Below are 144,179 nucleotides of genomic sequence, written 5' to 3' on the forward strand. Positions count from 1 at the left end.
TAATGTGCAATACATAATTAACACAGTCTCGGGGATACTGTAACAATATGACTAGCATCGCTGTGTGTGCGTGCAGGTGCAATGGCCTGAGGCTGTGTGAGGCAGGGCAGGGGGCACACGCCTAACATGCCAGACCTCCGGAGACCAGTTTGTTTAGCAGACATTGTTTATTAAAGGATTCCCCTGTGCCAGGTCTAAGGCTGAAAATGAGGAAGACACCTGCATACCCTCCAGTGGTTGGGGATGGCTCACAAAGCGTGGTGGAGACAAATAGGCTTTCACATCATCCTTTCAGGTATTTATACAATATTTATGTTATACATACTGTGTGCAGAATATTGGGAAAGGCCTTGGAGACACAGAATAATGAAGCAAAGATCCTAAGGGCCCTTTTCCACCCACTGCTCTTGTCTCCAATACAACAGCGATGGTCTAAAGGAGTGTTCCTGAAACATGGGTGGGGGTAGGGAGAGGGACAAGTGTTGTTTTGATCAGTTATATACTATTAGTAATGATATCAAATTCCAGGAAAACAGTAACACTTAGAGCCTATAGGGAATAAGAAAAATATTAAGTATAAACCATGTTTCCCTGAAAATAACACCGGGTCTTATATTAATTTTTGCTCCAAAAGACTCATTAGGGCTTCTGTTCAGGGGATGTCATCCTGAAAAATGTGAGGGCCTATTTTCTCGGTAGGTCTTATTTTTGAGGAAACACAGAATTTACAAAAACTCTTAGTAGAAAAGCTAAAATGAAAGTCTGACAAGATCAAATGTGGACAAAAATACAGAACTGAAACTCTCATGAACTTTTGGGGGAATGTAAGTAGGTATATAATAACTTTTTGGAAAACTGGCAGTACCTACTAAAGCTGAACACATGCATAACCTGTGACCTAGCAGTTCCACTCCGGGGTATGTACAAAACAGACAAGAGCTTCTATCTACCAAGATATGTGCCAGAATGTTTCTAACTGCACTGTTCCTGATGGCCTCAAGCTGGAATCAACTCAAATATCTATCCACAGTAGAATGCATTCTGTAAATTGTGGTAAAGTCACAGTAGAACACTAGTACACAGCCATGAGTACGAATGAACATATTGCTACACAAAACCACAGTGGACACATCTCACAGATATAACATTGAGCAAAAGAAGTCAGTATACACAAAAAAAGTCCCCATTGTGCGATTCCACTCATATAAAAAGTACGGAAACAAGCAAAACGTATCCATGGCGTTGAAAGTCAAGATGGTTACCTTTAGAAGGGATAGAACCTGAAAGAGCATTCTGGGGAGTGACTCTATCTCCTGATTTGGGTGTTGGTTTCATGCGTATGTTCAGTTTGGGTCCATATTCCCTGTTTGAGATATAAACTGAGATGACCCAAATGAGCACAAACGAGGCTATTTATTCGGAGCTTGCAAGAGAGTCAGCCACTATCATGTACATTTGCGGGGTTGGGGGCTCAAAGGCAGGCAGGGAGTGGGGAAAACTTTGTGGTGAAGAAAGAGAGGAACACTGGAGCGGGGCCGGACTAGAATAGGGGCATCTCTGTGATTGGTTGGGGAGCATATTTGGCTTTTTCTGGTTGGTCCTGAGTTGGAAGAGAGGGAGGAGTGGTTGGGGATTTGGAAGAAGCTGGCAGACATTGATCGTTCTTGTCCCATGACTGCAGGGGTTGTGGTTTGGCTTTCCAGGCTGGTTACTGCTGAGGTTTCGGTCAGGGTTCTTCGCTTATATGGTCTGAACATTGCCCATTTGGGTATTCAGTGTCTCAGAGGGAAGAGTATGGGCTCTGAGAGGGGCCGCCACTGCTGAAATAGGAGGCAGGTAAGCACCTACGCACTTCCTCCAGCGCTGTGTCCCTCCCTGGGGTCTGTGGTGCCACCGTGAGGGTGAGGCCAGTGGCTAGAGCCCTCTGCTCCAAGTCAGCTCCAGGTCATTGCTTAGCGACCGCACCCACCAAGGTTCTTTTTTGCTTTAAGATCAGGCTGAAAGCCCAGCTCCTCTTGGAAGCCTTCTTTGGTTAGACTTCATTTATTAGCCTTCCTAAATTCCCATGGCTTACCTCACACCCTGCAGTGTAAATTCTCATCTCCTTGCCTGCATTTAAAAAACCTACACTGAATATATTCCTTCTACTTACTCAATGCTTTTTCTAAAAAAAAAACCGAAAAACGAACAAAACCAAAACCAAACCCCCTCCTCAAACCCACAACTTTTTATTGAAAAAGGTACTCAGACAGAAGGAATGGGGTGGGTGGGGGATGGCAAGAAGGGTGGAAGTGGGGAGAGGAAAATGGGTGGAGGTGGGAAGGGTGAAGGAGGGGAGGAACCTCTGGGTTCTACTTCCACAGCCAACGGGGTCCGCAGCCAGCTTCTGGCATCCCTTACCCTCCTGGACCCACAAACCATGAGGCTGGACCAGGCTGTGTCAAATCCTTCCTCCTCCAGACCTCAGTTCCATTGGCCCGTGAATGTCCTTGGCTCAGACTGACACTGCACAGGCTTCTTCCCCCTCCAGCCCCCTCCTCCACCATCCACACGTGTCACTGCCTTACTATTTGAATCACTGATTTCCTAGCAATCAGCTGCTGTACACATTTAATCAGTTCACTTGTATTTATTGTAAGAAGAAAGAAAACTCCTTTCATTATCGCATGCAGCTGGGAACCGGCTTCTTGCAGGAGGCTAATCCAAAGGAATTGGGAAAGAGAGAAACTGGTAACTGATGAAAGAATTGCTTTTTTCCCCACTTGCTGTCACGATGGCCTTAGAATTGTGAGTCCAGTGACACTCTTTTGCAGTAATTCTGCTATTATTACTTCTAGAATCAAGATCTTTTAACATTTCCTTTATTCAATTTGCAGTTATGAGGATCTATTTGTCTGCTCATGAATATAAACAGAACTTTCAGTCTGGAGGGCTTGTTCTGGACCTCTCCCCCGTCCCCTGCTGCCTTCACTCTCAGGACCTTCCATGCAGAGACACGCTCTTCTGCTCTCAGGGCTGAGCAGGCTGTCACCTTCCGGGCTGGCTCAGTGCACTTATTCCTTCCCACCCAGTCCAGGGGGATCAATCTCCCCTCTGAATTTTCACCTTCCTTATAATGTAGTCTCTAAAACAGCTTTTACTTATGCAGGTAGTACGTGAACATGTGCTCGCCGTAAAAAATGAAAATCCCAAAATTCAGTTGTATAGGCCAGAGTTTCTCAAACTTCAGTATAGACACAAATCCTCTGGGGATCTTGCTAAAGGCAGGTGCTGACTCATTGAGTTACTGCATTTCTAAGGAGACTTTTTTGAGGAAAGACAAAGGACAGTAATTGAAAATTCCCTTCATCCCCCTGCAACCCTGTTCTCTTTTCAGGGCCGTCATTCCTTGCCTTTCTCTGTGTGCTTCTGTGCCATTTGATAGCCCTGACTTAATCCCATCCTTGGCTTGGGTCCAGGGACACTCTCTGAGGTCCTGTTTATAGGAGTGGGGTGCAGGGCCTTTTGGCCCCCAGCCTCCTCTATAGCTCCCTGTGGTGTTCCACAAAGAATTGTTGTCAAGCTTATAGGTCTTTGTTGAGTTTATACAACTATCCAAACAATTTGGTCATTGTTTGTTGCAGTTGGTTGAGGGCCCTCTGGTTCTGAATATTTTCTCACCGTGTGTGTGATGCAATACCTAAACCACTGATGAAATGAAGAACGGTACAGCCAGAGCGAGAGCCAGAGCCCCACACAATGCTATTCAAGACCACTGATCAACTGACCTCATTCAATTAATCAGCACTCTACTCTCCCTATATTCATCTAATGGTTAAAAGTATACATAACACAGCCCCTATGGAGGTGTCTCTGTTAATTAATGCTGTGTGAAAAATTATGCCAAAACTTAATCGCTTAAGACAACACACTTAATATCTCAGTTTCTGTGGGTTATCAGGTGCAGATTCACTGGGTCCTCTGGCTCAGGGTCTCTCACAAGGACACAATCAAGGTGTCAGTCAGGGCTGCAGCCATCTCAAGGCTCAATGTGGGGAGGGATTCACTTCCAAGCTCGCTCATGTGGTTGCTGCAGGATTTAGTACCTTACTGAAGTGTTGCTCTGTGGGCCTCACTTCCCTGTTGGCTGTTGGCCAGAGGCTGCCCTCAGTTCCTTGCCACAGGGGCCTCTCCATAGAGGAGCATACCACGTGGCAGCTTGCTTCATTAGAGCAAGTAAGAGAAAAGACCTAGAGAGAGTGACAGCAAAACAGAAGTCAGTCTTTTGTAATTTAATCTTGGAAGTGACATCCCATTTTTTTTTTTTTTTTTTTTTTTGGTAAGATTTTATTGGGGAAGGGGAACAGGACTTTATTGGGGCACTGTTTATTTCCAGGACTTTTTATTGGGGAACAGTAGCGTGTTTTTCCCAGGACTTATCAGCTCCATCCGAGTCAAGTTGTTGTCCTTTCAGTCTTAGTTGTGGAGGGCACAGCTCAGCTCCAGGTCCAATTGCCATTGCTAGTTGCTGGGGGCGCAGCCCACCGTCCCTTGTGGGAGTGGAACCGGCAACCTTGTGGTTGAGAGGACGCGCTCCAACCAATGGAGCCATCCTGGAGGCAGCTGAGCTCAAGGAGCCGTGTTCAATCTTAGTTGCAGGGGGCAGAGCCCACCATCCCTTGTGGGATTCAAGGATCGAACCAGCAACCTTGTGGTTGAGAGCCCACTGGCCCATGTGGGAATCAAACCGGCAGAGTTCGGAGTTAGGAGCACAGAGCCACAGGGCCAGCCCACATCCCATATTTTTTGTAACGAGCACTCAAAGGGCAATTTACCAGGAAGTAGGGTTCATTGGGAGCATTTTAGAAGTTTTTCTATCTTACGGGGGAATTTGGTCCTGTCCTGCAAAACAACATATGTATTTATTCTTTGACCCAGCAATCCCATTTCTAAAAATGTAAACCAAAGATACATTGGCAAAAATAAACAAAGATGTACGTGCAAGACTTATCATTATGGCACACTTTGTAAATAGCCAAAGACTGGAAGCCAGGTTTCCATCAACAGGACACTATCTGAATAACCCATGGTATCGCTACACTGGAGTGCTATGCAGTTCTAAATAGGAATGCGGACTAGCCATATACTGCTATGGAGTGAATTTTGTGATGTCTGCTAAATGAAAAGTGGAAAAATGTTTTTAGTATACAGTAATCTTTATTTAAGAAAGAAAGAAATTTTATTTAAGAGTTGAGCTTGGCATCCTGTGTGACTCTACAGGGAGATGACTCTTGGAAATTTGGGTCTGGTTTCCTCTGGACTTCACCCCATGCAGCTTTTACCTTTGCTGATTTTGTCTCCCATCCAAGTACTAACCAGGACCGATCCTTTGCTGATTTTGTTTTGTATCGTTTCCCTGCAATAAATCTCAGCCATGAGTACTACTAAAACCAAAAATATAAGAGTTGAGACTGGATTCCCTTGTCTATTTTTAAGGAAGGGTAGACCAAAAACTAATTAAAAACATGGTTACCATAGAGAGAGGGAGGGAGGAAACAGGGTGGAAGGTTCAAGGATAGAAGCTAGACTTCTCTGGATATACCTTACCTTGCTTTATTGACTTTGGAACCATGTTAGTACTTTAATAATTATATAGCAAAATTAAATAAAAATATTTAAAATCCTTAAAAATTGAATCAAAATGGGACAAACGGGCCTCAATTGTGTGTTGAGTCGATGACTGAACTACACTGAGGGGAATTATTTCAAATGACTTTACAGCACAACAATTTGATTTTTCATCGCTGGTGCAATGCATTCTAAGGACAAAAAGAACTGCAAAGAAATCTTAAACGGTATTTAATAATCACATTGTTGGTAATATCGGTATTTTTATATTACCATATATTTATTTTTATATGAAAATATTATCTATATATTTAGTGATAAAGCAAAAAAAAAAGTGAATGTTAAGAATAGATTTTCAGGTAAGATACAAGAGAAATATAACACCAAAAAAATTAAGTGAAAAACTCTGTAACCTTAAAAATGAATGGAAAATATTAGTATAAATTTATGATATAGTTTTCTCTTTAAAAATGTGTTTTCTAGAGCCGACCCAGTGGCTCAGGCGGTTAGAGCCTCGTGTTCCTAACGTGGAAGGCTGCCAGTTTGATTCCCACATAGGCCAGTGCCAGATGGCTCAGTTGGTTGGAATGCAGGCTCTCAACCACAAGGTTGCCGGTTTGACTACCACAAGGGTTGGTGGGCTGTGCCCCCTGCAGCTAACAACGGCAAGTGGACCTGGAGCTGAGCTGCGCCCTCCACAACTAAGATTGAAAGGACAAAAACTTAACTTGGAAAAAGTCCTGGAAGTACACACTGTTCCCCAATGAAGTCCTATTCCCCTTCCCCAAATTAAAAAAAAAATATATATATTTTCTAGTTCTATCTACCACCAGAACCTGGAAACAATGAACAACCCAGTAGCAATGAGCTCTCCTAGTGTGCAAATTGTGGCCTTTAAATATCATTTCCCATTGAAAGGGATAATTACTCTTTGGAGAAATAGCTCATTCAAGATCTGGGCAGGATTTTTACAGAGTTGAGGCTGGAAACTCTGTCATATCAGAAAAAAAGGAAGCTATCTGAGGCTACAAGAATTATGCTTAAATGACTAAGGAGTCAATCCTGAGGGCTTCCATTGGCTAAAGGTGGGACAATTTGAACAGCCAAAAGAAGACTGACTCCAGTAGATTGAAATTCATCAATAGGTTTATACAATGTATGAATTCATAATAATACTAAAAAGAAAATAATTCATTAATTACTTCTAGAGGATGCAAATAAACCAGTTCATTCTGAGAACTGGTCAATAAAGAGAAAGAATCAATCTTGCTTTTTCTATACAAGTTGTACTTCAGGATACCAAAGAGTTGATGAGAGAAGGTTCTTCTTTATAAGAGAATTCCAGTTATTAATTGCAGAAGAGACAATAGAATTAGAATATCACAATTCAGCAGCCCCTAAGGAAACAATGGCTATATCATCATTAGGCAATATCCCTCAATAGCTGCTAAAACAAGTGGTGGAAAGCTGATGGAAAGCTTTCTAATGGATGGACCAGTCTGATGGTCCCTGAACTGACTGACCAATCTTAACATCTCAAAAAGAGGTAATAATGCAAATAAGTAGTTAATGTTATGAAGGAGAAGCTTTCTCTTCTCCTGATGAGATAAATAGGAACATATAGCATCACCTATGAAGAATTCTTTTAAAGAAAGCAAATCTGAATCTAATCAAGCCTCTACTTCTATCAGATTACAAGAAATATAGGGGACAGAAGAACAGGTTAACCTTCAAGGATGCAGTCGTCAAAATCCTGAATGCAGGAAATTCTTCAGGACAAATAACCTGGTTTCTCCAATAAATATATTGCAAGGGAAAATAAACGGAGGAGGGGCCGGCCTGGTGGCTCAGGCAGTTGGAGCTCTGTGTTCCTAATGCCGAAGGCTGCCAGTTCGATTCCCACATGGGCGAGTGGGCTTTCAATACAAGGTTGCGGTTCAACTCCTGCAAGGGATGGTGGGCTGCGTCCCCTGCAGCTAACAACGGTAACTAGACCTGGAGCTGAGCTGCTACCTCTACAACTAAGATTGAAAGGATGATAACTTGACCTGGAAAAAGCCCTGGAAGTACACACTGTTCCCCAAAAAAGTCCTGTTCCCCTTCCCCAATAAAATCTTTAATAAATAAATAAATAAACGGAGGGGTAACCTATAGGTCAACAAAGATTTAAGAGACAAAGCAATCAAATATAATATGTTGACCTTGTTTGGAAACTAATTTGAACAGAACTAGTGTAAAAAAAGATGGTCAATCAAGGAAATTTAAACACTGACTAGTATTTAATGATATTAAGACTATTATTTTTATTATTATTATTAATTTTTAGGTGTTATAATGGAAATTATTATGAATTTTTTAGGTAATAATTAGGTAATAATAACTGTTCTAATGGTTCTGTGGGAGTATTAAAAAAGAGTCCTCATCTTTTATAGTTACATACTAAAATATATATGATGAAGTGATATTTCTGGGATTTACTTCAAAATAAAGTAATGGAAGAGGTGAGAGTAAAGATGAAATAAAAAAGACTATGAATTGAATGTTGTTGAAGTTGGGTGATCAGAAAATGGGGGTTCATGATACCTGACTTTTGTACATTTTTGAAGTTTTCCATAGTAAAAGGTTAAGAAACCCATTTTTTTTCCTTTTGTGTCCTGATAGCGAGAGACTTCCCTCGGTGCTTTGCTGAAACCACAGAGTCATAGCACGTACACCATTTCTCTGAGCTATCAGCTAGTAACTGCACCAACAAAGGAATAAGAATAGCTGATATTTGTTAAGCACTTACTACGTGCCAGAAACAATCTATTAATAACTGCTCTACATATATTATCTTATTTAATTTTCCCCCAAAGCCCATTTAAAAATTTATCTTTCTGTTAAAACAGATGATAGATATGTCTATATTTTTGCTTTTTTTTCAGTTAAAATACTGTAGGAATCACTCCGTAGTATCTAACGATATTACAAATTCCTTTTGATGGCTGCATAGTGTTCCACTGCACGGACCTGTCACAGTTTTTTTAAATGAGGTTTAGCTAGGTTAAGCAGCTTGTCCCAAATCACTTGTCTGGTGCAGCCAGGATTAGAACTAAGGTTTGGCTGGCTCCAAAGCCTGTATTCTACAGTAGTGCTTCCCAAACTTTAACACATATGAGTCAATCTAGGGCTGTTGCTAAAAACGCAGATAAGGTGGGTCTGGGGTGGGGCCTGAGATTCTGAATTTCTTACAAAGTACTAATTATGTCAAAGCAAGGCCAGCCTGGAACACTGGATCTCAACCTTAACTGCACATTGGAATCACCTGAGGAGTATTAAACACGACTGATACCTGGGTCCCATCCCCAGAGATGCCAACTTTATTTATCTGAGATGCATGCATCCTGGCTATCTTTTTCCCCCCCAAAGCTCCCCAGGTGATTTCCAGGTGCAGCCTGGGATGAGAACTACTGTCCCAGAAGCTTGCTTGCTCTGAAGAATTCTTCTACCATCACTAACCTACTCCTTATCCAGCTGGCTCCTGGGCAGGAGTTGATTGGCATCAGATGACTTCTAATTTAGAGCAGCTCGGTGCCATATTACAGCCTGCTTCAATGACCTTATCTGCAGTTCTACCTCTACATCTGATAGACCACTGTGTACCAGCCACATATCTATTGGGCTGGGGGAGAGTACACAAAAATGATAAAGTCACCGCTCCTTCTCTTAAGGTATTTACAACCCAGATGTTTTCTCCTTGAGGTAAGTGTTGGGGTTTATGGGCCTAAAGCACCACATCCCTTTCTATTTTTCTGAGAGACAGAGACAGTAGTCAGATAGTAAGCAAAATACTGTTTTTTTAAACTGCTGAAGCTGGTTGGAGAATGTGGTTTTAGGTCTGTGGCTGAGTGCTCAAGCCTTGAATTTGACAGTCTTGTTTATCTGTTGTTCACAGTGGGTCTGGATACTTCAGGCCTCTCTCTGATCCCCACAAGAGTGGGCCTCTTACCAGGTGGCTAGTAGACTGGAAAACACACAAGCTACAAGCCCCTGACAACCGCAGGGGAGGGAGTTAGGGTCAGCCAAACATGCTCACTTCCTTCTTTAGATTTGCCAATAAGATAATACATTCTCCTCCTATAGGAAGGGAAGTTTCCTTAATTTGTACCAAATAGGTAGCTGCCTTCTCTGGACACACTTAGGGCCAGTCCCACTGCCATGTGATAGCTGTGCACATGACAGAAACTCAATGGCTCTTTGGGTCTGTCATGTTGAATCATTAGCTTTCCAGAACCCCAGCTCTTCCGACTTTTGCAGTCTCCAGGGGAGTTAGATCACTATGCATACCTCATCTTTCAGTACTGATAAGTATTTTGGAGAGATATTTTTTTCTATTTACAAATTATTAAATTCCTTTGGGCTTTATAGTTAAAGCCTCATTTATTTGAGCCCTTTGATTTCAAATTCAAGATATTTCAGGCTGTCACGCGGGGTGGCATGTGTGGTCTCAGCTCCCGCTCCCCACATAAGAACGCAGGACATGGTGAGGCCAAACAGGAACACCCATGGAGCCATAAATAGGGAAGTCATACTACTATATTCTCGCTGGTGGCTGGGTTGGAGACACAGGAAGCAGGAGCCACACGATCTGCAACCTGCCATCCACTTCTCTCTGCCAACCCACCCCACTTGCTAGCTGTAATCCGCCACTCTGCAATGTGCTCTTGCTAGCTCAGCCACCATCTTCTTGCTAGCCCCCATTTTTCGGCTAGCATAGCCACGGCAGTTATCTTAGTGGCCAATGGCTCACTGGTTACAGCTGACGCCAAGTAGCCACAGCTGATGGCCATTTACTACCCGAGCCAGTAACTTTCCACGTGAGGCCGAGAGCCTGGAAACTGCACTCCTGGCTCTGTCCCCACACAGGCTAAGGTCAATTTGATTTTTCTTTTAATCAAAAATATTCATTAAAAACATTGTGCTAGGCCTTCTGGGCACAGTGACAAACCAGTGTTACAGGATCCCTGCCTCATGGAATTGTGGTCTAATGGAGAGATGGGTGTGAAATGAGAAAATAAACATGTATACAATGGAAAAGGGTTTTAAGAAGGGAATCTTAATGATGGAGAACAAATGAGGGTAAGTTTCTTATAAAGTTAAACAAACACCATTTGACCCATTTCTAGGGATGAAATCATATGTTCACAGAAGGACTTGTCCACAAATTTCATAGCAGTTTTACTCACAACAGCCAACAACTGGAAACAACATAAATGTCTACTAATGGGTGAATTGATAAACAAAGTTAAGGTATTTCTATATAATAGAGTACTACTCAGCAATAAAAAGGAACAAACTACTGACATACCAACAACATGGATGAGTTTCAAAAGCATTATGCTGAGGGAAAGAAGCCAGACTCAAAAAGGATATTATGAATGATTCCACTTATGTGAAACCCTGGGAAAGGCAAATATAACCTATAGAGATAGAAATCAGATCGGTGGTTGCCTGGGATTAGGGATGGGGAACGCTTGGGAAGGAGCACAAAGGAACCTTTGGGGTGCTGACAAAGTTTTTATTTTTTATTATTTTTTTTATTAGGGAAGGGGAACAGGACTTTTATTGGGGGAACAGTGTGTACTTCCAGGACATTTTTCCAAGTCAAGTTGTTGTCCTTTCAGTCTTAGTTGTGGAGGGCGCAGCTCAGCTCCAGGTCCAGCGGCCATTTCTAGTTGCAGTGGGCGCTGCCCACCATCCCCTGTGGGAGTCGAGCTGGCAACCTTGTGGTTGACAGCCTGCACTCCAACCAACTGAGCCATACGGGAGGCAGCTCAGCTCAAGGTGCCGTGTTCAATCTTAGTTGCAGGGGGCGGAGCCCACCATCCCTTGCGGGACTCCAGGAATTGAACCGGCAACCTTTGTGGTTGAGAGCCTCCTGGCCCATTTGGGACTCGAACCGGCAGCCTTTAGAGTCAGGAGCATGGAGCTCTAACCTCCTGAGCCACCGGGCTGGCCCTGATGACAAAGTTTTTGATTGTGGTGATGGGGGTTACATTGATCAAAACTCACCCAACTGTGCACTTAAAGTGGATGCATTTTATTATACATAGTAAATTATACCTCAAAAAAGTTGATTAAAATGCAATTAGAATAGAGAGGAAGGAAATTATAAAAATGAAACGGGGAATGGGTGGGGAAGTGATACCTACTTAGAGTGATGGTGAAGGGATTCTCAGAGGGAGAGAACATTGAAACTGAGACCTGTGCAGGAAAAGGGCCAAAAGAGTGAAAGGTGAAGATGGGTTCCTAGGGCTGGGGTGGGGGAAGGAGTTCTCTAGGCAGAAATAGCATCAACACAGGCTTTGAGGTAGGGAAGAGTCAAGGAAAACTGTTTTTGCTGTGATAATTAATTGGGTGAAGAAGGTATTTGGCCTGCTTAAAGTATCTTTGAAGAATTTGAGTAGCACCCCACTAACCTGCCAAAATAATGACTAATAACTAAGCATCCTCATCTATTCACCAGTACAGGTCCGATAATGACCTCTTGATAACACTTTATAAGACACTCACTTAAGTCAACGTCTGAGGGTACATGAGAGTAATACAAACAGTACTTCATTAAAATGATAACTTTCACACTTTCGTGAATGTAGATTGGTGTTCTTTCAGTGAATATGACCATTGATAGGGATTCTGAGGGGAGCATAATAAAGTTCTGCAGAAGTCTGCATCTGCCAAAATAGGAAGCTATTTCTCCTTTGCACATTTTAGCCTCTTTGTGCATTTCTGCCTGAAATTTGAGGACCCTTAAGAAATGGACTCTGAGCCCTTATAAGAGTGAAGTTATAATTCAGGATATTGGATAATGGGACAGGGCAGAATAAATGGCCTTGATAATGGGGGCTTGGTCTCCATCATTATTGCTTTAAGAATCTAGTTCCAAGTAACAGAAGACAATGTAAGCTAGATTGAGAAAAAAAGAAGGGGGTTGGGAAACTTATGAAATGTCTTTTAATGTTACAGGAAGGAGCCCAAAGACAGGAATGCATTTAGCCCAGGAAAGGATGGAAAACAGGCAGCACTGGGTAAGCTGAAAAGTACTGTTTTGCTGTGTGCATCTGTTCATTCTTGGGTCTCTCTGCTGACCAGCTTCCTCTGCTCCTTTGCCTGTGTGGGGGACGTGGCATCCACATTGAGAAGTGAGTCCCTATTCCAAGGTGGTGAAGTTATTAAGTACAAACATGGCTGTTGGGGCCTAATCTACAGATGGGTAGGGGGATTTCCTGGAGAAGAGGGAATGGTTGTGAGCTGGGCAGATACCAAACATTGTCTATGACAAAGATGCTAGTATTTTAAAGGATCCCAAAGTTGCTATTGCCACTGTAATCATTTATTTATTAACACATTTTGTGTGCATGTGTTACTCTGTGAGATGCACTGTGGGGGATATGAAGATGCAAACGCTTATTCTAATAGCTCTCCCGATCTAGGTGAGCTTATAAAACATGTACACCAAGAATTTTAAGACAAGGACGTATGTGATAAATATCATTGACATATTATAAAAGACATATTATAAAAGATCAGCAGGGTCATCACTGTTGTAATCAATGAGACTTTAAGGAGGAGACATCATTTAGGCTAAGCCATGAAAGTTGGGTTGGATTTTGATAAGCAGACACGTGGTGGGAAGGAATGTCATGTAGAGACAAAGGATGAGCCAACGCTTAGAGTTGGGTAAAAGCAAAGTCTATCTGGAGAACTGTGAGATTTTATTTTGCTAGAACATATTGTGTAAGCATATGGGAGGTAATGAGGAAAAGTGAAAAGATGCCAAATGGTGGGGCTCTTTGGATGTTGTTATTCTGTGGCAAAGAAGCCACCAAAAGCTTTTAAACAGAGGAGAGTATGAACAGAACAATGGTTTAGTAAGATTAACCTGGGAGCAGTGGGCCTGGAGAGTAGAGAAACTAGAAGCAGAACAAACATTTAGGAGGTGATTGAAATAAATTACTGATTATAGCTGCTTTGTCTAATATGATAACTTGTGACTATTTACCACTTTTAATGTGACTAGTGCCACATGTTGAAATGATGTGTAGGATGTAAATAAAATATATTAAAATTAATTTAACCGTTTTCTTTTTAAAAAAACTTTTATTTAGTTTAAGTGTGTTTTTCCAGGATCCATCAGCTCCCAGTCAAGTAGCTGTTTCAATCTAGTTGTGGAGGGCGCAGCTCGCAGTGGCCCATGCGGGGATCTAACAGGCAAACTTGGTGCTATGAGCTCTGCGCTCTAACTCACTGAACTAACCGGCAGTCCCGTTTCTTTTCACTTTTTAAAATTTAAATTACACATGAGGTTTGCATTATATTTCTGTTGAACAGTGCTGGATTCAAGGAGAGGGGCAAATGAGAGGGAAGAATCAAGTTACTCAGGGCAACAGAAATGGCAGTACCATTAAGAGAACTATGGGAAATAAAACTGTTTACGAGAAAAGAGGAGGGTGGCCCGTTAGCTCAGTTCTTTAGAGCATGGTGCTAAAAACAACAAGTGTTGCCGGTTCGAGCCCTGCATGGGCCACTGTGAGCTGTGCTCTCCTTAAAAAAGAAAAAAAGAAAAGAGGACACACTTGTTTTCAGAAAACAGACACTTTTACAAATAGATTTATTTGGGAATGGAAATAATACTAGCTATCATCAAACTTTCAAAGTGGAAAGAATTAGATCTTCATTGACTTTAACAGAGATGCAAATGATTTTTATTAATATAACCAGAGATACATTTTTGTCTGAGGAACAAATTCTGTGAAAAAAGGGTTCCATAGTCAATTACATTTGGAAGATAGCTATATATTCCAGCCTCCTCTTGGAGATTCATCGTGCTCTTCAGCATATGAAAAGCTTTAAGAAGTTGCACTAAACTTTACTTTTTGTTTTCCAAACTTATTTGAGCACAGCATGCTTTTTCTAAACAACTATTAAAGTGCTAAACGATTAGTGGTTATCTAGTAATGGCATCCAAATTGGGGATATTTAGCTAAAGATAGGTCTTGAGTTGGAAAACTAAGAGAAATTTTCAATCCTTTCAGTACTTGAGAAGGGATAGAATTTTCCATACCTAGGAAACTCTGGAGTTGTTCTAAACTCATTATTTCATCTTGAATTTTCTTTATTATTATAAGAAAAGTTGAGCCTTATCTGTGAAAGTAGGCAATAGTACTTTCCTATTGCCTATGAGCTCTGATGAGGACACCAGAACGCCACATGCTAGCTATACTGTGTGTGTGTGTTGCACACACATGAAACACATCTCTTCAGTAGTGGTCTCTGGGCCAGGGGCCAGGTATTGGAACATGTCTAGGGGCGTGAGAACTTCATGCTCTTTATATCTTTGTCCTTTGGAAGAGACAGTAGGCAAGGTTTCCCCAAATTCTCCACACCATTATACTGGAAAAAAGGTCTTGTGCTTGAAAGGGGCCTGATCGAAACCCTTCATTTTCCTGGCACCAGTGGAACCCAATGAAAGGAGAAAGTACTTGGTCTACAAACCTTTGTGGCCTGGCACTCTTGTAGTCATGAGTACATTAATTTTTACTTCTCAGCTCTGGGAGAAGCTAGCTCCCATGCTGTGAGGACGTGCAAGCAACCCTTTGGAGAGGCCCATGTTGCGGGACCTGAGGCCTCCTGCCAACAGCCAGTACCAATGTGCCAGCCACGAGAATAAGCCATCTTGGGAGTGGATCCTCCAGCTCATTATACTTTCAAATGATTGCAATTCATGAAAGACCTTGAACCAGAACCACCCAGTTGTCACTCCCAATTTCTTGACCCATAGAAACTGAGATAACACAAAATATTTATTACTATTTTAAGTCACTAAGTTTTGGGGTTTTTTCTTTACCTAGCAAAAGACAACTAATATGGTAGATGTGCATTTTGTATGGTGTTTTGTTACTGAAATGACTCTAGATTTGCAAGTCATTAATTTGGTTAGCTCCTTTAAAGCACAATGCTTACCACGACCCCTGTGCCTCTTATTCTGGTGTGTACACCAGAAAACTGACTTCTCTCCAAGGGTAAATAACTGAGAGAAGTGATAGAAAACTTAACAATGCTCTCCTTATAAAATAAACTACTATAATAACCACAGAGAAAGGAAGACTTTTAATTGCTACTTTCATTTCACTTTTTGAAAAAAAAAAAAATCTAAGCTTAATCATGGGTTTACTTTAGTCCAAGGCAAATCTTCCAAGTTCTTTAAAAAAAATTGTTACTTAAGTATAATACACATACATAAAAGTGCACAAATCAAGTGAACATCTTGATGCAATATTACAAAGTGAACACATCATGTAACCACTACCTAGACCAAAGAAACCAAACATCACCAGCTTTCCACAAGCCTACTTGGTACTCTTTCATTACTGCTAGTCTCCCTGTTCCCCAAGAGTAACCACGATCCTGACTTCTAACATCATTCATTAATGTTGAACTTCATGTAAATGGAGTCACATAGTATATATTCTTTTGTTCAATTAATTTGCATTTTTGATTTAGGATTATAAACATCTTCCCTGCCAGTAGAATGTGCTTCGCTTGTTATTTTGGATAAACGTTGATAGCCACAGATTGTCAGCAAGTTCACCAATACACTAGTGAGAGTGACGATACACATATGTCTTTAAGAGGAGAAAAAGCCTTCCAGTTATGTGTTGGAATTTCACTGAATCCATGCTGTCTTTTGATTAACATCAGGCAGAGTAGGTAAATTCTCAGAAGTCCAAGGGCTGCCATTTTTTAAGCTGTGTGCCTCTGGGTAAGTTGCCTTATCATCCAAACGTTGCTGGGAGGATTAAGTGAGATGTAAAGGCACTCTGTAAACTGTAAATATGCTACACATATTTCAGGTGTTGTTTTGATGCTGAGGTTGGTCTTGGCAGCCTCAGACGATGATTCTTTGATTCTTCAGGATGATCCCTGGGAGCTCACAGACTTGGATAGAAGCTTCCTCAGGTCAAGGACAACATGCACATGTATTTTTTGGTGGTGGTGGGTGGGAGGGAGGAGGCAGAAAGGTAAGCCATGCTGGGGACCGAGATTTAGAAGACTAGTTATAGCTGTTCTTTGTTGTAGGACCCACTGAGGTAGCTTCCTGCAAGAGCTGGGATTTCCAGGGTTAGGAAATAGGGTTTCCAGAGTTATACCTAGAGTGAGGGGAGCTAGTTTGGAGTGAGCATGGAACTTCTATTCAACAAGCAAGAAAGCAGTTCATCTTTCCTGTTCACACTGCCAATAGTAGTCATTACAGGAAAGGTGAAGAAAATAAGGGCTATCACCCAAGAGGCATTCCAATCTCCCAGGTACTTACGAAAAAATTAGTGAGCAAAATAAACCCACATCCCTGTTAAACTTGACGGAGTGCCCTGAAGGTACAGCAGGACGGGATCATTCTAGGATAACCTCTGGGAGAAGGGGTGTTTGGAAGGGCCTTTGGTAAGTGTGTGAGGTCAGGATGTCAGGGCTAGATATGACCCTGTTCTCGCCTCAAAAGAGATGGGAATAAGACGATTTGGAAAAAAACAACTAACCCCATCCACCTCCCGGCTCCAAGGTGGGCACCAAATCCTTCATGTCCTCCAGTGCACCACACAGAAAGGGGGGCCAGACTCTCCTTCAAAAAGCCAACCTTACTTTCCGGCTCACACCCCCTCCTTAATCACAGGAGGGTGGCGATGGATTTATAACCCACCTCTTTCTTCCAGTTGCCATGGAGACCAACCCCAGTCCTTTCATTCCTTCTGGTACCGGGAACATTTCTCCAACGCAGGCGGAATGGAGGGGGCTTAGCCCAAACACGCCAGTGGCAGTGTTGGGGGAGGGGGTGGTAGTAAAAAAAAGAGCGCGGGGCGGTGGGGGGCTTGGCGGCCTCGACCGCAGCAGCAGAACCAGGCCGAAGGACAAAGACTAAGGTCGGCCGCAGATCCAGCCCTTCCGTCCGCCAAAGACTGGCGGCCAGATGCTGCGCGGGCACCGCTGGGCTGGAGGAGAGCGCGAACCCAGAGAGGAAGGGACTGAGCAGTGGGGCGGGACCCGGGGGCGCGCGGCGGCGTCCCGGGAGAGCTCTGGGGACCTGGGGCGCCGACCTGTCCACCCGTGCGGGCGGGCGCGCAGGGGAGGAGGAGGCGCGGGTCCCTCCACCCACGCGTCCATTGGGCAGCGCCGCCATCACTCGCCCCTCAGCCACACCGCCTTCTCCTCCTCAGCCGACCTCGGATCCCTTCCCCCGCCACCCTCCACCCCACTCTGTCCTGTAACGTCTCATTGGACGGAGGCGCGGTCAGTCTGCCTCGAGTCAGGGAGCCGATTGGACACAAGGATTTCAGGCCGCCCCCAGCCTGTTGGGATTGGTTTGCTGCGCGTTGGCGCAACGGAAGAGACGGCTGGCCGAGGGTGCGCCTCTGCTCCGGCTGGACTGCCGCGGAGGAGGCAAGGAGGGGGTCCTGCGCTGGGGGCCTGGCTCGGGCGGCAGCGGTGGCTGCAGCGGATGGGAGCAGGCCGGTTCGGCGCACCTATGGAGCGCCACGGCAGCGCCGCCGCTACTTCCCCCTCGTCGACCCGTGAGTCGACGCCCGGAGGGCTCGATGGGCGGCGGCAGGAGCCGCTGCGGCGCCGGGCGAACAGCGCGTCGGCACCCGCGGTCGGGGCCTCAGCCTCGGCCTCGGCCTCGGCGGAGGGCGTAAGGCGGGACCGACCCGGCTCCTACAGCGGCCCTACCTCGGTCTCCCGCCAACGCGTGGAAAGCCTTAGGAAGAAGCGGCCGCGTAAGTGCCGGGCGGGGCGCCCTCGCGGTTAGCTCTGCCCTCTTCCGGTCCGGCCGCCGTTTTTCCCGCTCGCGGGCGCGGAGACAGTGCCCCCTCATGGTGGTCCCAGATTGGTGCGTGGGCAGGAACCCGGCTGGAGGCCTGGGGTCCTCAAACGCGGGGGCTTCGGGGTTCGATCTCCTCCCGGCCTTCGAGTGCATTGTCCGCGCTCGCTGGTTGTCGGAGTGGAGGGCCCTCTTCCAGACCCCAACTCCCTCTTAGCTCCTTGGGAGTTCTTTGCCAGAAAGTCACATGATTTTTATCTTGGAGAAGGCTTTTTTTGACTTATTTCCACCGCTTCCCTTCCCCCCAAATCCTTTGAATCCCCAGTGTCTGTCTTCCGTGGGTTTTCAAGAGCCGCTCTCTGAGATGTTAAATCCTGTTTATCTGGAGATTTCGAGCTTACTGGAAAATGGTGAACTGCCCCCTGAGTTGCTGCAGGCCTAAAACTGGATTCCGTGTTCTGTGCACTAAGCTTTGGCTGCTTTTCTTCCCGTGAGAATTCGGGTCATTTCTCACCCAGACACCTCCTTTATTTTCTTTACATCTATTTGCCTGATACTCACGATTCTGGGTTGTAGCATTCTGGGCATTAAGGCTTTTTTTCTTTTTTGAGGGAAAACGATATTTTTTCTGAATCTCGCCTTGGGAGTTGCACACGCTCTTCCTAGAGAATCGATTTCTCCGTTTTATTATTAGGATTTTTTTTCTGTCTTCAAATTTAGTCCAAATATTTTCTCCCCAGTATAGGTCTTCATTTCAGGTCGTCTGTTTAGTAGGCATTACTATTGTTGGAAGTATCCATTGTCCTAATACTTTTATGAGCCCTACAATATAGTGACATTTTACATACGGTTAGATTTTTTTTCCTAGCTGTTGTACCAAGATTCCTGTTTCAGGAAATAAACTTGTTTTAAATGCAGATCATGAGAGTGAGAGGACGTGGCAAGATGAGTGTCTTTATTGGATGGTCTTGTACCTTAGTCCAACCACCCAGTTGCTTTGCTTTTGACTTACAGGATTTGGATGATTAAATGCAGTATCCCTATTTTGCTATGAAAAGTTTGGGAGTTTTCAATTCTGTTGTCTTTTCCTATCCTCTTGAAAGAAATTTGGAAACTAGATTATCCACTTTCGACCTATACCATTTTTAGAGCCAATTATCTGGTTTGTATTTTATTTGAGAAACACCTGATTTTTCAGCAATACAAAACATTAGTTCCTAAATCGTTTTCTACTATATCTTTGGATATGGATGCACATGCCAGAGATTCATTCAGCAAATGAGAATCTAGCCAGCCACATAGCCAGCTGTTTGTGGCCATTAGCCACAGGATTCTAAATAAGTATTGTATTTTGGGTGTTTGCACGGGTCAGGCACTCTAAAATTTTTTTTTTAATTAAAAATTTTTTTTCAGGCACTATTCTGAGAGCTTTAGTAACTCATTAGCCTTCACAACTCTGAGGTAGGTGGTAGTATTTCATTTTACAGATGAGAAAACGGGCACATTTGCCCAGTGTTAAATAGCTAGTGAGTGGTGGAATAGAACTGTAAACTCAGGAATTTTAGCTTCATAGCATCTGCTCTTAACCACTGTGCTTTATATTTATAAATGGTTATGTTCCAGTAGCTATTTCTTCATTGTTATATGATCAAGCATAATCATTATCTTTTGTGTTCAAGGTTCTCTTATTTGAGGTGAACATTTCTAGCTACTTCCAAATTTTGAGCATAAAAATGACCTGGGGAGTTAAAAATGCGGATTCCCTGCCTGGGTCCAGTTCTCTCTTTTGAATCAGGATCTGGAGAGGGTTAAGAAGCTCATCATATCACTTAGATACAGGTACTCAAAGACCACTCTGAAACACACTGGTTTAGACTGTATCGGGGGGAGTACTTAAGGTGGTTTTGAAACTTCTTTTATATAAGATGAATATTCATGTATGATTTTTTTTGTTGTCTGCTGTTTGGTGTCTCAGATAATGAGACCCGCTAAAAAAATTAAACAAGGTCTTGTTCTTCCTCCCATTTGCTCTTTCTGTACTGTGCCAAGGTGCACCTGCTAGATGGAGAGGCAGCGTGTTGGCTGCTGAACTCTTCAAGAATATACAGTTGACCCTGGAACGACATGGGTTTGATCTGCACGGGTCCATTTACACAAGGAATTTTTCAATAAGTACCCACAGAATTTTTCACCCACAGATGGGGAGGGCTGACTGCATTAGTTTGTGCCATTTTATATAGGGGACTTGAGCATCCTCTTATTTTGGTATCTATAGGGAGTCCTGGAACAAATCCCCCTTAAATAATGAGGGACAACTAAGTTTTTGGGCAGTCAGAAGTTATACAGATTTTTGATTTTGTGGTTGTCATTGCCTCTACCCCTCTCTTGTTTAAGGGACAATTCTTCTTTAGTCTTAACTGAGAAAATTCAACAAAGACTAAATATTTCTGTATTTCTTGTTGGGAGATTTGGTATGGGGTGGAGTCACCTTTTGAGGTTAGAAAACGTTGTTCCAGTGTCATTACACTACTTATCTAAAGGTAGGAAACTAGTTGTCATTTGAAACTAGAAGGAGCTATATATTCAGTTTATCATAGGAATTCTTGTGGGCTCTGGTTATAGTCATGTTTTGCCTAGAGCAGTGTGATTCCCAAATCTGTCCCTATCCCAGACTTAATGCATCACTGTCATTAGGGATGAGACTAGCTAGGCATGTGTGTGACTGAGAAGTTCTTTAAAAGTTTAGATTAGGTGGAGTATGTCTCATAGGATTAAGAGAAATACCAAATAAAGATTGATTTAAAATAATGGAAACAAATATGCTAAAGATGGTAATAGAGTGCTTACTTGTTTGTGTTTAGACACTATGCCAAATATTTTATAAAAGTCTCATTTAAAAGTCTCACAATTACTTTGTGAGGTAGGTGTGTTTTATTCCCAGTTTCCAGATAAGGAAACGGACTCAGTAAAATTGTCCCTTTGTCCAAGCACATATAGTGAGTTAGTACTGGAGCTGTTTTGATTCTGGGTGTCTGAGTTCAGACCCAGTGTTCTTGACTTTCTCCATCTTGGAATAGGTGAAGGTACACATAATGTAATCCAGAGCAGTGGTCTCACGTGGAATCACTCAGAAACTTAAAAAAACTCTTCACATCTACAAGAGGGTCTAAGAACATGCATCTTATAATTTAAAAAATTGTAATGAGGCATAATTACATCCAGTAAAATGTACAATTTTGACAAATGTATACACTCATGTAACAAGAGAACATGCATTTTGATCAAGGGCGCCAGATGTGTAGCAGATGTGCAGGAGGTGTGGAAACTGGGATCAGAGTGCTCCATGGCAGTGTGGCGATGAGCTGGATCTTGCAAGGTGACTCCCAAACATGCTGTAGCTGCCTGGAACGTCTTTGGGACTTACTGATTTGGGGCTCATCCCAATCATGGACTATCCTTAATCGCCATTAGTTTAGAAAATAAAGCTTTTGTTTGTAGCTTGAAAAATACTAAACTAGAAAATGGATTGTTTTTCCTTGGCTTTTGGAAGGGTATCAGTGTTGGCAGAATGGAACTGGTGCGGGAGCCCCAGAAGACTGCCCTTTATCAGATACAGTGTTACATCTTCAGTTAGGGAATTAGGAAGGGCTGCCCACTGGGGAGCTTGGGGGGCGGGGGAGTTAGATTTCTATTGCTGTGTAACTCATTTTTGAGAGACAAAATGGAAAAAGATACTTTTTGACCTATTGTTTTACCAACTTTAGATGCAATCAAAGTAAACATGGCCCCTCTTGGATGTATAACAAATACAAAACATTAATAAGCAGGGTCTAAAAATAGTCCAATTATGTAGCTGTATAAAATGGTACGGTATGTTATTTTAGGGACCTAACGTATGAATCATGCATTTAGATAATATGATTGTTCAGGGTTGGCATCCCTGCCGTCTTTATCTAGAGGGACTGTAAGCAAGAAGAGATGTGTGCTGTTAAAAATATTTGCTTAAACTTATGTTAAAAGGAGAGGGAAGGAACAAGATAATAGACTATAGGCTGTTGGAAAGGACTTTTTCAGGCAATGGAAAGAATGGCTATTTTAACACGTCATTTAAAAGATCAGTGATATTCCTTGGGCTTAAGTTTATAACTTAGTGAGCATTTTTTAGGTTCATAACTTGGTATCTTTTTCTTCAGGCACTTTCCTTTGTCAATTTATGACCGTGAGAATGACTAGGATGTGAAAATCCCTTTTTAAAATAATGGCTTAAATTTTGCTGTCTAAAAGTGAAAGCCATCTTGCGTTTTTTTAGTAGTCTATTAGGTTTGGTGTGCTTATATTTCCCGAATGTAAAGTTTATTATTTAGCCGACTGATTTTATAACATAGTATTTTATAAGTATCTAGTCCCGGAGTTAAAACCCTTGTTACTAAGAATAATTGTTGTTGAGGTTTATCTTTTTAATGTGAGGACAAGGATTGCTGCCTCCAGCATAGGGTTTGGGTTTGCAATGTTCTAACCACGTGTGGTCTGGTAAAGATACGCTTCATAATGTTAGAAAATTGAGCACATTTTTATGAACCATGTATTTCCCATTGGAAAGCATTTCAGTTGGGACCTGTTATGAGACATTGTGCTATAGATGGTTTTATAGAAATAATCTGAGGGAGAGTTTAAATTCTTTCTAGAAATGTGTCTGAAGTCAAGTATAGATTGTCTAGACAGTACTTTGGAGGTCTTAATATCAGGAAATATGCTAAGGGCTGCAAAACAGACTAAAATGTTTATGAAAGTTAATGGAAGAACTCACTCATACTGTTGGTGAGATATGAGGAATGTGATGGTATAGCAAGAATTCCTTTTTCTTTTACTTCTCCATTCAGAAACACATAGTGTTTTGAATAGGTATTCTTTTATATAGTATATCGGTAGTCTCACAGTCAGTGATTGGAATCTAAGCCCCTTTGGACAGGGTGAATGTTTATAAATAACAGACTTGCATGGCCTGAGATGATTCCCTCAGCCATTTATCACAGAGCATGTGTCTAATGGACCCCCCCACCCCCAGGCCTATTAGTTCTTGGATATGTAAACAGTCTGATCAGTAGTGCAGAGAAGAAACCAGAAACCATTAAATGTGTAACAAGGATATGAACTGAATTACTTTTCCTTACATGTTCTTAATCTATTTATCTAAAGTATGTGAATTTTATTAAACTGCTTTTTAATTTTGTTTTCTTACTAAAGAATATGTATTCTGTGCTTTTAGGTTTGTGTGTGTAGTCACTTGTGAAAAGATACTTGTGAAAGGACTTAGGAAATCTTGGTTTTGAGTCCCACCTCTACCTTTCCTTTACTGTGACCTTGGGCTCTTTTGTACTTATTTCTTAATCTGTAAAGTAGGGTGATTATAGTACCCATTGTAAACATTTTGGCCATTGTAAACATTTAAATAAGTAAGTTATACAGTAAAATTCTCTTATAGTGTTTGGCTCTTAATAGATGATCGTTTAAAACAATTGCCATATATTACTAATTTTTCAGTTTTTTATTCGAAGGAAACAGGATTAAGGCTAAATTTGCTTTAAGCATTACAAAATCTTCCATTGGTTTTAGGTATGTCCATAACTAAAGATTCCAATCCTGTTGATGTGATGTGTTTGTTGGGGGAGTGGTATGTCGATTCTTTGCTATCCACTAGGGTGGCATCATCCTAAAGTTGACAGTCAAAGAATGGGACTGCTAGTAGGAAAATAGGAGTTGAATCTCCTTGCTTCAATTATATCCAGCACTGTTGCTTTTTTAAGAGTGAAGAAACTTTTTTTTCTTCTTGTAGGTGCATGAGTCATGCCAGGTTGGTTAGGCCTGTCATAGAATGGAATTTCTATTGGTGTAAAAAAATCAGTACTTCCTTGGGACTGAGGTGGAATGGCTGCTGGGGAGTCAAACACAGTGTTCTCTTTAGAATTGTATTGACATTGTTAGGTTAATTTGGGGAGAATTGACATTTTAATAAATAATTTTCCTTCTTGGAACAGGGTGTATCTTCCTATTGCTGTCTTTCAACATGCCATTTTAATAGCTATCATACATAGTTAGTATTAAGTTTATTTCTAAATATTTTATGGCTTTTGTTATGCATGACTTTTTTTTTGTCATTTTCTTGTGGTTTTGCTTATTATAGGGAAAAAGCTATTGGTATTTGTATTTTTTTGTACCCAAATACTTAAAAAATTTTTTTATTCTGTTGGTTTAATTGATTTTTCTTAATTTTTAGGAAGCTTGAGATAATCACGGTTTTTCTCCAATTTACTAATGTAAGCAAGCCTCATTAATTGGAACTTCTAATGTGAAAACCATCCTTGCATTCCTGAGAAGTATCCGTGTTGGCCACGGTTATTACTCCTGCTGCAGAGCTCTATTCTATTGTTTAATAATTTCATGTTTTTGCATTTGTGTTGTGGGATTCTTTTCTAATTTGATATGAGGTTAGAATGACTTGAGACTCATTCTAGATTTTTCTGTGCCCTAGAAGCTTTTATAGGTTTGCCTGGAAACCATTGGGGACCTGGTGCTTTTTTGTTGTTGTTCGGGTGGTAGATGTTTGACTACTTTTTCAAAATGTTCAGTACTTCTGATTTATGTGTTTTCTACCCCATCTTGGGCCACATTTTGTACACTAGTTTTTCTAGCTAATCCTCTGTTTAGTTTCCATTTTAAACTTATTGTTTTAAAGTTGTATATTGGTTTATTTGTATAATCTCTGTTACGTACTCTTTCATCTTCTTTGATCTTTTTTTAAATAAAGAAAAGCTATATCCTTTTTTTCTTGGATATGCTAACCAGAAATTTATCTGTTTTGATAGCTTTTTCAAAGCTTGATTTTATTGATCAGCTTTACTGTGGCTTTGTTCACAACAGTGATGTTTTTCTAATTTCATTTACACCTTGCTTTTATCTTTAATGACTTCCTGCTGCTTGTTTTGGGTCTATTTGGTCTGTTTTATTTTTCTAGCATTTAAAATTGTATGTGACATTCCCTTTTGTTCAGGCTTTCTTCTTTTTGAATACATCTGATAAACATTTAAGGCTAGAAGTTTCTCTTTGCGTGTCACCTTGGGTGTATCATACTGTTTTTGATATATAGTGTTCTCATTGTCATCCATTTTAAAATAAATTATGTTTTGATTTCTCTTTAATCTCAGAGTTAATAATAGTGGGTTTAAAATTTTCCAGGTGGATAGATTTATTTCTTTGTGTCTGTTGGATTAATTTCTCATTTTAAGGTATTGTGGAAAGTGAATGTGGTTTGTTTTTGTACTTTGGAATTTGAGGTTTTTATAAAGCTAGTGCACTTAATTTTTGTGAATGGTTTATGGATATTTGAAAGGAAAGTATATTTGGTTTTTTGATAGTTACATTTGTGTTTAATAGATCACCTTGTTAGCTGATAGTCAAATCCTCTGTATACCTTTATTTTGTGTGTGTGTGCAAATTTGAGGCCTATGTCATTCTTACACTGATTTGTTAACTTCTTATTTTTAATATTTTTTGAAGCATGTGTTAGGATCATATCAGTTACACTTTTTTATGCATGTGACATAATTCTTTTTTGTCCACTTTTCATGCTTTTTGTTTGCTTGAATTCTGTTTAGTCTCTTAGTATTGTATTTGCTTTCTGTTAATATTTGCTTGATAACAGTGAAGTAGCATTGTCCAGGCATTTATTTTGCTTACCCAAATTCAACTATATAAATGTGGCATATCTGTTTAAGTAAATGGTGCCAGTGATTTCTACCCACTGATTCAGTGAATACGTATATAATTGGGAATAAGTGTAGGGATGAAAGTTGTGTATCTCACTTCCTTGGTAGATCACTCTTTGGAGGGGCATCTCATTTTGTGAGCATAATCCCTGTTAAGTGCAGTGCTGGTCTTGAAACATGAGTTTGCCTTTTATAATACCATGGTTCCTAAATGTAAGTCAGCTGCTCTGTCAGTCTCCAGTGAAGTGCTGTAGATTTTGATGTGAAAGTAGTACTTTTGACTGAAAGCTGTTTTTATCTTAAAGCATCCAACTCATACGATGGGACTCTGTTGTGGTATTTTACCATTTATTTACCTTTAATCTACTCGAATAATCTTGTTTTAGATGTACTTTTTAATGTAAGCATATAGTTGAATTTCCTCTTCAATCTGGAACGAAATTTGACCTATTTGTGATTACTGATATGTTTGCGTTCATTCTTGTCACTTTTAATTTTGTATTTACCATACCATGCTTTTTTCTTCATTTTTGAACTGATTTTTTTTTCCCTACTTGTTTGAGGGTCATATGTTCATTCTCTTCTTCTGGAGTTTACCTATGTATTTTTAATGCCTCTATTGTCACGTCTGTAGTCTTGTTTAGAATTAATGAGGATCTGTATCTTTTCTCCAACAGAGACAGACCTGTTGCTTGCTTTCACTTCCCTCTCCTTTCTCTTCCCTCTTCTACTTCCTGTGTTGAAATCATGTAAGTATTTTAGTTGCAGATTACTTATTTTTCTAAAAGTCAGCATCTATGGCTTCTTTTGCTTGTTATTGTTTCTTATAGCTCGTATCTTGTATGCTTTTTAAATTGGTATTGGAGTGTATCTACTAATTCTATCAGAAGGTTTTTGCGTAGTAAATGTTGAGCCTCTTTCATGTGTGAAAATTTCTTTTGCATTGCCTCTTGAAACCTGATTTGTCTGGAGATGAGTTTCAAAATCTTTTTCCTTATAACTTCGAAGTTATTGCCCCTTCATTGTCTTCTAGCCCCTGTGTCCCTGATGAAGTCTAATGTTACCTGTATGTGATTTATTTATCCTTATAGGAATTCATTTTTTCCTTTGGAAATTTTCAGGATTTACTGAAATTGCAATACCATGTGTCCACGTCTCCCCTTTCTCCGCTAATTGATTCTGTTTAACACTTAACAGTGGATCTTTCAACTGATGATGAATGTCCTCCCTCCCCTATCTGCCCCAGAAAATTCCTAGGACTCATAAGATAGATATTAGACTCTCTGGTTCTGTGTGCTTTCTATATAGCTACCTTTCCTTCATACTCAAGAGGCATTATTTTGGGAGAATTTCTTAGTTTTCTGTTTTTTTTGTGTGTGTGACTATTTTGTTGTTAAATGTATTTTTGCTAAGCTTTATTTTGGAAATTTTTCTTATTTTTTTTTCTTTTGTACAAGTATCTTTATTGAGGTATAATTTTCATACAGTAAACTACATCCATTTAAAATACACAATTCCATGCATTTTGACAGATATGTGCTCGTATACCCATGAAGCTCCCCCCTCACCCCAACCATCAAGGTTTGTGTTACCACGGGAAGTTTTCTCCTGCCGGTGCAGTCCTTCCTCCCTCTCTTCCCCAGCCTGTGGTCTGCAGGTGCAGAAATGATTAGCTTGCATTTTCTAGAGTTTCATATAAAATGGATTCCCCTATGGAGATTCATCTATAGTAGTATGTCCCTTTTTCTTTTGGTTTTGAAATTAGCACTGATATAGTTCACAGATCTTCTTTATATCTTAACCTGTTTTACATAAACTCTTTTGTGTATGTGATTTACTTCTATATAATTTTATCATATGTGTAGATTCTTGCAGCCACAACCACAGCTGGTAATCATTTCTTAATTTCTCATTTTTTTAAATAATAGCTTACTCATTTTTCGTGGATGAGATCTCATTTTACCTCTGAGGATATTTATGATTATTAAGTCTCCTGTTTGTTCCTGTCTTTCTTCAGATGTTTAGCTTCTTGTTTTTGTGGTGTTGATTTCCCTTTTGGTGATTCTAGTTTGTAAAGTGATCATCTCTGGTTTGAGGATTGCTGTTTTCCTGTCAGTGGAGGCAGTGTCTGTTTACCAGTCTGTAAGATGCATTGTAGAGAAGAGATGCGATATATGGCCAGAAGTGGACACTCATTTCTTCTGGGTAATAGTAGCTACCAGGGCGCAAGTGCCTGTGCTCAGTGAAGACTGCCTCTGTCGGGCCGGAGGGGAGTTGGGGAGGGGAGTTGGGGAGGGGAGTTGGGGAGGGGAGTTGGGGAGGGGAGTTGGGGAGGGGAGTTGGGGAGGGGAGTTGGGGAGGGGAGTTGGGGAGTGGTTCTCAGTAGAGGGAAGTGGCTGGTCTGTCCAGTTGCAACAAATGCATTGCCACAGCAGCTCACCCATGACTGCACCCCAGCTCCTGTTTCCCCGTTGCTGCTACCCCATCTATAGCCTGGGTAGAACACCCCTATGCTCCCCTCACTTTCTAAGCTGCTGTCAGTTTTTATAGCATTCCTCTTTCTGTACAGTTACTGCCTTTATCAACCTAGTTCTGCTGGTAATATCACTGTTTTCCCAGAAACATTTTAGAAAATAATATATCAATAAATCTGTATCTTTAGTCATTTCTAGGATTTAAGGTGGGAGGGGAAGTCATGTATAATCTATTCAGTTATCTTGATCCCAATCTCCTGAAGCCATTTTTTGGGAAGGGTTTTTCGGTAACATACTAACTTTGAAACATCTGTTCCAATGAAGTCCATTGAAACCTTTCTTTTTTAGGAAATCAGGTTTTGAGAGAAATTGAACACTGAAGCTTATGTTGCTTAGGGTTGGGAATTTCCTTTACTCCTAGTTTGAGTGCTAAACCAGAGCTCTGAAAAGTCTCAACATTTTTCTGTGAGCCAAAGGGAAGGATGAAAGTTTTCACTCTCATTCTTTTTTTTTTCCCCCAGAGTTGAGGTTCCTGGTTAGTCATTTTGTTGTTTTTCAGTGTTTCATAGTGTACTTTGGGTTGTGTGTAGAAGAGGGTTGGATTGGCTCAGTATTCTGATATTTTTCTTACTGATCTTTGTAATGTTTTTTAGGTGTGCTTCCAAATCAGACAGAATCATATTTCTTCTCTCCAAAACCTTTTTGTTTATATTAGTCTTTGGAAACCTCAGGGTATGAAATACATTGCTAATCTAGTAAGTGTAAATTTAGTTTTCATGAAAAAGGTGTTCTGACTTTTTTTTCTTTCCCATTTAGTTTTTCCATGGTTTGGCTTGGATATTGGAGGAACCCTGGTCAAGCTGGTTTATTTTGAACCCAAAGATATCACTGCTGAAGAAGAGGAGGAAGAAGTGGAAAGTCTTAAAAGCATTCGGAAGTACCTGACCTCCAATGTGGCTTATGGGTCCACGGGTATTCGGGACGTGCACCTGGAGCTGAAGGACCTGACTCTGTGTGGACGTAAAGGCAATCTGCACTTTATACGCTTTCCCACTCATGACATGCCTGCTTTTATTCAAATGGGCAGAGATAAAAACTTCTCGAGTCTCCACACTGTCTTTTGTGCCACTGGAGGTGGAGCGTACAAATTTGAGCAGGATTTTCTCACAGTATGCATTTTTTTAGCTTATATACAATTTATGGTAATCTGATTGTTAAAAATAATACCAGTAACAAGAGGTGGACTTATTTCCATCTCTAATGGAACTTGAATTTTCTTGAGTGGAAATAAGGTTAAATGTAAATTAGTGATAGTCAGAAGTTAGCCATCTAAAGATTGTTGTATAGTTTACTTTTTGCCCCGTTCAGATGAGTCGATGAGAATCAGAACCACTAAAGGCATAGTATTTTGTGTTCTTCAGCATGGAAAATAGTGAAGCTGTGATACGTAGAGCAAGGACTTACCTATAAGTAACAACATCATTAAATCTTTAACAATGAGATTGAAAAATAATTTTAAAAAATGTCATTTTATGTCATAAAATTGTTTCCAGTCTCCTCTGCTGTATAGTTTCTCTTATCTCCTTCAGTTGCTTCTTGGCAGGCTTACTGTTTAAAAATCAAGGAACTCTGGTCAGCAGCAGTGGTTCTCAGGCCTCAGGACTAGTGGGAGATGGTTGACCGCAGGTTCCTCTCCCCAAATGCCTCCTGATGTGTTGTGTGCTGCACACTTGTTAACAGGCATCTCTGGGTCATGTCTGGACACTAAGGGGAGTGCCAGTGGACACTGGCTTTTGTTTCATTCGGTGAACGCTGTGTGCAAGACCTTGAGGTTAGGTCCTTTGAAGGTGGATAGTGGGGTAGGTGGGAGAATTGACAAGTGAATTGGACAAGACTCTGGCATTCAGGGTGATAATAGATTTAAAATATCTTGACCGTGTTTTTAATGCCACCAGTGAAAATATTATTCCAGAGATTCTGCCTTTGCCTATGTTGTTCTAAATTTCTTACCCCCATGTGTCACTGTATGATTTGTGACCGTGTCCTTTCGTTGTCCTGTATCTCCTGACTTTCTCTCAAAACTGACCATAATCATAATACAGAATTGAATTTTAAAAATGAATTAAAAAAAATTTTATTGGGGAATATTAGGGAACAGTGTGTTTCTCCGGGGCCCATCAGCTCCAAGTCAGACTGTCCTTCAATCTAGTGGAGGGCGCAGCTCAGCTCCAAGTCCAGGCGTGGGTTTCAATCTTTAGCTGCAGGGGGCGCAGCCCACCATCCCATGCAGGAGTTGAACCTGCAACCTTGTTTTGAGAGCTCGTGCTCTAACCCAACTGAGCTATCTGGCCACCCCTAAAAATGAATTTTTAAACAAGGTTTTATATTCTTTGCTTGAATTTCTCTTGATTGTTGGTTTTCAGTGTTTTCTTTTCCACCTGTGAGTAAATGGGAAGGAGCAGGAGGAAAGAACTTTCCCTTTCTTTGTGGAAGCCTCATATAGATGCTGGACTGCAACTGATAAAGGAGAAAACCTCTCCACATCCAGCACCCTGCCGAGATACCCTATGGAACATACTTGAAAACCATTCAGTCTGTTACCAGAGGTTCAGCGTTGTGTGGCAAATCCTAAGGAAAGAATGAATGCAAAGTGGATGTTAGACCTTGGGAATTGCTGTTGGGGTTTCTCATTTGTATGCAGCAGCTCTATCTTTGAAAACTATGAAAATGAAATGCCTATCAAATCCTGTTTGTTTATTAGGAGTGACTAATATTTAATAAGCCACAGTGAAATAGTTTTAAAAATATTGAATTTACTGTTTCTTTTTCAATGTGAATCAGATTTCCTCACATGTTGAGGTTGCATGTTGGTGTAACACCTATGTTGCATAAGTTGTGTTAGTGAAGTGACCTACGTATGCATTCAGTTATCTAACTATTGTCAATTCTAGGATTCATTAGGAATAATAGCACAGCAGGGCACTTCAGGATAACATGAATTATGGGAAGGACAAAAGGAGATACTGATTTGGCATGCAATGGCAGAAAACTACTTGGATTCCAATAGGCCACCAGTATAAAATGATTTGGCTTAGAAATGAAAATGCTGGCACTTAAGATTCGAGTGTCAGGAAGTTGGTATTTAAATTGGTCTTGGCATGGAGGTCTCAAGGAGAGGAGATAAGGACAGTGATGAACAATTCAAGGCTTGCGTTTGGTCAGAGGAATAACTTCATATTCTTAACTAGGTATGAATTAAAGGTTAAGATGAAGTTACCTATTAACTTCCATCTCCATTGTGGATCAGAATAAAGTGCATGTAAATGTAATCAAATGGGAGTTGACTTAAATGGGAGAACGCACAGGGCTGATGTTGGTTGTAAACAGAAATAGGTGCTTTAGGGGGTTGAGGCATCTTTACATTTGTCACAGATGTTGAGTATATATGCTTGTAAACATTCAAATGGGTTAGAAGTTCATAGAGTAAAATGGGGGAAGTTTTTTTTATACCATCTTTCCAGTGTCACCACTGTTAAAAAGTTTACATATCTAGTTTTTTATGCATGACTGTATGACATGTACATGTGCATATTAAACATGGTTTTGAAAATAGGCAATTTAGATTGTATTTTATAAAATGTTTCTCAGCTTGCTTTTTTGACTAACAAGATGTGGAGTTCTGCCCATTTTAATTCTTAATTGAATGAAGATGCTCTTCATTAATTTCTGTACAGTACTCCGTAGGTGAATAATAATTTAATCATTCCTTTATCAATTATTTACATGGAATTAAGCTGAAAAACAGTGTTCTAAATTCTGATTCTGCTAAAAGTCCCGTCTTCCAGAGGTTGTAACTTGTTTAGGTAGTGGAAAACCTCACCTTCTGATTGGCCACTTGCAGCCTTTTGGCTTCAGGTTATTAATAATAAAGTGTGGCTTACCTTGGTACTGCTCCGTAGCTTGGAAGACAGAGGTCAGTATTTGTGGCTCCTGCCTTGTGTTGCCAGGTGCTTGCATCACTTGGATTTCTTGGAGCCTGCTTTCTGATAGGGCTGTCACCTGGGCTGCGCTCCTGCGTCATGCCTGCCAGCAGACGTCTGTTTTTCTGCTTGGGTTTTTGGCACATTTCTGCAGCTGCTGCACGGTTTGTAGGTAAAGTGTATTTGGGTCTGTGGGAGAGGGAGTCTGTCTTGTCAGGCCATCCCTGTATGTGTGGTCTCCAGATCGGTTCTGTAAAGCATGCACTAATAATACCCACCCGTGAGCACTTTTATGGTTTGTTTAATGTAGATGGATGCCTTATTAAGTGAAGTTTTTATTTCTGCTTAGCATGTTAAAAAGTCTGAAAACATTTTTATTTCATTACAGATAGGTGATCTTCAGCTTTGCAAACTTGATGAACTAGATTGCTTAGTAAAAGGAATTTTATACATTGACTCAGTTGGATTCAATGGACGGTCACAGTGCTATTACTTTGAAAACCCTGCTGATTCTGAAAAATGTCAGAAGTTACCGTTTGATTTGAAAAATCCATACCCTCTGCTTCTGGTGAACATTGGCTCTGGGGTTAGCATCTTAGCAGTATATTCCAAAGATAATTACAAACGGGTCACTGGTACCAGGTAGGTCTTTTATATAAAGGTGTCTACCTACCTATCTACCTACCTACCTACCTACCTACCTTCTCATCTACCTATCACCTACCTACCTAGTTTTGTCAAAAAAGACTATTGGGACATCGGGGCTGCCTTGCAGCGCGCCACTCCCTCCAGCTGACCCTCGGCCGTACCCCACGCTCACGCCCAGTGGGCCTGCCTTCCCCCGCTGCTCCTGGGGCCGTGCCATACGCACTGCTTACTGCTCACCTGCTTCCCAGGCAGCGGCTGCAGCAATGATGCCCGCTCCCAAGTTTGGCCCGGCCCAGGGTGTCGGGTTTTACTGGTTGCACCGCAGAGGGTGGGAGCTGCACCGGTCATTATTTATTCTTGATATATAATGGATTAATACTGAGTTTTCAAATATTGTATATAAGTATACCTACAAGAATCTGTTAAAATTATATGAAAGTACACATTTTTCTGGACTTATTCAAACAATTGTTTTCTCTTTGAAAGTTATGATTTCATGACTTACTCTTTCATCTTTGCTCAAGGTTTCATTACCATAGTTTCATAAAGCTCATTAGACTCATAGAATCCATAGTCTCTACCCTCAGATAGTGTGTGGTGTGCATATACCGTGTTTCCCCGAAAATAAGACCTAGCTGGACCATCTGCTCTAATGCGTCTTTTGGAGCAAAAATTAATATGAGACCCGGTATTACATTATGTTATATTATTATTATATTATAGACCCAGTCTTATGTAAGACCCAGTCTTATATTAAAAGAAGACCGGATCTTAATTTTTGCTCTAAAAGACGCATTAAAGCTGATGGTCCGGCTAGGTTGTATTTTCGGGGTTACTACAAAGTAATCAAAGTCAGGTAGCATCTAGAACAAGAAGGCAAAATCTTTGGTTTGATGAAACCGGCCTAGATTTTATGCGTGTGTACACACACACACTACTCCCTGGGATGATGGGAAATCCAGATGTTAAGGTACCTACTGAGCAGTAGTAGGGGGGCTGGGGGAGGGTAGTCTGAAAAGGGAGGATTAGGTGACAGGTGAGAATGGAATGTTTTTGGAAGAAGAGCTGGGGGTTGGGGTAAACAAATTTAACAGATGTGAGTTAAAAGAATTAGAGGAGTAAATTTTTAGGGGAGCAACACATTTATGGAAGAGTTCTGGTGGCCTGATGAGCCAGGGTGACAAGGTGCTTGGATGGGGATGACTCGGGTCATGCACTTGGAGAGAAAGGGAGGAGATGCCCGTGGGTCATAGGTGTGGGCTGACCTGCACCTCAGGTCCTGGTACTCAGCAGATGTCCAGATTGAACTGGGGTCATGCGTGGGGAGGTGGGTCCTGAGTTTTGCCACTTTGCTTGTTGGTGTACATGAGTGTGTATCTTCAAGGTTTCTATTAGGCACCTGTTTTTATCTTTTCACAGACTTGTTTCTTGCTCGTGGCATCTGCATGATTGGGTTGGGGCAAGAGTGGATTGATACATGAATATTGTTTTGGCTTCATAAATATTACCTTCCTATTATTTTCAAAACATTGTAATATTATTTTGTTTTTAATTACAGTCTTGGAGGAGGAACTTTTTTTGGTCTCTGCTGTCTGCTTACTGGCTGTACCACTTTTGAAGAAGCTCTTGACATGGCATCTCGTGGAGATAGCACCAAAGTAGATAAATTAGTGCGAGACATTTATGGAGGGGACTATGAGCGGTTTGGACTGCCAGGCTGGGCTGTGGCTTCAAGGTAAGGGGGCGTGTGTTCTAAGAAATACAGGAATAAAATGTTAAATATTGGGTATATCTTTTCCCTTTTAAACAGGTTTACATACTATAAAATCACCTGTTTAAGGTGTTCAATGTAGTGGTTTCTAGTGTATTTATAGAATTGTGCAGCCATCACCATAATCCAATTTCAGAATATTCTCACCATCTCAGAAAGAAACCTGGTATCCATTAGCTGTCACCCCCCCATTCCTCCACACCCAGTCCTCGGTAACAGCTATCTATTTTCTGTTTCTATAGATTTGCCTATTCTGGACACTTCATATAAATGGTGTCATACATATAATAATGTGGTTTTTGTGACTGGCTTATTTAGCATAATGTTTTCAAGGTTCATGTAGCATGAATCAGTACTTTGTTTCTTTTTATTGCTGAATAATATTCTCTTATACACGTATGGATATGTAACATCCATTTCTCAGTTGATAAACATTTGGGTTTCAGCTTTTTGGTGATTGTGAATAAAACTGCTATGAACATTAGTGTACAAGGCTTTGTATGGACATCCTGTTTTGTAGTTCTCTTGGATATATTCATATACCTAGGACTAGAATTGCTGGGTCATGTGGTACTGGTAACTGTTTAATCTTTTGAGGAACTGCCAGACGTTTTTCTAAAGTGGCTGCACTATTTTACCATCCCACCTGCAGTATATAAGGGTTTAAATTTCTTCATATCCTTACGAACACTTGTTATTGTCTGTCTTTTTGGTTTTAACTGCCTTAATCGGTGATCTCTCATTGTAGTTTTGATTTGCATTTCCCTGATGACTACGAATGTTGAACATCTTTTCATGTTCAACTTGAAGCTTCTTGACTATTTGTCTGTCATCTTTGGAGAAATGTCTGTTCAAGTCTTTTGCTCAGTTTTTAGTTGGATTATTTGTCTTACTGAGTTGTAAGAATTTTTACGTGTTTTCAAGACAAGTCCCTTATCAGATATATAATTTGCAAATACTTTCTCCCATTCTATTGGTTGTCTTTTCACTCCCTTGATGGTATCCTTTGCAACATAGAAGTTTTAAATTTCAATAGATAAGATGAAGTTCATCTATCTTCGCTTTCATCGCTTGTGCTTTTTGGTGTCACTTATAAGAAGTCATTGCCTAACTTAAGATCACGAAGATTTACTTCTGTATTTTCTTTCAAGAGTTAGTTTTATAGTTTTAGCTCTTACATTTCGATCTATGATCCATTTTGAGTTAAATTTTTGTGTGTGGCCCAAATTCATTCTTTTGCTTATGAATACAGTTTTCCCAGCACCATTTGTTGAATAGACTATTCTTTCCGCATTGAATTCTCTTGGCCCCTTTGTTGGAAATCAGTTGACCATAAATGTATGGTTTATTTCTGACTCTTAATTCTGTTCCATTGATGTCTGTCCTTATGCCAGTACCACACTGCCTTGCTTACTGCAGCTCTGCACTAAGGTTTAAAATGAGGAAGTGTGAGTCCTCCAACTTGTTCTTTTTCAAGATTGTTTGGCTAGTCTGGGTCCCTTGACTTTCTATATGAATTTTAGGATCAACTTGTCAATATCTGCAAAAAATGGCAACTGAGCTTTTGATAGGGGTTGTGTTGAATCTGTAGATCATTATGGAGAATATTGCCATCTTTCTTTTTTTTCAATTTTTATCTTTTTAGAATATTGCCATGCTAACACTATCTAGTCTTCTGATCCAAGATGGAGTGTCTTTTCATTTATTTATACCTTTGCTTTCTTTCACCAGTGTTTTGTAGTTTTCAGTGTAAGTGTGTTATACTTTTGTTAAATATATTACTAAGCATTTTAGTCTCTTTGATACTTTTGTAAATGGAATTGTTTTCTTAAATTCATTTTTGGATTGTTTGGAAATACAATTTTTGTGTGTGTATTGGAGACATGGTTTTTAATAATAGAAAAGGCAATCATATACATGCTTGTTTACTAATTTTAGGTACTTTGTCAGTGCTGTAGATTTAATTTTCTGTGTTTGCAGCATTTGCTTATTGGTAATCACTTTTTCTGATTGGGTTTGTTTTCTGGTCACAGTTACTAATGTAGCAATTCTGTAGGTCAGGTACTTTGAAGTATAGTACTTGATCTTACAGGAAAATCTGAAGCTCTTAAGTAGTTTACTCTGGGACCCGGCTGTCTGCATTCTTGCTTTGCTAGGACAATAAAGCAGTTTACCACATGTGAATGTGACCCTTCAGCTGAGTGGAGCAGCTGGGCAGCTGGGGGGAGTTTCTTCTAGAGATGTCTTCCTGGAACTTTCCCTGGTTGCAGAAGGAGCCAGTGGTGCCTTATAGTGGAGAAATGCCCATTTGCTCATTCAGGGTTCTCTTTGAAGCTGCATTTCTCTTTGAGCAGATGCTTCTTTATAATGAAAAGTTTGAAGATTTGAACAACGTTGCTCTAAAAGTCACTTTTATCTTAGTAAAGTAACAGTCAAGTTCTGTTGGGCTGTGTTGCCTTTGGTTTATTAAAGGGATATTTTTTTTTCCATCACAGCTTTGGAAACATGATGAGCAAGGAGAAGCGAGAGGCTGTCAGTAAAGAGGACCTCGCCAGAGCGACTTTGATCACCATCACCAACAACATTGGCTCCATAGCAAGAATGTGTGCCCTTAATGAAGTAAGGGGACATGGGTTTCTTTAGTCGCTCTGAGGAAAATACAGAACTTCCTGAGTGGGCCCCACCTGTGTACAACATCTGTCTTCTCTGAACAGGGCCCACATGTAGTCATATGTGGTGGAGTTGGTTTCACTGGCAAAGTTAAAACTCTTCACATGTAGATTAACCTTACTATTTTTTTCTTACGGAAAATAAACACTGCTATTATGTAGAGGTAGAGGAGGAAGTAGGGTAAGGTAGGAAAGTGGGCATTGTTCCAGATGATGGGGGCTGTTGGGTGGTGTGAGGGATAATGATGCTGAATCTGGAGTCCATGCTCATTGTGGAGCTCTGGAATCCCTGGGAAGGAGTGACTCCAGAGGAAGTCGTTGAAGCTGGGAGAAGACTGAGGAGGCTGAAGAAAGAGCACCCCGCCGCCCCTCACCGCAGCAGAGCTGTCTTTGTGCTTTCAGCTTCTTTACAGTGCTGCCTTGTAGCATTCAGGTCAAGCAGCATTGTACAGGGCTATGAAAGAACCAAGAATGGCCTTCCTTTGGGGATCCACTTGCTGCAGCTTTAATAGCTTGTCCCTATTTATTCATTTTTGTTTAAAATTATTTTTTAAACATAAAATAGGCATGTGGCTTATGAAGGAAACCATAAAAGGTATAAAAGTATTGTTTCATTTTTAATTAAAAAGATACTGTATCAGATCAGCATCAAGTAATTTAAAAAATTCATTTGAGTATGTTAACACTTTTCTTTATTGCATGTTCCCTTTACTGTGCTTATGTATTTAAGATTTTAGTTTGGTATATATACCATTATATATGTATTTTTTCATAAATATATTTTGTATATTTTTTCATAATTTCAATATATATTTTCCATAAATATTATAAATTTCTTGGCTGTATATATGATTTCTTTCATAAGTCATTCACATAGAGCTGGGCATATGGTTACTTGCCATTGATAGCTTTGCAGTAAAGCATTTTTAAGCATGAGGCTATTCCTTGGTTGATAATGGACTTATTCTTGATAAGGGACTTAACTCAGGACTGAGTTTTCTCATCTAAAGAATGTGACCATGCTCATGACTTGATATGGTTTTGCCAAGACGCTGTCTTTGTGGAAGGGCTGCCCCTGTGTAGGTCATCTTTAGTAATATATGAGTGGATCAGTTTTACCACTTGACTAACACGGGGTGGAATTTCAGTTAGCTGTTTTGGTAACACTTAATAGGTCTGCATTTTTACTTTTTTTGATTACTAGTGAGGTTGAATTTTTTTCTGTGATATTTCTTGTATAATTTGCCTATTTGTCCCTTTCCTTCTTTGAATGGGTTCTTAGTATTTTTTTTTTTTACTTATCTGTATAAAACTTTTAATTTAATAGTAGTTATTGTTTGTCATTGAATACATAATGTTTTACCTAATCTGTTTTCTCCTGTGACATTTTCTGATATGCTTTGAAGTGGGTCCAGCGTTGTCTGGGGATCAAATTTAAGTAGCCCTGGATCAATTAGATTAAATGTAAATACTTTTTCTTGATCAGATGCCAACTTGCTGCTAAAAGCCATGCACATGGTCTCTGTTTGGGGTAGCTTTTATGTGAAAACAGAAATTAAAGATTAAAATTAATTGCCTTTGTTTTTGATGTGCTTAGAACATTAACCAGGTGGTGTTTGTTGGAAATTTCTTGAGAATTAATACGATCGCCATGCGGCTTTTGGCATATGCTTTGGATTATTGGTCCAAGGGACAGTTGAAAGCACTGTTTTCGGAACATGAGGTAAGCAGACTTATTTCCTGCGATAACGTTACCTATAAAGGTCATATGGCTCACACTGCATTGCAGTTTGAAGTAGAGGTGAAATGGGCAGCAGTACTTCTTAATATTTTTGTGATTGTATGATATGAGGTTTAACTTTGATTGTAATTTTCGAAAGCTGTTTCTTACACGATTTAATGCAAGGAAGATTTTTGGTTAATTGTGAGCTTCAGCAATTAAAAAAAAAGCCTCAGTGACCATTCAGCTATATTTCTGATGCCTTAATTTCTAAACTATCCATTATATTTTTCCCATTGCACTTACTTTATAAATGCACTTACTCTGGGTTCTCCTTTTTTCATTTTTTTGATGTCAGTTTTTATGTATTTGATATAGTTCATATGACATTTAAGATGTGTGTTCTAAAAACAAATAAATAGATCAGTGAAAAACATTACAGGACCAGAACCACAATATCATAAAAACTTAATATGTAGATAGGCTAGAAATGACAAAATGGAAAAGAATTACTGAATTGCTCAACCTGATATCCTATTTTGGAAAGTGCCTTTCTGTTTTTCCAGTTTGGGGAAAAAATAGAACCTGAGCTATAGAAGGGACTCTCTCCCCGTTGAATGTGGGGCGATTGAACTATTTCAAGTGTTGTTGTGATTTTTAGATACTGTTGTCATGAACATTTTTCAGAATTATATGTACATATTTACTTTTTAACTGTTTATATGAATTGACAGAAATCAAAGTAGAGATTGCTTTTTTCTTTTAAGTAGCTTTAAGTTTTTCCTTTTAAGTTGCTTAAGTTCATAGCTAAAATGCAAAGCACACAAATTCCCTGTATCAAAAAGCTAGTTTGTCATCTTTTTTTAACTTCTAACGTTATTATATTAGTAAATCAGTACTGAGTTTTCATTTCTTATACCTTTTATATGTATCTTTTTATAATCTTTTACCTGTTTTATTTTGCTTTCTATTAGAATAAAAAGAAATCCTGCTTAATGTTATATTTAGTATGACTTCCTGCTGAATTTCTACCTCTCTCTGAACGTTTTTTCTTAGGTAGAACATGGAGATTAATTTCTTAGGTTAACTATTTTTTTTTTTTTTTTTACTTCATATCAGTTATATGAACTCTTTATGAAACTATGTTTTTATATTTTTTTGTCATTTCTCTTGCCTGCTGACTTAATTTTCCTCTCTGGTTATCATTTCTGATCCGTTTGTCTCTGTTTTCCATTTTCATTCAGGCCTCTGACTCTAGTGTTGATTTCTGAACAATTGGAACTTTGATTATTTTAGGCTCTCTGAGGCTTGAAATATAGTTGACTCTTGAACAACATGGTTTGCTGATCCAAGTGTATGTGTTTTTTTTTAGTAAATGCAGTTGGCCCTTTGTATTGTGGGTTTCACATCCATGGATTCAACCAACTGCTGATCAGAAATAGTATTTGAGTTCCCAGCAGTGGACTCAAAAACATGAATTGAAAATACTGTGCTCAGCAAAATGGTTGCACAGGAAATGGGTGTCAGGAATTAAGGACAGTGTTGGCTATAACACAAGTAATCGTATTTATGGTAATTTGAATAATTCTAAGGAAAATTGCTCTTATTTTTCGTGTACTTTTTTCCCCAGGGTTATTTTGGAGCCGTTGGAGCACTCCTTGAGCTGTTGAAGATCCCCTGATTGTTACGTGGGGAGGGGCCTCCTGGAAACTTCCACAATGGGATCTGTGAACTTTTGTATTTAAGAGACTCACTTAATTTTATGATTGTGTGCTATCCGAATCAAAGCAAGAAAGGACAAGTGTATTTTTCTAAGTCATCAAGATAAATCCTTAAAAATTCAGTTTAAACTAGTAACCGGTAAGGAAAGATATATATAGATATATCAAAAGTGGACCATGTCCATGGCAGGAGGATTTATTATGTTTAAGTTGCTCTTCAGTTTAGCTTTGTTAAACCTGCCATGTATTTTTGAAATTCAGCATCACTCACTGGACCCACATCAGGGGAGAGCTGTTTGGTGTTCACCTGGCTGGTTTTGTGTCTTGTTGAACTTGCTAAGGGTGTTGTAATCTAATCACAATTTTGTCAACCTGGCCTTGGCTATCATCTGTGCGTTAACTCTGGTATGCATTTAGCCTTTGTGTGAATGTATTGAAAAACGTGTTTTATTTCAAAGTTCTGCAGACTTAGTTGGGCAGATTAATTCTGTTAATTCAGGTTAATTCTCTTAATTCTGATGGAAGTAAGCTAGTACAAAAAGCATAATCTGGAAGACTAAAACCAGACAAAAAGGACTGTTAGAATTGACATGTTTTTAGAGAACTGTGGAGAATCTGGTTATACTTTCAGGTTAGTAGAAAGCGAGGAATTGAGATGTCCATTGATTAACTCATGGGAACAGGGAGGGGTTTGCCCTGCCTTTCTTTCCCTTTCCTGGTCTGGGTCCTTGCCAGCCCCCACGTGGCAGCTGGCTCTCAAGGCTGCGTGAGGAGAGACAGGTTTCCAGATGTTGAGATTGACTCGGTAGAGATTGACTTTGGACCTTTTCTTTCTGCTGTGCAGAGTAATTTTAAAAACATTCCCCTTGATATAGAGCAACGTTTGTGTCTTATTTTGTATACTATTTGGTGCATGCATCGCTGTTGAAGGCAGTGAAGCATCTGTATAAAGCATCTTTTGAACTAGAAGGAAACCCCAAGCCTCTGCGGCCTCCTTGTGCCCTTAGGTTTTTCAGGCAAGGAGATTAGCCTGGGAGAGTCTTGGGAGGGAAGGTTCCATGGGATGGGAGGGCGCAGGTGGGCGTGGCTGGTCCCTGTGAGAGGAGGAAGGAAAGAAGAGGGAGAAGGGCTCCGCCGTCGCTCCCCTCCCTGGTCGGCTGGGATCCCTCCCGCTTCCCATGTTGGCCGCGTGGGGGCAGCACAGGCACGTGCCGGTGGCCCTGTGAGACTAGGGCTGCTGCCTTCCGGGGAGGGCACGGCCGTTTACCAAGGATGGCTGCCTTTGCACGTGGTCCCTTTCACATGTGGGTTATGGCCTGGTGCAGGCCACAGAGCTGGAGGGACGCTTTGGGGATGGGAATTGGGGCCCCTGGGTAGAGATCGAGTCTCCACTGCTGCCGCCCCTCGCAGCGCCCCAGGGCCTCAGCCTGAGCCACCTCAAATCCTGTCCTCTGACTGACCTCGGCCACTCCCAGGCATACTCGTTGGCCTCATCTTCCCCCTAAGGCCACCAAAGACAGTGCCACCATCCACTCACTGGTACCATAGTGCCCCAGGCCCTCCTCTGCTGGCTTTGGGCTCCCGGGAGGTAGAGAGGGGAAGGACCCGGAGCCAGCCCACTTCCCGTGGAGTCCACGCCCGTGTCCCACTTGTCCTGATGAGGCTTTGCCAGTGCTTTAGGTGTGTTGTCTCCTGTACGCTTTGTGATCCCCGCAGTCGAACAGAGGAGTGAACCTGTGAGGTCACACAGGCAGAGCCCCCCTCCTACCTCACGGACCCACCACTACCCACTGGCTCTTGAGCTGCCCTCCGGAGCTGCCTCCCTCCGTGACCTCACTTTGCACGTTGTGCTTAGCTTACACTGTCACTCCATGGGAGGGTTCTTCATAGGTCACCAGTGAGTCGTTACTAAATTTAATGGACATTTCATGTCCTCGTCTTCCTCAGTTCTAATACAGACCTCTCTTGCTTTTCCTTCTGCCTTCCAGGGCCCTTCTGTCTCTGCCAGCTTATTCTCTGAAGACAATTCAGTATTGCCAGTCCCCAGGCCAGTCGTGATTTCCCTAAGCACTCACCTTGCCTCTGGTTTCCCAGGTAGTGTGCCTCGCCCAGCACCTGCCTCTGAGGCCCAGCCCCAAGGCAGTGACTGCCTTCCCCTCCCCCTACTTGTCTCTCCAAGGCCATCCCTGCACAGAAGCCCCGTCCTGCATCCTCCTCACCCCCTCCAGCTTGGGAGGTGTGTAGACTCAGCTTCCAGTCCCCATTGCCAGCACGCTGGTCTAAGCTACTGCCGTCTTATCTCAGCAGTTCTCCCGTCCGTTGTGACCGCCATGTGGTAGTCCGAGGGTCCCCCCCACCAGAGGCAGTGGGGGTGGCTGTGGTCATGGTCTAGGTGAGAAAGGAAGATGGCTTAAACAAAGGTGGAAACAGTAGATGACCCAGTGGAGAGTATTGGGGTATGGGGATGGAATGTGGGGAGGGAGGTTCTGTGAGGGCACTGAGGCTTGTTGGGGGAGCGTTGGTTTTGGACTGTGATTGATACCAAATAGGCAGCGGGATATTTGGGTTGGAGGTAATAGGCCTGACAATGAGGTGCATGTAGGTGGGTAAACTGTAGATGGGGGTGTAGGAACTGCCAAGGTGGGGGGAGCATAACAAGCGGTAGGCAGAGAAGGAAAGGCTGCAAAGGAAAGGGACGAGGTCAGAGACAGGCTGGGTGGGGGTCTGTTGCTCAGGAGACTGGGGAGAATAGCTCTCCAGCCACTCACATTAAGAGGAGAATAAGCGGTGGCCCAGATTGGGCTGCAGGGTCTTGGGTGGCCTTGAGGGGAGCAGTTTCCCTCAGGCTACGGGGAAGGAGCTGACCTGCAGAGGTCCTAGGGTGGGGTGGTGAGAACAATGGCAGCTGCTGCACCTTAACTTTGGACCAAGAGATGTGGTTCTCCTCTTAACTGAATAGTTATTTCTAGGTTGGCTATAGCGAGAGGGGTGGGGTGTAGGCTAGTCCTGCCGCTTCGACCCCCCTGAGCACTAGGATCGTATTTGGGAAACTGCTCATGTGTCCAGCTGCATCTGCAGAGCTGAAGCCAGGGTTGCTGTGGGGCTTTGGCCTCTGCCTTCTTCCTCGTGGCCTATCACCGTGGACCTGCACCCCACACCACAGGACGGGACAGGCCAGAAGCTCCTTCATCACCATCATCTGTTGCTGGTGACCAGCTCGGTTTGATCAGAACTAACTCACCTGGACTCGCCAACTCTTGCTACACGGCCTTAAGGGGGGTGTGGGTGACCATGAGTAGGTACACGGTTAACATGAAGTATTTTTCAAAATTTGCTTTTTATTTACATTTGTTTAAGTCAATTACATGCATGTTTTATTTTTTAAATGAGTAATTAGCAAAAAATGCATTAAAATTTTAAAATAGCAATTAAATATACAAAAATATAGCTTACAAAAAACTGCGAATGTTTAAAAATATTCTGCTGCAGAATTCTTAGTGTACAAACACGTCTATGAAACCTGAGGCTCAGCATTTCATAAACCTTTTTTTGAGGGAGTTATATAATACCTAGTGAATGAACCCCAAAGGGCTAAACTATAAGAACTAAACTACCCATATTCCTGTCAAGAGACCCAGAGACAGTTATCAGGAAGACGGGGGTCACTAGAAGGGACTTTGTAACACTGGCCCCACCTGCTTACTGGCTCTAGTGGAGCCGGGAGGGGCTGGTGTGCAGCTGGCCCAAGGCGCAGATCCTCCGGGCTCATCCTGGCACAGAGCTGCAAGGAGCTTCATCAAAGTACAAACAAGTCCCTTGACACTGGTGGGGCCCACTTTCTAGGTACATGTCCCTGGAGCAGGCAGGGTGTTGTCCCTGACCTTGTAACTGCAGAAGTGAGCACTGGATTGGTAGGCAAAGAGTGCTGATGCTTGGTCTAAAAGTGGAGTGAAACTGCATCTTGGAGCAACTTGGGCTCTAAAACAGCTGGGAAAATGACAGATGAACAAGCTTTTTCTTTTACTCAAATGGAAGCACATTAATCTTATCTATACTAAAGAACCACGGCCCAGTATTTGCTAGGTACCTCCAAATTTCACCTGAATTTTATCCATAGTGAATTTAGACCTGTTCATCTCCTTTACTGAAATTGTAACAGCTAACATGAAAGACACTAACTCAGGGCCAGAGATTTATCAAGTGACAGATGGGAGTTTCACATAAAATTCCTTTTCAAGTTTCAGGTCAGGGGCCCAGGTTGTAATCCTGGGGAACCCCTGGGCTGCTGCTCTGGGTGGCAGGACCCTGGGGAGGTGGGTGAGGACGGGGAGGCATGAGTCTGCCACTCAGGGCCACCTGAAGAAAGCAACTTTAACTTTGGGCAAAAATGAACTCCAAGTATCTTTTAAAGATAGGGTGATTTTAGTCATTGAATGGAGAGTGTTGGGCTACAAGAACATTCTGTGGAAAGCATTTTCTTTGCGTGTGCATAGAGTGGGAGGGAAAGGAGACCGATCCGTGAACATCTGTCCATTCTGAGGCCACCTACTTAGCGACATCTGAGCCATCTGCCCAGGATTGATGTCTCAGCAGTCAGTTGCTGCTGCTCAAACTCCCCTCAAAAACGTGCGCTCACCTAAGAGTAAGACAGTTGTCGCCAGACATCACTGCTGGACAGGCTTCCCGTGGGACTTGCCAAGGTGGGGGTGGAGGGCAGCTTGTCTGGGCCACTGCAAAGACTGCTGGACCTGGACAAGAGGCCCGCACTGCTGTTCTGGCTACACAGCAGAGCCTGCTTGTGAGTGTCCAGTCACATCAGGAAGAGTGGGAACTGGTTGTGCTGCATTATCTGGACATGTGGAAGGGGGCCGGGGGGGGATTGCAGTTTCTTATTTGTATAGAAAAACAGAATTCCAGTGTGCTGCAATCAATAAACATGCCTTATTCAAAAGGAATGTGATTGCAAAATCATCCCCCAATTCTGGGCTCACCTTTTACAGATAGTCTGACTTCTGGTATTGCTCTTCCCACGTGAAGAGGAATACTCCTTGAATACAGTTCTCTAGTATCACATGAGTTAAAGAGGAGAAACACGTGTGTGTATTTGCTTGTATATGCATAAAGGACCTCTGGAAGGATGCACAAGGAACAAAAGTGGGTGCTCAAGGGGCGAGAAGCTGGGCTTGCTGGAGGTCAGGGATGAAAGGAAGACTGATTTGTGAACCATTGATGGGATTACCTGTTCAAAATTTAAAAGGCATGTTCAGCAGTGAACAACAAATAGGGGAGCACTATGGGCAAAGGCAGGTGGAGGTGACTAGAAAAGATGGAGACGGAACCAGCAGACCTGGGACAACAGAGGAGCCCCACATGACCTGTATGACGTTACCCAGCAGCAGCTCCCATGACCCCCAGGCCTGTCACCTGCCAGGCTCTGGACGTGGCGAATCCTCACATGAGCCAGTAAGACACCATTACAATCCCTGGGTGGCAGATAAGGAAACAGACTGAGAGGTTAACTGGCAGAAAGGCACATGGCTGATGAATGGCAAAGGGGGTGGTTCAAATCCCTCTGAGCACTTTTCTGTTCAGAGCTCTGGGGATGCTTCCCAGTGTGCGTTTCATAATACCCAGAAACTGTCTCAGAAAAGGAATCAACAACGGTCATTATGAGGAGCTTAGCAGAGCGGGATCAGGCCATGGAAATGACAGACTTTGGAGGCTGTGGAAAGGGGCAGGGCCTGAGGTCATTCCTCTGATGGATCCGAGGAGCCTGGCATTGGGGAAAAGGCTCTTCATTTGTCAAGATGTGAAGAACAGGCTATCTGGCAATGCTGTATCCATCAGCCCAGATTTCCGTATGGGCCACCTGGTCCCATCTGGCTATTTCTGTCTTGTCCTGCTTCCAGGGACAAGCCTAACCAAATCACACTGTGGCAAAGAAAAGTGGCAGATGACAGCCAAGATTCAAGCCAGCCTGGATTTATTCCATTTCTAAAGCCAGCTGAATTCAGTTGTGCCCCTGGCAGCAACTAGATAATGATTCAGCCACCAGGGGAATCCAGTTGGGGCTGAGTTCTGCTCCACTAACCCACGCACACAAATAACACCCCATCTTGGAGCTGCTTAAGATGCATTAAGACAAAGGAGCACAATCACCATGTCATAGCCAGTGGCCCAAGGGCAGATCAGAGTCCCCACACATCTACAGATGAACAAAAGGTCACTGACAACTCTTGGAGATAGAGGTGGACAGGGCAGCCTCACAGGCATGAGGCCAAGAGTATTACAAGGTCCTTGACTCATTCTTTAAAAAAAAGTCCAGATGGAAATACAACCTTGTCTGTCACAAAAACTGATTTTAATCAGAACGAAAGGAAGATGTAAATGAAAGCCCAGCCATACGCAGTTACAGCAGTGCTGCACAGGAGTCCTGGAGGAGGACGCAGATGGGGGCAAATGCATTCAGGCTGTGTTGCTGAGCTGCAGGAACTGCTGCCAAGTGACACTGCCATGCTGCAGAACCAGACCAGGAAAGGAGGTGACCACGAGCAGAGTGGGCACTCAGCACTCCAGCCTCCAGCCCCAACTAGTGGAAGAGCTGCATTTTAAGCAGCCCTCCACATTCACAAGTGTTGAGGTCATGTTAGTGGCACCTCACGGGGCACAGCAGATCCACTGGTGCCCAGAGGAGAGTGCACAGCTCTCTCAAGGTTTCCTCCACAGGCCGAACTATCTGGGCTCTGAGCCTCTGGTCCAGTGCACCAACCACCTCAACGTGTCTTTAGCTGTCACAGAATGAAATCAATGAATCTACCTCCCCACAAACACAGGGACTCGGTGAGACGGTCTCCTTGAGACAGACACACAGGGACAGAAAAAGGCTGTAATCCTACAAAGACTGAGTCAAAGCAATTTGCAAAACAGAACACAAGCATTCTTCCTTTGTTGGGAAAAATTCCGATTTGAACACCAAAATGACAAGATGACATTTGTCCCAAGGCCATTCCATGGAAAATGGTGGGTGTTGGTCATCAATGAGGCTAGTTCAGAAGCAAGCCTACTTCTGACATTGGTCACTGAAAACATTTCACTGTAAACTGGGTGCTTTGCAGCATTCAACTCTATTGTGCTACAGACAGCGCGCAGAAACGAGGGTGAGCAGGAATGCACAAACAGTTCTGTCCATGTGTACCAAACGGCTGAGGCTTTCATATAAAAATATTCCACACTTTCCTTGCCGTTTAAGAAGCAGTCCAGTTGGCATACCACGAATAGGTCACACATAGGAAACAGCCAATTCTGACCAACTGGATTTGTAATTTTCCAAACTGGATTCTGCCCAGCACTTTTCTAGGCTAATGGGAATTTTCCTCATCATCTGACCCCAGCCGCCTGAGCCAAGGACAGGTTCCCTCTCCCATTCTAAGATGGTAGAGGCTGGATTCCAGAAAAAAATTCCTGGAGACATGCCATGAACAGCATAGCAACGCTTCCCCCATCCTCTCTCCATACCACGTGGACTATTTCCAATGAGAAATGGCCCCACTCACACCTGTGCGATGGAGCAGAGGTAACGCTGTCGACAACCCCTCCCTGTAACGGAAGGAGGTGGAGAACAGGGACATGGAAAAGAACTTTCTTTCTGACCCAGTGCTGCTTCACACAGCTAATCTATGCAATCTTCATGAATCCTACCAGACTCGGAGTCATTTCTAAAAAAGTTGGACAGAAAGAGCCAAAGACTAGCATGCATTTCTCTCTTATAAAGACACTTTCAATTAGTTCTCGCAAGTCTGAATACTGAGGCACACACCAAGGAGTGAACAGCCCTGCAGGAGCTTCCTGAAACTATTTACAATTTCAAGTGGATCCCTGCCTAAAGAATTACATAGGGATCTTATTTCGGATGCTTTAAATTGTTAAAAAGTCAATGACAGGCATTTTCTCTGAAGTAGAAACAGAGATGGGGTAAGAGAGAGAACACTGGGAAGGAAGGAGAGGAGAGGCAAGGAGTCAGCATTGTCCTTTGTCTCGGGGGCCAGGAGCCCCGGCCATTCTCAGCTGTCTGAGGTCTCAGTGGCTCCTTACTCTGGCAGTGGGCCAAGACCAGCAGCTACCCTGGAACCACACTATGTGGGGATGTGGACAGCACCCCAAGGCCCCCTGGATCACACGGGGACAGCATGGGCTCAGAGGCCCACCCCCTGCTGGGGCTCCTGAGGGCTGGAGGCTTGGCTGTGACTCACTGGTGAGGTGGAGAGAGGAAGTGGGGAGCATAAGAGGAAATGGCTTCTGACCAGGCTTTTCCAAGTACATCTAATGGTTTTAGGTTAGATGATTTGATAAGCAAGTGTTGTGAAACGGAGAAGCAGTGATGAGGGGCACTGCTGCTCTGTTGTAACCAAAGCCCTTGAGTTCCAAGATGGCCTTATCAAGGGAACGTAACGTGAAAAGCTTTGTTGGCACTGCCTCACCAACCACTGCCAACTGGTCATGCTTCGGCTGAGGTAACTGCTGGTTTGACTTGGCTCAGGGGCTGCCGGGAGGGTCTGCTGCTGCTAAGGCATGCACAGTCTGCATAGAAGCTCGTGTCCCGGGGGGGGGTAGGGGTAGGGGGGTCAGGGGTGGCTTTAAAGACCTGCCCTCAGTTCCCATCCCTAACACTTTTGTTTCTCTTCCCTTCTGCTGGAGAAAGATTCACCTTGACAAGGGAGACAGCGTGTAATGGAGTCAGCAAGACTCTCATGAAGTTTCTTGAACCAAACCCGCAGGCTCCTTCAACTCCTCTTCTCTTGACATGGGGTAGTGTCAGCGTGCTTTGGTTGTCACAAGACCCAGAAGTCTGGGTTCTCAGCTTAGCTGGCCCAAGAGTTCTTCATGAGGCAAAGGTAGAGCAGCCAAACACAGAGACCACGTGTGCCTCCTGCCCCCACGCAGACGTGGGATCCTGCAACAGTGTGATCCTTGTGGGGAACTATACAATGTTCTCTGCCCCAGGCAGGGGCCCCTGTGGGGGTCCACGGTCCTGCTTACTGTGCAACTGGGCCAGCTGCAGAACCGGCATGTTGCACAGTGGACACACTTTCCGAACCTCCAGCCACTTAATAAGGCACCTGCAGAATGAGACAGCACAGAAGGGAAGACATCAGCCCCACGCTCAGGGCACCCCTGCACACACGCCTCGCATGCTGAACACGTGTTGCCCAGAGCCGGGTGGTGTGAATAGCCAGGTCCTGAGGCTCCATGACTCAGTGGAGAATGCACTTCATTCTCGGGGGGAACCAGAGCCTCCAGTCTTCCAAAAGGTGACAGTAAGAAGCTACAGTCAGCATGCTATACCCTCATCATCTGCGGCTTCTTAAAGAAGGAAGTACACTGAGGAGGGTGGTGGGAAGTAGGAGAAATAAAATTTTCTGATAGAAATACAGAACACGTAAAATTGCGAGAGGGGGGAATATGAATGTGTCTGCACGAAAGGAGAGCCACCCCCACACTACTGTTTACATTCAGACTTATTTATAGTGATTTAAAATAACTGTGGTTTTGATTAAGTTTTTAAGAATGGAAGCTCTCATTGGAAAGTTCCAGTAAGTAGCTGTTTAGAGCTTGGGCTCCAAGGAGGTGTGGGCTCATCTGGCTCTCTGCCCAAAGTCCTGCCATGGTGGTCACGGTCCACCACTGGATCCCGCCCGATGTCATGTACACACACCTGTCCCACCCTGTAGGGTGCTTTCTGCCTTACAGACCAATCGCGAAGCCATCAAGCTTGTCTGGCACTGTACCAAACCCATTAGTTGGTCGATGTGCCACAAACTCAGGTCCCCTTAAATAATACCACACCAATACTCACTTTCTGTGGAAGGCATGCTTACATGGACAAATCCCCAACTCATCTCTAGGCTTGAAGTCTTCTAGACACACTGCACAGAGCTGAAAGATAAATTCACAGATGAGGCAAAGTGTCTGCCAAGTGCTCTCCCAGGCCACAAAGTCAAGTGCAGACCCCTGAGGCCCAGCCATGGGAAGGGACTTACAATATCCCAAGTTCATTAAGTGAAAGAAACAGGTTTGAATAGGCAAGGTCTTCTGAAGAAGCGTCTCCTGCTCTTTCTGTTGCACGTCTTCAAAGATGGAGGGCAGATGGGAGAAGACAGAAAGCAAGAGGCAGCTTCCTGACTTCAGTGCGTCAGAAGAGTCTGACTTCGGTTTATTCTCTGGACACAACATAACTTGCCTGTGGTGTGCCAAGGGGCTGACTTTCTGCAGGGGTGCTCTGGCCTCTCAGCCACACAGGCCCGGGAGGGGCTGCTCACGCCCCAGGGCAGGTCCTGGGGCTCTCCTTTCTCTGGTAAAATGTTTTTCATAGCTTCTGGGGCCCCTCACTTTGGCCTTGCCCTTCTGTCAGTGTCATATAAAAAGTTATTCATGAGTCTCTGAACTTAAACTTATGAAAATGTACAGATGGGGCCGGGATGGCTCTCTGACAGGTGGCAAAGGCCCCGTTGCTCGGAGCGAGGCCTCCTTTACACCCAGAGGCTGGGTTCCAACCACTACCTCCTGGGCACTAATCAGTGCTCAGGGACACCAAGTATCGTCACATTACCCACTTTACAGATGAGCTCAGAGCAATCACCACATTCCCTGAGGCCATGTAGTTGGTGAGTGCTGGGCCTGGCTGGGGACCCAGGTGTGTTGCACTGACGAGCTGCTGTACCACTTCTATCTGCCACCCGAAGCTTGAACTCCTCACTGCTTGCTTCCCTGTCCATCGCCAGGGATCCTGGTTCAACCATCACCACTTCTCGCCCAGACTACTGACATGGCCTCCTTGTCACTTGTTTTATAACCTATAACATGTAACCCAGTCTTCTTAGGTTATGTGACAGGACATATGGCTCTTGTCCCCTGTGGCCAGTGCTGTGAATGTTGGTCTTCCAGCACCCTTCTCTCGGGAGCTTGCAGGGCCTTGTGTACGTAGCACACAGGACCTTCCCAGGAGGAGGAGAATGGGTAAGTGTCTTACCCGACTTGGCGTTACTGCAGGAGAGACAGCAGGAGAGCAGGGAGGAGGGCAGGACAGACTGCTGGCTTTGGTTCAGACACCCACCAGCTGTGTGGCCTCTGCCATAATGATGCCTCTCAAGCTCTGTCCCTCCATCCGTAAAGTGAAGACACCACCCACCCCACCCCCGTCACAAGACTGTCGTCAGCTCAGGCTGGGGGTGCAGAGCGGAGGAGGCAGTAAGGCAGTGTAACAGTGCCAGTTGTTCTTATTCATGCTTAAATTTCGCAATGGCAGCACTATTTTCAAGCTCATTTTGCTTTCTGGAGAAAGGTTGAGAACAATTTGTGGGTAAAGATGAGAAACTAGCAGTTCCAGCCTTGGCGTGATCTCACAGATGGGCCTCAGCTGTCCATGTGTAAAGGGAGAAAGCTGTTCCCACCTCCTGGACTGTGTGAACAGGCTTCTGGCCTGAAACACCCAGCTGCCCCCCCCTCCCAGCACAGCCTTCTCCTGAAACACAGGACTGCTAGCTCTGCCCTCTGGGGAGTCAGTGCTGATCCCACCAAAGGGCAAGACGTTGGACAAGTCACTCATTTTTATTTGCTTATTTTTTCCAGGATCAAAAATTAGATTTGTAGCCTTTTCAAAACGGCGTTACTATTAGTGGTTATAATGTGCTATTATGTTATTTTCAAATAAATTCTAAAACTATAGTCACCTGAAAAAAAATAAAATAAAAATTCTGACATGTTAAGTGCTAACGGTGACCAAAAGCCAAGGGCAATCACGCAGAGAAAAGCCTCAGATCTGACTTCTTAGAAGTTCCCTGAAGGGTCAAACTAATTTTACAACTTTACAGATCATATTTTGCAAATGAGCTTTACTTTGCAGTATGTTGGCAACAGATTGTTTCTCCAGTCTGAGTTCCCATCTCTTTTTTTAAATGGAGATATAATTCACATACCATAATATTCACCAGTTACAGTGTACAATTCAGCAGTTTTCAGTATATTCAGAGTTGTGCAACCATCACTACCATCTTAATTCCAGAACATTTTCATCACCTGTGCCCAAAAGCCCATACCATAAGCAGTCACTCTCTATTCCACCTTCTCCAGTCCTTGGAAACCACTAATCAATTTTCTGTCTTGATGGATTTGTCTATTCAGGTCATTTCCAGCATGGAATGGAATCATAAAATGGTATCATATAATACGTGGTCTTTTGTGTGTGTCTGCTTTCACTTAGCATGACGCCTTCAAGGTTCATCCGTGCTGTAGCATGAATCAATGCTTCAATTTTATAGCTAAATAATATCCATTATATGGATATACCACATTTGTTTATCCATTCATCTGTTGATGGACACTGGGGCTGTTTCTGCCTTTTGGTCATTGTGAATAATGTTGCTCTAAACACTGGGGTACAAGTATCTGTTTGAGTGTTCAATTCTTTTGGGTATATATGTCTAGGAGTAGAGTTGCTACTCCAGAGTTGGTAACTCTTTAACCTTTTTGTGGAACTACTAAACTGTCTTCCAACGTGGCTGCACCATTTCATATCTCTGCAATTGTGTATGAAAGTTCCAGTTTCTCCTGCTCTTCAGCTTATTATTATTGTCTTTTTGACATAGCTATCCTTGATGGTGTGACGTTGGCATCTCATTGTGGTTTTGATTTGCATTTCCTTAATAACTAATAATGTTGTGCTTATTGGCCATTTGTATATCTTCTTTGGAGAACCGTGTATTCAAATCCTTTGCCTGTATTTTAGTTGGGTTATTTTGCTTTTTATTATTGAATAGCAAGAATTCTTTATATATTCTAGACACAAATCCCTTATCAGATAGCCAACTGATTTTGACAAAGGTGCAAAAATATTTCAGTGGAGAAGGACAGCTTTTTTAACAAATTGTAGTGGAGCAATTGAACATCCATAGGCATCAAAAACATGATTCTTGCCAGCAGCCACTGTGAGCGGCTGGCATCCTGCAAGGGCTGCCATGAGCTGCTGTGAGCGGCTGGCCGATAACTGGCGACCGACTGCCTCAGCCAGGGGAGCACAAGGCTCCTAATACCAGCATGGGCCCTGGAGCTGCGTCCTACACGACTAGACTGAGAAACAACAGCTTGAACCAGAGTGTGTGTGTGCGGGGTGGGAGGCGGAAGAAGGAGGGGGAAGCATATGATTCCTAAAGCATAAGCAACCAAAGAAAAAAACTGATGAATTGGACTTCATCAGATTTAAAAACTTTTGTCCTGCAAAAGACCGTTAGAGTGAAAAGACTAGGGTAAAATATTTGCATGTATTTTTATTTTATAGGCTTTTTACTGAGTGGTAAGAGTTCTTTATATATTCTGGATACTAGACTCTTATCAGATACAAGATTTGCAAATATTTTCTCCCTGTGGGTTGTCTTGATAATGTTCTTTGAAGCACAAAAGTTTTTAATTTTGATGAAGTACAATTTATTTTTTTTTCTTTGGTTGCTTATCTGTTAGGTGTCATGGCTAAGAAACCATTGTCTAATCCAAGTCCATAAAGATTTATATCTATGTTTACTTCTAAGAGTTTCGTAATTTTATTTTTTTATTTTTTTGTTTGTTTACGTAAAAAGTGTAAAGATGAAACTGAGACTGAAGTGAGTTCTCCAGGTTGTCACAGCTAGAAGGTGGAAGAGCTGGGACTCCAATGTACATTGTTTCCACACTTTATATCTTTCCCCTGTGCCACCATGTTCCACACTATTTGATGTACTCTTGGGAGGAGGCTGATTGGCTGTCATGGTGTGGCCTTCTCTCTGCAGGATCCCTTTGTGTTTCCACAGAGCTCTGAGGTCAGACCACTCAGCGGAGCCTCCAGAATCTCTTTTTCAGACTCCAGCCCACCTTGGCTCAATATCTGGCAGTCTTCGGATGTTCACCAGGCTTAGGGCTCCTGGGAAAATTGGAGTTGCTAAGATACCCAGAAGTGAAGCCCAGTGTGAACATGCAAACCAAGGATGTCCCATAGGCCCCACATCCAGCTCATACCCTGGCTGCAGGTGAAGGGGCGGGAGAGGGAGTCTCAGAAGCAGAAATTTTCTCAGAGCAGGACTGAAACAAAGCATTACCCTTTTTCACTGTGAACAGTACATGGCTGATGTGTGCACTGAGACTGTTCTCTATACTGGGAGGAGTTTTGTTTTTGTTTTTAGTTTTCATTACAGAAAATTTCAAACATATACAAAAGTAGAAAAAATAGTATAATAAACTCCTATCTATATGCCTTTATCATGCAATTTCAATAACCATATTTGCCAGTGTTGTTTCACCTATTCCTTCTCACTTGTTTCAGCCAGAATATTTTAAAATAAATTTTGTATACCATGTTATTTCAATTTCACCCACAAATGCTTCAGAATGCAAGTCGAACTGATGTGGACAATCTTTTTTTTGTTTTGTTTCTTTTTTGCATAACCACCATTCTATTACGCACCTAACAAAAGTTACAGTAATTCCCTGATATCATCTAATACTCAATCTATAGTAAAATTTCTCTGATTATCTAAAAAAAAAAACAAACTTTTAAAACTTTTTACTATGCAAATTTCAAAAATACAAGTCAAGCAAATAGTATAATGAGCCTCTATATAACCATCAATCAACTTCCACAATTATTAGCGCCACCCAATTGTCGTCTATGCCTTCCATTCCCCCACATTTTTGCTCTTCTGCTGAATTATTTTAAGCACATCTCAAACACTGTCCTTTTATCCACACATATTTCAATACATAAATGTCAAAATAAGTACTTTTAATAAAAATAGCCACAGTGCTATTATCATACTGAAAAGGGTTCCTGAATCCAATTCCAGTGTGTAAGGTAGGGTGGGAGGCTTCCCACACACACAATACCAAGCAATCCTCAAGACATATGCAGGGTATCCAAGAATTCAACTCAATTTTGACACTAGCTGGAACTGGCATTAGATTCCCCAGGCTAAGGGTTTAGTCTTGTAGACAGCTCCCTCCCTTTGGATTTCAGGTGCCAGTCACAGCCCAGGTTGTCACTGTGCTTCTGCTCAAGCAGTGGCTACAAATTGGAGGTTCCAATACCCGCCTCGCTGGATTTGACTAATTTGCTAAAATGGCTCCTAGAACCCAGGAAAACCAATTTACTCACTCCATTACCGATTTATTACAAAGGGTATTAAGGGATACAAATCACTGGCTGGATGGAGATACACAGGGCAAGGTATGTGGGAAGACGCACAGAGCGTTATGTCCTCTCTGGCCACGCCACTCGCCCAGCACCTCCATGTGATAACCAACACAGAAGCCTTCTGAACCCTCCAGTTTTATAATTTTAGGTGTTATATTTAGGTCTTTGATCCATTTTGTATATGGTGTGAAGCACGGCTTCAACTTCATTCTTTTGCATGTGGTTATCTAGTTATCCCAGCACCATTTGTTGAACAGACTGACTACTCTTTCCCCATGGAATTGCCTTGGCACCCAAAATCAACTGACCAGGGCTGGCCCAGTGGCTCAGGTGGTTGGAGCGCCGTGCTGCCGTGCGCTGCTGTGAGCAGCTGACCCACTGCCTCAGCCAGGGGTAGCACAAGTCTCATTATACCACCATGGGCCAGGGAGCTGCGTCCTACACAACTAGACTGAGAAACAATGGCTTGAACTAGAGTGGGGGAGAGCGGGAGGTGGAAGAAGAGGGTAAAAAAATCAACTGACCATAAATGTCTGGGTTTACTTCTGAACTCTCAATTCTATTCTATTGATCTGTATGTCTATCCATCTGCCAGTCTTAATTAAGACTGTCTTGGGGCGGCCGGTTAGCTCAGTTGGTTAGAGCGCAGTGCTCTTAACAACACGTTGCGGGTTTGATCCCCACATGGGCCACTGTGAGCTGCGCCCTCCACAACTAGATTGAAACAACGACTTGACTTGTTGTAGCTTTGTGGAAAGTAATGAAATTGGGACGTGTGTAGCCTTCAACTCTGTTATTCTTTTTCAAGATTGTTTTTCGCTATTCTGGGGTCCTTTGCACTTCTATGTGAATTTTAGGATCTGCTCAGCAATTTCTACCAAAAAAAAAAAAAGGCAGCTGTGATTTTGATAGAGATTGTGTTGATTCTGTAAATATTTTGGGGAATACTGCCCTCTTAACAATAGTAAGTCTTCCAAACCATGAACATGGAATGTCTTTCCATTTATTTAGGTCTTTTGTAGTTTTCAGCGTACAAGTCTGAACTTCCTACGGAACACAGGGCAGAGCAAGGCTACAGTGTGCCTGCCACATGATTTCTCACCCACTACCTGCCTGACGTGGGAAAATGACCTAAAGATGGCTCTTCCTGGTTCTTGTGCAGCCAGGATCCCAGCTGCTGCTGAGATGCAGAGGGGAGCAGGTCTTCCTTTCTTTTCTATACATACACGCAATGCTGATGGAAGGAAGGATGGATCCAATTTGTTCCTTCTTGTTCAAATTTAGAAGCTATGTGGATGGCTATACCACTGCACTATGGATGTGGCCTCAGAGTTCTGCTATGCACGTTCTGACTGGCACATGTGGCAATAGCAGGTGGATGAGGCCTTCTCTGGTTGGGTAGAAGGATAGAAAGAGTGTAATGCAGGAAAAAGATCTGCAGAAATAGTGGCTGAAAACTTTCCAAGCTTGGGGAAAGACAAACCTACATATTTGTGAAGTTGAGTAAAAACCAAACACGATGAACCCAAAGAAATCCATGCCTAGACATCATAACAAATAGTTAAAAACTTAAAGACAAAGAAAATATCTGGAAAGTAGCCAGAGGAAAATAATGCATTACTGATAGGAGATCAGTTAATTTCTCATCAGAAAACCGTGGAAGTCAGAAGGAAGTGGTACAAGATTTTAAAAGTGCTGAAAGAAAAGAATTGTCAACCCAGAGTTCTATATCCAACAAAAATATCCTTCAGAAATGAAGGTGAAATAAAGATATTCTTAGATGAAGAAAGCAAACGAACAGAATTCATAGCCAGCAGATCTGCTCTAAGAGAATTGCTAAAGGAAGGTGATCAGACAGAAGGAATATGACATAGGAAGGGAACTTGCACCACTGGGAATGGTAAATATCTGGATAAACATAACAGACTACTCTTCCTCTCCTAAATTCTTTAAAATATATCTAATGGTTAAAAGTAAAAAATGTAACACGGTCTCATGGGATTTTCAATGTATATAGATGTGATATGACAGCTACTGCGTAAAGGGGGAAGGTAAAAGGATCTATATGGATATAAGCTTCCTACTTTCCAGTTGAAGTGCTAAAAATTGATTCTAAGTATTTATTTTGTAATCCTTAAGCAACCACTAAAAAATTATACAAAAATATAGTCAAAATCACAATAGATAAAGTGGAATACTAAAAATGTTCAAATAACTGAAAAGAAGGCAGGAAAAGGGAAACAAAGACATAAAAAAGAGAGGGAAAAGCAGAAGACAATAAAATGGTAGACCTAATTTCAAACATATCAATAACTGCACTGAATGTAAATGGTCTAAACACACCAATTAAGAGACAGATTGGCAGAATGGATTAAGAAACACGACTCAACTATATGATGTCTATAAGAAAACTCATTTCAAATATAATTATATAGGTAGACTGAAAGTAATAAAAGGATGGAAAAAGACAGACCATGCATACATTAATCCAAAGAAGCTAGAGTGTGGGGCAGAAGGGTGGCTCAGTTGGTTAGAGCGTGAGCTCTAGGCAAAGGGGCTGCTGGTTTGATTCCCACATGGGCCAGTGAGCTGCACCCTCCGCAACTAGAATGAAGTCAGTGAGCTCTCGCTGAGCTCCCGGGTGGCCAGATGGCTCAGTTGGTTGGAGCGCGGGCTCTCAACCACAAGGTTTCCAGTTCGACTCCCACAAGGGATGGTGGGCTGTGCCCCCTGCAACTAGCAACGGCAACTGGACCTGGAGCTGAGCTGTGCCCTCCATAACTAAGGCTGAAAGGACAACAACTTGACTTGGAAAATGTCCCGGACGTACACACTGTTCCCCAATAAAGTCCTGTTCCCCTAAAAAAAAAAAATCTCCTTAAAAAAAAAAAAAGATTGAAAGGACAACAACTTGACTTGCATGGAGCTGATGAGTCCTGGGAAAAAAACACTACTGTTCTCCAAAAAAATGTCCTGGAAATACACACTGTTCCCCAATAAAGTCCTGTTCCCCTTCCCCAATAAAATCTTAAAAAATAAAAGAAGCTAGAATGGCTTTATTAGTATCAGACAAAAATTTCAAAGCAAAGAAAAGTACCAGGGATGAAGAGGGACATTATAAAATTCAATTCACCAAGAAGACATAAAAAGCCTAAATCTGTATGCATCTAACAACAGAGCTTCAAATAAAGCAATAAATGGAAAAACATAATGTGTTTATAAATTAGAAGACTCAACATGGTAAAGATCCCAATTTTCCCCTAACTGCTTTATAGATTTAATGCATTACTAATCAAAATCCCAGGACTTTTTTTGTTTTGTTTTTGGTATATATCGACAAGCTGATGCTAACATTTACATGAAGAGCAAAGGCACTTGACTAGCTAAAACAGTATTGGAAAAGAAGAATAAAGTTGGAGGAATCATACTACTTGATTTTAAGACTTACTATAAAGCTACAGTAATCAAGACTGAAGAGACAGGCACATAAATCAATGAATCAAAATAGAGAATCCAGAAACAGACTCACAAAAATATGGTCATTTGACTTTTGACAGAGGTGCAAAAGAAATTTAATGGAGAAAGCAACCACTTATCATAACTAGAGTGGGGACACTATCAGGAACAAATCAAAAACCAAATGCAGATGGAAAGCAGATTATAGCCTAATGCGAAGACTCTCAGGGTTCTTTTGAAAAAACCCAGATCTCACAACAACTGGGCTGTATTCCCCCATGGCAACAATTAGCTAGAACTGAGTGCTGGGAACTTCTTTGCACAGGATCTGCATGCCCCAGTGCATCATAACTTCCACGGCACCTTTCTGTTTCTCTTGACCCCCGAGACTCCATTAGATGCCATTTATTATCCCACTTGCATGGCTAGAACTAGAAATGTTTTAGAGATCTGCTTCTCTATGTCTCTATTAAAAGATGGAGGAAGAACAGAAAAACCAGGAAACCTATGGGTTTTAAGACAGGATTATTTTCATGTTTTGAAAATCTATATATATCACCCCTTAGCTTCATTTATTATGTGTTGCTTGACTCCTAAACTGGTAGAAAAAAATTTAAAAAATGATATAGTCACAGCTGTAGAGCCAACTGTCTCGGAAGCTGGGGGTGGTGCTGGTGGTGATGTCTGGGCATCTGAGTCTGCAAGGTGCCAGGAAGAAGCTATGTGATTATGCAATGCTGGACTCGCAGTGTATACTCCAGATAATAGACAGCACCCTCCTGCACAGTCTATGACTTTCTCGTTTACAGTCTCCTCTACAAGACTGCTAACTTCTTGCGAGCAGAAATTAGTATTTTATGCTTCCTTTGTGTCTCCAGGGTTTAGTATACTGTCTGACATGTTTTATATATTCAGTAATTTAAAAATTATTTAAAAATTAATGTTTACTTATTTTCCTTCTTTAAAATTAAGATCATTGCATATAAAACTAATGTCCCTTTTGACCAACGTCCCTTAATCTTTTCCCTCTCCTCTCTGTGTGATCAATGTGTCCTCAAACCCAGTAAAACACTCTGGAGTATGCATATGAACCCATGAACAATGTAGTGTTTCTTTTAGTTTACATATGTGATACAAACATTGATATCACTTTGCAACTTTCTTTTCTCAAGATCCCATTAGAGATCTTCCCAGGTTGAGTGATGTACTTATAGGTAGAGCTCCTTCCTAATTTTGCCTGCTGTGTAGTAGTAGCTCATAGTGTAACTCACTGATCAGGTCACCTTCCTTCCCTCCCTTCCCCTCTTGGTGGATTACCTTCCAGTCTATCATGTTTTATTTATTCATTACTGATGGAAATTTAGCTTGTCTCTGATTTTTCATTATTATAATTATTCACTAATAATTATACTCAAATTCCATGTACTTACATAGAACTAAATTATGTATCACTGTATAATTAGGCTACAGGAATGCACAAGGATACAACAGTTTGACAAAAAATAGTTTCATCACCAAGAAATGCAACTGGAAAGGAACAAATGAATTGTGAAAAATCCATGATGGCCTCCAGAAACAAGCTGTAGAGCAAGGTTAGGCTTTCCCAGCTATAGCTTCAAACAACAGTGGGATTAGTAGCTTGGTCAGACTCTGAAAAAATGGACTTGGTGGGTATAGCTGGGATACTAACTCTGATACATTAATACAATGCTGCAACACAATGCATGTATTCAGGATAAAGATTCTAAACTGATGGGTCAAACCAATAAGGAAGACTTCTGTTCCTGACAAACCTGGTTATTCAAAATTGCTAATGTCTGTCAGAATTTAATCTTTTCATTTATGGCCATCAAAGAAACCCTAAATAGAAAAGGGATTGCCCTTTATTACTTCATATGAATTTTGGCCATGTGCCAAAGTTAACTTTTGGGAAAATTTAAAAGTCAATCAGTAATCAACGCTTGAGTTTAATCCAAGGTTAGGTCTAAAATGCTGTTTATGAATATCAACTCTTTGATAAGAAACATGCAGAAAGAGCAAAGGAGCAGTAGATGATTTCAAAGTGTTCAATAATAATATAAACAATTTTTGTTATTAGTCAAAGAATTTCACAAACTATCTTTAAACAGACTGGCTATGTAGCTTCACGAACGTTAGACTATATGGAAAATAGATATTACAATGTACAGCTTTCCAAGTCCTTGCTTTAAAACACTAATTCAAAAGCTCAGAAAGGAGGAAGAAAAAGAGCCCTAAATTTAAAAATAAAAATTATGAACATACATAGGCAACACAAGGAATAAAATGAGAAAGAATTTTTACAGACTATGTGTCTTAAGGTGGACAACAGGTGCACACACACATTTGTGTATTTAAGTCACAAGGACGATAACACAGTGAGCACCAAACACACAGCTGCAACACCAGAAAAGTCCAAGGATTCGTATGTTCGTCCCAATTCCAACCCTCTGCCACACCTCCCCAAACTCCCAACCCCAAGAAGTAATCACTGCTTTTTTGTGACATTGATAAGAAGGGATTCCTGGGAACATTTTCAAGTGAAAATACTGCAAATTCATTTTGAAGAGTAAAACTAACTTGTATCTGTCTCCTCCTCATACAGCATGGACAGTAAGCAACACTCCTGCTGCCATGAAATCTTAAACTGGCACCATCCCTAGTAAAAACATGAGCTATGTTACTTTCAAAGTCTTCACACAGTTGATTTTTATGTGACCTTACCCTTAAATACTCTATTACACGGATCAAAATAAATCTACTTTTTTTCAACTTCTGAAAATAAAGATGTTTAACCATACCACAGCATACCACTTCTATTAGAAAATAGCTCAAGAAGATTAAAATCATTATAAGGCAACTTACCTCATGTAAATTCAGTTCTTTTACTTTCTCTTTTAATATAACCTGTAAGACAAAAAAAAGTATGTTCTTATGCCCATTTAAACCTGTAATTAAAAAATTTTTCTCATTATATTCACAAATATTTTTCTTTTGTGTATATAACTCATTTCTCCTTATAGTCAATACTGGAGAGAACCTCTTTTACAATTTGAGACAGAACGTTTTAGCGACGTTCTTTGAACTTGAGCAATGATGCAATATTCTCCCGGAAAGCAATTTAAAAATCTCTTTGACAACAGATTAAATTTTGGGAAAAGACATTAACACGTGCCCATATGGACTAAGTGCTAATATGGGGGGGGGGGAAATAAATGAGGTTGATTGCAATATGATTTAGTAAAACATAGCACTGGCTGATGGGACTGATTGATTAGTAATTTATAAAAGGTAAAAAATATCAATCTTTTAGAAGTTTATTATACATCACTATCCTCAGAAAACTTTAGCTGTACCCAGAATTATAGGTTTAAAATTCATCCAGGTGCTGTCCCTAAACTGACTTGGTAGTGACTGGATATCAGTTAAAAGGAAAGCCAAGTGATAAGAGGGCAGATCACTATTTAAATAGAAAATTTCTGAGAATAAACAGCTTATTAGAGTTATAGTTCACCTTAAGGTGAAAAAACAAGCAAGTGAAATTTGGGGAAAGTCTCTACATTCTGAGTATCTTATATTCCTGAACCAAAAATAGTTTTGAGGGCAAAGCATATTTTCAGAAATCACAACCAGACGCTACCATCTAGCTAGGCAGGTATGTATTAAATCTCCAACTCAGTATTTTTTAAAGACAATTTTTACCATATGTCTTGTGACTTCATTAGTTCTATCAGTCATTCTCCCCCTTTAAATGGCCACCAAGGTCAATTTTACTTTCTAGTTAGTTTACGTACACATATCTTATAGGTGGTCAACGTTATGATAGAATTGAGACAACAAGATTCATTCATTTAGAAAACTAAAACGTTCCACTGTCTGGATGAATCCCACATGAGACTTACAGGGAAGAATGTGAGGTCACCTACAATACCAGTGTGGACAGCTAAGGAACTCAGTGCGCTCAGATTTCAAAAGGACACGGACAAAGGATGAACAAAAAGATATGTAATCCTAAAATGGTGAGGTGGCTCTGTAACATCGTGTCAGCAAAGTTAAAGACCCAAATAAGCTGAAGCTTGACCAAAAAAAAAAAAGAAAGCTAAGAACAACAAAAATAATTTCATGCTTAGGGCCAAAAGAAAATTTAGGTCCACTGTTTGGTATCAGTGGTAAAATGTGAGTGGATGACACATGGAAGGAAAAACAAATTTTACTTGGCCTTCAAGAAAAGCTAATTCTTTAAAGTTAATTACTTTAAAGAACTAATCAGTAAAGGAATAGTACAAAGGGGTAGGGGTTAGCAGTGATGATGCAAATATCTGGACTTCTAGTGGTGTCACATAAGCTAACATTTAAAGTACAAAAGGGGAGGAGATGATTTAACAGCTGGTCATTTCTGAGGAACTGGTATGTGTTCTAATGAAGAAATTCATTTAATGGAATCTGAACTCCATTAGGTAACAGTAACTTTAAGGATTATAAGCTACAGCATTTCTCTTTAGCAATATGCTGGCTAAAGTTCCCTTTTAAATTACATTATTGTATCAGCTGAACTTTCTATTACTCCAAATAATGCTTAAGAAAGAAGAGTACTTAAAGTGAAGTTGATACATTTTGCACTGCAAACTGGCAAGTGAAATGCTAAAACGAACAGGAGTAAATTGAGTTCTAGCTTAAAATATGAGTGGAAACCTAAGTTCTCTCTTTTTGATAAAAATCATGATCAAAGCCAATCTGAAGTAAATTTCTCACCTGTTTGTAGGCATAAAATTCTTTGTGCGCTTGATGTCTTAGCCTAAAAGACAGAAATGAACAATGCTATATTGAAATTTCCAATATAACAATTTGAAAAAAATAAAAATACCTGCTAATTTTTGGTATTAGTTTATATCATCTATGGTTTAAAATCCAGAATCTTTATCCTGGAATATACCCAAATGACATACCTGTGATCATGTTATGAGAAAAATGACCAGCGAACCATAAAATGTTATCCAAATATAAGTTCAAGTGAAATCTCATTAAAACAGTATCTCAATATAACAAATACTTTAATGAAGTCTCAGTATCGATAATCCAATATTTATGTTTCAATATTTAATATCATTTTTCTTAATTTAAGAATTTAAGTATAATATACATCTAAGAATGTACAAAAACTTTAATACAGCTAAATATTAAATACACACACACACACACGCACATACACCAGTGTAACTATCACCCAGATCAAGACTTAGAACATTTCAAGCACGCTGTAAACGACTTCTCCTAATCAATATCCACCCCTAACAGGTACCCACTATTCTGATTTCTATTATTATAGATGAACTCTGCTTATTTTTGACTTCACATAAATAGATCATTTGGTATATACTCTTTTGTGTTGGCTTCTTTCAGTCACCGATTGTGAAATTTGTCCATATTGCAGTAATTGTCTTTTTAACTGACATATAGTGTTCCATTCTATGACTATAAAACAATTTATCTATTCTATTACTGACAAATATTTAGATTACTTCCAGTTTGGGGCTATTATGAATAAAATTGCTTTACCAGTTCTTCTACATGCCTTTTAGTGGACATACAGACTCATTTCTGGTGAGTATATGCCAGGAATACAACTGCTAGTCCAAAGTGCTTGTACCAATTTCTACTCCTATGGGTAAATACGTGAGAGTTCTAGTTCCACATCTTTGCCACTGCTTGGTAGGGTCAGTTTAAAATTTCTTAGCTAACCTGGTGTGTGTTCAATGGTACCTTGTTTTGGTTTTAATTTGCACTTCCCAAATGATGTTTAGAACTCTTTCATATACTTACTGCTCATTTGGCTATCTCCTTTTAATGAAATGCCTGTTTGAGTCTTTTGCCCATTTAAAAAAATGGGTTGTCTACCTTTTTTGATTTGTAGGAGTTCCTTAAATATTTTAGATGCAAGTCCTCTGTTGAGTCTACATACTGCAATTATCTTCTACTCTATGGCTTGTTTTTTCATTCTCTTAGTGGTATCTTCTGATGAATAGAAGCTTTTAAATTAAGTCCAGTTTATCCCAATAACCTCAGTTATTCTTCTGTCCAGTTAATCTTTGCCTACCCCCAGAATATTAAGATATCCTCTTGTGTGCACTGTGAAAATAATGTTATTTTACCTATTACATTTAGGTATATAACCTATCTAAAATTAGTCTTTATGTATGATTTGAGGAAGACGTCAAGATTTTTATCCACATGCAGATTTTCATTTCGCTCATTTAATAAAAAGACCCTGCTTTCCCCACTGCACGGCAGTGGCACATCTAAGTCAGACCCAAAATTTGAGTTTGTTTCCAGAGTTTTTATTCTGTTCCGTTGGTCTATTTGTCTATACTTGTGTACTGGGTTAAACAGTGTCCCCTCAAAAATTTATTTCCAATGGGAACCTCAGAATGAAACCTTATTTGAAAATAGTCTTTGCATATTATTAAAATTAGGTCACATTGGGAGTACGGTGGGCCCTAAATCCAATATGGCTGATGTCCTTAGAAGAAGAGGAGAGGAAATACAGAGACATAGGGAAGAAGGCCAGGTGAAGAGAGAGAGAGAGACTGACGTGATGCAGCTACAAGCCAAAGAATACCAAGGATTGCTGGTAACCACCAGGGACTAGGAAGAGGCAAGGAAGGATCTTCTCCTAGAGCCTTCAGAGGGAGCATGGCCCAGCTGACACCTTGATTTTGAACTTCTAGCCTCCAGAATTGTGAGGTGAAATTTCTGTTGTTTTAAGCCACCCAGTTTGTGGTACTGGTTATAGCAACCCTGAGAAACCAATGCACCTTGTGTAAATACCATGCTAGTTTCTTTTTTAAAAATGTGTATTTTGAAATAATTTTAGACTTACAAAAAAGTTGCAAAAAATAGAGTTCACATACTTCGTCCTCAGATTTTCTAATGTTTGTATCTTACACAATAGTACAATGATCAAAACAAGTAAATTAACAGATATATTGGTATCAATATTGATATATTAACAAAAGACTTTATTTGAATTTCCCCAGTTGTTTCCCTCTTCCTCATGTTCTTTTCCTATTCTATGATCCAATCCAAGATCTCACCTTGCATCCAGTTATATCTCCTTAGCTTCCTCCACTCTGTGACAGTCCCTTAGTTTTCCTTGTCTCCTAAGTTTTCGACATATTAACCATGATCACTTGGTTATGGCAGTGTCTACTGAGTCTCTCCACTGTAGTTACTATTTTCCCCTATGTAACTAATCAACATCTTGGGGAAGAGATGTTGAAACTATGCAAATATCCTCAAGCTTTTGCCCACTGATTTTAGCACCCATCTTGCTTGCAACAATTACTGCAGTGTTCACCTGGTGGTGGTTTTGCAGTTTCCTAATTCCTTGTACATTTATTAGATGGAATTCTTCTGTAAGGAAAAGATGTCCCTTCTCCCTCATTTATTTGTATCAGTATGGACTCATGGATGTTTTAGTCAATGGGTTAGAATGCAATATAATCATTATTTATTTTGATGCTCAAATTGATTTAGGTTTGGCCTTTAGGAGTTCTATCAAGTTGAGTCCTGTGTCCTTTCAACATGCCTCATCCTTCTCCACGCATTTCCTTGCTTACTGGCACTGAAAGATGTTCTAGGCTCATCTTGTATTTTCCATGCCACAGTTTGTGGAATTAACCACTTCTTCCAAAGAACCTTGGTTACTTTTATTGGAGAATAATATTTAGAAACCAAGATCTGGGTGCTGGGTGAGTCACACTCTGTTTTAAGTACTGGAGCTCTGTAACAAGTTTTGGGGACTGGTAGTATAAGTCCTCAAGCTTTGTTCTTAACTATTGTCTTGGCTATTCTTGGTCCTCTGAATTTCCATATAAATTTTATGAGCCTTTCAATTTCCACAAAAAAAAATCTGTTGGGAATTTGACTGAAATTGTATGGAATTTATAGATTAACTGGGGGAAGAACTGATATCTTTGCAAGACTGAGTTTCCAGCCTATGAATATAGTATATTCCTCTATTAGATCTTTAATTTTTCTCTACACATTTCTAGGTAGAATACTCATACATCTTTCATAAGATTTACTCCTAGGTATTTGGTAATTTTTAATCTACTATAAATGTATCTAATTTTTTTTCATTTTCTAATTATTTGTTGCTACTATATAGAAAAAAACAATTTTTGTATGTTAATCCTGTATCTAGTGACTTGCTAAGTTCATTTATTAATTTTAAATACTTTATCTGTAGAATCTTTGGGATTTTTAAGTATACACAATCATTTTGTCTACCAATAATGAGTTTAAACTCTGCCTTTATAAACTTTATATATTTTAATTTTTTGTTCTTTATTTCATTTCATTCCTTTTTTTCTGCACTGGATGTTAAATAAAAGTGGTGGTAGTGAATGTCCCTATCAATATGTCGCTATTAAGTATGCTGTTTTCTCTACATTTTTTTTGTAGATAACCTTGATTCAAACAAAGTTCCCTTGTATCCTAGTTTGATTTTTAAAAAATCACGAATAGGCATTGGTTTTTATCAAATGCTTTTTTCCCATCACTTGTTTTTCCTTTTTACTGTTAATGTGGTAAGCGTATTGTATTGATACCTTCATTCCTGGAATAAACCCCACTTGGTCGTAATGTACTACCGTTTTTGCACATCCTTGAATTTGATTTACTTATTTTGTTCATGAGAGAGATTAGACTGTAATTTCCTTTCTTGTAACGTCCTTGTGATGCTTTGGAATCAAAATTATGCTGGCCTCACTATATGAATTAAGAAGTATTTCTTCTATTTTCTGGAAGAGTCATTTAAGAGTGGCATTTTTTTCTTAAATGTTTAAAGGAATTCACTGTAAAGTTACCTGGATTCCAGTTTCATTGTGGGAATGCTTTGAAAACACATTCAGTTTCTTAATTATTAATATTTTCTATTTCTTCTTGAGTCAGTTTTATTATTCTTTTAATAAAAAAATTTAATATTCCTTTATTTGTATTCACATAACATACAATTAACCATCTTAAAGTGTATAAATTCAGTGGCATTTAGTGGTCACAATGTTGTGCAACCAACTCTCCCTAGTTTCAAAACTTTTCATCATACCCCAAAACACCCCTAGTCTCATTAAGTAGTCACTTCCCTTTTCCCCCTCTCCCCAACCCCTGGCAACCTCTAATCTGCTTTCTGTCTCTATGGATTTGCCTATTATGGGATATATTAGATAAAAGAAATCATACAATCTGTGACCCTTTGTGTCTGGCTTTTCATTTAGCATAATATTTTCGAGGCTCATCCTAACTGTAGCATCTATCAGTAACTCACTCCCTTTTTATGGCTGAATATATGCCATACTTTATCCATTCATCTGTTGATGGACATTTGGGTTGTATTCACTTTTTGGCTATTATGAAATAATGCTGTTATAAACATTCCTGTATAAGTTTCTGTATAGACGTATCTCTTTATTTGCCTTGGGAATATACCCAGGAGTGCGATTTCTGGGTCGTATGGTAATTCTGTGTTTGACTTTTTGAGGAACCGCTGAACTCTTCCACAGCAGCTACACCATTTTACATTCCCACTGCAACAACATATGTGGGCTCCTATTTCCCCACATCCTTGCCAACACTTGTAATTTTCCATATTTTTGATTACAGCAGCATCTTAGTAGGTGTGAAGTGGTATCTCATTGTGGTTTTAATTTGCATTTCCTTAATGACCAATAATATTGAATGTCTTTTTTTGAGTATCTTTTCATGTGCTAATTGGCTATTTGTTGTATATCTTCTTTGGCGAAATGGCTATTTAAGTCCTTCACCTATTTTTAATTCAGTTGTCTTTTTGTTCTTGAGTTGTAAGAATTTTAAAAATATATTCTGGATATTAAACCCTTATCAGATATATTATTTGCAAACGTTTCTCTCCTATTCTGTAGGTTATCTTTTTACTTTCTTGATAATGTTCTTTGATGTACAAATGTTAATTTTTATAAGTCCAATAGATATTTTCTTTTGTTGCGTGGGCTTTTGGTGTTAAATCTAAGAATCCATTGCCAATCCAAGGTCATGGAGATTTACCAATTTTTTCCCAAGAATTTTATGGGTTTATCTCTTATATTTAGGTCACTGATCTATTTTTAAGTTAATTTTTATATAGGATATGAGGCAGGGATTAAACTTCATTCTTTTGCATGTATTATTCAGTCGTCCTGCCGTTCGCTGAAGAGACTATTATTTCACCATTGAATGGTCTTGGCACCTTTGTTGACAATCAATTGGCCATAGATGTTTGGGTTTATTTCTGGACTCTCAATCCTATTTCATTGGTTTATATGTCTATTCTTATGTAAGTAGTACAATGTTTTGATTACTGTAGTAAATTCTGAAATTGGGAAGTGAGTCTTCCTGTTTTGTTTTTCTTTTTCAATATGTGTTCGCTATTCGGAGCTCCTTGCAGTTCCAAATGATTTAAGAATCAGTTTTTCCATTTCTGCATAAAAAGCTATTGGAATTTTGATAGGGATAGCATCAAATCTGTAGATTGCTTTGAGGAGTACTGTCATTTTAATAGTAAATCTTCCAATCCATGAACAAAGGATGTCTTTCTATTTATTTAGGTCTTGTTTAATTTCTTTCAGCAATGTTTTGTAGTTTTTAGTGTACAATTTCTTTTACCGCCTTGGCTAAATTTATTCCTAGGAATTTTATTCTCTTGGATGCTATTGTAAATGCAATTGTTTCATTTCCTTTTCAGATTGTTCCTTGCTGATGTATAGAAACACAACTGATTTTTAAAAAAACATTGAAATACATTTTTATATTGTTTTCTTGTCACATCTCTTTATTCCCCAGAGTATTTCTTCTATATCAAGCAAATTTTTCTAGGGCTTCCTTGCAATGTAAATATTCCCTATTTGGAAGACTTGTAGGGAACCCTACAAGTAGGTGAACCCTAATTTCTCAATAATACAGGCAGTTTCCATGCAAGGTGTACAGAAGCTCATCAGCAAGATGTGTTTCCACTGGAGATGAGTGAGGAGGGGGAAGAATGGAGACAGGAAGCTGCAGAGTATGTCTAGGCAAGAGGCTGAAGGGAAAGGGAAACCCAGCAGTTGATGGAGGATTTGGGAGAGAGCAAAGGTAGCTGTGACCTGAAGAAATTTAGGGAAAGAAGAGAGATGTGTAAAAGGTGTTTTATGAAGTTTGTCAGGATTTTCTACTTAAACTCATCTCCCTTCACTTTATAGTCTTAAAGTGAATTTCATTTGTAGGTTATAGTCTTTTCCAATACCACTGAAAAAAAATATTTATCTATTAAGGTAAAAAAATTTTCAACCATTTACTCTCTGAAATCATCTTTATGTATTTATGTACAAGTGGTACATGGAAATGGGTAGAGAAAACAGAGGCCTTAGGACGAAGCCCTGGGAAGCTGCCATCTTGAAGTCAGGTAGCAAAGAGACAATAAAACGGGAAAAGGCAATGGAGGGAGAGAAGGAACAACAACGTGGTATCCTGAAATTCAAAAAGAGACAGTGTTTGAAGCCAAGAATTGTCATGTGGCTGAGGCAGAAGGCAGAAAACTAACTCTTGGGTTTGGCAACACGACAAGAACATTTTTGGAGGCCTGATATAAGATGGTTGAAGAGAAACTTGGAGGTGAAAAAATGGCAAATATCTGCATAACAAAGCCTAATGAGAAGGTTTTCAGTGAAGGAGAACAAAGAAAATATGTCTACTGGAAGGCAGCTTATGGGACAAAGAGGAGCTCTAGCTTAGCTACAAGGGGAGGAAAGAGAAGATGGGTGCAGGTGCAGAAGGGGGCACAGTTGACATTGGTAACACAACTGATTTTTGTGTGTTGATTTTGTACCCTGACAGTTTGCTTCATTTGTTTATCAGTTCTAGTGGAATTTTTGTGTGTGGATTCTATCGGATTGTCTATATAGAGCTAGTTTTACTTCTTTATTTCCATTATGGATACCTTCTATTCCTTTTTCTTGCCTAAATGCTCTGCCTAGAGTTTCTAGTACAACGTTGAATAGCAGTGGTGAAAACTGGCATCTTTGTCTTGTTCCTGATCTTATGGGGAAAACTTTTAGTCTTTTACTGTTGAGTATGATGTCAGTTGTAGATTTTTCATGAATGCCATTTCTTGTGTCAGTTTTGAAAAACTACTTTTTTCTAGGAAAATGTCTAATTCAACTAAAATTTCAAATTTAGTGGCATAAAGTTGTTCAAATTTAGTGGCATAAAGTTGGTCTTTTAATGTGTGTGGGATTTGCAGTTAATGTCCTTTCTTCATTTTTGATATTAGTAATTTGTTTTCTCTCCTCTTTCCTGATCAGTCTTTCTAGAGATTCATCAATTTTATTACTATATCTAAAGAATCAACTCTTAGTTTCAATAATTTTATTATACATTTGCTTCAAAACGTATTAAGCGCAAAAGAAAGTAAAACAGTAAAATAAGTAGTCTTCATTAAAAAATTTCATGCTCAAAAAGTTTTAGAATAGCCTCAATATGTAAATCTGTCTTTTGAGAATGATTATGAAATTCTGAAATGGTTATTTTGGAATGAAGCCTGATAAATACAATTTATTATTATTATTTAGGTGATTAAGTACACATGCTTTGGGGTGAGATGTGGCTGGGTTTGGTTCCCAGCTCTAACAAACTTTTGTGTGTGGTTGTAGGAAAATTATTTACCTTCTGCAAAATAAAGATAATAAAATTACCTAGTTTTACTGCAGTGCACAACACAGGGTCTGACACATAGTGTTTAATAAATATTCATTCCTAAAAAGGTATCTAAGAGGGCATGATTAACAATGCTGAACAGTGCTGGAGAAAATGATAAAACCATGTAACTATGGCCACTACAAATCTGTGGTCTCCATTCTCAGGCAGCCCCTCCACATTGCTCTCTAATTGTACTTATTCATGCTCAGTATTCTAAACTTCCATGCAGTGGCATTTCAAATCTTTGCCACTCTCTTCAAACTTTATCCTACCACCTTCTCCATCATCTTCTACTACTTTGCATAGAAACAGACTGTCACATATGCAGTGCTCTCACCCCCAGCCCCACATGTACTTACATACTCGTATGTACTGTTATCCACAGTTACCCTCCTCTCTGTCTTAAGAAGGTATTCTCCTGCTGAGGACTTTTAGGTGTGTCTCTTCTCACCATGATTCATTCTTTCTCACAAATCCTCCACAACTAGCTCATTTACCTTAATATTATATTTATAAATGTAACATTTATATTATAAGTCTCTATCTTAAAAAAAAATCAAACACCAAAATACTTCTTTGGTTCTACAGCAAACTGCCCCCAACCCAAACTTTTTTCAGCCATGCTTCTTCAAAGAGGAGGTTATATTCCTTGTATTCATTTTCACCTGATGTTCAGGCTTTGCTCCATGATAGCCCACCTTTCATCACTCCTGTAACCCATGCTACTGAAACTTTTCCAAGATTATGGATGCAAACCTAATTGTCAAATGTACAGTTGACCCTTGAACAATGCGGGGGTTAGGGGTGTTGACCCCTGTGCAACTGGAAATCCATGTATAACTTCTGACTCCCCCAAAACTTGACTAATAGCCTACTATTGACCAGAAACCGGTAACAAACGGTTAACACATATCTTGTACACTATATGTATTATATAGTGTATTCTTAAAATAAAGTAAGCTAGAGAAAGGAAAATGTTATTAAGAAAATCACAAAGGAAGAGAAAATACATTTACAGTATTTATTGAACAACAAATCTGCACCCACGCGTTTCAAACCTATGTTATTCAAGAGTCAACTGTATCGGAACTTTCCAGTTCTTCTCTTAATGGACCTCCCTGGGAGCAGCTGACACAACTGATTTAATCCATTGAAACCCTACTTGTGGGGCACTTCTCTTAAGATTTCCTCCTATTTCCTGCTATCTCTTCCTAGTCTCTTATATGGGCTCCTCTTAAATATTAATGTTTCCCTAGGATTGTGTCCTGGATCCATTTTATTTCACTATACACATTCTCTCTAGGGGACATTACTGGCTTCAGCTTCCACCTATGTTACATGACCTTCTATTTTCAGATCAGACTTCTCATAAGCTTTAGACATATATATATATCCAACTGTATACTAAACATCTTGACTATTACACAGGAAACTCAGTTCCCCCATGTCTGAAACAGAATCTATCATCTTTCCACCCCAACTTGCCCATCCATTTTCTAGCTCTGTGAAGGGACTGCTGTACACCCAGACGCCTAAGTCAGAAGTTCAGGAAAGAGTTTAAGCTCATCTTTTTCTTGTCCTTAATGTCCAGTCACCCAATTCTGTTCATTTTCACCTCCCAAATATTTCTCACAACCATCCATAACACACTCTCTAGCTTTACAATCATTATCTTGGTTCAAGACCTTATAATGTCTATTAGGTAACTCAATATTTGTCCTCTATTTTTAGTTTTTATCAAAATTATATATATGCACGTATTTCAAAATCATATATAGTTCTACAGGGCTAGTAACAACGACGAAAAAAATCAGTAGTCCTCTGTCCTCTTCCCCAGAGATAACCATTTTTTCCCCTTTAGTTCACTATTTAGAAAAAAAAATTATTTATTTTTTCAGTTGCAGTTGACATTCAATATTATTTTACATTAGTTTCAGATGTACAGCATAGTGCTTAGACAGTTATATAATTTATGCAGTGATCCCCTGATTAGTCTAGTATACTGCCGGCACTATATACATAGTTGTTGTAACATTATTGACTATATTCTCTATGTTGTACTTTACATTCCCGTGACTACTTTGTAACTACCATTTTGTATTTCTCAATACCCCTACCTTTTCCACCCAGCTCCCCACAGCTCACTATTTTGATATTTACTTCCACATCTCTAAATACCTTTCTTGTGTTGCTACTTCCTGATTTTTCCGTTTTATGCATATCTAATAACTTCCTACTAGGGACACCATAATTTCATTTACCCAACATTTACTGGGTGCCAATACTATGTCAGGAATTGTTGTTCTGTTTTGGGTGTTTGGGATACAGTGAACAGAACAAATATCTATCTGTGGAGAGAGATGAATAACAAACATAAATTAGAATATTCTATGATTCATTATAAAAGAGGATCACTCCTAGTAAGTGAGATGCCCTTCTTTTGTCCTCCAGTAGTGATCGAGTCATAGCTCTATCATAGGCAACAGGTTCTATACTGCAGTATTGTGTAAGATTGTGGGTGGTAGTGGCTGTCTTGTTAGACCTCAGCTGCGTTCCTCCTATGGTTGTGATGAGTCTGGCTGTGACTGGAGGGATGCACTGCATGAGAACAGAAGAGCCCCCCTGGGAAGGTGCTGGAGGACTTAAGTTATGTTAAAAAAAATGGGCCTGGGTAATTTTAGAGAAGCTGAATCCATGAACCTTCTGATCAGCTATAAATGCCTCGTTAAACCCAAACTTAACATTTGAAGGGTTAAGTAACAACCTAGGATCAGCAGAAAGGGAACACTCCTTATATCACAATTAAATTTTCAAATGGTACCAGTGACTTGCGAACAGTTTAGAAATGTCTGAACATGACTGGCTTCTCTAGTTTTAACAGATAATTTTATTTTAGTGTAGCAGATCCCCACTTACTTGCTTTGCTAGCTGAATAAAAAAGGATACAAAAAGGATAAAATGAAGCACTGTACAATGATAATGCACGAAAACAACTGCTATCAGTTTTTCTTTATCTCTTTACTTATTTGCTTGATTATTAGAAGAAATACAATAAGGCAAAAGGATGTTTCATAACTTCTCAAAAACTTACCCAGAATCACAATTGGTATACTAGTATTTTTTTTAAAACAAAAAAATTAAAGCCTTAATTCTTTGACAGAGTAATAAAAACTGTATTATGAGCTATATATTTTAGAATATTTTATATATGATAACCATTTCTTAATGAACCTTTTAAATAAAGTATTTCGTTATTTTTGTATTATTTTTGTCTTCTTTTAAAAACAATTTGGTTTCAAACATTAAATTAAAAAATTTCTGAGTTAAACCAGTATTTGTAGAGGAATTACCAAAAATATTTAGTAGGTCTGAAAAGAAGGAAAATATTTTCATGCTATGAAGTCTTGTTCGTGCTATGGCTTAATTTAAAAAAAAAGCTGAATATTTACATAACATTTATCAAACTATTATTAAAGAAATGTTAGAAAAAGGGCATTTCTGGAAATAAACAGATTTTTAAACAGTATTTCTTGAATGATATGTTAACTAAGTATTTTATTTCTCTGAGCAAGACCTAAAAATTGTAAGCAGCCAGCATATCTATGAGACACACAGAGCAATGACATTTTGGAAGAACTTCAGAAAAGACTCACTTTCTATGAAGAATGTAAATTCACTTGTCAGAAAATCAGAAACTATATACTAAATTCATTAGAATTTGACCATCAGTCAGTGCCCCAAAACACTGGGGGTAACAGTGAATTACTGCTGAAAGGTATCCGATGATGGTATTTATCTTACCATAATAAAAAACTGCACAAACACTAAAAACTGTTAGATGTATAGCTGTATAATAAAATTTAATTTTCTATTATTTTATTCCATAAAGCTCTTTGAACAATACAGTATAAAAATTTTTACAGTCTGAGTTCTGGCTTTGAAAATTAGGTCCTATTTAAACACTTAAAAAGAGAAAAAAAAACGCTTGCTTAAACAATGATGTCATCAACTGTGAATCTTTACTGGCCAAATCCATTACTCCTTCAAGTGAGGTGTTACCTTTCATCGCTTGTCAGTACACACCGTGCGGCAGAGCTTGTGGAATACTTAGTGCTGTGTGTGGATAGTCAATCACCTGAACACCTGACCAGTTATAACAAATGAGAGCTTAAAATCTTGAGAGACCACAAGAACCTGTTTAAAGGTTCGGATCTTGTTTGGCATGTTGCTTTCTGATCCCTAATGACTTTGGCTAACAGTGATGCAACACCTTCCTGAAAAGCAATCTTGAAATCTCTGTGAAGCAGATTAAATCTTGGGGACAGACAATGACATAAGGAATATGTTGGAAAAATAAATGCTAATATGTTGGAAAAATAAATGAGAACAATTTTCTCCTAGAGTAAAATACCTCATCAGCAGATAGGACTGAAGACTGTATAAAGGTGTTTTACTAATTAGTAACTCATAGAAGGTTAAAGTGTTAAACCACTTTAATTTTTACAAATTTGCTAATTATCATTATGAAGGGGTTCATAGGCCTCCCCAAGATGTGGTACTTTGGCATGTGGATTATTTTGAGCTGCAGGCAATGGAGACCTGCAGGCTCAAGAGAAACTTTTATCTCTCCTTTAAAGAATCTAAATTGGGGGTTTTCCCAATAATAAGTTATTACCATAAATAACTTTTTATGACCTACACGGCAGGGCAAACATGTAATAATTGAACATCTGCTCTTCTTATCGTCCTCCAAATGACCTTCCTTCCCTCTGAAGCCCCAAGGCACTTTACCTCATCCTTAGCTCAAAATGCCATATATACCTCATTTTTAACTTTCTGTCTCAGCTTCTCATGCATGTAGGGTTCCCATGTGTACATATATAATTAAATTTGGTTATTTATCTTTGGTTTATAATCTGTCTCATGTCAATTTTATTAGACCAGCAGAAAAAGAACCTAGAAGGAAAGAGAAATTTTCTTCCTCCCCTGCAATACTCATAAAATTAACCTATAGGCAGAAAGTTATTATTGATTAACATATTCTAAAGTAACATAGAATGAAAATTGATTACCTAATCAAGTAGCAACAGAAGAGTAAACTAAGGATGAAGACAAATATAGCAGTGCCAAAAACCACAATATATATGTTGAGAGGCAGATTCTGGAATCCAATATTAGGCATCCTGAAGTTGTAATGTGGGAAATCTGAGCTCATGGATGAACTGTGGGGGGAAAAGAGAATGGAAAAAAATTAGGTTATAAAGACTAAAAACCAAGATAGCATTATCTTTATACATGTACAGTAGTTCCTCCGTATCCCCAGAGGATTCATTCCAAAACTCCCAGTGGATTCCTGAAGCCACTGAAGAGTATAGACCCCTATACACATGTTTTTTCCTCCTATAAACACATACCTTTGATAAAGTTTAATTTATAAATTAGGCACAGTAAGAAATTAACAATAACTAAAGTAAAATAGAACAATTATAATATACTGTAACAGAAGTTATGTGAATGTGGTCTCTCCCTCGCTCTCCAAATATCTTGTACTATACGTACAGCATGCATATACTGGACAAAGGGATGATTCATTTCCAGGGCTGGATGGTGAGAGAGTTCATCATGCTACTCAAAACAGCACAAAACTGAAAACGTATGAATTGTTTATTTCTGGAATTTTCCATAAATTCTAATGCCAAGGGTAATATAAAGCTATGTGGGAAAAATTAAGATACAAATTGTGTGTGTGTGTGTGTGTGTGTACATGTATATGCTTTTTGTCCAGAATTTCTGGCTTACAGATCTTGAAACACTTGGAATTTCTTGATTGTTGAGAGGGAAAAATAGTGTCTTTTGTTATGTTAATAAGGTGTTTTAGAAACCACCTGAGGATGGGGGCTGGTTGCCAAAGGAGCCAACTACAAGATCGGAGGGTTGGAACTTTCAGCTCCACTCCCTGACCTCTGGGGAGGGGAGAGGGCTGGAGATTCAGCTCAATTGCCATTGGCCAGTGACTTAGTCAATCATGACTGTGTAATGAAGCCTCCATAAAAACCTAGGACAGCTAGTTGGTCCTTTTTTGGAGTTTCTGGGTTGGTGAACACATGCAGATGCTGGGAGAGTGATGTGCCTGGAGAAGGCATGGAAGCTCCTTCCCACACCCCTTGCTCTATGTATCTCTTCCACCTGGCTGTTCCTGAGTTATATCTTTTTAATAATAAACCTGTGATCTAGTAAGTAAAATGTTTATCTGAGTTCTGTGAGCCATTCTAGTAAATTAATCAATACCAAGGAGGGGTTGTGGGAAACTGAGTTATAGACAGTTGTTTAGAACACCTAGACTTGTGATTGGCATTTGGAGTTGGAGGGGGTCATTGGAGCTTCCAATCCACAGCCAGATGGTCAGAAACACAGGTAAGAGAATGGGCTTGAGGCTAGTGTCTGGTGTATGACCGTGGACAGTCTTGTAGGACTGAACCATTAACCTATGGAATCTGATGCCATCTCTGGGTAGACAGCACCAGAATTCTGGTGAATTCTTGGATACCCTGCTAGTATCTGAGAACTGTTGGCGTAGGGGCAAAGCTCCCCAACCCCATTTTGGAATTGTGTCTAGGAACCCATTTTAATCCCTTAGAGATATCCTTCAATACCTTAAAATATCCCTCACCAGACAAACTGGACTTGGTAAAACGACTCTGTTTAAGAAATAAGAGATTAAACATTCATGCTGAGAGGGCTAATAGAGATATAGGCAAAGAGATACAAAGTGGTGTGGCAGGAAAGGAGCAGGTTTGCAGTTAGCAACTCTGGATGTTGTTCCCAGGATGTCACTAGCTAGACGTCAGTACCTGACCTATCTATACCTCAATTTTCTCATCTAAGACTTTTCTGTGTGAGTGTGTGTGTACGTGCGCATACAAGTGCATTTTAGCGGGGCAGGGGAGAAGGATGACATTACATCACAGTAGTAAATAACATAAAAGAAGCCCTAAAGAAGATCAAGTCTCTGGAGAGGATTCCACCAAACCCAGGGCTTCTTTCTCAGGGAGCCCCTGTGCACACACCGCCAAGCTTTGTGTCAAATGTCCTGCCAACCTGGCTTCCACACACAGGAATTGGACACCTACCCCGGCCAAAGGCAGCCAGCAATATAGGCCAGCTGGGAGTGAGCCAGTGGTATGAGAGTGTTGCCCTCAAGGGGTCTTTGCATTGGGTGGCACCACCAAGGAATTCTTGGGGAATTCTGAAGAGACATAGACACACAGAGTGTTTATTGGAGGTGGCATTGTCATCAGAAGGGACATCTGCTTCAGTGCTCTTGGGAGCTGGCTGCTGAGACTTTCCTGAGAGTTGTCCCTTCTTGGCAGGGTGTTACCAGGGGGGTGGGGGTTGGAAGAAGATATGTTAATGTAAAATACATTTTAAGAATTTCCCCCTTTCTTTTGGTAAATGAAATTGCTTAGCTACGACTGATATGTTGGCCCAACAGTCTAAGTAGATGGTGTAGTATTCCAAAAATGTTAATCCTGGTCTAGTGATACATAGTTTTATAATATTTTCATCATAATATCTTTTCAGCATGAGTATTAATAAGCTTTTAAAATGAGACAATCTTTAAAAAAGAGAGCTACTATTCATCATCCTAGTAAATAAGCATTCTTTGCCTTTTAGGTATTACAAATACAAAAGTTATTCAGTAATTGCTCCTTGTGGGAGAGAGGAGAAATAGAACACACAGTGAGTGCACTGTTGGATCTTACTTGGCATATCTGACTTCATCTGCATGAAAACCTTCTTCCCCGTATGCAATTCACAGTTCCTGAAATCTCTAGTACCACCCCATATTTCAAACCATCTAATCAGTTTATTAAAAAAAAAAAAAAAAAAGAGAGAGACAGGAGGATGAGCCTTTTATCGGGGATTTCTCACCAAGATACAAAAGGGACAGAGTACATGAGATTTAGATCCACAGAGGAGGTGTGATTTAATAATTTTTATTATATCCTGCCTTCCAGTTGCTTTGGGTTTAGTTTGCCTTTTGTTCTAGCTTCTAATATTGAAGTTTAGGTGATTCATTTGAATTCTTTCTTTCCTAACATAGACACTTATAGCTGTAAATTTCACTCTAACCTCTGCTTTAACTATGTCCCATTAATTTTTTGTAACCATCAATTATCTAGTTTTTGAGCGATGATTTAATAAAAATAATTTATTAAGGGGCGGCTGGTTGGCTCAGTTAGAGTGCAATGCTCATAACACCCAGGTCACTGGTTCAATTCCCACATGAGCCAATGAGCTGCGCCCTCTACACCTACACTGAAAACGACTTGACTTGGAGCTGATGGGTTCTAGAAAAACACACTGTTCCCCAATAAAAAAATTAAAAAAGAAATAAATTATTAAACAAATTTCTGAAGTCAAGTAGCAAATGATTATTACAAAAGTGATACCTTTGAATATAACTTTCAAAAGTTTGGCTTATTACAATTTCTTAAGCACATACATCCTGCATATGCATAAAAAAACAGGTGAAATTCACATAACATTAAAATGACCATTTTAAAGTGAGCAGTTCAGTGGCATTTAATGCCTTCACAATGTTGTGTACCGACCACCTCTATCTAGGTCCAAAGCATTTAATCACTCTATATTTAATAAAACCTGTACCATGAAACAGTTAACTTCCTATGCCTTCCCTTTCCCCAGAACTGGCAATCACCAAACTACTTTGTTTCTATGGATTTACCTATTCTGGGTATTTCATATACATGGAATCATACAATGTATGACTTTTTGTATCTGTTCCTTCACTTAGCATGTTTTTGAGGTTCACATGCATGTTGTAGTAGGTCAGTACTTCATTTCTTTTTATGGCTGAATAATATTCCAAACATGTATATCCCACAATTTGTTTATCCATTCATCCCTTGAACATTTGTGTACAAGGATTTGCTTGTTTTCAATTCTTTTGGGTATATTCCTAGGAGTGGATAGCTGAGTCATATGATAATTTTATGCTGAACTATTTGAGGAATCACCAAACTTTTCCACAGTGGTTATATACCATTTATATACCTATCAGCAATGTATGACGATTCAAATTTCTTCATTCCTTACTAATACTTGTTTATTTCTGTGCTTTTTATTTTTTAAATACCCACCCTCATGGATGTGAAGTGGTATTTCATTGTGGTTTTGATTTGCATTTCCTATGTGCTTATTACATTTGTGTATCTTTGGAGAAATGGCTATTTATGTATTTCACCCATTTTTAAACTGGGCTGTCTTTTTATTAAGTTGTAAGTTCTTTATGTATTCTGGATACTAAACCATTATTAAACATATGATTTACAAACATTTTCTTCCATTTTGTAGTTTATTTTTTTACTTTCTTAATAATGTCCTTTGATGCATAAAATTTTTTTAATTTTTGTGAAGTCTAATTTATCTTTTTTTCTTCTGTGGCTCATGCTTTTGGTGTTATATCTAAGACTCCATTGCCAAATCCAAGGTTATCTAGATATGTACTTCTATGTTTTTTTCTAAGAGTTCTAGCTCTTATATTTAGGTCACTGGCCCATTTTCAGTTAATTTTTGTATAGGATAAGAGGGAGATGTCCAGTTTTATTCTTTTGCATGTGAATATCTAGTTGTCCAGCACTGTTTTTTAGATTATTCTTTCCTCATTGAATGGTCTTCACATTCTTGTCAAAAATCAATTGGTCACAGATGTTTCGGGTTTATATCTGGACTCTCAAATCTACTACACTGGTGTATATGTCTATTTTTATGCCAGTACCACAGTTTTGATTACTGTAGCTTTGTAATAAGTTTTGAAATTGGGAAGAGTGAAGTCTTCCAATTCTGTTTTTCTGTTTGTTTGTTTGTTTGTTTTTCTTTCCCAAAATTGTTTTGGCTATTTGGGGCCCTTTGCAATTTCATAAGAATTTCAGGACCGGCTTTTCCTTTTCTGCAAAAAGATGATTGGAATTTTGATAAGGATTGCAATGAATCTGCGGATTGCTTTGGGAAGTCATCCCATTATTTTGGTTTGCTGTGTTTTCCTCTTCATCCAGCTTAAAATGTTTTCCAATTTTCCTCGTGTTTTCTTCCTTAATCTATGGGCTACTTCAAAGTGTAATGTTTAACTTCCAAATATTTCTGGGTTTCCCAAATTTCCTTTTGGCAATTTCTAATTCAATTCCATCATGTTAGATTTCAATTCTTTTAAATTTATTGAGACTTGTTTTATGACCCAGCATAAGGTTTGGAAAACTATGTATAACCTACTTGTTTCTGTAAATAAGATTAGGTGGAACACCGTCATACCCACTTGTTAATGTGTTCTCTATGGCTGCTTTTGAGTTAAAATGGCAGAGTTGAATAGCTGTAACAGAGATCATATAGGCAACAAGTCTAAAATATTTATTATATATCCCTTTAAGAAAATTTTTACCAACCCCTGGCCTAGCAAATGGTCTACTTTGGAAGATGTTCCATTATGTGCTTAAGAAGAATGTGTATTCTGCTGTCATTAAGTAGAGTGTTCAATAAGTGCCAGTTACATCAAGTTGGTTGTTAGTGCTGTTTAACTTTTATGTATGTTTGGTGAGTTCTGGTATAATTGTTCTACCCATTATTGAGAGTGAGGTATTGAAGTTTTCAACTATTATTGTTGAATTATTTATTTTCCCCTTTAATTTTGTCAGTTTTTGCTTCATGTATTTTCGGGCTCAGCTGTTAGGTTGGTAGATGTTTATAATTGTTGTATCTTCCTAATGAATCAATTATTTTATTATAAAATGTCTTTGTTTCTAGTAATTTTTGTTTTGTTTTAGAGTCTATTTTGTCTGATATTGGCATAGCCACTCTACTAGCTCTTCTATGCATATTCTTTGCAAGCTGTATCTTTTTCCATCATTTTGTGTCTTTGAAACTAAAGTGTATCTCTTGTAGATGTATATAGTCGGACTCTGTTTTTTGTTAACCCAGTCAGCCAATGGCTGCCTTTCAATTGGAGTAATTTATTCAATATAATTATTGCTATGCTTGGATTTATATGCCATTTTGCTATTTCTTTTCCTATGTCTCATGTCCTTTTTCTGACTTTTTTGGTATTAACTGGACATTTTCTGGTGTACCATTTTAATTCCTCTTTGGATTTTAAAACATTTTGTCTTAACATATTTTACTGAGATAACTGTAGATTCATAGGCATTTGTAAGAAATACAAATAGGAAGGGGCGTCTAGTTAGCTCAGTTGGTTAGAGCGCGGTGCTCTTAACAACAAGGTTGCTGGTTCAATTCCCACATGGGCCCCTGTGAGCTGTGCCCTCCTCTACAACTTGATTGAAAACTACTTGACTTAGAGCTGATAGGTCCTGGAAAAACACACTTAAAATAAACAAAAGTTAAAGGGAAAAAAAAAAGAAATAATAAGGAGATTCTTTGTTTACTTTGTGAAGTCTCCCACAATGGTAACATTTTACCACATAAAATTATAACAATATATTGGTTCTATTTATACCTATAACATCACAAACAGGGGACAGACACTGATATACCAACCTTACTCAGATTTTCCCGCTTGTTTCTGTATGTGTGTATGTGGGTGTATCTACCACAACAGACAAGACAGTGAACCCTTCAATACCATAAAGATCCCTAGTGTTACCCTTTTATAACCATGCATACTTCTGTCCCTTTGCCCTTAGTACCTAACCTCCAGCAATGACCAATCTGCTCTCCATGTATAAAATGTTGTCAATTTAAAAAAAAAAAAAAAAAAAAAGATACCTAAGTGGAATCATAAAGTATGTAACTTTTTGGAGTTAGCTTTTCTCACTCAGCATAATTCCCTGGAGAGTCATCCAGGTTCTTGCTTGTATCAGCAGTTTGTTCCTTTTTATTGCTGGGTAGTATTCCATGGTAGTGTAACCAGCAATCTGCTGACAGATATCTGGCTTGTTTCCAGCTTTAGGCTATTACAAAAAAAGCTGCTATGAAATTTGGGTATAGGTTTTTGTGTGAACATGTTTTCATGCCTGAGATAAATGCCCAGGAGAGTCTTGTTGCTTCTTTAACTGTACTTTAGTTATTTTCTTAGTGGTTACCCTAGGGATTATAATATGTTTCTTATCACATAATAGTTGCCGCTTAACATCCATCGAGGATACAGTCTGAGAAATGCCTCATGTGTCCTTAGGTGATTTCATCCTTGTGCAAACATCATAGAGTGCACTTACACAAACCTACATGGTATAGCCTACTGCACACCTAGGCCACATGGGATGGCTTATTGCTCTGGAGGGGAGGAAAAAGAATTTTCCCTCTACTCTTCTGGGTTCTTATAATAAAAGACAGATTACTATGAGAAAAATAAATAAAAGTTTAGTAACATGTATACCTCCTTTATATACGGGAGAGATCCAGAAAAACTGAGTAACATGCCAAAATGGCTCAAGCCACAACCTAAAATACCATCTTCAGCTGAAGGCAAAAGATGTTGGAGGTGAGGAGAGTCAGTTATGGGAGGTTACCAAGAAAAGCAAAATAAACAAGGGTAAGGCTGTTCTGTAGATTTAAGTCTTTCTCTTCCACACTGATAAACAACTTCCTACCCCACCCCAAACTAACTACCTGGAAGTTAAAAAAATAATCTTTGAAATGACTTGGGTCCAAGAGGTAGTCAAAGGAAATCACAGACCATTTAGAAATTAATCACACTGGAGGGGGAAAAGTCCAGCACTGAGAGAAAAATTCATAATGTTCAATATCTGTATTATCAATCTAAAAAGAATTATAAAAATAAATAAACAAAAGAATGCACCACAGAAGCTAGAAAAGAACAAATAAAACAAAATAAACCAGAAGAAGGAATTAACAAAGGTCAAATAAAAATAAATTAAAACGAAAAAATACAGAGGAGAATTGAAATCAACCAACCAACAATATATTAAGAAATGAAAAAGAGATTAAGAACTATTGATATGCTGAGATTAAAATAAGAATCTATAAGAGAGAATTCACTTAAACCTAGATTAAATGTATGATTTTATAGGAATATAAATAACCAAAACTTGCTCAAGGAGAAATCCTGAAAATATGAAACTCTGTCTTCATGAAAAGGCCCCAGACACTTGATGGTAATGGAGGTGGAACTCAATCTAAACATCTATAGATAATTCCTCTGCTATCCAGAGGAATCAGAGGAATTGTATATCCAGAGTATAGAGGGAAAAAAAAGATGGGAAGCATCTCAACTCATTTAAAGAGCTAAGCATAATCTGAAACCCAAACCAAAACTATACAGCAGAGTTCACAAACTCGGAGGCCTGTGGGCTGAATGTGGCCTCGTGAATGTTTTATTTTGCCTATACAAAGTTTTTAAAAACTGAGATAACAGTTTAAATTTGGGAGATTTAACATAAAACTTGCAATTTTCAACTTTCCATGGGAAAAAGTCAGAAGATCTGATAACTCTGGGGCTTCATTCTAGCATGGCAGCAACTGCTTGGAGTTAAGTGGTTTTGGGGCCTCAAGATGCCATGTTGTTGCACAGTTGGCAGTATGGGGGGGAGCGTTCTTACAGACTAGTGTGAGTACACCCCTGGGCCTAAGTCAGCATGCTCTCATTTTTCACAATTCCCACCAATCCCTATTACTGTCTAACTTGGAACCTTTTTGTTGTGCTTATGCTGTCATTTTTCTGAAAGAAGATAATGGCATGATTTTCTTTTTTACCCAGTGTACTTGAATGATTTAATTTCTTGCCAGCTCTGTTGCCACTGAGTTTGTGCCTCTGCTTTACAGTTTCTATCTTTGATTTCCCCACACCAGAATAGAGAAATACTCACTTATATTCTCTCTTAATACTTAAATGGTTTTGCATCTTAAATTTAAATATTTAATTCATCTTGACTTTATGGCATGAGAAAAAAAAGACCTAAATTGTTTTCTAAATGGTCAGTCATTTGTTCCAATAGCATTTATAAAATTCTTTCTTCACTGTCTTAAAATTCTACCTTTTTCAGGGTCATATTTTTTACACATGCAAGGGACAATTTCTGGATTTTGTAGTGTGTTCCCTTTTTCTGTCTATGAAGTCCTGCATCAGCACTTAGTACTTTCTTTTAATGTAACTTTAGCATACTAACCATTCATACACAATAGGGCAACATTTTCATCATTACTCTTCCTTTTTAGTATTTCCAAGGCTATTCTTACACAATTTTTTTAGATAAACAAATAATGAAAAAAAACCTGTTGGGAAGTTGACTGAATGTATGTTAAATTTATAGCTTACATTAGGGAGAATGAATCCTTTTATCCAGGCACCTGATATGTCTTTTAATTTAGTCTAGTCTTATTTTATGTCTCTCAATAGATTTGTATAGCTTTATTAATACAGGCTTTACACTTTTATTTAGTCTATTCCCAGTTATTACATATATTTTTGTTCCTATTATGAATGGGATCTTTCTTCCCCTTTATATTTTCTAAGCTGGTTATTCCTGGCATCGAGAAAAGCTACTGCTTTTTGTATACAGATGGTGCCCAATTTACAATGGTTAAATTATGATGGTGCAAAAGTGATACACATTTTGGAGAAACCATGCTTTGGATTTTGCACTTTCCCCAGGATGGATATGTGGTATGAGATATTCTCATGATGCTGGGCGGTGGCAGCCAGCTGCAGCTTGCAGTCAGCCATGCAAATCAGTAGCATAAACAACCAATATGCTACTATGTTGCCAGTAGCATATTTTTTTTTTTTTTTAAAGATTTTATTGGGGAAGGGGAACAGGACTTTTTCTCCAACTCAAGTTGTTGTCCTTTCAATCTTAGTTGTGGAGGGTTCTGTTCAGATTCAAGTTGTTGTTCTGACTTAGTTGTGGAGGGCGCAGCTCAGCTCCAGGTCCAGCTGCCGTTGCTAGTTGCAGGGGGCACAGCCCACCATCCCTTGTGGGAGTCGAACCGGCAACCTTGTGGTTGAGAGGACGCACTCCAACCATCTGAGCCATCCAGGAGCTCAGAGGCAGCTCAGCTCAAGGTGCCATGTTCAATTTTAGTTGCAGGGGGTGCAGCCCACCATCCCTTGCGGGAGTCGAGGAATTGAACTGGCAACCTTGTGGTTGACAGCCCGCGCTCCAACCAACAACTGAGCCATCCTCCGGGAGGCAGCTCAGCTCAAGGTGCCGTGTTCAATCTTAGTTGCAGGGGGCAGAGCCCACCATCCCTTGCGGGACTCGAGGAATTGAACTGGCAACCTTGTGGTTGAGAGCCTACTGGGCTCATGTGGGAATCGAACCGGCAGCCTTCGGAGTTAGGAGCACGGAGCTCTAACCGCCTGAGCCACCGGGCTGGCCCGCCAGTAGCATATTTTTTGGACAATGTATTTTGTGTTTTTACATCTCATGTCTACAGAATGCCCATTGGTGTCTCCTGCTTCTGGTGAGAAGAAGAAGGCAGTGACTCTTGAGATGAAACTCAAGGTAACTGTCCAACTGTAGGCTAATGTAAGTGTTCTGAGCAGGTCTGAGGTAAGCTAGGCTAAGCTATGAGGTTCGGTAGGTTACATGGATTAAACGCATTTTGATTATGATATTTTCAATTTACAACAGATTTATCAGTATGTAACCCCACTGTAAGTCGAGTAGCATCTGTATTTATTTTGGAGCATACCACGGAAAAAAATTTTTTGGTCAGGTACAACTAACTGCCTGCATACAAATCAATCTTAATAAAGTGTCCACAGAATACTCAGCTCTGAGCAGTGAGCACTTCCAGAAAAGCCAGCTGCAAAATATACACGAAATAGGCACTGAACATAGTGACTTTTGACATGGGTTTTTCACTTACATAACATGGGTTTTTACTTATATGTCACCTAAAATGATCATAAAAAATACCTATCATCAAATACAACTTTTGTTTCCGACTAGCGGAACTCTAGCTCATCTTTCCGACAACAAAACAGCAAACTGGGAAGTTGTTTCACAAGACCCTGCCCAAATGGGACAGTGCCTAAACTCTGTGCTTTAGAAGATGCAATTTTTATGTGTTCTAACATAACCAAAGGTGGTCTGAGGAACAAATTACAAATACGAGAAAACCAGGATACATCCTTGATTTATTCAGCTAGAATAGGCACCAATTGCAAGAAGGGATTCTCCCAGACTCGTGACTGAGGCTCAGCTGATGAACCACAGCGTGGCTTACTGGACTGGCCTGTACTTGGCCCGGCTGCAATAACCTGAGCCTGAGAGAAGTAGACAGCAGGTTCTATACATGTCTGTACTGCAAGTCAGGGGTAGATGTGAAGCCTCTGCAGCTCAGCACACAGCTCTGCAGTGTCACTGATTAAACTGCAAACAAATCTATTACTAGTTGGATTTGATAAATGTGACTACTAAAGAATACAGAAATTTGCTAGAGTAAACATAAACTAACTCTGGAAGGCTGTCCAAGAAATTGGTAATGTGAACTGCTTTTGATGAGAGAACAAGGAACCTAGGGAAGATGGATATGTGTATGTGTGTGTATACGTATATATACACACACGTATATACACACACACACACACCCCGGGGGTGCCAAAAAAATGTATAGACGTGGACACTTTGGTCAGTGTTGCTCAAGCAGTAGTTCGCTGTAATCAGAAGTATCTGGACGCTGATGGTAACCACTTTGAGCACCTCTTCTAATTGCAGAAGTCAAAAGTAACTTGTATTCATCTTTTGTTATTGGTATATATTGAGTATTACAATTTTAATACAGTTTTCCTCTCTTAAAATGCATATACATTATTTTTGGCACCCTCTGTGTGTGTGTGTACATATAAACATCATAAATATACATATATAATATATATTTTTGTATCTTTTGAATTTAAAGTAAAAAATCAGTGATGTATTTGATTAGTATTTGTCTACATCTGCACATAAAAACTGGTAGAGACAATGGTATTAAAGGATTTAAAGGGAGAAGGTGTTAGTACATCTGTCTGTATAGATTATATGTAAAGAATTAAGCATACATTTCAAGCCATATCCAGAGCACACCAATGAATGTCAAACTTAGGTCCCTTAGAAAACATCCTTATACCAGGGAATAATACTTCAAGTTTCGCATAGGAATACTTCTTAAAAATCATTTATATTCCTTTAGTTAACTCTAAATTCACCAAAGTTATACACTGATTTTAATTCTGTTTTTCCTACGTGACTTGCCTAAGGGAAAGAGTGCAAAAATTTAACCCATGCTTAAAGTTCAAATTCACCTGAAAATTCTATTTCTTTTGACAAATCTATACGTTGGCAGTCTTATGAGCTTTGGTTAGCAAGATTTCCTAGACTCTGGTTATCCGAGTAAAGGTAAAGTTGCATTTCTGTACATGTAGAAGCTGCGACCCGGGAATGCAGTTCCTTGGGTGTAAATTCTGCACGGAAAAGTTCTGTGCCTGAATACCTAAGACGCCACTCCTGGATGATTCCACTACTTCACTTTCTTCCAAGTGCTCCAGCCTCTACCACTTGTATTTCAGAAGTTTCGTCTGCATTTCCAGTCTTTTATAATCTTCCCTGGTATTTGGCTATTGGAAATTCTTCTAAGATGTCAGAGTTCAAAATCGTTTATCTTCAAAAGGTAGACAGCTAGGCAAGATAATTTGGCTGGTATGCTTTAAATATTTCCCTAAATGCATCTTCTCTCTATTATCTGAGTGCAAAGTCTAAGGCTGTTCTTATCTTTTATTCTCCAAAGGACAGTTTTTTCTTCTTTTTAGTTTTATGAAACTGATAAGTAGGTATGTAGGTATACTGTCTTTAAGTGTGAAATCTGGAAAATAAGTACTCCACAAACTCTCAATCTGTAGGCAAAGGTCTATTTTTCTCTATAATAACTTCAATTTTTCCTTTTCTGAGGTCTCCTATTTGCACCTCCTCTTGTGTAGAGGGGAGTTGCATGGGCAAAAAAACTAGGTCTACAGGATCTGTTATAACCTATTTGTCTATTTTATCTGTACTTTTAATCTGGATCTTTCCATTTAGCCTCAATTTTACTAACCACCCCATTAATTTGATGCCATTTTTTCCTTAAGGGATGCTGTAAATTTCTTTATACTTTTTATCACAGTGCTTTAGGTTTTTTTTTTAAATTCTATCAGTTCCTTTTAATAGTCTTTGTGTCTTTTATCCTTATCGGCCCTATTATTGACAGTTTGGGTTTTTTCCCCCATTTCTTCTATTCCCACTGCCTTTTCTGGGTTGTGTACAGCTTTTCTCTTTGTTGGTGTTACTTAAGTTCTAACATCAAGTCTGAGGTGCTATCTTTGTTTATCATAATTGAAGTTTGTCTTCTTAAACATTTTTTATTTCAGATGTTTGTTATTTTGGTGGGTCTGTAGTTACTCTGCCAAATTCCCAGTAATTATTCTGTGTTGGATCCATAAAGACCGTTTCTCTGTTTCTGTATAATGATAAAGTCTCTATTTTCAGTTTAAGTCATTCCATCAGATCAAGGATTCAAATTTGATGTCTCATATTCCCCTCTGACCCCTATCCCAGACACAACCATACATGCATTATAATTTCACAAATAATCTGCTTATTAGCATTTAATTATTGATTTGTATTTAATTTACAGTCTTGTGAGTAACTAAGGATGGAACTCTTAAGAATATGGGTTGTAGGAAAAAGAGCACAGAGTAATGCTGAGATAGAAGGATGAAATGAAAGACAAGTTGTAAGGGAGGAAAATACTCTCAGGATGAATGTGACATCATAATTACACAAAGGCAGTGAAAAGAAGAAATAACAAGCAGTTCTCATCATCAACATGAAATTAAACCCAGTTGTAATACAGTATCCACTTAATTTTAGGAAAAAAACTGACTCCCCCTCCCCCAAATCCATGTTTTTTTCTCACAACAAAGGAAATAAAAACACAATAGGAAAGCAATGCCTGTCACTCAAAAACATACTCTAATTACCTGCAGGTGTTTAATTGTCAACATCTCTCAAGTTTGATGAATAGGCCAGTGAGCCTTTCTTTAGAGCCAGATCTTATTTTACATGAATGGCTCATCATCTCCTGATTCTTGTACAGGTGGGCATAATAGACACCTGCAGAGCAGTAAACAAATGTCATTCTTAAAAATTTGGTCAGTGCTTCCAGTTGCTGGAGGAAACAGTATTTATTGTTGGTGTAATGTTAATCTACTGATTTACTGGGATTACTATAAACCTGAATCATAAAAAGAAAAAAATTTCAGTATGAAATTTTTTGGAAAAAAAAATTGTTTTTAAATGTCCAGAGAATTTTATATATACATATATATACATATATATTTATATATATTTAACTTTTATTTATTTTAAGTGTGTTTTTCTAGGTCCCATCAGCTCCAGGTCAAGTAGTTGTTTCGATCTAGTTGTGGAAGGCGCAGCTCACAGTGGCCCATGAGGGGATCTAACCGACAACCTTGTTGTTAAGAGAACCGCATTCTAACCAACTGAGCTAACTGGCCGCCCCATGAAAATGTTTTGATAGGTATGTTATTTGAGAACTTGTTATACCTTTTCTGTTCCTTCAAATAAACCAAACCTGGTTGTAAAAAAGGATTTAAATTATAATTATTTGCAGGTGATAGTAAAACAAAAAAGAATACCACTAAAAGAACAAAAAATACTTGTTAATATAATAAATATACACAATTTACCTTAAGAAAAGATGAATGATACAAAAGATGAGTTTTCTTAGTTGTGAAAACTCAGTAATATTAATATAAAGATGTCAGTTTTCCTTAAATCTGCAAATCTACTGCAGACAGAATAAAAAAAATGCTGACAGAATTCTGCTTTTTCTGGAGGTAGGACGATGGCTATTAAAGAAGCTAATTTTAGTTCAATAGGAAAAATGAAAATGAGATAATAAAAATTTTCCGAAAAAGAAAAACTGTGTTACTACCACATGAACTGAAGATAGATAACAGGACAGAATAGAGATGTGGTAGTTAGTCAGTCATAACTGCTGTTTGCCAAATATTTTCAGCTTTCCATCTTCTGGGCACATGTAAGACCAGATTTCCTGGCACCCTAATAGTAGGTGGAGCTATGTGACAAATACTTGTCAGTGAGTTGTAAAGGGAATTGATGTAGGTCATTTCCAGGTTGAACATTTGATTTATCGTGTGAGACTCTGCAGGGCCCTTTCCCTTAGCCAGGACAACCGGCAATGTTCAAGATGATTGCCCTGTTAGCCTAAGTTTTTCAGTGAAGAAACATGAAGCAGAGCTCCCAGCCAACCCGTGATAGACATGTACCAAAAAGAAAGAAATTTTTGTTGTCATAAGCCACTAAGATTTTGAGGTTGTTTCTTACTATGTAATAACCTATCTTATCCTAGTAGATACAAGAAAGTTGAAGAGCCCAAATCCATATGGGAATCTAATTGGTCATAAAGTTGATATTACCCATTAGTAGGAGAAAGCACTCTTACACATTACTGTCAATTAGTAAAACTGTCAGCCTCCATGAGGGCAACTTAGCAAAATTACACAGACTTACCACTGACCCGGCAAGTCCACATGTAGGAATTTATCTTTCAAATGTGCTTGCATGTGTACTCAAAGACAAACATGTATCAGGGTCTTCTTTGCAGCCTTGCTTGTAATAGCAAAAGGTTGGAACAACCTAAATAATGTAACTGGTGGAATCACATATATCGCCATAAAATAATATTTTGCAGTTGTTAAAAAAAAGTTATAGATCTCTGTATGTGCTGACTTGGCACAGTTCCCATGATAACATTGCTAAGTAGACAAAACAAAACCAAGGTACAGAACAGTATATGTGGCACGTTACCAAATGTAAAAGGAATTAAGAGAGACACTAGCTTTGCATATGCCTAAGAAGTTTTTGTAAGGATACATCAGAACTGGTACCAGGGTTGCCTCAACAGGGCTGGGCGGAGACTAACTTTTCACTGAATACTTGCGTATAATACCTTTGGTATTTTATAGCATGTGCACTATTACTCATTCAAGAGAATAAAATAAAAATTTAATTGTAAATGGAAATAGAAAAAAGTTCCCTGTGGTGTTTATAAAGATTTGTAAGGATTTTTCAAACTTGGTTCTTATACAAAAGATTTGGTTGAAAACCCTGGCCTTTTCTGGGTAGACTTGGTGAGGAAAATTTTCCACAAGCATTAATAGGTATTTCATAAATATCCTATAGCTGTCTTAAATCAACATTTACTTAGATAAGGTAATTATCTAATGATGATTTGATGTCAATTCCCCCTTTACAGTTATATATAGTTTCTTCTCTGCGTTGTCGAATATCTATAGGACAATGTTAAAAATGTTAATGGACATTTTTGCCTTATTCCTAATCTAAGGAGATTGCTGCTTCGTCAGTAAATAGGATGTATGTAGCTTGACACACATTCTCTCTCTCTCTCTCTCTCCTATTTATTAAGGAAGTTTCCATCTATTCCTAATAAACTACTTTTTAATGCATTGGAAAATGCATTCCATGAGGATAACAAAGATTTTACTCATTCATTTTACCAACTCAGTAACAATTAGTCTTTTTAATAGTCCTCTTTATTCAAAGCTAAGCACTTGAGGATGACTGATGAGCAGCTCTGACTTTACTAGAAGATCTTCTATTTCTTTGACCTCTTTTGGTCTTGGCTTTAGATTGGGATTTTGGAAAAAGAACCTGACTGATCTATGTGAGGATGTTTTGGTGAAGCAGCTACATCAATAGACAGCAGACACAGCAACACAAATAATTAAGATCTAGTTGAAGCTGCCCTTCACCAGGCACTGAAAACAGAGCATTTAACCATCTGAAATATGGACTTAGAATCAACTTTATATCCCACAGGGATAAAATTAAATAAATGAAATTTCACCACAGTTGGTAGCAAAACTTAAATATTTTGACTGAGGTTCCTGTTTTCAATTAGTTATAGAATACTTTACTCTTGGGAACAAAATACAAGCTATAAGTCTCATATAATTGGTAGATTGAACGTATGTCCTTCTAGAGTGTCTTCTGAAAATAACTCCATGGATTCCATTGAAGACTTTGACTTTAAATTTCAGAAACACTAATCAATATAGAGCTTTCATATTTGAAATTCTAAATCCAAAGTAAAAGGGCTAGACACTAGCTTAAATAAGTAAAAATAACATGCATGTAAAATCTCTATATTAAATCAACTATAATGTTCAGCTTACTGCTTTGTCATACTGGTTCAAGTTCACACTGCTAATGATAAAAGATTCAAAACATCATAAATATAATTATAAATATATCACCTATGGATTTTGATTGCATTCAATGCAGCAATACAATTAATCTAGGAAAAATCACCTCGGGAGATCCAGCCTAACATAACGAACATATTTGTATAATCTCCGAAATAAGGTAATCTTTTTTCTTCTTCAAACAATTCTTTAGGATATTAATCAAAATGAACATTCTGAGTTTTAGAGTTTATGACTAACATTCACATATGGAAATTCCATTTAATCCTTATAATCACCATGGGATGGGTATTATACCCCTCCATATTCAAATGAAGAAATTGAGACTCAGAAATTTGGTCAAGTTGGCTGCCCAAACTTAAACTACTAGTGAAGGGTAGAAGTGGGACTGAAACCCATGACTGAATCCAAATGCCCTGCTCTTCCCATGAGATCCTGCTGCCTTCCATGGATCTCATGAAACTGGCACCAGACTGGCAGTGCTTGAATGATGCACAAGTGAAACAGTTTCTGTCACTGCTTCCTGTGGGCAGTGAGAGTGCTGATGCATCCTAGGTCATCATCTTTGCCCTAGAGAGCCTCAAGAAAGGCCAATACCATGATTCCCAAACAATCTGGAACAGTGTGTGTGTGTGTGTGTGTGTGTGTGTGTGTGTTCAAAGTTTTAATTTTGAAATAATTTTAAATTTACAGAAAAGTTGTACGAGTTCCCATATACCTTTCACCTAACTTCCTATAATGTTAAAATCTTACACAACCATACTACAATAACAGGAAATCAACATTGGTACAATACTATTAACTAAATTGTAGACTTCATTTAAATTTCATCAGTTTTTCCACTAATGTTCTTTTTCTTTTCTAGGATTCAATTCAAGATCCCACATCATATTTAGTTATGGCTCTTTAGTCTTCTCCAATCTGTAACACAGAACTGTGTCTTTTAAATTAAAATTAATAAAGGTTTATTTTATTCTTAAAATGGTATGGCATCTCTGGAAACAGCTTTGAATACTGATAACCCACCTTGGGAATTGCTGGGTATATGTGATAACCAAGAAAACATCCTGAAATAAAGAGCCAGAGTGGCCCTAAAGACAGAAGAAAGAGCTGCTCTTTGAACAAAGGGAAGAAAGAGTTCGCTATGATACTCTAGATAGGTCAACTGTATTTAAAACACCTTTCCATAGAAAATAAATCAACAATCAGGTATAACTCCCTGGAAAAGCACACGTACCAGACAGAAATTTGTATGACTCTGTTTAATGGAGCAGCCATGAGATTAATTTGCTTTTAAATTAAAGGACTTGAATTTGTTCAGTCTACAGACTGGGTAACTTGATAACTAAACTCAAGTATAACAAAGGGTTATTAGAAAGTACTGAATTTCCTCTACATATGGACCCCTTTTTCTAAATGTTAGCAAAAAAGTCGCTGAGCTGTCAGTGATTCTAATTCAAACCCTGGACCCTTGAGAAAGTGTAAAGTCTAGACCCTGTTGAACTTATTTTATGAGAAGTGGTAAGAGGGTCCTTTATAAACCTCAGTAGGTTACCTCCCATTCTTGAGGGTTCTAGGTTGAGCATATTAATTGTAAGACGTTACTGGGGAATTCTCAATTACCAGAAAAGGTATTGTTTTTTCAAATTCCTACAGGAGCTTAGAATCCCTGAAGAGGAAAGATTAGAAGGCATAAACCGTACACACTGAAATGGAAACAAGGAAGTTTAGTAAATCATGAGACTTCTAGAGTAGTAAAACGAGAACAAGCTAACAAATGAAAAACTACAGCCTTGAAAATGAGAGAAAACAATGTCTCTGTGGCTTAGAAATTCATCATCCAGGAAATGTGGGAAGTCAGAGGGCTCCCCAGGAGATGATGCCATAGCAGAGGCATTAACTGCAGACTTGAGCTTACTAGCCACTCCCCCCCCACCCCAAGGCTGTAGGCAAGTCTCAGTTTCCTCATGTGTAAAATGAGGATAGTAACATCTGTCTGTGGGGGCTGTGCCTGGCAGATAGGAGGACTCTTCATCATCAGGGTCTTTTGGTTCTTTGGTGCGAGGCTGGCATTTAGGTTGTGTCTGAATTTTCCGGAGTCAGGGATATTTTGAGCCTGGGACACATCTCCCTGGGCCACTCTGCTTCAGATCCAAATCTCTGAGCCTGGGCCATAAGTGACTCCTTGCTGAAGTGACTCAGACAGAGAAGGGACTTTTGAAAAACAGGCATTAGTTTAGCTACATTTGTTCAACAACAATTTCCAGATGGCTAATCTGTGTAAATCAAAAGCTTATCAGATTTTTGGATCTTACTTTTTTGTAGCAGAATTCTATAGCCATAAAACAGTATCTAAGATACTCATGACTAACTGAACAAACCTCAAATAGTTATGAATCCAGCAAAGTGTGCAGGCTGCCCGGTAGTTTTACACTGGTGAAAATCAACTTGTTTCTAAATATCATAGTCCTACGCATGGCCTCAAAGTCTTTCCTTTGTTTACTGGGACTACTTTGTTCTTTTACAAAAGGCACGGAAAGAGTTCATCCTTAAGATGATTTTAGGCAGACAATGGAACAGCTGAGACAATGGCTCAAATGAAATGTGTTATTTCAATTTAAAATTCTGGCGGGTGAGTCTGATTCTGCTGATTTTCAAAAATTCTGAAAAGGTCACAACATTCCAGAACAGTGAATAATTTTCCTCTCAATGGGTTTTTAAGAGTCAAGGCTTGCCATATCATTAGCCCTGGAAGCTCCTTCCTATATAAAAACGTTTTTCAAGACTACTACTAATCTTCATCATGCAAAGCACTATTATTTTGATTTTATAGATAGATACGTTAAAGACTATACAAGTTTGTGATTTTTTTCCTCCCTCAAGATCAGAAATCAAACATGGGTTGTTTAGGTCAGATGAAGCCTTACAAGGTGTATGTTCCCAGTATGGTCACTGTACATCTAGGATTGGGTCTATTCTCTGCTTGATCACTTTCCCCAGGGGCTGCTGGGCTCAGTGGAAAATATTCACACCAACTAAACACACAAGAGGCTGGCTCTCATAAATCATAATATCAACTCATGAATTCAAACTAAAAACTATATCTAGCAGTTCTCTCTTGGAAGATCCCATGCATTAACCCCATTACAGAAAAGAGAATGACATATTCTTAAAAGAGATGTTTCCATTACGTTGTAAGCTCTTCTCTTCTAAAAGGCCATTTCCATTTAGAGAACCAGTATCAGCTCCTAGAAACACAGAACCTTCTTTCTTTAGTGGAAGAGATAAAGTGACAAATACTACTTCATTTTCCCTTTTTATCATTAGCCAGATTGTAGAAGGGACTCTCCACACCCCAATGTCTTTTCTCCATTTCTTCCCCTGAATTAGAATTTTTTGCGGGGCACATGTCTCTACTTCCCAGCTTTCTTGAAGCTGTGAATGGCCACACGTCTCAGTTATAGCCAATGTGAGGGGTGCACATGGAAGTGTCCAGGAATCATGCTTGACAGAGCACTGAAGGTGCCTTCTATTTTCTGCTTCATCCCTTTCTCCACCCTGCTCCCTGTATTGTGTATACAACCATCTTGCTCAATAAGAATACGGTTCTCATCTTGCTCAATAAGAATACTCTCCAAGAGGAGGGGAAAGTGCAAAGAGGGAAAAGGAGATACTTGGTAAAAGGTCTGTGATACCACGAAAGTGCATACCAAACCTGGGCCATCTTTCACGTAATAAATTTTAATCTTGTTTTAAACTACTTGTTGTTTTGGGTTTTCTGTCACTAACACCTGAACCCATTTATCAAATAAACTGATGTTCTAGGTGAATACTATTTTAAATTATTTTGTATTAACAGACCATTTGGAATATCAGACCATGGATCCTAACTCTAGTTCAGAAAAATATGATTTTTGCTAAGACTAAACATACCATTAGCCTTCTTTCATGACACCACATTAGATAACTAATTAAAACACAGGAAATCCACCATTACAGTGCAATCGTCTCGATGTGATGTAGGAAGTAGTCTGGGACCATCAGTAATACATTTACCAATTATCTTCACAGAACCATAGAGTTAAGGATGATCAGCACTAATTAAATATGAGTCCAAGTGCCCCACTTTACAGAGGAAGAAACTGAGGCACAGAGAACCTGAGCTTTTCAAAGTCAAAGGCTGCATTTTTAAAAACAAAACTACAGAGGTGGAGGGGTGGCTCAGTTGGTTAGAACACGAGCTCTGGGCAGCGGGGCTGCTGGTTCGATTCCCACGTGGGCCAGTGAGCTGCGCCCTCCGCAACTAGAATGAAGTCAATGAGCTGCCGTGCAGCTCCTGGGTGGCCAGATGGCTCAGTTGGTGGGCTCTCAACCACAAGGTTGCCGGTTCCATTTCTTGAGTCCCGCAAGGGATGGTGGGCTGCACCCCCTGCAACTAAGATTGAACATGGCACCTTGAGCTGAACTGCTGCTGAGCTCCCAGATGGCTCAGTTGGTTAGAGCGCGTCCTCTCAACCACAAGGTTGCCAGTTCCATTTCTTGAGTCCCGCAAGGGATGGTGGGCTGCACCCCCTGCAACTAAGATTGAACATGGCACCTTGAGCTGAACTGCTGCTGAGCTCCCAGATGGCTCAGTTGGTTAGAGCGCGTCCTCTCAACCACAAGGTTGCCAGTTCGACTCCTGCGACGGATGGTGGGCTACGCCCCGTCGAACTAACAACAGCAACTGGAACTGGAGCTGAGCTGCGCCCTCCACAACTAAGATTGAAAGGACAACTTGATTTGGAAAAGTCCCGGAAGTACACACTGTTCCCCAATAAAGTCCTGTTCCTCTCCCCCAATAAAATCTTTAAAAATAATAAAATAAATAAAAAATAAAAACAAAACTATAGCCACAAATAAGGATTATGCTCTGAGGATTGTACTTACATGTATCCTGTTTCCAACAACTCATTTGTACTAATACATAATCACTATTTATCTCCAAATAAAATACCTAGCATTTAGCTCATCAGGCTCACATAAAAATAAAAAATGCAGCATGTAACTATAGGTATCATATGATAATCTGAGTTATGCAGAACACTCAGCAGGAAAATTAGCTACAAGAGGAAACCAGCAAATAAAAACGACAGTGGGGCAACAGTTTGAGTTACAACAGTCCCATAGAGTTACACTATCCATCCTGAAAGATGTACCAACAATCACGACATTTATTCATGTACATAGTGACATGAACCTTTCCCACATTCTATACTGGACACCATTCTTTGGTTTGCAGCTACAGTAACTGTTTATAGGGTTTTTCTCAGCTTTGTGACTAACAACCAGTCATGGGACACCAGCCAACTTTCTTTATTTTAAAAAAGTCATTTCATTTCTTCTTCCTATAGGATAGGTCAGTGTGAGTCTAAGAATCTTAGTATGACAAAAAGGGAACATAGATAGGCCTTGAAAATATCATGCTAGGCAAAAGAAGCCAGTCACAAAGGACTATATATTGTATGATTTCATTATATGAAAGGCCTAGAATAGGCAAATCTACAGAGACAGAAAGAGTAGGTTAGTGACTGCTTAGGGCAGGGAAGCGAGGAGGATTGGGGAGTGATGGCTAGGGCAGTAGGATTTCTTTTTGGGATAACGATTTAAAAAGTTCAAAAATTGATTGTGTTAAAGTATGCACAACTTTGTGAATATACCAAAAGCCACTGCATTGTACACTTTAAATGAGTGGACTATATGGGATATAAACTATATTTCAATAAAGCTGTTTCAAAAAACGGGGGCAGAGAACAGACTTAAGACAACCATCAAAAATGATATATCTACAATCTCCTAAAAAGGTAAGAAAGTATGTAGTGTAGTTAAGTAGTCACAACTTTCTATGTTGTTTGACCAGCCACAGCTCAGCAGCCAGGCTACGCTGGCCGTGTAACGAGTCTCATATTTATGAAAAGCAGTGAACTGAGATGGAGCAGAGATTGTTTTTGTGTGCACGCTTTCGTTGTCCCATCCCTTGCCTAACAACAACACTTTATTAAAGGAGATGAACTACACTCACACTAACTCTGAAGTTGTTCAATTATGATAAATTCAGTAACTCTGAAGCATTCCATTATAATTACCCCTATTTGAGGCTAAGAGGCAGTGACTCATCAAGGCCTCACAGTTAACAGATAGTAGGGCCAGAACTCAAGTCAAATCCCACATGCTTTTCACTACATCACCCTACTTCTTTTTTGCCTTTATCAAAATAAACTTGTAACTTATGGTGCAAAAATACATGCTTAAGTTTTTCTGAGTTGGAAGTTAGTCTGAATAAAATCTAAATGCGGGCTCCACTGATTTTATTATATTTGTGGTTAGTTATCTTAGCCTGAAGAAAGTCCTGAAATTCTTCATGAGGAGCCAGTTTTCTTCAGTTTTACAGGCACTTTTAAGTCAGATCGTGTGTAAAATATGAGAAGAATACTAAAATTACAACCTCAGATCTAATAAATTCAGAAGTAAACTGTACCTTAACTTCATTAAATGTGGTGGTTTTAACTTCATTAAACTTCATTAAATAAGAAACAAGTTTCTTACCACAGGATGTGGAATTTCTATAAATTCAGACTGAACAATACCTGGCACTTAAAAGATACTCAATAAATATGTATTGACATGAATAAAGACAGTACATCCAAGCAGCATACTGAATGAAATAATTGAAATATCCCTAAAAAGACAAAGATCACTCTTGTTTCTGGCAGAGGAAAGAAAAGGAGAACATACAAGCTTTGTGGCCTCCAAAGAGCAGAGCTTCAACCCCACCAATCCCTGTGCTCCAGCCCACACAGCACGGAAACAAGAAAACAGGACAAGGGCTACACCGTGGGACCCAAGGCCAGGGGCTACTGGTTGCAGTAACTGAGGGTGAGGCGGCAACACAGCTGAAACACAATTCCTAGAGGGCTCTTTCTATCTTCTGTCGAATAATGAAAGCAACCCTACTACTCAGCACCAAGCATAATGACTTGTATGTAGTAGGTGTTTTACAAGCACCTAATTCAACAGGTAGAAAAATGTAATTTGCAGCACTAAAACCATTGTAGAGTACTGATGAGGAATAATCAACTTTTATGCGTAGCTCAAGGGACTGAAAATAAGAATACTGATCTTATCTCTGGTCTTTTGAGGCATTCCTTTATAATGGCATTCTTTATCTTTCAGAAAAGACCCAGAGTATTATTATTTTTAAATAAACTGCATAATCGTACCAAGGGTTTGCCCTAAAGAGAAATCACACTAGCACTTTTAATGGCCTTCTCAAATAATATGATTAGAGGCTGTCTAGGGATGGTCACTAAGAACAGTGACCTGTTTAATTTTCATCTCATGTCAAGCTTACTTTCTCCAGAATACACACATTCAGAAGATAAATTTAAAAAAGACTGGCTCAATGTTAAGATTGAGGACAAATAAGTAAGGATTTATTTAGCATAATTTTATTCCATAAATGAAGTTAAACAAGAGGTATTATGAGAAACTATGATCACAGGACTCTCTCCCATAAAGTACAATTTAAATAAAGATATTCAACGGAGAAGTCTCCCTACCTTTAAAGATATTTAAGCATTAACTCTATAGCATATAATCTTGATTTCTTTTGTCTATACACAATTTCATGAAAACAGTGACAATATTTATTTTGGGGACACACACACACACACCCCCGTCTATTTAGAATGAATGGATCAGACATTCATGGCTGGGCCAAATTAACTGGGAATCTCACAGTTTTTTAATCCTAATCTAGTACTCTTTCCTCCCCACTGCATAATTCTAGCCTACAAAAGGCTTTCAGGTATCGCCACCTTTAACTCTGAGCAATAGGCACACACGTCTCAACTGTAAAAAGCAAAGCACTCATTCACCTTTTGCTGCAGTACTTAGAATTTTATTGTAACACTCATTACAACAGGTGAATTCAGTTCCTTTTATTCTGATTCAAACTCATTGTCTTTTATCAAGAACACAACAGTATAAACTTACGTGGCAGTCTCTCATACAAAATGTATTTCAGGGTAACCCCTACCTGATGAGGTAAAGGTTTTCATTACAGAATTCCTGCTCATAAATGTGGAAGAGATGACAGAATAAGAAAATCACCATTTTGCCACAATGGATGCAATAAATGATACTGACACAACCATCAGTGGGGTCTTTGAGCATCTCAAGAAGTAGGGTAGCCAGACACACGAGGTCTCTGGATGTGAGGTAGGGTTAAGCACCTCCTACGCATTCTTGCCGAAAAACTTAAATCTGGTTTTACTCAAGCCTCTAGAGCTAACTTCCATTTTTAGGAAATACAGGGAACATAGCAACAAAGTTGACACCATGATGAAGCAAACAGACAAATCCCAAATGTGAGAAGTCCCACAGGACTACTGACCCGGTTGCTGTAACTAGTTCATAACACACACAAAAAGGTGGGGAGAGAGGGAGGGGGAGGAAATGCCCTAGATCAAAACAGACATGAGAGACAGTCCCACTGTGAACAGACCGTATCTAAAAAAGACATTCTTGAGCCAACTGGGCAAGTCTGAATAGGGTCTAGCTATTAGGTGATACCAAGGAGTGTTAATTTTATTAGGTGTGAAAATGGCATTTTGGTTCTATAAGAGAACATCTTCATATTTTAGAGATGCATAGAGAAGTATGTCAGGGTATATGTACAGAAATGCCTAGGATTTTCTTTAAAATACCTCAGCAAACAAGGTGAAAGAAAAAAGGATAAATGAAATATATGGAAAAATCTTGATAAATGTTGAATCTGAGTGATGGGCATATGGGAGTGTGTTGTACTATCTCTTTACTTTTGAGTGTATTTACAATTTTTTATAATAATAAAAAGAATCTCACTAGAAGAGAAAGTACAGGTAAAATCTATTAAGTAATATTAATCTCAGGTAGAAAATAAACAGATCAATGAAAAAATTAACATGGCAGTTGATTATTTAGAAATTGAGTGAGGTATATGGAAAACATAAATTGTTCTCCTTGTATCATATGGTCAGTTCTATATACTGATGGTTTGTGTTGCCCCCAAATTCATATACTGAAACCTAAATCCCAATATGATATCTGGAGGTGATGAGGTCACAAGGGTGGAGCCCCCATGAATGGGATTAGTGCCCTTATAAAAGAGGCTCCAGATAGATTCTCCATCTCTTCTACCATGTGAGGACACAGCAAAAAGTGCGGTCTATGTACCAGGAAGTGGGCTCTCACCAGACATGGAATCTGACAGGGCTTGACCTTGGACTTCCCAGACTCCAGAACTGTGAGAAATTTTTGTTGTTGATAAGACACCAAGGCTATGGTATTTTGTTATAGCAGCCGAATCGGACTAAAACGGTCAGACAGCTATATAATATACTGTTTTACTCCTAAGGTATATTCCACTGAAAACCCACCGTACAGAACAATTTTACAGAATACATTTTTTAAAACTTTTAGGAATGTAGCTGCCCACTTTCTCCCCTCAAAACGGTGTCATGATTGTATATAATTCTGGAGTTCTAAATGAATGGTGGAAGAGAACTGAAATAGAGAATGTTAAAATACAGAAAACAGAGGTCACAGCTGCATTTTGAACTTAATGCTGGTGTGTGAGTGTGGTCATTTGATCAGTTTTCTAAGAACCCAGGATGTACTTCGCATCCCTCCTGAAAGAGTATTTTAATGTTTAGTATGTAACATTTATAATGTATTCCGCAGATAGTGCCGACTAAAGATCTTTGGAACCCCATTTTCTAATTATCTTCCAAGCAATTAGAAGTAAACCAAACAAAATCAATAATCTTCCAGAAAATCAATAATCTTCAAAGCATAAAACATTTTATTTTTGGGCAGACGGATGGCTGTTGGTTAGAGCCCGAGCTCTGAACAACAGGGTTGCCGGTTTGATTCCCACATGGTCTAGTGAGCTGCGCCCTCCACAACTAGATTGAAGACAACCAGCTGCTGGAGAGGCGGCCGGATGGCTCAGCTGGTTAGGTGCGGGCTCTCAACAACGTTGCTGGTTCAACCATATGGGATGGTGGGCTGCGCCCCCTGCAACTAAAGACTGAAAACAGCGACTGGACTTAGAGCTGAGCTGCGCCCTCAACAACTAGACTGAAGGACAACGACTTGGATCTGATGGGCTCTGGAGAAACACACTGTTCCCCAATATTTCCCAATAAAATTAAAAAAAATTGTTTAAAAAAATTATTTAAAAAAACATTTTATTTTTAATAGAGCAGTGGTTCTTAACCTTTTTTTTAGGGTTATGGACCCGTCTGAAAATTTTTCTATAGGAAAAAAAAATCTACATATTTTAAAGGGTTTTATCATAGTTCCGAAGGCCCCTGTTAGAAACCTCTGCAATACAGTGTTTTCATAGATAAGCAAATCTAAAGAAAGTACAAATTCATCAACTCAACACCACAAGCCTCCCATGAATTGGCTTAGACTTTTCAACCCCATTTGCCACTATTTCTCTAAGTACCACACTTTAGTTGAACGTATTAGCTGTGGTTCCCTGAAGGTGGCCCCCTATCTTTGCAACCACCACTATCAGCATATTCTAGGTGACCCCAGCCATCTGATAAAAGTCTGTTTATCCCTCATGATCTTTTACAAGCAATGCAACCTCCACGAAACCTTCCTTGATCCCAAAACCTCCCTCTGAACTTCAGTCTTCGGTCCTTCTACACTTCAATACCTTTCTCTAGTTTGTATCATGGTCTATCGAATACGTGTCTAATCTGGGATTCTGTGTGATACAGCAGTCAAAATGAAAGTATCACCAAGGAAGTTCTTACCACCTGTAGTGGGTTGAATGGTAGCTCCCCAAAAGATATGACCATGTCTTAACCCCAGGAACCTGTGAATGTGACCTTATTTGGAAAAAGAGTCTTTGCAGAAGTAATTAAGTTAAGGATCTGGAGATGAAATCATTTTGGGTTATCCAGACCCAAATCCCTAAATCACTAAAAGACAGTGTCCTTATTAAAGAGAGAAAGAGGAGAGGGCCATGTGAAGACACAAGCAGAGATTGGAGTAATGTAGCCACAAGTCAAGGAATGTGTGGAGGCACCAAAAGCTGGAAGAAGCCAGAAAGGATTCTCTCCTAGCGTCTTTCAAGGGAGTGCAGCAGCGCTGCTGGCACTCTGATTTCAGACTTCTGGCCTCCAGAACTGTGAGAGAATACATTTCTGTTGTTTCAGGTCATCAATTTAGTGGTAATTTGTTATGGCAACCTTAGGAAACTATACAGCTCCTTTGTCCCATTCTAATACCGGTAAGTCATTTTTATTTACTGCAATAGTTTTATAATGATTAATTACCTCAAGAGCATCAGAATGTAGATGCTCGCTTAATTTCTCCTTACTTTCCACTATTTTTTGCAAAGGTCTCTGAATTTCCCTTATCATAGTCTTCAAAAGTGCCAGCGCAGGATGGTAGAGAGCCATATTCTTGTGAAAGGTGACAAAATCTCGTGTGCTATGTGGTAGGTTGGAGGATGAAGACTTGGGTTCTAAACCTGACCTTGTGGAACCTGAACAAGTTACTCCTTTAGCCTTCTGTTTTAAAGCCATTGGCATAAAATGTTTTCAGTATAGGTTAGCTAAGGTGAAAGATGATTTTCTGGGTACACACACTGTTGCTACTGGTACTGATAAACTGTTCTATGATTTTTAGAAAATATCTTTCTCACTACTACAAAAATTCCTTCTGGCCTATCTTCAGGGACAATAAGTTTAAGCAAAAATTTTTATTTAATTATAGCTAAGCATGAGATTTCCACCATATTTCTGAAGAAGTTTTGCAATTCTTTTGCGCTAAAAGAATAGAATGAAAGCCTACACCTTTGACATCCATCCCTTCCCACCCATTTCCCATAAACTACATTAGCTCATTTTTTGGTATTTCATCATCTGGCAAACTTTTTCTTTCAGTCCAAGATGAAGAGCCTATTTGGATATGATACCTAGATTCTATCTCAAGTTTACAACACTGAGCATAATTTTTCATGCTCAGAGTTGGGAGAGAACAATAAAGAGATACAGGTAGTTCATAACTTTGTGGTCTGCATAGATGAAATTAATAAACCTAAGTAATGGATAACAGAGCACCATTCAAGCTCCAAATTTGAAAAAAAAGTTTTTTTAAGGTAACATAAAACATACTGATAACTGTGAAGTTATTAATTCTAAGAATTCAATAAACATTGTCATCAAATGAAATGAATGCTCATTATACTTGCAGTTCTTTTGTTCTCAGTTCAATTATTAAGACATTAAGTCTGCTAAAGGAAGAACTGTATCTGACACAAACACATGTTTAGTTAGAAAAACATAAATAACAAACAAAATGAGACAGAAGCCCATGGTTTATATAGGAGCAAACTTTGTAATAAGATGAAAATTTTTACTAATCCAAACGACCAGAACTTTAGACGAGAATGAAAAGAACAGGCAAACCTCACTTTAAGAAAAGTCAATAAATGAAAACAGGAACTTTGAAAGCAGGTAAACTGAAAGTTATTTATAATATAAAAACATCCACTATAGATACTTTAGCAGTAAGCAACTCTAATATACCTAAAAGCATTGAATCCATAAACCATTCAAGTTGCACGACACTTTTCCAGAGCAAGTTCACAACTCAATGTGAGGTCCACTTGGAACGCTATCTAAAAAGTGGCTTCCTTTCCTTGCCAGTCAGGCTGCTCCAACTCCCTAGAGCCCAGTGGAGTTGCAGAGCAACTCTCTGTTGTCAGATGGTTCTTAGGGCAGATGGAGGGCCCAAGCTGGCTTTCCCAGGAATGGCCAACCCAAGTAAGGCCACTGGCCAGCTACTCCTGGTCCAGCTGGCATGGAACAGTGTCTGGTTCCTATCTCCAGAGCAGATGAGGCTCAGCCAGCTGGCTTTCAATGCACTGCACTAGTTGGAATGCTCACAATTCCTTTCAAACCATCTGGCATTCTTTTTGAACCCTAAATTTACTCAACTCTACACTCTGATGTCTGAAATGCTCAGATAATTGGAGGAGTCCCCACTGCCTACCTTGATAAGAGACAGAGTAACTGCTAAGTTAATTACTTCAAGAAACATTTCTAAAATTAAAAACTGCTCTCAATTTTAGCTTGTGTATTATCAACTTTAAAAATCTAAACTATTCCCATGATTATTAAGCAAACTTTCAAAATAAAAATCCAGACAAATAATAAGGGAATAGATTACAACAATTTAACATGCAGAAAAGTGGTAAGAATCCCTTAAGGCTGGCAGGACATGACTCTCCCTACACTGAACTTCAACAGAGCCTGTCTTTATCCCTCATGTGGCCCTCAGAGTAGACTTTGTATTGCTACATATATTTATCTTCCCAGCTAGCTAGTAACAGTGAAAACAACAATGTCTTATAGCTATTTGAAAAAATAAAAAATCTGTTGATGATGTATTGGCTGTTTTAAAAGTTCCATTTCCAGAAATAAGAAAACTTAATGTGGAATAACATGAAAAAGCAACCTCACTCCTGGGCAAGCCAAATAAACAAAGACCAGGACTTGGCTTGAAATAAAAATATTTTATCAAGTGAGTAAAATGATTTATCAAATGACCAAATTGCTAGCAAGTGCTATAGGGTGCTCATGTATCAACTGTAGATCATTTTACCAATCTATCACGTGGGGGTAACCTGGGGAATAGAGAGGCAAGGAATCAGAAAAAACAAAACTAAAAATAGCCGAGTCACATTTACAGCCAATATATGAGAGATGTAAGTACTCTGAACAAAATAGTACAATCACCAAGTCAGATCAAATGTTAGAAACTGAAGAAAACTACACAAATAATAACTATAATTATAATTATTCTTCATTACATTTACCCCCATGCTAAGTACTGAGTTTAGCTTTTTACATGTTATCTCATTTGACCCACGAAGCAAACATGAGGTGGGTACTATTCTTTTTTTTTTTTTTTCCTTTTAATCTGTATAGTCTCTTTTTTTTTTTCTTTCCTTTTTTAACAGGACTTTATGGGGGAACAGTGTGCACTTCCAGGCCTTTTTTCCCAAGTCAAGTTGCTGTCCTTCCAATCCCAGTCGTGGAGGGTGCCGTTCAGCTTCAAGTTGTTGTCCTTTCAGTCTTAGTTGTGGGGGGCGCAGCTCAGCTCCAGGTCCAGTTGCCATTTCTAGTTGCAGGGGGCACAGCCCACCATCCTCCACGGGAATCGGACCGGCAACCTTGTGGTTGAGAGGACACACTCCAACCAAGGTGCCGTGTTCAATCTTAGTTGCAGGGGGCGCCGCTGACCATCCCTTGTAGGACCGGAGGAACTGAACTGGCAACCTTGTGGTTGAGAGCCCACTGGCCCACGTGGGAATCGAACCGGCAGCCCTCAGGGTTAGGAGCATGGAGCTCCAACTGCCTGAGGCACCGGGCCAGCCCTGACGTGGGTACTATACTTATTTCCATCTTGCAGATGAGGAAACAGAGAGGTTAGGAAACCTGCTGAGGTCACATGGCAAAGAGTGAAAGAGCTAGAATTCAACTCCAAGCAGTCTGACTCCAGAATCCAGGTGCAAGATTGCCAACGTTAAATTATACTTATGAAAGAATGACATGTAATGTAATGTAGGGATAAATTTAATGATTAATGTTGTCTTCATTTTTTTTTCAACTCTAAAAGTGGTAATAATTAAAAAAAATAAATGAAAATTGGTTTTGTTAGAAATTTTTAAAAAGAGCTATTAATTCTACCAGGTTAAAAATGTCAGTTGTGCCCGTTTTTGGCCATATATTGAGAAGGTACTGTGCCAGTTGCTGTCCTCAGTGGTAAACAGGACAGATGAGGTCCTTGTCTTCCTGAAGCTGACCTTCCGGTGGGGGTAAGAGACATAAAAATCGGTCAACAACAAAATTTGTATTACATAGGAGGCAGGGAGGAAATGTAGACTTCTCTTTTGAGACACTTAACCATGAAGGTACACAGAAGGGGATGGATGGGAAGTCAGGGAAAAGTTGTTTGTTGTAATTTTTTATTCTGTTTTCAAAGAGGGGCAATATCAGAGAATGCATGTATGTTTGCATGAATGGCGCTCTGGAGAGCTGCTGATGCAGGACAGAGGGCACAAATGCAGGAGTCCAGTCTTGAGTAAGCATGAGGAGGAAGGAATACGCTGGGAGGGGAATTGGCCTCTGATAGGAAGAAAATAGAAAACATGGGTCCGAGGGAAGGTAGATTTCTCGATTTGGTGAGGTGAAAATGAGGGGTATCTGTCTGATAACTTCTAAACCCTCAATGAAGTATGAGGCCTGTTTATCAGTATGGGGAGGGGTGGGTTGCTCATGAGTTTAAAGAGTGGGGAGAAATTATTAAATAGGTATAGGTAAAAATATCTTATCAGGAATCTGGCAGCTTTCCTGGGCAGTGCTGAGAGCCCACTTCAGATTTTTGGTCACAACTCTGAAGGTCTCCAGTAATATTCAGCCACTCATATGTATTCATGGAAAAGCTAGAGGAGGGATAAAGCAGCTGTAAGTAGAAAAAAAATCATGGGTAAAAAATTATTTTTAAAAATACGTATCTATGAGATAAAAACAAGGTCACTGACAATGTCCAATCAAGCTGTGGTCTATATAGCTCCATTTGTCTCCATCTTCTCATCACAGACATTCTTGCAAATAGTATATTTGTCCTATTTAGTCATGACATATTTAATCACGAAGCTTAAAAGATTGTTTCTTTTTGGTCACGAATGGTTCTGTCACTTCCTACACTAGATTTAAAAGAATGCACCTGCTAGCCTTCACGTTGATTCCAGAGGTGACTGCGTTTCACTGCTTGAAGAAACTTTCTCTGGTGCTGATATTTCCAGTGATGGTTCCATTTTAAAGTAAAAAATAAAAATTACCACTACCCGCTCCCTGTCCGCTCCCCTCCCTTTCCCCCCAGGAAGGTGCATGCTCTTGATCATTCAGCTGTACTCCTAAACCATGGCTCAAGACCAAACATTCTGGGGAGCACTCATGTCTGCACAGGTTCAAGGAGAGGACACAAAGACCCCAACTCTTGATGGAGGCATGTCAACATTATAAAGAATAGCATATTGGGTGAGATGCAGTGAGTGTGTGTGTGTGTGTGTGTGTGCGTGTGTGTACATATATACTATATAGTCATTTTGGAAAATATTATCTGTCCCATGAACAAAAGGAAAGAAAAAGATGTTTCAAGGAGCATCCTGAAATGTCAGGACCATAAGGGATAAACCGATCCTAAATTCTTCCAAAGTGGGAGGAAAAAGGAAATGGGGATTAGAATGGCATTGTATTTCTCAAGAGCAATACTGAAAGCTAATGGAACAATGCCTTCAAAAGAGGGACACCCATTTTTAATCTAGAATTCAATGTCCAGCTAAACCACCATTCAAGTGTGAGAGTAAAATGAAGACAGTTCCAAAAATGCAACTTCTGAATTTAGGAAAGACTTCAGAGTTTGTACCTGCCCTTTCTCAGGAAGCTACTAAAAAATGAGGGAGACACAGAATCCAGGAAATAAAGGATTCAACACAGGAAGAAGGCAAAGGGAATTCCCAATATGATGACAAAGGGAAGTCTTAGATGACAGCTAGGAAAAAAGAAATGAAACAGAGATTACCTGAAAATATTGAAAGATTATTAGTTCTGCCATAGAATTTGAGGATGAATTAGTGACTGGTACCAAGAAAACTAAGCAAATGAAAAACAAACAAAAGAGGCAATTATTTAATTTAGGAGAAACAAAAGTTGTATAAGAAAGAAAATGTAATAGTATCCTACATGGCTATTGTGAGAATAACAGGTACAATGTTACAGTCACATAATTACTGAATACTGACTTAACAGAACTACCATATAAAGTATAGGCATGAGTGAGGGATGGAGGGTAACTGTGTGGGACAACTAAGTCCTCAACTTCCAAAACAGAAGTCCATAGATAATATCCAAAGGTGAAAAATCAAGTAACAGCAGTTTAAACATTAAAATGAAATAAAGATAAAGGTAAATATTAGAAGGAACTGCTGAGAGTTGAAAGTGGTTGAACCATATGAAATCGCTGATTTTTGACTACTGCCCAATAAAAAAAAGGCAATTTCATACAGTTGAAGCTAATACGTTATAATATTACTTTGTTACTGATTTTAGAATATACTGCCATTTGAAACAGAAAACAACTGTTGACAGAAAATGCTCAATAGAAAAAAATTCTGCTTTTTATTATCAGACATGGTTGAGGGGATATTGTATCCCAGTTTGGGGTAATTAAGTATCACCATACATGCTATTAACATCATTAACATAACAGTATTAGTATTTCTAATGAATATAAAGAATACATTTACTACTAAAACAGCATTTAACATAATTTAGTCTATTTTGATGATACAGAAATTACTTTAGAATTTTTTCTTCAATCATCATACTATATACAGGTAATGCTAAACTATGGGTTGGTAAAGCTTTTGGTTAACAGAATGCTGAATAACAAGGCCAGGATTTTTCTGGGTTCCTTTGTTGATTCAAACAATAGCAAAGTCACTCTTGCAAAATTAAAGTTCCACAATATTGCAACATTATGCAAGCCTATTTCAGTGATAATTCCGGTTATATTACTCTGTTTATCTAAGACTTCCCCTTTGGTTTGTTTCAAGGGGACACTTAAAAAAAATCAGATGCAGGCAGTTTATAAAATTATTGTGGTTGCTTCAATATTAGTGACACTAGTTAAGGAAGTTAATGAAGCCCTTGTTTTTAAAGTTAACTTATTTTGAGTTATATTCATTGATATTAAAAATGTATTTAAATTCTACATCATAAAACCCAAACTTCTCCAAATTGAAAAGTCAACTTTTACTAATTTTAACTTTTACAATAAAAGAATTTGGCCATGATAATATAAGGTAAGAATTTTACCCAAAATAATTGGATCTTGATATAACCAACGGAAAGTTTCCCCTTCAAATTAAAAGCAAATATTTTTAACAGAGGGAATATATATAAATAATGCTGTGGAAGACTACTTAGTTTAGATTTAATTTTGCACTGAAAACTATCAGGAATTAAAATACATGTGATTAAAAAACAATCTTTAAGAGAACTTTAAAACTGAACCAATTTAATTATTCATATCATCCACTAAGCTCCTCCTAATTTTTTACCATCACTATTTTGAATCAAAGTCATAATAAAAATATATTTGGGAGGTCTGTTTCTTATAACCAACTTCAGCTAATTTCCCATCACTCTGCAAAATTATAAGGGTAAAAAAGAAACTGAAAATGCAACCAACTGTCTTCTAAAACATAAAATATGGTTGAAAAAGAGAAAAAGGTCCAAATGAAACAGGAAGGAATAGCTGGTGCTATCACAATTACTTCTTTTTAATTGGTCCACATCAACTGTAACTCTTCACAACTTTACCAAGACAACCAAGTTAGGCAGTCAGTCCTACTGACCAAGCCAGAGTCTGTGGGAACCTGCAGAGCTTTTTTTCTCTCTCTGGGGATGAGGACAGTGATAAAAGGTGTTCTGTTTTCCAGCAGTCCTGTAAGAGGAGCCATTGAGCTGGGATGCACAACCAGACAACAGAACACAGGAAAATTCAGATCAAAGCAAGGACACATGCCAGGGCAATATGAAATAAAACCCTGTGCCAAAGCATTAAGAAAAAAAAAAAAAAGCAAGGAAGTGGACAGAACCTGCTGGACCACCTTCTTATTAACAGGGAGGCAGGAAGAAACAAAATCTGCCTGTACTGAAGAGCTGAGAAAACGCTGTCCTAGATATTGGAGTATTTCTATAGACGTGTATATGAGTATAGGGAAATATTATCAATGAACTAAACCCAGAAAGCAGTGCCCTATATGTACAGGAGTATTATCCCCAGGTACATATATACAAGTATACTACCGTTAAATAAATCCAAAAGCAAAGTGTTCTAGCTATACAGCTACATGACAATATAGACATACATTTCCAATGAACAAAACCCACTGGTTTTACTGTAAGAAACAACAACAAAAATACTGTTTGAAAGAACATCAGAGGTAGAATTGGGTGAAGGTCTGATAAGTAACGTCATTTTTCCTCAGATCCCTTTTATTGATCTCTGAATGATTTCATAGGACGGACACACACACACACACACACACACACACACACACACACTCCAGGTCTCCGGAAACAAAGGAGGGTCCTTAATTCTATGGCCTGTGGAAGCACACGCGCCCCCCACCCACAGACTGGAGGCCACCACCTGACTTTCATTAATGAGGAAGCCGACGGCAGAGATCGCACCCCAGACCACATCCATATACACAGTGACAAACGGGCACGAGACAAATGCCACAAAGAAAGGGGAGGAGCAGATGGGGACCAGGAAAACACAGCCACGCCGCGCCCCCCGAGGCGCGTTCCCATCGCCAACACCGAGGCAGCCGTCCTCGCCATCCTCGTTCTCGGCTTCCAGCACATCCCGGCCGCCTCCCACGCCCGGGGGCCCAACGCCCCGCGCCAGCAAGTGGGGCGTGCGGGGTGTCGCGAACCTTCCCTCTGTGACCTCCCGGTGACAGCCCGCGCAGCCCTTTGTGCGGGACTCACCCTCCAGCCCGCGGCTGACCCTCCTCTGCGTCCCTCCTGGCCGAGGGCCGCCGTCCCACTCCTCCCCGCTCCCCGCCGGAGCGCCCCGAGTGTGTGTGTGGGAGGCTGGCGCGGGCCCGCGGTCTCCTCAGCATCCCGAACCCGGACCTGCCCTGTCATCTAAGCCCTAGCCCAGGGGCGACGGCCTCAGCGCCCGGGCTCTAGCGGGGTCACTTACTCGGGAGCGCCGGGGGCGGCGGCGGCGGCGGGCGTGCGGGACCGTCAGCGCCGGGCGGCGGGCTGCAGGCGGCGAGCGTCCGTCAGGACCGAGCTCCGCTGAGGTGGCGGCAGCGGACTGCGCGCGGCGGCCCCCAGCGAGGGGCGGGCCCGGAGGGGGAGGGGCGGGCGCCGCGCCTCTCATTCATGCAGCGGGGCGGGGTGAGGGACCCGGATGCCCGGGCAGCCCCGCCCACCTCGCTGAGGACGCAGCTTCAGAGTCTACAGTACGCAGGCGCAGTGCTCCTGGGTCCAGCCTAGCCCCGCCCCACCCGCTGGGGAAGTCCCACGGGCGGAGCTGTTGAGGATAGACGCACTCGCTCAATCTATTTAATACTTTTCCTGCCGCGGCTAGACCCACTCCCTCTATATGTTTAGTATTTTTGCATGTCCTATAAGCATTTTAAAAGTGAAATCTTGGAACGCCACCTCCTTCCTAGCATCCAGCCTGCCAGCCCCTGGAGGAACAGGAGTGCCCCCTTGTTTGATGGAGATAGGGTGCACACTGCCCCCTTCTTCCACCTCTCTCTCCTGCAGCAAGTCCTCTCAGCTGAGTGCTGGCACCTCTGTTATGAATGAGACCCAGAATCTGCCCAGGCAGTGGAGAGAAGTGTGAAGCAAAGAGTGCATTCCTTTGTTTATTTGCATTGACCTTGTCCCTTCAGCCCCCAGGTCCCATTCCACAGGGCAGGCTAGAAACTGATCTCGGTTTTAGGGGGCTCAACCCTTACTGTAATTCCAAGGCCTAGGGTCTGTTTAATGCATCTCCAAGGATCTGGGGAATTCTGTTTAGCAGGCAGTGTATTCTGCAGAGACACCCTCCTGTTCCCAGACCCTTGGCTTTGCCAGTCTTGGGCCACAGTAATCTTTGGTGATGCCTCAACCTGCTGCAGGCCTCAGCCACCCCTCTGAGGCTCCTCAGCTGAGTGTGTGGGCACTACAGCTTAGGACTTACAAAATGATTGCCCCTCTTTCCCTCAGTCTCCATGTCCCCCTCTGAGGATTTCCTTTCTTCTGCTACCTTCCAGGCCCCCTCACATAAACCATAAACAGCTCAGTGGCTTAATGTTGGGAAGCAAAAGTCATCATGGAAAGTGCCTGCGGGCAAGTTCCTTCTGCTTTGGCAAGCCATAAACCTCCAATGCAAGAGGGAAGTAAAGACAAACATCAGTGTACATCTTAAGAAGTTACCCAATAGTCACAGTCCCCCAAGTGAGATACAGGCATGTGCTAGGTAGAGTGCGGCAAAAGGGTGTGGGAGACCCACTCTTCCTCTAAAGGTGACTGTCAACACCTATTCCCCTGCTAATCAGGGGTCCTTTGCCCTTCTCTTCTTTCCCTCCTAGCTCTCATTCGAGACAGGAGGGCCTTCTCAACTCCGATTTGCTGATACCGCTCACTCTGTCTAAATCAGGCCTCCTCTTCTCTCTCCAGGGCTACTGCTGAAGTCTCAACCCATGCTCATGCAAATCAACTTTCATGATATGCACACCTGCCCACATTTTTGTCATTTTCTCTTTTCCTGCCCCACTTGGCACTTTGACCCTGATTTTCCAGTCATTTCCAGAGCAGCACCATGGTGTTTCACCCTTAGTGCCAATGTTCTTGCTGTTCTCTTGACTATGAAAGCAACACTTATCTAGGAACACTCATAAGTCACTTTTTAATGAAGTCTTCCTTCCTGTCCCCACCTTGTTGACAGACTTTCTTTTGGAATCCTCACCTGTGCCCTGTACTCACTTTCCTTTCAGCACCAGGCATACTTAGGGTTCCTACTCATTTGCATATTTTTCTTCCCCACCAGAAGGTGACCATCTTCAACTGTTAGGAACAATGCTTCCTCGAGACCTGGTGCACAGTAGGCGTGCAATGGTTTTTGGGGAGGAGATGTTCCCTGGTGGGTCAGGGAGGATCCAAAGAGGAGAGAAAGGCTGAGCTCCCTTTTCTTTCTCCTCCCTTCTGGTGGCTTCCTTCCGCTGAGCTGTGTTTGGGAACCCATTTTGTTTGTTTACAAAGCATAGCTAGAAATTCGCTTAGAGTAGAGAGTGGAGTGGCTCCAGCTTCATGTCCTTTGTTCGTGTGAAAATCAGGACAGAGAGAGAAAAAGAGAGAGGGAGAGGGAATGTAAGGATGTAAATAGTAGGGCTGTGCTCAATTGCTATTTTCAGGGAGACCCATTTTATGAAAATTTTGTTGAGTCATCAGCCAGCCCAACGGCCTTTTGGGGTCAGGGAGAAAGTCTCCCCTTGGGACTGGACAGGTAGAACCTGGCCTCAGAGTTTCCACAACATAAATGACAGGATCCTGCCCTTCTGTCCCTAGTAGTGGATTGTTCCTTATTCCCTTTGGGGGAGAATTCAAAGTTTTTGGTCTCCTGGTATTTCCAGGAGATTCACCTGCTGGTTCATGATTCTATCTGTCTAGTGATACAGAAGGTTCTACTCCCTGCCTTTCCATTCTCAACTGCCTCCCTTCTCTAGGTAAAATGCATATGGGGGTGGGATGTGGGTATATTAAGGGAGGTCTGGGCAGTTTAGGTGGGTCCCCCAAACACAGGCATGCAGGACTTGAAGTAGTAGCTTTCCCAGCTAATATGTTCCCTTGTTCCATGTGATGGAGGGAGGGGCAGGAAAGGCTTCACTGTTTAGGACTTCAGAGGATGTCCCTCTTTCTCTCTATCTCCCCTGCCCCCTGTCCTCTCCCATCTTCTTCCTATATTATACTTACTTTAAAGCATTTTCATTATCCCCAAACCATGCCTCAGAAAACGCTGCCCCTACCCACGTGGTCAGAAGTGCTTCAAGACTCCTCTATCTTCTGGAAAAGAGATGATATCTAATTTTAAATCAAATGTCTGTGACTAATTTTGGAATATCCGCTTTCTGGATGGTAACTGTAGTGGGGACAGAGGCTGGTTTTAGTCGTCTTGGCTCTGGTGCTAAATACAAGTTTTTTTGAATGACTGCCTGACTGATAAAGGTAAAAATCAGTCTTTCAGACAGAAGCTGGAAATCAGAGGTGTCCACAGCCCAACTTGTCTGCCTGTCTTCCCCATCTATTGAGTGGTGAGCACTATCCCAGTAAAACATCCCTTGTAGTGCCAGTCATTTGACTGCTTAATTATCTAGTGCTCTGAAGAATTCCTTCAAGGGCTGACCATTCAATGCTTTGACCCCGTGGACTGGGTCAGCACAAGAGTCCTGCATGTCTTAAGAGCTTGAGGTGTGGTCTTATTTCCCTGAGCCCCTTCATCCAAGATTTTCAAAGACCCTCCTGCTGGACCTCCTCCTGCTAGAACCCTCCTAACAGTCCTCCCCTCCTCAGAGCACATGTGCACCTCTATCTGGGGTGTGACGCTGCCCATGGAGGGATGGAATTGCTTCTCAGTGCCGGATGTATGTTCATGACTGTGAAACAGTATACACTGGGGGGAGGAAGTATAGGTTCCCATGTGCACAGCAGCTTTAGGTCGAGCTGTGTTTCCTGTCTGAGGGGACCTAGGCATTCTGTTTTCCCGGCCACCAACAGTTCACATTGCCTTTCTGGCACACACAGGCCCAATGACCCAAATAGAACTCAGAGACCCTGAAAATATAAATGCTCAGGATTCCGTGTAGGAAACTTCTAGCTGAGACTAGCCGCAGACAGAGGAAGTGGAGGCACAATTTCCCAGGGGTGATGCAGCCTGCTCTTGTTTGCTTTTGGATTGGAGGATTCCTATCTTAGTGTGCATTCTCCCAAGAGCAGACCCAGAGATAAGGGATGCAGGTAATTTACTTGGGAGGTGATGTCAGGAAATAGGAGTAAATAAATGGGAAAGCAAGGTTCGGAAGGGAGAGAAGCCAATACTAAGATGTGTTGATGGGCCAGTTACTGCCTTGGGAAACTGGGTCTCCATCCTGCTGGAGTGGACTTCCCTCAAAATTTCTCCGAGAAACTTTGTGGGAACACCCTCACACTGACCTCCCAGGTAAAGAGGAAGGAGGCTGGAATATTTATGCACTGACTTCCCATTGCTTATTCTGGTAGATGACCATTGGGAAACTTTCAAGTTACATTTGTGCAGCAAAGTGTGGTGCTTAGCTCAACAACTCCTGCTGTTGGGTACACAGCCTCTACCACTACCATCACCACAATTCCTGCTTCTCCTAAGTTCTCCCACCCAGTTGTGCCACTACCTTTTCTCTTTTCTGGGTTTTCAGGTCTGAGCCTAAAAGAGGAAGTGAAGTAGAATGATATCTTTGCCCACAACCTCTTCTAGGAAAAAGGAACTATTGGTTTATTTCTTCCCTTTTCAACCTATCCAGTCTACCCAAATAGCTCTTAGCCGCTGTTACCTCATCCCAAAGCAAGGGACAGGAGAGAGGGAGAGGGCAAGAAAGCAGGCAGGCTTTCTGGAATGACTTCTGGCCTCGCAGAGTCACAGAAGCAAAGCCAGAAAGGACGAATGCTGTTATTAGAAAGATGAGACTGTATCTTTTGCTTCTCACACCACTGCAGCACATTCTCTAGGCAGGCTTTCCTGGTTAATCTTGGCTTTCCACCCTTTCAATCTATTTGATCATAATCTGGACTCAGCCCTTTATGCCATCAGAGGTGGATGAAGGCCGTGAGTGGGGGAAGAAGCTTGAACTCTGTAGGGGAGAGTATCCTTCACTGGAAGAAAGCTTCCATCGCAGGCCTCTGGCTTCCTTACCTGGAGTGCTCACTGGTCTGTCATCAAAGGAACTCACAGGAGGGGAATGCTGGGAGGAAATGTCTTCCTGATACAAGCAGAGGTTTCTCTCTTACACCAGGTTATGATGTGAATTAAACTCACACATCTACTTTTGCTCCCTCCTGAAACCCACTAAAACTACTATAAAGGGATTATTATTTTTTTAATGACACAAACTCATGAGGACAGAGAGAACAGAAGAGACAATAGCAAAAAGAATTTTGAAAACTGGAAAACAGAAGGATGAATGGTAATTGACTTAGCAGCCTCAAGAAAGTTGAAACCCAGAGAAAGCTAAGAACAGACCTACTTTTATAGCAAAATACTAAAAATTAAAAAAAAAAAACAAAAAAAAAGCAATTGGCAGTCTTAGACATGTCTGGAACGGAGCAAGCCAAAATCAGGAGAACTGGGTGAAAGGTGATTGGGAAACATTTAAAGTCCTAGCTCCTCTCTCATACCCTCCATGCCGCAGAGCCCATTTCCCACTAGGCAGAGGACTGGAGATTTAGTCTGGAGAGGGTAAAACAGAGGGTCTCTGGGCTGGAGATACCAGGCACAGCTGAGGACAAAGGTTTGGTGTGAAGAACAGGGGCATTAATGAATATTTGCTCACTGTAGGCTGAGATCACTGAGGCTTTCTTTTTTGCTCACTTCCTCAATCACTAGCAGCCGCACTCCACCCCTCTTCTCTGGAACTCTGACAAGCTCAAAAGGAAAGAACTAAGGATACTAACATTGGAGTTCCCAATAAATGACCACCCATGTCTCCCTGCAGTGAATCTCTGAGTTGACAAGTCTGACTCCCACACCCAGAGCTTTCAATAAGCGTTTCAGGCTTTTCCTCTTAATCAAGAGCAGACCGCCAAAGATGATGTCTTAGGTTCCCCATAAAGAGAGGCTGAGATGGGGATTCAGGTGCACATGATTGATTGAGAGTGGGCTCCCACCCCCAAATCCTCTCCATGTCTCATCTTCTCCAGAAGCAGCAGTGGAAGGAGCTGAGCAAGGCTTTGGTTGCAGTTGGAGTCTAGCCTGATCCCTGGAGTGAGAACTGCATCACAGAATTGATTTCACCTTGAAGCAAGAGAGCTTTTTTGTGCTCACGTATTAATCACTGGCCAGGGAGGAGGCCATAACTTTCCAGACAAGCCATCTCCTGGCTGAGGTCAATTCTCTAGAGGAAGGGGCAACTCTGATTCATTAAAAATCAACACACAATGGTTTGGTGGTTGCCAGAGGGTAAGGGGGGTGGGAGATGAGGGTAAGGGGGATCGAATATATGGTGATGGAAGGAGAACTGACTCTGGGTGATGAACACACAATTTATAGATGATGTAATACAGAATTGTACACCTGAAATCTATGTAATTTTACTAACAATTGTCACCTCAATAAATTTAATAAAAAAAAAAATCAACACAGCAGCTGTGGGTAGGGGCAGGCTACCAATAACATCTGCTAAAGTTTACCAGATACCAGAGTAAAACTGCTGATATGGAAGACAGAGAATAATAATAAAAACAAATAAAAATAAACATGCAAACTAACAATAAAAATAAACAACAAAAAAAGCAACTTAGAAAAAAACAAAACTTGTTCTCAAGGATAAGAGATGATATTACACCCATAAAACAAGAATAAGATGCTATTTTAGAAGACAGGAAACAAAAATGAACTTTCAAAATATAAACAAAACAAAACAAACATGATAGTAGAAATGAAAATCTCAATAGATGGTTTGGAAAGTAAAGTCTGGGTTATCTCCCAAAAAATAGATCCAAAAGACAAAACAATGAAAAATTAGGAAAGAAAAGAGGAATGTAGGAGGAATAGTGCAGACGGTTTAACATCTGAATAACAGGCATTCCAGAAAGAGAGGGGAGGAAATCATTCATGAGATAATCAAAAAGAAAAAATAAAATTTCTCAAACTGAAAAACCAAATTTCCATGTTGAAAGGGCCCACAGTATGCCTAGTTTAATGGGTAAAAATAGGCCCAACCAACGCATGTATTTGTGAAATTTCAGAACCCTGGGAACAAAGGGAAGATTCCATAAGGTTTAATAAAGAAAAAAAAGTTATATGCCAAGTCTCAAGAATCAGGGCTTCAGACTTCTCTTTACTGGAACTGTTCCATCAACACTAGAAGGTAGAATACTAAAGTAACGTCTTCAAAATTTTAAAGGAAAATTGTTTCTAATCTAGAATTCAATACCCAGCCACACTATTACTCAAAAGACAAGTAGAATAAAGACAAAACACTATCTACCAATACTTTGGATTTCTGAAGGCCTCCCAGAAACTTGGGTGACAACTGACTGACATCAAAGTAACATCAGCACAGAATTTCTGTGTTTTGTCTGAATCATCACTGTTCATCTCAGCATCTAAAAGATGTGCTCTTTTGACCTTGTGTCTGGTGGTCTGTTCACAAGAGTCCTTGCTGGCCCAATTCTTATCCTTGACTGCATGACTCCTTGGCAGCTGGGTGTCTCTCAGCCAACTCCTGTGCTCCTCTTCATTGACAGGGTATTGTAAGGTTCTGTGATGGGCCAAGGGGGCATGTTGGATTATCCAGGACTCGCCAGATTTTCTGGGCTATTCACAGATGTACTCAACTCATTTTATTACGTACACACTTTTCTAGCTCTTGGGAACCCTTACAGGGCTGGTTCAATCTCCCATGTTCACACTGCAACCCTGAGCCCTACCAAGGGTTCTCTCTGCACTTGGAGCTCCCACATCGATATGGGATTCATTGAGGAAAGAAGGCATGTAGAGCTCCTTTTCTCAGCCATCTACCTTCATGTAGCTCTCTTCACCACCCAGTTTGAGGATTTATTCTAGTGTAGGTGTGGGTGAGTGCTTGCTCTCAAATCAAATGTATTCTTTCAAACATGTTATATTGTCTCAGATACATTCCTCTAGGTTTCTTTCTAGTGGACTTTCCTTAAAATTTTCCTTTTAATTTTGAAATAATTGTAAATTCACATGAAGTTATAAGTAATAATACAGAAAGATTCTTGTATCCTTCACCCAATTTCCCCCATGATAATATCTTGAATAACTATAACACAGTATCAGAGCCAGGAAATTGACATTGATACAACATACCACTCTTACTCAGTTTTCTCCAGTTTTACAGACACATACGTGTGTGTATTTAGGTTTATGTAGTTTTTCACATATGTAGATTCATGGAATCATCACTATAGTTGAGATACAGAGCAGTTTGATCACCACAAGGATCCCTTGTGCTGCATTTCTATAATCACACCCATATACCTCCCCCTCATCCCTCCCATGCTGTCCCTAATTCCTGGCAACTAATAGATTCTCCATCTATATAATTTTGTCATTTCAATAATATTATATAAAGGAAATAATACAGTATGAAACATTTGGGGATTCACTTTATTTATACAGAATAATTCCCTGGAAATTCATCCAAGTTATTGCATATATCAATAATTTGTTCCTTTTTGTTGATGAGTAGTATTTCATGGTATGGATGTACCACAGTTTATTTAACAAGTCACCCATTGAAGGACATCTGGATTGTTTCCACTATTACGCATAGTAAAAACAATATAATACTGATGGACATTTGTGTACAGGTTTTTGTGTGAATATAATTTCTCTGGGGTAAATGTCAAGGAGTGCAATTGCTTATGGAAGTTGCACGTTTGGTTTTATGAGAAACTGCCAAATTGTTTTCCAGAGTGGCTATATGATTTTACATTTACATTAGCAATGTCTGAGTGATCCAGAGTCTTTGAATTCTCATCAGCATTTGATGTTGTCACAATTTTTAATTTTAGCCTTTCTGGTAGGTGTGTAGTGATATTTCATTGTAGTTTTTCTTTGTATTTCCCTGATAGCTAATGATATTGAACTTTTTTTCATGTACTTATTTGGCCTCTGTATATCCTCTTTGGTGAAACGTTTGGTGAGCTCTTTTGTCCATTTTCTAATTGAATTATTTGTGTTTTTTTTAACCATTGAGTTTTGAGAATCCCTCATATATATTCTCAATACTAATCTTTTGTTGGATATGTGGTTTGAAAATGTTTTTTCCCAGTCTGTGGCGTTTCTTTTTATCCTCTTAAATGGTCTTTCAAAGAGCAAAAGTTTTTGATGTTGATGAAGTCCAATATATCAAAACTTTTTTATGGATTCTGTTTTTGGTGTCAAGTTTAAGAACTCTTTATCTAGCCTTAGATCCTGAAGATTTTCTCTTAAAATTTTTCTAAACTGTTATATTTTACATTTAAGTCCATGACTCATTGTGAGTTAATTTTTCTATCAGTTGTGATATTTAGGTTGAAGATTTTTTTGTTTTTGTTTTGCCTTTGGGTGTCCAATTGTTCCCGTACCTTTTGCTGAAAAGGCTATCCTTTCTCCATTAAATTGCTTTTGTACCTTTGTAAAAAATCAGTTGGACATATTTGTGTGTGTCTATTTCTGGGTTCTCTGTTCTGTTCCATTGATGTATGTGTCTATTCCTTTGCCAATACTATAAAGTCTTGGTTACTATTATAGCTATATAACTCTCTAAATTGGGTAGACTGATTCTCTTACTTTATTATTCTTCTTTTACATATTTGTTTTATCTCTCTAGAAACTGGGCCTTTCCATATAAATTTTATTTTATTTTTTCCCCTGCTTTACTGAGATATAATCGACATACAATATTATGTGAGTTTAAGGTGTAAAACATAGTAATTTTGTATATGTATGTATTGCAAAATGATTATTACAAGGTTAGTTAACACATTCATCACCTCACATAGTTACAATTTTTTGTGTGTGAACTTTTAAAATCTACTCTCTTAGCCACTTCCAAATATACAATATGGTATTGTTAATTATAGTCATCATATTGTGCATTACATCCCCAGAACTTATTCATCATTAAGCTTGCTTGCTTTCTCTTTCTTTCTTTCTTTCTTTCTTTCTTTCTTTCTTTCTTTCTTTCTTTCTTTCTTTCTTTCTTTCTTTCTTTCTTTCCTTCCTTCCTTCCTTCCTTCCTTCCTTCCTTCCTTCCTTCCTTCCTTCCTTTTCTTTCTTTCTTTATATAGTTTTTTTTTCGGTCTGGTTTTTGTACCAGAGTCACGTTGACCTCATAACATGAGCTGGAAATGTCCCCACTCTATTTTCTGGAAGAAACTGTGTAAAATTTGGTGTTAATTCTTCTTTAATTGTTTGTTAGAATTCCCATCTGAACTTGGAGGTTTCTTTTGCAGGAGGTTTTAAATTACAGATTTAATATCTTTAATGGTTATAGGATTATTCAGATTATCTATTTCATCTTGGTTGAAATTTGGTAGTTTGGTAAGTTGAAATTGGTCCATTTCTCTTAAGCTGTCAAATATATGAGCATAAAGCGTTTCATAGTATTCTTTTAATGGCTTTAGGAATGAAGTAATATCCTGTTCCATTCCTGACGTTGGTTGTATTTGTCTTCTCCCTTCTTGTCTTCAGTCTTGCTAAAAGTTTATAAACTTTATTAAAATTTTCAAATAACTAGCTCTTGTTTCAGTGATTGTTCTCTTGTTTTCAATTCAATTGATTTTTGTTCTTTGTTATTTCATTTCTTCAGCTTGATTTAGGTTTGTCTTGCTGTCCTTTTTTCCCCTAATTTCTTAAAGTAGGAGCTTAGATTATTGATTTGAGGCTTTTTCTCTTCCTTAATATAAACATTTAGTGCTTTAAAATTTCCTTTCAGCACTGCTGTATTTGCATCCCACAAATTTTGATATGCTGTATTTTCATTTTAACTTAGTCCAACATATTTTAGAAATTTCCCTTGAGAACTCTTTGATGCATGGATTATTTAGATGTGTGTTTAGATTCTAAATTTTAGAGATTTTCATTTTGTTTTTACATTATGGATTTCTAGTTTGATCTCATTTCATCAGAGAACATACTTTGTATGTATGATTTCAATTATTTTAAATTAGTTGAGGTTTGTTTTATGGCCCAGGATATGGCTTGTCTTGGTGAATATTCTATGAGTTCTTGAAAGGAATGTGTGTTCTGCTATTGGTGGTGTAATATTTTTTATATGCCAATTACTCCCTGTTGGTTGATGGTGTTGTTGAGTTTTGTATCATTGTTGATTCTCTAAGAGGTTTATCATTTGCTGTGAATGGGAAATCTCCACTTGTAATTGTGGATTTGTGTATTTCTCCTTTCAATTCTGTAAGTTTTGGCACCATATATTTTGAGGCTCTTTTTGGCATGTACACATTTAGGATCCTTGTACTTTCCTGGTGGATGGATCCTTTGATTCTTACATAATGTTACTCTTTGTCTCTAGCAGGAAAAATTATTATCCCCATTTACATATGAGGAAACCGAGGTGCAAAAGAACTTAAAACTTAAAAATGAGGGAAAAAGAAAATAACCCTTAGGCAAACCCTATTGTAATAAGTAGCAAGATCCACTGATGGTTGTAAAATCAGTAGGTGAAATTTTGACGAGAAACAAAATCTCAAAGTATCTCCCTAGGATATTTATTAATTATAAAGGAACAATATAAAAGTGGAGAAACTTAGCAGATACCACTTTAACCAAGGAACCAAGGTTAAGATCACTACTCATAACCATATTGACATATGTACCCCCTGACACGATGTACTGAGAAGGGCACAATATGGCTTCTCGCCTCAATCTAATCATGATAAAACCCAGACAAACCCAAATTGAGAGAGAGTCTATAGAATTGAACTGTCTGGATTAGAACCCAGAGCTTATACCCTTTCTACTGTAGTCAGGAGAGGTGTGGAGGCCACGGATATGGGGGTGCTTCCTTTCTGAGGGGGGAAACGCAGTGTTGAATGGACAGGCACCCATCTCACTGCTTGGGCTTCTCTATTTCAGTGTGCTTTGTGGCTAGAATTCACATTTCTTTGCCCGAGGGCTTTCTCCAAAGCATGAAAGTTCTGTTTGTGCTGACCAGAGACCAGAACAATCTCCCACCACCCCCATGCAGCCTCTCAACCAATGACTAATGGTGTATAAACACTCCAGCTCCCTTTCCCTTGGGAGTGGGGTGGGGACAACACTGGGGCATGTTCTACATTGGCTCCCAGAGTTCCGCTGTGGAATTGAGCACTACTCATCTACATTGGTAAATTGTTGATAATCCATGTTTATTGACTGACTTCCCTTCCCTGTCTCACTTCTCCACACCCATTGGCATCTCCTCTCAGTTAAAGTACTTGCATCTGATTTCTTGTCTCAGAGTCTGCTTCTGGGGAAACCTAAACTAAGGCAACTGCTGAAGGGCACCATTACCCTTCAATCACAGATGGATTACAACCAGCGAAGGTATTATGCATGGGCAGCACCAAACAGAGCTGTCATGAACAGCTACCCAGGGGGTGCACTGCACAACTACTGGAGTTGTACAAATCAATGTCTATATTATTTTCCTATTGCTGCTGTAATAAGTGGGCTAAAAACCACACCACATGAATTTGTTATCTTATAGTTCTGGAGGTCAGAAGTCCAGCATGGGTTTCACTGTACTAAAATCAAGGGGTTGGTTCTCTGTTCCTTCTGGAGGCTCCTTCCAGGAGAGATCTGCTTCCTTGCCGTTTTCAACTTCACAAGGCTTCTGGCATTCCTTGGTTTGTGGCCCCTTCCTCCATCTTCAAAGTCAGCAGTGTAACACCTTCACATTTCTCTCTCTCTTTCCTCTGTTTCTATCATCACATCTCCTTCTCTGATTCTCCTGCCTCCCTCTTTCCTTTATAAGGTCCGTTGTGATTATATTGGACCAACATGAATAATCCAGGACAATCTTCCCATCTCAAGATCTTTGATCACGTTACAAAGTACCTTATGCTATATAAGGTAACATATTCACAGGTGCTGGGAATTAGGACGTGGACATCTTGCGGGGAGGGGGCGGGAGAGTGCTACCTACTATGGTGCCCATGGTTAAGGGTCTAGAATAAAGGGACTGTGAATTGGCAACATTTGCCCAGAGGATGCCAGCACTGTGAGGGAAGGGGACAGTGGCAAAAGGGGCTAGGACATAGAATGGCAAAATACACAGAGGAAGACATACTATTTGTGTGTGTGTGTGTGTGTGTGTGTGTGTGTGTGTGTGTGTGTGTCTGGGGGAAGGGCAGTGGAGGAAGTGAGATGAGGGTAACAATGACAGGGCCCAGGAAGGAAGAAGAGGAATAGACAGGTAGGGTGTGTTCACTACTGAAGAAGTGCCCCTGTCTGAGGTGGGGCTGCAGAGAGTCAGGGAGAGGGTGGAGACCATGCATTTTACAGAGAGAAGTTTTAAAGGCTGCCAAGAATGTGCACATGAGGTAAAAACAGAGGAAGGGAGTGTGGTCTGGAGCTCAAGGCCAACCAGAGGGTGGGTGGAGCCTTCTCATTGTGTCCTGGATTGCAGGGACAGAAGAGGAGGCAGCGCTCTGAGACCAGGGAGGGGAAAAAGAAAAACTAGTTTTGTTATGGGAAATAGGGCTGTGGTTTCATATTTGGAAGCTCCTGTGTGTGATGAGTGTAAGCGTAGGGTTTGGTAACAGGTTGGGGAAGAATGATAAATTTGCAACTTCTATAAAGCCTTATGTACCCTGTTAAAAATCCGCTGTGTATATCAAATAAGATTCATCCATGAATTCATGTAATAAACATGGGGCTGCTGCCAGGTACTGGGCAAAGTTCTCTGCACTGGAAATACAAACAGTGGGCAAACTAGGTGAGTGAATGAGCTTAGGGAGTCAGGTTTGATAGAAAGAGAACGTTAGGGGTATGAAGGAGCGAGTGGGTAAGTGGATGAGGCAGAAAAGGCTTTTCTTGGCAGGGGATAATGTAGGATTTTTCAGTATCCTTGTCACCTGCTGAGGGAGGCTTTGCCTACCTCTCATCCTTCAGCCTGCCTGGTCAGGGGAGTTGCTTTGAGCATGTATTTCTCACTCTCCTCCTTCTTGGATCCCTTCTCTCTTTTATTCTTTCCTCCTCTTCCTTTTCCCCTATCCTTCCCTGTAAAACCTCTCTCCATGTCTTCCTTTGGCCTGGGGCTTGGGAGGACCAGCACTGGGGGAGACAGTGACTGTGGCTGCCTTCTCTTGTGTCCATTGTTTCCTTCTATCCTTCAGACCGTTCCATGGTCATCAGGACTGACAAATGCATTCCTGTGCCCCGCCCCTGGTCTCTACAGAAAAGTTAGTACCTTAGACAAGGGTCAATGGTGACCCCAACAGGAAAACACACCCTTAGAAAGAGCACAGCCCTGCTGACAGCTTGATTTCAGACTTCTAGCTTCTTTAACTGAGGTGCATGGGGAAGGAAGGAAGAAGTGAAGGAGACAGAGGTCAGACAGAATCAGAGAAAATCAAGGAACACTTTACCTAGAAAGCTGGAGGAGAAAAGGGGGGATAGACACCTGCCTTGTGGACTGGTCTGCAGTGGCCATTGTCTCACTCTGGGCCCAGCCTTGCTATCTGGTTCTGGCATTCCAGGACAGAGAGACAGACTCCTATTTCATTTGGTGGGTTTTGTCTCAGCCCCAGCTTTGGAGTAGTAGGAGCCGAAAGACCCCGTCCCCTCCTGTCCATTGGTCCATCTCTTTATTTAGCCACCTCCTTCTCTTGCTCCTCTCAACTGTCCCCTCCTGTCTCCTCTCCAGCCTCCCTCCTCCTTGAGTCCCCACTGCAAGGAGAACCTGGTAGAGGCTCAGATGGCAAGGTGGCCCAGAGCAGAGGAGGCTCTCTAGGACGGGAAGTAGGGCAGGGCAGGATGGAGATCCTGTTCTGTTACCAGTTTTTGGCTGTAAAGCTCCCCTGAGCCATCAGGAAGGGCAGGCAGCCAAAGGCCTGGGGAGAAGGTAGATTAATTTCCTTATAAATTATGTGGTTATGAGGGCGGGAGTTTCACATGTGGCTTTTTGCATAATCAGATTGTCAGGTAGTTAGCTCATTAGAGGGCTCATAAAGTCTCCAGCTGCTCTGACACAGCATGAGACTTTGAGAGGTGACTCAGCAGGGATGGAACTCTCAGGAGGAACACGTCTACATGGTGTCAGTTGGAGATGTTCTTGGGGTCCAAATGTCACAAAAACCTGGGTTTTAGTATCATTCTGAGTTCAAGTCTTGCCCCTCCCCCTTCACAGGTATGTGACCTTGGGTAAGTAACTAACCCTCCCTGAGCCTCTGTTTCCACATTAGGGCAATGGTGATGGTTCAAAGGTGGAAGGCCGGTTGGCGGAAGTGCAGCTGTCTGCTCTGACGGATCCCTGAGAAGGCCAGTAGATGGGTGTGGCCACCAGTTTCCAGAATCTAATCCTTGGATTTCCCTCAGAAATTTAGTGGTTGGCACTTAGGCAAACTGCTGGACACTATCTAGTATCCCTGTATCCATCTCCTAGGACTATCATAACAAAATTCCACAAGCTGGGTGGTTTAAAACAACAGAAATTTATTCAACAGTTCTAAAGCTAGAAGTCTGAAATCAAGGTCTCAGCAGGACCATGTTCTCTTTCAGGGTGTGTCTTTCTTTGGGAAAGACCACTGCCCTCTGTCTAAGGTGTTCACTTTTCTGTAGAGGCCAAGGGCAGGGCATCATAATGCATTTGTCAGTCCTGATGACGATGGAATGGTTAGGAGCTCTCATTACCGGAAGAAAGGAAGGACTATTATGGAGCCTAAGCTAATGAGAGAGGATATTCAGAGATCCTCATGTTACCGAAGAGCAGGCCCTTCTCGGGGCAGTGCCTGGGCTTGGTTCCTACATCGGGGGTCGAACCTGGTGGTGTCCGGGATTGGTTGGCTCTCACACCTGGGGTCGAACCCAGCGGAGTCTGGGCTAGATTCCCACACTGGGGGTCGAACCCGGGTCTGGGAGAGGAAAGCTAGGAATCCTAGCCGCTACGTTGCTGGGAGTGGGCCCTCCTCAGTGTGATGTCCAGGTCCTTGGTGACTGGAGCAAAGAATTGAACGAGACACAGAGGTAAAGTGGTGAAAGAGAAGTTTATTAGAAGAGATAGTACACTCCAAAGACTTTGGAGTGGGCTGAGCCCAAAGCAGTGGCTCAAAAGGCTCAAGGACTCAAGGGCTCATTATTAGAAGAAAAAGTTAACTCCAAAGGATTTGGAGCAACCCCCGAGCAAAAGTAAGGCTCAAAAAGGCTCTGACTGGCCAGGACTTGGAGTTTTTATTTCCTTCTCTTCTAGAATGGGCTACTCCTCTCTAATTGTGGAGCTGCTTGATTGATATCTGTGATTGATAATGGCTAATGGTTATGGTAAACGAGGGCAAGTTTGGGCAGAGAGGGGAAGTCTTTTGGGTGGTCCTTTCCCGTAGCCTATGTTGGACGTGCAGGAATGTTACCTGATGTATTCAGGCGTCTTGGACACCCAATTCCTGTCTCTAATTGCCTGCCTATGTCCCCCTTGACAGATGTGATTCCCTTAAGTCTCTATGGGAAGTTGAGGGACAGGAGATCTCTTCTTCTGTATCTGCTTCCTGCTAAATGTGGTGTTGTCCCTGACTATTGGGGATTCACGGGACTCTTGCCCTATCTGATCTTAGATGAGGGGAAGGGGTCTCGAGATCCGCCTGGAGGACCATGTTGGTTTCTTTGGTCGGGAAGTACTGGAAATCTTGTTGGAGTGTCACTTGGATTCCCATGGCCCCAAAATGAGGAAAAATAGATTTTAGTTAAGAGAATTAAAAGTATTGGCCCAAGAAGCAGGACTCAAAGCCATTGCCACAGGGTGAATGCGTGATGAAAAATTGTTCTGCCTCATGGAGCCTGGCCTTTCTTCTGGTTTAATTGGTCATTTGGTTACTGTTCACCTGGGAGCTAGGCCTGGAAAGAGCACTGTGCTACAATGACCATAGTCAACAGACATTAATCATAAGTTTTAGGGTAATTACCTAAAGCAGGGGGTAGGAGATTTCTATGATTCAGGTTAAAAACAATCTATTATTTATGATTAAGAAACTGATTTGAAAAGTGATTATAACCAAGGGCTATGGAGCCAAAACACTAGGGAAAGAAACTTAGAGTTTCTAAAGCGAGAAGCCCTTTCGTTTGGCCCGTATCCTCTCCTGTCCTTTTGAGATGGCCCTGGGTCCACAGAATCCTGGTGAGATCACCAGGTGTGGATAGGAACAGTGAACTCTGACAAGAACTACTCCTTTTGGATCTCTTTCTCCCTGTTCTGGGACTCACCCCTCCACCCATATCTCTACCACCTTGGGCTAGAGAGGGGAGAGGTGGGAAGAAGCTGGAGGCGGGGCTGGTGGGAGATGCCAGGGGAATAGTGTGCTTGCCTGAAGGGGTTGCTTGGGGAGCTGACTCAGTGGATGCCAGGCATGATCTGTCTTAAAATCCCAAGAATTCAGGAGTGTCACAAAATTCCTACAAACACTATTGGGTGGTGCATAGGGCCATGCCCTTGGGACAATGTTCTTGAGCCCTGGGCCGCTCACCTTCTGTTCTCTTTTCTATCTGTATTTGTCTTTTTTCTCCAGAGACAGACGGGGTGGGGTAGGGAGAGAGAGGAGGAAAGGGGGAGGGTGGGGAGGAGAGAGAGAGAGAGAGAGAGAGAGAGAGAGAGAGAGAGAGAGAGAGATTTCAAGAAATTGACTCACAATTACAGAGGCTGATAGTCCGAAATCTGCAGAGCAAGCCACCAGGCTGGAGACTCAAGGAAGAACTGATGTTACAGTTCAAGCCCAAAGGCCATTTGCTTGCAGAATTTTCTCTTGCTCAGGCTCTTTCTCTAGTTGGGCCCACTCTGGGGACAGAGCACCAGAGAGCAGTTTCTAGGCTCTCGGCCTCACGTGGAAAGGTGCTGGCTCGGGTAGTAGATGGTCATCAACTGTAACTAGTTGGCCATCATGTGTAACCAGTTAGCCATTAGCCACTAATATAACTGCTATGGCTACGCTAGGGGGTTGTTGATTGGCAGAGAAGCGGGAGGCGGATTGCGGCTAGCAAGTGGGTTAGCAAGCGTGGATGGCCGATTGCGGATCGTGTGGCTTCTGCTTCCTGTGTCTCCAACCCAGCCGCCAGCGAGAGTATAGTGGTATGAACCCCCATCCATGGCTAGTGGAACTGGAGGATGTTTGCTTCCTGTGTCTTGCTCAGCCGCCAGTGAGACTGGGGTGCAGGAAAACCCCTCGTTGGGGTACTGGCGGGTGTTTGCTTTTGTGTCTCCACCAGCCGCCACTGAGAATATAGAGGTAGGAACTCCCCCACGTATGGCTCCATTGGTGCTCCTTTTTGGCCTCGCCATACGCTGTGTCCACTCATCGAGAGCGGGAGTGGGACCGGAGACCCTGCATTACACCCACCCACATTATGGAGGGCAATCTTCTTTTCTCAAAGTCCACTGATTAGACTATTTCATCCAAAAACACCCTCACACCCCCTGTTTCAATCAGTTATTGTCCACTCCTGGACAATATGTCCAGAATAATATTTGACTAAATATCTGGACACACATGGCCCAGCCAAGTTGACACAAAATTGACCTCCTTACTTAAATGACTTTAACAAGCGATAGGAATGGTAGCTTCCTGTCACTGAGGACTTACCTTGTGTTGGTGACCTTGTGCTGACTTCCCACACACCTGTGTGGTGTTATGCTCGTTTCACAGAGGAATCAACTGAATCTTGCCCAGTGTGATAGCAGATATTAGGGCCCTAACTGGATCTCTTTTCCCAGCCAATGACCTCTCCCCAGGTACTGCCAATGTGGTGACTAAAGGCTTGCATCTGAGACCTTCTCTGGAGGATTGCCTTCTCTGGCTGATGTCCTTCTGGGAACTTACACCTCCTCCCCATTCCCACCATCTATTTTCCAGGAGTGGACAATAACTGATTGAAACAGGGGGACAAGAGTCTGGCCTGCTTACCTCAAGGGGGAACAACTCTGGACAATTCACCTCCCCTGGCCCCACCCCAGAGATCTATGTGGAACCAGGCTGAGGTTAGACTCTGCTGAGACCCCATCTTTGCTGAGCATCTTCCCCTGCCCTCTCCTGCTTTCCTCCTTCCCTTCTCCTGAGATTATATCCTTAGTAAGTCATGTGCCCACAAATCCCCATCTCTGATTCTAGAGAATGGGTCTAAGATAGCTGTTAGTAAGGGAGTTAAAGTCAGGTCTATATGACTTCAACGTCAGCCTGTTGACCCTCTGTGTTGTCTATAGCTTGGTGGCTATGTCACTTTCTCACTTGCTTGCTCACCCCTTTCTGCTGTCTCATTTCACAAAACCCAGCACCAGCATCTAGCTGCCCAGTTAGGTATCTCCACAGGGGCAGGGAGGGGCAAGTTGAAGTATATGCTTATGAGTGGAGAGACTGTGGGTCTCTGAGTCTCATCCTCCAGGCTTGTCAGGGCAGGGAGTCGAGGTTTTCAGAAGCAGGAGGCAGCAGAAATATACTCGAAGTCCTGAGCTGCTCCTAGGGAGAGAGTGTGAGCCAAACCCAGGCGGGCAAGCCGCCTGGTCAGCAGGCTCCAGGCCGACGTTGTGGTCTGAGGCCCCGATTCGCAGCCCCCAGCCTGTGGGAGTGCTGAATCACCACCCTGGGGATGCCTCTGCTGGATTTTTCCATAACTTGGAGGTTTGGAAGTGCCCCAGTCACGCCTGCTCCAGTTAGGCTTTCCCACGCAGCCTCCAGCCCTCTCTGAGAGACAGCTGCTCAAGGACAGCAAATAAGTGAGAACTATCATTCCCAGGTGGGGAATGAGTGAATATGGACCAGAGAGGGTGGAGCTGAAGCCTGTCAGAGGAATGGCTGGGGGTGGCTGGGGTGGGGGAAGAGCACCATACTGGGCCCAACGAGCCTTCTATTCCACCTGGCTGGAGAAGGCAGTGAAGTATGGGGATGCCAGTAAGCAGAAGTCTTCTCTTAACAGGAAGAGGAGTGTTGGACTGTTAAAGACCTTTACTACTGCCTTCTCTATGGAAAGATATAGTGTAGGGACTTTGGTGTCAGGTAGACTTAATTAAAAACCTCTGTTCTAGCCTTATAAATTCTGTGTTTTTGGAAAAGTCACTTAATGTTTCAGAGCCTGTCATGCAGGGACTCACAGTCATGCGGGATGTCATGCAGGGTCTCAGCTCCCGCTTCCCACATAAGAATGCAGGACATGGTGAGGCCAAAAAGGAACACCCACGGAGCCATAGGTAGGGGAGTTGTGGGGGCAGAGCCCCAGAAAGTAGTTTACAGGCTCTCGGCCTCACGTGGAGGGGTGCTGGCTCGGGTAGTAGATGGCCATCAGCTGTGGCTGATTGGCCGTCAGCTGTAGCCAGTTAGCCAATTAGCCACTAATATAACTGCTGCGGCTTCGAAGGAGAGAGAAGAGAAGAGAGAAGAGAGAAGAAGAGAGGAGAATGGGGCTAGCAAGAAGATGGCGGCTGGGCTGGCAAGCGTGGATGGCGGTTTGCGGACAGTGTGGATCCAGCCTCCAGTGAGAGTATAGTGCCGCCAGAGAGAATACAGTGGTATGACTCCCCCATCTATGGCTCCGTGGGTGTTCCTTTTTGGCCTCACCATATCCTGCGTTATGTGGGGAGCGGGACCAGAGACCCTGCAGGCCTCCCCGCACAACAGGAGTCATACCACTATATTCTCGCTGGCGGCTGTGTTAGAGACACAGGAGGCAGGAGCCACATGATCTGCAACCTGCCATCTGCTTTTCTGCCAACCAACCCCACTTGCTAGCTACAAGCCGCCGTGCTAACTGCAATCTGCTCTTGCTAGCCCTCATTTTCTGCTAGCATAGCCACAGCAGTTATATTAGTGGCCAATGGCTCACTGGTTACAGCTGACAGCCAACTAGCCACAGCTGATGACCATCTACTACCTGAGCCAGCACCTTTCTAGGTGAGGCCGCGAGCCTGGAAACTGCTCTCTGGGGCTCTGTCCCCACAGAGCTTCAGCTTTCTCATCCAGAAAATGGGTAGCTATGCTTAGTGCACAGGCTTGCTGACTGGGATGGGACAAATCAGATGAAGGCGGTAGCTCAGCAAGAGGCAACGAGAGCCTTGGTGGATTAGGAATACTAAAAAAAAATTCAGCCAAGATCCCCACAAAGTAGCTAATTTACTTCTGGAGCCAGGATATTACACATAAAGCTACTTCTCACCCATTCCAGTGCTCAAGGCAGAAATCACTAATTATAGTTGCATATTCCAACCCTGGATAGAGCCTCCAGGTATATTGTATTGATTGATTAGAGGTGGCACTCTAGGTGTAACCTATATGTCATCCCTGTCCTCAGGTCAAGATGGTCTGGGGACAGAGGCAGGAATGCAGTTTCCAGGCTCTTGCCCTCACATGGAAAGGTGCTCACTCGGGTAGTAAATGGCCATCAACTGTGATTGGATGGCCCTCAGCTGTGGCTAGTTGGCCGTCAGTTGTAACCAGTGAGCCATTGGCCACTAATATAACTGCCGTGGCTATGCTAGCAGAAAATGGGGGCTAGCAAGGGCGGAGTATGGATTGCGGATCGTGTGGCTCCTGCTTCCTGTGTCTCCAACCCAGCCGCCAGTGAGACTATAGTGGTATGACTCCCCTATCTATGGCTCCATGGGTGTTCCTTTTTGGCCTCACTATACCCTGTGTTCTTATGTGGGGAGTGGGACTAGAGACCCCGCAGGCCGCCTCTCATGACAAATGGCGTAGAGAGCAGAGTCTCCTGCATGACAGACAGATGGCCTTGACAGTCATCATGGCGGAGTCCCTGAGAGTGTGAGAGGGATGTAAAGGAGAGAAAATTTGCCTTTTAAGGTGTCTCTAGCTTGACTCCTTAGGGATGGAGATGGTTTCTGATTGAGCAAACTGAAGGATCTGTCATTTTCAGGCAGCTTGAGCTACTGAGCGGAGGTCAGGCTTGGTGTGGCCCTTCCAGATGACCACTTGACATGGCTGGCCTCACCAAAGGTGAACTCTTAGGCTGTCTCCCCACAGGAGCAGACCCTGAGACAAGGATTTGAGTGCAAAAGCTTATTTGTGAAGTCGTCCCAAGACCTCTAGTAGGAGATTCAGGAAGTGAAACGGGGAGGAGAGGGCAGCTGATGCAAGGTGCATTTCAGTTACTGTGGGTGATTGGAAGTTAGTTGGGCTGAGGAAGTCTGGGAAACAGTGCAGAGCACACATCGGAGTTATGTCATCTGAGGGGCAAGGGAGCTGGGATATTTATACACTAACTCCCATCAGTCATTAGTTGAGGGCTTCTGGGGTAGGATGCTAACTCGCTGGTTAGAGAGAAACAGACTGAGGTCAAGAGCCAGAGAAAGCTCTCAGGCAAAAAATCACAAGTACTGGCAGCTGGAAGTGGTAAAAGCCCAAAGCACGATGTTATTCATGTTGTCCCCAAACTGAGCCTTTTCACTGAAAATCAGGGCAGCCTAACCTTTCCCAGCGTGGAGCTCTCTTTCCAACCCCAGCAGCCTCACCCTGCCCTACTCTGCCCTGTGTAGTCCGTGTTCCAGGCTGAATATCAGAACACTCATGATTAAGGTAGTAAACATTTGTTTCATACTTGCTGTATGCCAGGTTCACTGGTAATTGTTTTAAAAGCATGATCTCATCTAATTTTCACAACCCTGTGAAACAGGTGCTATTATTACATCTGAAGTTCAGAGAGGTTAAGTAGCTTGCCTAAGGTCACAGAAACAGTGTAACAGACTGAATGTTTGTGTCCCTCCAAAATTCATGTGTTGAAATCCTAGCTCCCTATGCGATGGTATTAGGAGATGGGGTCTTTGGGAGGTAATTAGGTAGAACCCTCATGAATGGGATTAGTGACTTTACAAGAAAAGACACAAGAGAGATTGATGGCCTCCTCTCTCTGCTCTCTGCCATGTGAGGATACAGCAAGAAGTTGGCCATCTTCAAACCAAAAGGGAGTCTCTCATCAGATGCTGGATCTGCTGGCACCTTGACCTTGGACTTCCCAGCCTCCAGAACTGTGAGAAATAATTGAATGTTGTTTAAACCACCCAGTCTGTGGTAATTTGTTATAGCAGCCTGAACTACAACAGGTCCTATCTAGGCGTGCCTGCTGTCACTGCCCTCTCTCACAACCATGACAGACTTTGCTGACTTAGCACCAGACTTCTCAGTCAAGGCCTCACAACCGCTCTCAAGAGAGTGAGTGCTCTGCTTAGTCCCTATAACGTAAAAGCTGTAATTTCAGAATAGTCTCTGATAAGCACTAAGTATAAGACCTGGCACACAGTAAGTGCTCAATAAATGGAAGCTGTTAGTATTAATACTGTTACCACTTAGAGATGAAACCCACTGGCCGAACCTACCCTGACTCTAAGAGAGACAAGTTTTGGCAGATTTGTTTCTTTGCAGCAACTATAAAGAGTGGGAGTAGAGGGAAAGAGCTGGGAAAACTACAAGTTGGGATAGTTTGGTAGGGGGAGTGGTTTTGGAGTCTGGGTCCTACCAGGAGGGAGGCCTGTGTGATACAAGTCAGGAGGATTGGTGGGAGCTTGGTGCCCAAGGAAAGCTAGCTAGGGAGGAGAGGGGGTGAGCAGTGCTAAAATTGTCCCCTGTTCCTCGTCTGCTGTGGTGGGGTCCTTGTTACCAGAAAGGGCATGTCCAGCCTCCTATTCCTTCCCCTCACTTGGCCTTCCTCTTGCCTCACCTTTGCTTCTAGAACTCACTCAGAACCAGAGGTGAGGACTGACCTCCAGGGCTCTCAGCAGCTTGTCCCCGTGTTTCTCCTTGGTCTCGACTCCAGTGAGGGAAGAGCCCTTGTGGAGAAAAGGGCCAGAGCCTGTCCTCAAAGCAACCAGTGAGTGCTTGAGGGATTTTCTTGAAAATCTGGGTTTTGGCAGATGCTATGCTGGGATTGTCCTTGTCCTATGCAGCAGAGTGATTTCATAAATGGCCCTAATTCTCCCTCTCTTCCTGAATCTACACCATTTATGATGTGATCTCATAGTTCCTTCCATTGAGAGGTGGAATCTGTTTCCTGACCCCTTGCATCTGACCTGGACTTGTGACTTGTTTGGACTGATAGAAGGTCGTAGAAGGTGTTGAGCGCTGTCTAAGCCCTTTCTGAGCGTGTTTCTGCTTGTTCTCTTGAATGTTGCCATGACCATGTGAACAAGCTCAGACTAGTCTACTGGAGGACAAGAGACCACATGGAGCAGAGACAAGCTCCCTAGCTGAGGCCATCATATAGCACCCACTAACTGGTGCCCAATATGTCAGAGAGCCCAGCCATGCTGAGCAAGGACACCTGCTCTACCCATGGCTGACCATAGACTCATGAGTAATGGTAAGTGCTTATTCTCTGAAGCCACTGAGTTTTGAAAGGATCTGTTACACTGCTCTAGCTAACTGATACACCCAAATCCCAGGGGTCAATCCTCCTTTCCTTGCCTCAGCTGGACACTCAGTCTGGCCCAACGCACAATAGCAGTCTCCAGCCTGAACGAGGCTTCCACAGAAGCTCCCCTGTGGCCACAGCCAGCTCTTGCTTTGGCTTCCTCCCTGTCAGTGGGACTGCCCTGGCACTCTCCCATCCTTTTCCTGTGTTCCTCTGAGGAGGCTAATCTCTCTCTCTCTCTCTCTCTCTCTCTCTCTCTCTCTCTCTCTCTCTCTCTCTCTCTCATCTGTGGTGTACATGTGAGTTCTAAGTCGTATTCTACATCTTGGGGTCAGTTTCATCTTCTTGCTGAGGACTCCCCAAGGCCCAGACTGTACTTTGTCCCTAGAAGATGTTCCCTACACAGGGACCTGGTCCCACATTCCTTGAAAGCTTCTCCTTCCTAGCGCTCAGCCTAGGTTGTGACGACCCAGCTCTGTGGGTTTAGGTCAATCCCATGAATTTCCCTGCCCTGTTCCTAAGTCCAGCAAGGCTGGTGCACCTCAGCCCCTACCGACAGAGCTGAAACTAGACTCCATGGCTGGGCTGGCTTGCCCTGCAGCTGACCTCAGCAGCTCCCCCGCCCCAGGGGCTCTTCCTGCCTCACGGCTTTCCCTGTGAACTGGGCTGGTAGTCATGGGACAAGCTCCCTCTGGCTGTCTGATCACCGGTGTGGTGAGTCTTCATGAATCAGGGTGACTTAGGACACTGCCCACATTTCTCTGACACTCAGCCCTGGGCTCTCTCCACACAGCATTTACCAGCCAGGGTGTTTGGTTTCAACCATGGAAATTGCTCTGAGTGGCCGAAACAGAAGAGGGACTTATTGGAAGATTACAGGGTGACTTATGGGATTGATCGGGAGGACCGACCACAGGAGGAATGTGGCTGGGCCGCTGCTGCTGGCACCACTGTCTCTGACTGTGGCTGTGTTCTAGATGATCTCTGCTTTCTGTGGCCTCACCCCAGACTCAGCTCTGGGAAATGTTCCTGAGAGGGTGAGCTTGGTTCTGGTTCTTTGTTCCCCTCCTGGTCAATCCCACCTCCTCCACAGTGGAAATGACTGTTCTGATTTTAGCTTCGTTCTGCCTGTTCTTGAACTTCACATAAAAAGAATCATAGAGTTTATACTCTTTTGCGTAAGATTTTTTTCGCTTAGCCTAGTGCCTTTGAGATTCATCCAGGTTGCTGTGTGTATTAGTAGTTTGCTCTTTTTTCTTGCTAAATATTATTCCATTGTAGCGATAGGCCACAATTTACTTATGAATATTTGCTTCTTGTTGATAGACATTTGGGTTGTCTCTAGTTTTAGTTCTTATAAATGAAACTATGAAATTCATGTACAAATCTTTCTGTGGTCAAGCAACATTTTCTCCCAGAGTTTTGCTTTGCTGTCTTGCCACACTGGAAAAATTCCCCGCCAAATTAACCACAGACCTCAGCTAGAAAGACCGATGAGTTGAGTTTCCCCCATGAAGTCACAATTCATATCCAAGATGGAACTTCTCATCTATGTCCCTAAACCCTTTCCTTCTGTGGTCTTCCCCACGTCACTGTTCTGGACAAGTTGCTCAGGCTAGAAACCTTGACTCCTGTTTTTTCTCCCATGCGTCAACAAAGCCATCAGCAACCCCATCATATGTGCCTTCAAAACACCTGACTACTTATCTCCTCCATGGCGACCAGCCGGCCTGAACCAACATCACCTGTCACCTGAATCTCTGCAGTATCCTCTCCTCTGCTTCTACCCTAGTTTCTCTCCCGCACCCTCAAATCTGCTGCTTCTGGGCAACTCTCACATCAACAGCTAGAGTGACCCTTCTGAGGCTAAGGGAGACCATGTTCTCTCATTGTTTGAAATCCTCCCATGGCTCCCACCCCACTCTAAGTAAAAGCCATAGTCCTTACCATATCTGCAAAACACGATGTGATCTCCCCCTGCTACTTCAATCATTCCCCTTCCCTTTCTTCTCTTTGGTCACACTGACCTTGTTCCTTTAATATGCCAAAGATGTTCCTGATTCTGGACTTTTGCACTGGTTGTTTCCTCTGAATAGAAAACTCTTCCCCTAGAGATCCATGTGGCTCTCTCCTTTACTTTTCTTCAGGCCTATTGACTTTACCAGCACTTACTGTCATCTAACAGTCTATTTACTGGTTGACATTCTTCTTCTCTGTCTGTCTGTCTCCCCCATCAGCATGTCAGCTGCATGAGGGCAGGGATTTTGTTAGTTTGCACCTGTGTCCTCACTGCCAGAACAGCACTGGCCATGTCATAGGCATGAAAGAGGCGATACAGAGGGCCTAGAGCACACCTGAAAGGGAGAATCAATTCTGGTGTCTTCCACTTTGAGCTCACTATTTAGGTGTTGGATTCTTGAAGAGACTCCTAAAAGCATCCTTAGGGCTCTCTCTGCCCCTTCAGAAATTTAGCTCCCTTTGGCCCAAGCTCCCAACCTCACAGACTATGTGAGTCCAGTGCAGACTTGGGGATTGGAAGAGACTTTGGGAAATGATAAGATGAAGCTGGGCCTGGGAGGGGAGGTGGTGTTTGGGTAGGCAGAGGACAGAAGGACAGCATAGGCTGGTGTGGGCTCACTTAGGTGAGCTTCAATGGGCTCTTATCCCCCATTGGTCAAGGGAAATCCCACAGACTCTAAGTTCCCCACATTTCTGGGCTGCTCATGCATGCGGGCCAGCCAGACTATCTTGGGGGTCCCGCCCAGCTGTAATGGAGAAGCTCCAGGTCTGGTTGAAGCCTTCCCAGAACAAGTCAGCTTAGCACTGTTTGGAGGAAGAGGTTTGGCCAAAAAGGTTTTTGAGGTGGTGTCAAAAGACTGTCCAACACACTCATCTTTACGATGAGGAGGGAGGTTTTTACTCTACAGACATGCTGCAAAGATGGGGCTGAATGACACACCTAGATAATGAAGGAACTGGGATTGCGGTTCTGAGGGAAGGGGAAGGGCTATGGCAGTCCTGGCCCTCCTACCCCATAGTATGGGGCTAAGGGATGGCCAAGGCCTGGGGTAAACCAAAAAGGGGCTCTGCCATGTTGGTTCACTGGGGCTGGGCAGAAAGGCCCAAGCAAGACAGTGGGGAAGGCAACGAGTTCTAGCAGACACGGCGGAAGGGGCCTGGAAGGATTCCCTAGACCTGGAGTGAAGGGGAAGGGGTTCCTAATAGGTGCCCAAAGTCTTGCTCCTGTGAGGGGAAGGAAACTGAGGAGGCCACTAAGATGGAGCCAAAAAGGTGCAGTGGAATCCTGATGGCACTTTGCTCAGCGTGGTGTCAGGCGCCTTGCAGGTCCTGCGTGATAATAGCCATGTTCTTTTATACCATTACTGATTATCCACTGTCAGTCTAGCTTTGATCCCTCTCAGGGATATACATCAATTTGATAGCAGCCCCTTTTATGGATGTCATAGGCTAGACAAATGGTTCTTAATTTAGGGTCCTGTGGATACAATTGAGGGGGTCCATGAAACACAGCTGGAAAAAATTACATCTATAATTTGCTCTAAATTAAATCAAACATTTCCCTCAATTATGCATATGGAAACAAATTACACAGCTGAGCCTTTGTTTCCAATAGAAGCCACAAATATTTCCATATCACATTACAGTTATAAATATTTTGAAAGATCACTTAGACTTCAAAATTACAGTAGTTATTAGGCCCCGTCCCCACTAAACCTTGTTATGTAGTGTATTAAGGAAGAAACACATATTATATTACACTTTAAAAAATATTGGGATAGAGTCCTAAAAGTGGGGATATCTAAATCAAAGAAAATAGATATTATAATTTAACAGCTATTGCCATACTCTTGTATGAGTTTTGGCAGTTTTGGATGTAGTTATGTATATATTTCTACCCTGGTTAAGTCAAAGCAATCTTAATGAGGTTGAAATACTGATACCCTGCAAGCTCTTCCATCGGGTGAAAAGATGACAACTACGTTTCATGTCAAGAACTTAATGACAATGACTCTACACACTGAGTAAAAAAAGAATAATATAAATGTATGTCTCTTTATTGGTTCAAAATAAAAAAAAATATTTTTTATCAACATATTTGATAATAGTATTTTAATATAATTGGTTTCCTTGCAATCTGATGTATTTTATTTTTTGCATTTAAAAATGTTATTCTTAGAAGGAGTCTATAGGGTTCACAGATGAAAAATTCAAGAATCCCTGCACTAGAGTAGGAGTGGCCAATATTGACCTAGATCTCTGGCCTATACCAATGGCAGACATTACTAATTAATCACAGGAGTCTTTCCAGCAGATACCAGATGCTATTCAGGCATCTTCTACTGATTGGCATGTGTAGATATATGAGGTCAAGCTTATTTGCCCTTCCTGTTTGATAATGAACTATATGAACCAAAGCAGAATAAAGCAAGGCAGGATAAAGATATGATTATGTGCATTTTTGCCAAGCACAACAAATTAGAGCAAAGTTTGAGACTCAAAGTGCCAAACGCATTAGAACAACAAGAAACACTATCATGGAAGACTCTGGAGTGAGGCATTGAAGGAAGGACATAATTTTGAGATATAAAGAAAGGGGGGTAAATGGTATTGGGGCGGGGAAAGGGAGGGGTAGGAGGGAAGACTATATAAGGTTCAAGGATGGAAAGAGTAAGAAATTTCAGGGGACACTGTGGAGACCAGTATTTGGAGAAATTGTGGTAAAAGGAAGTAGCAACTTCTAAGAAGACTTTGAATACCTGTGATGGGGAGGGAATTTGGTCGGGGACATCCCTGAGAGCGAGCAGAGGACAAAGCATGTATCAGTTTACTTTTGCTGTGTGAAAAAAACACTCTAGAATTTAGTTACTTAAATCCACAATTATTTATCATTTCTCACTAATCTATGGGCTGCCTTGGTGGTTCTTCTGGTCTGGACTAGCTTAGCTGATTATGGTGGCTCCTGCATGCATCTTTGGTCAGCTGATGGGTTGGCTGGGGGCTGGGGGCTGGGGGCTGGTTGATTCAGGATGACCTTATCATGTGGTTGGCATTTGGCTGGTTATTTGCTGAGCCAATGGGGGTGCCTGGGCCATATAGTTTCTCATCTTCCAGAAGGCTAGCCTGGGCTTGTTCACATGGTGGCTGGATAGATTTCCAAGAGAAGCAGAAATGCAAATGGCCTCTTGAAGCCTAAGCTCAGAATTGGCACTTTGTTATTTCTACTGTATTCTATTGGCCAAAACAATTCACCA

The 144,179-nt window shown here is 40.9% G+C and overlaps 2 protein-coding genes across 10 annotated transcripts; one reads left to right on the forward strand and one right to left on the reverse strand.

Moving 5' to 3' along the window:
* Window positions 1-15,487: 15,487 nt before the first annotated feature.
* Window positions 15,488-44,662, forward strand: PANK2 (pantothenate kinase 2). Of its 9 annotated transcripts, XR_002137519.2 has the most exons (9): window positions 15,488-18,413; window positions 26,898-26,969; window positions 29,511-29,863; window positions 33,063-33,316; window positions 34,881-35,057; window positions 37,589-37,712; window positions 39,360-39,485; window positions 41,113-41,342; window positions 43,192-44,662. XR_002137519.2 is itself a non-coding variant. In XM_019733745.2 (8 exons), exons 1-8 carry the CDS (start codon window positions 17,609-17,611, stop codon window positions 41,161-41,163), a joined length of 1,962 nt encoding a protein of 653 aa, XP_019589304.2. In that variant the 5' UTR covers window positions 15,488-17,608; the 3' UTR covers window positions 41,164-42,079. The 9 variants fall into 9 exon arrangements, 7 of the variants coding, with proteins under 7 accessions (XP_019589304.2, XP_019589305.2, XP_074173833.1 ...); XR_012491260.1 differs by lacking the exon at window positions 26,898-26,969; XM_019733745.2 differs by lacking the exon at window positions 43,192-44,662 and having other exon boundaries at window positions 41,113-42,079.
* On the reverse strand, window positions 44,522-114,977 carry RNF24 (ring finger protein 24). The gene is made up of 6 exons (XM_074317736.1): window positions 114,811-114,977; window positions 77,705-77,854; window positions 64,641-64,683; window positions 62,754-62,795; window positions 51,057-51,136; window positions 44,522-50,319 (listed from the first exon to the last, which is right to left on the reverse strand). The coding sequence occupies exons 2-6, from the start codon at window positions 77,845-77,847 to the stop codon at window positions 50,181-50,183; spliced, it is 447 nt and encodes a 148-aa protein (XP_074173837.1). The 5' UTR covers window positions 77,848-77,854; window positions 114,811-114,977; the 3' UTR covers window positions 44,522-50,180.
* Window positions 114,978-144,179: the final 29,202 nt, after the last annotated feature.

Source organism: Rhinolophus sinicus, linkage group LG13, assembly GCF_036562045.2.
Source record: "Rhinolophus sinicus isolate RSC01 linkage group LG13, ASM3656204v1, whole genome shotgun sequence".
Taxonomy (NCBI): Eukaryota; Metazoa; Chordata; class Mammalia; order Chiroptera; family Rhinolophidae; genus Rhinolophus; species Rhinolophus sinicus.

Coding starts and splice junctions, on each gene's coding strand:
- RNF24 (XM_074317736.1), bottom strand. CDS start 77,847: ATGAGCTCAGATTTCCCACATTACAACTTCAGGATGCCTAATATTGGA. Junction 51,137..62,753: donor AAGAACTGAATTTACATGAG/GTAAGTTGCCTT, acceptor TTTATCTTTCAG/CTCTGTGCAGTGTGTCTAGA. Junction 50,320..51,056: donor AAGCATGCCTTCCACAGAAA/GTGAGTATTGGT, acceptor CTCATTCTGCAG/GTGCCTTATTAAGTGGCTGG.
- PANK2 (XM_019733745.2), top strand. CDS start 17,609: ATGCTGCGCGGGCACCGCTGGGCTGGAGGAGAGCGCGAACCCAGAGAG. Junction 18,414..26,897: donor CCTTAGGAAGAAGCGGCCGC/GTAAGTGCCGGG, acceptor TTTCTCCAACAG/AGACAGACCTGTTGCTTGCT. Junction 39,486..41,112: donor CACTGTTTTCGGAACATGAG/GTAAGCAGACTT, acceptor TTTTTTCCCCAG/GGTTATTTTGGAGCCGTTGG.